General features: G+C 38.9%; 3 protein-coding genes and 2 pseudogenes across 3 annotated transcripts; 2 read left to right on the top strand and 3 right to left on the bottom strand.

Moving 5' to 3' along the window:
• Nucleotides 1–3,824: 3,824 nt before the first annotated feature.
• LOC141440169 (fatty acid synthase-like) lies at nt 3,825–5,481 on the bottom strand (annotated as a pseudogene).
• LOC141440346 (fatty acid synthase-like) lies at nt 4,752–24,612 on the bottom strand (annotated as a pseudogene).
• Nucleotides 24,613–27,978: 3,366 nt separating this feature from the next.
• Nucleotides 27,979–29,839, top strand: LOC141440333 (uncharacterized). The gene is made up of 2 exons (XM_074104839.1): nt 27,979–28,750; nt 28,874–29,839. Exons 1-2 carry the CDS (start codon nt 28,322–28,324, stop codon nt 29,648–29,650), a joined length of 1,206 nt encoding a protein of 401 aa, XP_073960940.1. The 5' UTR covers nt 27,979–28,321; the 3' UTR covers nt 29,651–29,839.
• Nucleotides 29,840–48,235: 18,396 nt separating this feature from the next.
• Nucleotides 48,236–71,823, bottom strand: LOC141440345 (fatty acid synthase-like). The gene is made up of 17 exons (XM_074104853.1): nt 71,696–71,823; nt 66,254–66,461; nt 64,722–65,719; nt 63,362–63,694; nt 62,096–62,402; nt 61,478–61,671; nt 59,229–59,457; nt 57,110–57,588; nt 55,829–56,767; nt 55,038–55,649; nt 54,759–54,968; nt 53,940–54,682; nt 53,535–53,677; nt 53,117–53,237; nt 51,161–51,360; nt 50,497–50,907; nt 48,236–50,228 (listed from the first exon to the last, which is right to left on the bottom strand). Exons 2-17 carry the CDS (start codon nt 66,405–66,407, stop codon nt 50,011–50,013), a joined length of 6,291 nt encoding a protein of 2,096 aa, XP_073960954.1. The 5' UTR covers nt 66,408–66,461; nt 71,696–71,823; the 3' UTR covers nt 48,236–50,010.
• Nucleotides 71,824–86,040: 14,217 nt separating this feature from the next.
• LOC141440168 (nose resistant to fluoxetine protein 6-like) lies at nt 86,041–99,557 on the top strand (the record flags this gene model as incomplete). Its single annotated transcript, XM_074104631.1, is given in 13 exon segments — nt 86,041–86,176; nt 89,053–89,211; nt 90,212–90,429; nt 91,514–91,722; nt 92,425–92,513; nt 93,093–93,274; nt 94,060–94,217; nt 94,806–94,974; nt 95,195–95,388; nt 95,637–95,784; nt 96,365–96,548; nt 98,232–98,374; nt 99,448–99,557. Coding segments are annotated over 13 exon segments (1,997 nt in total), but the record flags the coding sequence as incomplete, so codon positions are not given.
• Between the last annotated feature and the right edge of the window lie 1,872 nt (nt 99,558–101,429).

Below are 101,429 nucleotides of genomic sequence, written 5' to 3'. Positions count from 1 at the left end.
CACTGAAATGTTGACAGATTATGTAGGTATTACTGTGGCCTCCATAACAACAAATACTAATAATAAAGTAATTAAAATTAAAAAATAAATGGAGTTGTCATACAAGAAACGTGTTTTTTTTTCAGCGTTTTTGGTTACTAGGCGTTGCTAAAACTTATTTTATTAGTGAACTGTTTTAAAAACATTGTACTTACGGATCCCTTCGTATGTACGAGTCCGACTCGAACTTGACCTTTTTTATCCTGCCACGGCCTTTTTGTTACAGCTTATATTTAACTCCGCGGGCAAAATAAATATAAAGGGCAAAATTGGACGGTTTTATGGTACTAAAAAAATAGTCTTCTATTTATAACAGAAAAGGAACGACCAATAATTGAAGGATTTTAAATTGTGTTTATGTATGTAGGTAAATTATTTAATGGTGTTACATGACTGTCATGCAGCTCGTGAATTTCCTGCTCTGTATGTATGTGTGTTCTGGTGTTCTGAGTGACGATTAAATATAAATATATTAATGTTTATTTGTTAGGCCTTTACCATATGTAATTTGACTTTTTATGAGTGTAGTAGGAAGGATTTCTGCATGACACACACACATTTGTCGCACAAACATAGTTGTCTTGCACTTGTGTTTGCGGAGTGGCAAAGGAAAACGTTGAAGTTAATATGACTCAATCAAATAAGTTCACACTTTATGACCTAGTCTCTATCACTTCGTGTTTGAACTATTGTACAAAATTGATGATGATGAAAAATGATGATGATGGTGATAATTGTACAAAATTGATGATGATGTAAAATTATGATGATGGTGATGATAATGACGGTGATTTCGATGTGATGATGATGATGATGATGATGATGACGATAATTGATGGTAATGGTAATGATGATCGTGATGATGGTGATGATGATGAATATGACAATGGTTGATAGTGATGATTGTGATGAATATGGAGGTTTATGATGATGGTGATGCTGATGACAATAATGATGATGATATTGATGAATATGATGATGGTCGATAGTGATGCGATGGTGATGATTATGGAGGTATATGATGATGGTGATTCTGATGATGATAATGATGATAGTGATTATGACGACATGGACCAATTAAAAAAATACTAGTTAACTACGCCCAACACTGCCTCCGGCTCGCGTGCTGTTTGTGACGGTTTCCAAATTTTTTAATTTGGAACCCGTGACTGTCCAGTAAGTAAGTATGAAATTCCATTACATATCAAGTGTACTTAATTTGTAATGGGATTTCATACTTACTTACTGAACAGTACGAGGTTACTTCTTGGACACTACTAGCCTAGTCTCCAGGATGCGTTACTTTCTACAACGTTTTTGATGATGATTAGATGATTGTTAGTCATTGTGATGATCATGGTGATGATGATGATGATGATTAGATTAATGATGGTTGACGGTGATTATGATGATGACGATTGATGATGGTTGACGGTGATGATGATAATGATGACGATTGATGATGGTTGACAGTGGTAATGATGATGATGATGATTGTTAGTCATGGTGATGATGATGGTCGTTGCTAGTAAAAATGAAAATGATGGTTTGTATTGATGGTGAAGATGATGGTGATTATGATGATGATGATGATGATGATAATAATGACATGGACCCATTTCAAAATACTAGTTAACTACACCCAAGACTGCCGCTCGGCCCGCGCGTTGTTTGTTACGGGTTCCAAATTTTAAAAGAAACATGTTACTGTCCAGGAAGTAATTTAATGATAATGATGGTAATTTGGATGTGATGATGATGATGGTGAGGATGGTGATGATTGATGGTGATGGTGTCAGTGATGATGATGATGATGATGATGGTAATGATGACAGTAATGATGATGTTGATGATGCTGAAAACGATGATGATGATTGGGGCAGAATAAACATGACGTGTAACTATGTAATATTTCTTCTGACATGTGTAATATTTGTAACACCTGTGTATGTTCCTGCGAAATAAATAATTTCATTTTATTTCATTTCATGATGGTGATGATGTCGATGACGACGATGTATATGATGATGATGATGAAGATGGTTGATTGTGATCATTATGATGATGTAGTTGATGTAAATTATGTAGATGATTATATAGATGAAGTAGATGATGATAATGATGATAATGCAGATATGTATATGATGATATTGATGACGATGATGATGATGTAAATTATATAGATGATGATAATAATGTAGATGATGATGATGCTGGAAACGATGATGATGATTGGGGCAGAACAAACATGACATGTACCTGTGTATGTTCCTGCAAAATAAATAATTTCATTTTATTTCGTTTCATGATGGTGATGATGTCGATGACGACGATGTAGATGATGTAAATTATGTAGATGATGATATTGATGACGTAGATGAAGATAATGATGTATTAAATATCGCATGTACTTACCTATGTATGTAAACGTACGTTTGTATGAATTAGTAGGCTTCATATCTAATACCTTTAGACGAACAATACGCTATTTGACAACTCCAGAATTTGCCATGTCTTGTATATTATTATGAAAATATAGGTCAGTATACAGACAGTGTTGATATGCCATAATATGCTGTAATACTTTTACCGACATTTCCGTGTAAAAAGGCAGGTGTTTTGCGAAGGCTATAATATAATTCGTAAATACCAACCTAGAATTGCTTTAATATATTTATCAAAATAGCGGAATAATCGGATTTATGACTATTCGTTTTATCGAATCAAGTTTCGACACTTTGACTCTCTAGTCTGTGGTATTGACAGGTGTCACCCTAGAATGTAAGCACTGTAAGAAGATTATATTTTGTATGTAGTACACAGATTTGATATGGGACTTAAGTCACTTTTCGAATGTGGAACGTTGATTAATTTTTAAATAAAAGCAAAAATCAAAATATCTTTATTCAATTTAGGCTATATCAAGCACTTATGAATATCGGAAAAACCTCTGTTGAGAAGAATCCGGCAAGAAACTCAACGAGGTATATATATATTTTTTAAACAGATTTACAATATAATTAAATGATTTGTATACATCACAAGTATTTAATACAACTTTATTTTTAACACAGTAGGTTCGCTATTTGAAGGGATGGCTAATGCGGATCGGAATTAATTAAGGACACGTTACTACTAAGTACATACATAGTTTTGATTGGTCAGGTGAGATTCCTCAGTTTTTTACCAATAGCGGCGCTCAGCTACCATCAGGTTGATCAGATCGACCACTCGCTTGATTTTCACCGTCTCACATACTGCTTATGCAAACCACTGTAGCCCACGAAGGTCGTGGGTTCGCAAACCGTCTCGAAACGGCTACAAGGGATTTACGAACAATAAAACTACTGAGAAAACCGCTAAGAGAAAGATTTATTTTTTCCAATTGTTAGGTTTTTGGGACGTTTGTCCGATTTAGCGGTCGTTAGATCTATGGGGCAGCGACTGAAGATAACAAGAAACACGAATACACACAACAACACGCATAACAAGAATAGGAAATATTTCACCTATATTTCCTGTAGTTGAAATCGTATAGTCTGATTTAAACCATTTAGGTATTTCTGCTGCTTCATCTAAACAATTCCGATGCAATTGCATGTGATAGGGATCTCTTCTGGTGTCAGTAGTGCAGGCCAGTATTAAAACAAAGTAAGTTTCTATTTAATTCTTTATGACTGTATTCAAAGATAAACATATTTTTACAGCAAACAAGCACTACCTCAAGATACTTCTTAGCAAAAACGTGAGGCGCAGCGCGAGCCAACTTCTGTCAATCTCTTAGTTTAGTTGCAGATGGATTGGTCGGCAGATTTCGCTGATGCAACAGGGATAGACGTTGCACTACCTATAGTTCGCAGCTTGCCAAACGTGAGTCTCGAACCTCTGCCACGCTCAAAAGCAAGGCGTATCCTCGCTCCAAGGTCCGTTCAATTTCAGCGCCCATTAGCGAGTCCATACCTAGCTCCGATAAACTAGTGCTGTCTGATATCTTGCTGGGATCTTTGATGCCTGCAAACACGGATTGTTACATAATTTAATGCGATCTAATTTTGCGTAAGTCAAATAACTACTTTGCTCACCCGCGACCTTACGATCGCTACGTCTATGCAACATATGAGAGTAACAAATCCAACTAGATATCACTACTACCACACTACGCTAACGAGTTCTAATTCAATCAAAGTACCCTCAGATCTCCAAGAGTTACTCTTGAGGATGTGAACTACATGTTACTGCTTGAGTCTACGATTCCTTTTAACAAATAAATCCAATGAAATAAAATAACATTATGAAAAGAATGAGGAGAGAGTGAGACGAGAGAGAGTGAGACAGAGAAAGAGAGAGAGAGATTTATTCACACAACAAACTTTTACGTACCAAGGATATTGGCGACGACCTGAACAATTTCCTGCGACGGTTTCTTCGGGGGGCGTTTATCAGCCACCACCATAGCAGCAGTGACAGCGTGTGGCAGAGTCATCAAGGCATCCAGAGTGTTCAGACACGAAGCTATACCTTGCGGCACTGTATCAGCCAGAACAATGTCAGAACACCTTTCGTCACGGTGGCAAGATCCCAACGTCTCCAATGGCGCCCCATTGCACAGCCAGCGCGGGCAGACTATCGGCTTGCCTCTGCTCGCATAGCCGCTCCATAGCGCTATTGGCAAGTCCATAGTTACTCTGGCCATGAGTCCCTCGCCCGCATGCTACGGATGAGAAGACCACAAAGTAGTCCAGTTGTTGTGCTAGCTCACGAGATGCCACATCGAGCGCGCGTGTGCCTGAAACAAAGAAATCTCTTGAGATTTCGAGTGTAGCCTATTGTCTACCTTATTTTATATTTTTTTATGTCTCTGTACTGCTTTTGGTGATCAATAAAGAATATTTGTTTTGTATTTGTATTGTGTAATACAGGTAAATTGAAACTATTAGGTACTTAGTAAGCATGAGACATTTCGATTAATTCTCAACTGTTGCTAACATAAACGTGTCAAAGGTGTTGAAGCCGTAAAAAGCATAAGAAAAAGTCTATAGTAACTAATACATGTACAGTACAGACACCAACAGCAATATGTAACACAACAAAGTATGCATACATATTTATCTGATACGACTCTACTTCTAGGGCCGGTAAGACGTGACAGATATTTTTGCGCGCTCCGCTCTAGCCTTATATTATATAATACTATATAGTCTATGGTTCTAGCAGATGAACAACCAGAACCAGAACCTGTAATTGGCTTTCTGTATCTATTGTTATTTTTAATATGTATGTTTTAAGCTGTTGGTTCTCCAGAATAAATAAATAAATATCAATGAAGGTGACAGACATGCAATCAAATGTAGCGTCTTGCAACAAAATCACGAAGTTGAAAAGAATTCTAAGCTATGCGATAATTAAATGATAGCCATTTTAGTTACCCAGCAAACTAACCATCAATTTTTTGGTTTTGTGACAGCTAGGAAATTTTCTGGTGTCTGATTCTCAAGGAAGCATCGTGCCATACGGCAGCCAGGTTGAAGATACCACCCACGGGCGCCGCACGCGCTGCCTCTCCCAGCAGCGTGCGCGCACCAGCTACAGTCGTCACATCTGATGTTGACAGGTTCACTTGTACGCCTTTTTCACGCCACCTGTGAAAATAGACACGCGATGTCAGACCGCACCTTTGTACCTAAAATATTTATGCGTCCGACGCCCACCACCGAGATGAACGGATGATCTGGTTAAAACCACTGGTTCACGCTGAATGCAGGCGCTTCAACCGATTAATTGGAGGTATATTTTAAGGGGAGGCCTATGCGGCTGCACCATTTCAAAACCTAGTAAGTCTCAAAACTCAATTTTGCGATTTTTGCTTAAACGTGGTTTCTAGCAAGTGCCTACAAGATACAAAAACATTTAGAGGCCTATCTCGCTCAACTTCAGAGATACGAGTACTCCAAAACTAGTAAGTACAGAAAAAAACCGGCTTGACCATTTCAAAACCTAGTATGGCACAAAACCATTTCAAAAACCTAGTATGGGACATGCACTTACTAGGTTTTGAAAAAGTCAGAGAGACTTACTAGGTTTTGATATGGTCAAACGAGTTTAATTGTAACTTTTTGGAAAGTAGTATGTGTTTGTTAGTTGAAGTTACTAGTTTTTGTAAGTCAAATGTTATAGGTACGTTGTTCTTTATTCATTTTGACGCGTTGTTGGCAGCACTGTGCTGCCGCGCTAACTTCATGCTATTGCGCTGGAGCTGTTCGAACTCATTTAAACGCGCAGTTGCCAGCCAAGATTGAGTTTGCATGCACGTGTAACGTTAAAATTTTGCTAAAACGTAGCGTAATTTGGCTAATAAATGAATGAAATAAGGCAATCGCACCAAGCGTATAGTGAACAACGCTTTGAATTTAGACAACAACCATTTTGTGTAAGTAAATGTATATAATACTAGCTTTCGCCCGCGTGGAATCCGGTTACCGCGCGCTGTTCCCTCGGGAACTGTGCATTTTTTCCGGGATAAAAAGAAGCCTATGTCACTCTCTGGCCCATAAACTATCTCTATGCCTGAAATCAAGTCGATCCGTCGCTCCGTTTCGACGTGAAAGACGGACAAACATACACACAAACATACAAACACACATGTTTTGCAAAATGTTTGGATATTTAATTATTACGCTTCATACAGTAAGATTATTTTTACTTTAATACTCGGGACGTCTCAGTTTTAACCGTAAATGTTCGTATTTTTTCATAGGATACTTATTTAAAAACCCAGAATTTAATCACATAAAATACCCAAACCTATTTCATGTAATTAATAACAAAACCTCTGCCTAAGTACCTATTGCACTTCAGATCTCTCTCGATGTAGGTATGCCGAGAATTGCCGAGTGCCAAATCGGAAGTAATCTTACTGTATTATTATTGAGCGTGGGAGTGTGTGTCTCATGGTTTTATTGAGCTTGAGCATTTGTGTTATGTTTTATGTCTGTGCCATTTAACATTTCATGTTATTTCGGTGTTAGTTTTTTGCTATTTTATGTTATTTTTTCATCCCATTAATAACGACTAACGTTCAAAATACTACCTCGTCGCTTATTTGCTCATCTTTGCTTCTACTAATAGAACCATCTTGCTATTATGATATATACTTCCGCAAGAAAATTAAAGTGAGCCCCCTATTCCTTCTCCAGAAATATTTCCAGAAGAAAATGAAAGTCAACCTGTTGTTTCCGCTCCTGAATCCGCTCCTGAACGTACCACTGATACCCCAGTCCCGAAAAAATATTTGGATCAATCTCCCATTCAGTAATCAATAATAGTAATGTAATTATGGTAATTAATAGGTAGTTGGATAATATAAAGTAAAAAAAATAAGACTTGGTGCCGTATTTTTTATTTTTTATAATAAATTATTGTAATGAACAACTACTTAGCTGACTGTTTGTTTTATTTAAATTGAAAAAAGGTCCACATATTAAAACTTATGATTTTTAGTCTTTTTAGTCTCTTGATCATGACAAAGTGACAACACATACTGGGTTTTGAAATTGATCGGTTCACTTAAGTTTTTATATGAGTTTAATTTCAAAACCTAGTATGGCACATAAAACATGCAATATAGGAAATTTAGTGCATATTTATATACCTGGATATTCGGCTTAATCTAATAAACCGAGAAAGTATCACTTTTGGAACGAATATTGCAAAATTTCGTACGGCTAAGACAAAACATGTTTTTTCTCTCTCCTGTAAAATTAGCTTAATGTCCCTTACTATGTTTTGAAATGGTGCAGCCGTATGTCTAACAGTGCCGTCGTACAGCTGATATAATGACGATGATGAAGGTTTTAGCAGCAGACAACTGGTCCGGTTACGCATTTCGATTCACTCTGGTTTCGCGATGGCTTTGAATTTAATGATCACTCAGGTTCCACTAGTTTGATCAGTTAACTCGTCTACTTTGCTTCAAGAAAAGAAGCTTTGTTATTGTTATACAATCATTAACCTCTTCACCACAGTCATCCAGTCGTGACAGTCAATGTCATGTCTCATACGTAACGGTCATCTTTACATGACCAACATTTAACTCGAAATTTTAATCCTGGATGGAACAAAAAATTTAGTTGACTTATCGCTGGTTTTTCTGTTGCATACAGAGCCCTTCACCTTATTCGTAGTGTAGCGGTCAAGAAATAAAATAGGGATGTGAGGCACCTGCGAATGCACCAGGCCTGGTAGCCGGTACGTACGCCGCTGCGAGAGTTGAGCACGAGCGCGCGCGCACCTTGCTTTACTAGCCAATCACATAGCTCCAGCCCGAAGCCCCCAAGGCCGCCTGCAATACAATTTAGAGCTAGAGAATTGTAATTATACAATAGCAACACAAATTTGCATAGAAAAAGTAACAGGAGACGTAAACAGCCAAGCAAAACAAAAGAGTAAATTTGGTTAAAACCTGGCCTGTTGTGGGTATCTATATTATTACTGCACAAGTACACAACGAAGAGGAAGATAGTGGTTCGCAGTAATATAGTGGAACGTTTGGTCGATGCTGGCATGGACTAATAATAACTCTTTTAAAAGCTTACTGTTAATCTTTTAACCTAAGCAGCATATACATTTTATACACTAAGCGAGGCTACAGCACTCTTAAGGTACCTACAGTATAACAACGGGTTCAGGATGTTAGTAAGATTGCCACAATAGCAGTTACTGCTAGGGTGGGTAAGACTGAGGATTTACATAACCCTGAACGCAATTTCAGAAAAGTATGACTGCCCAATACTTGGTACACTGGATTAGAAATTCAAATCGTTTATTCTGCAAGTAGACCACTAGGACTCTTTTACACGTTTTTACCAAACTAACAGTGCTTTCGGATATTCGGATAGATCGTCATTGCCAAGAAGAATGCGCCGCAAGAAACTTGGCAGAAAGTATTTTTTTCAAAATAAATAATTAAAAATAGCACGAGGCAAATAAGGCCATGGATTAGTTGTGTGCTACAGTTAATTTTATTTAAATGAATATCTAAGTTTCTACTACCTATCTTTATTGCTAACCATACAATGTTGCTCAAAGCCTCTAAAATATTTTTACGATTTATTTTTGACTAATTTTAAGATGGTACTCACCCACCAGCACGTAACTCTTAGCGGGGTGCATGTAAGTGCGCGGCAGCGCCGGCAGCAGGCGCGGCGGCGGCGAGTGCCCGCCGCTCTCTTCTTCGCGGATACGGATCAGTACCTTGCCGATGTGCTTGCCGGTCGCCATGTACCTGCAACAATTCTCAGATAAAAAAAATCTAAAGATTGTACAACTGACTACTTGTTTGATGAGCAACAGCAAATAATCAAAGAACTAGAAAGCGTTTAATATATTTTTCACCTCAGCACCTCAAACAGGCAGGTTTTGCTATGAAAAATCAGTGAGCAAAATCGCATTTTGCTCACTCCGTGAGACAAAGTAACTTTTTAATTATTTTTTTTAAATGCTGAGTACAGTGTTGGGTCTACTCACTGAATTCCAAATATTTGAACTTTACTTTGATCTGTCATTTCACTTCAACTCGAAAAAAGCAAGAGATAGGATCAAATTTGTCGTTACAAACTTAAATTAAATTTTTGGTATTAAAAATATATCGAAATATTTCCAAAATGTAAATTTTCCCGATCTTTTAATAAAGTATGCAACCTCGTTGCACGAAAGCCGCTTCTCTTGTTTTTTTTTTTATTAAAAAAAAAAATCCGTATACTGCCTCTACAGTATAATTATTATTTGTTAAATTGAATGATTTTTTAACAAATCTATTTATGTTTATGTAATAGAAATCTTAATAAAAATCATATTTAAAGGTTTAATTGTTCAACCTTTTCAATTACCCCGAGATGAGGCTTTTTGCAGTATTAAAAAATAAGTGTGACATTAGTACAAGAAGTTAAGATTGCATGTTATGAGTATGCGGTTTGTATTGTAGCTACTGGACTCTTTTTATGGTTTTAAATGTAATTATTATATTTGATAATAATCGGATTCTATTTTAAAAAAATGTGTTTGTTTTGTAAACAGGTAGGTATATGTGGTTTTATTCTTATGTTACATTTAAATTATGTTCTCGCTGCTGAGGTGAAAAATTGTATGTGTCACACGAGACCAAAGTTTTTTTGCATCTCGTGTATTTCAATCCCTTGCTGATCTCAGGATTCTAACCTAGAATCACTCGCTGACGCTCGTGATTCAATTATAGAATCCTTCGCTTACTCGGGATTCAAAATCAACACTCGCAACAAAAAACAACTTTGCTCTCTTGTTGCACAAATAACTATTTCTTACCTAAACGCCTGCTCGAGCTGATAATCGGCGTATTCTACTGCAGGCAGTGGACGAACAGCACCATTGACGATTCCCTCAGAAACACACCGCATAACTGCTACCTTTTCATGGTGGTATTGACTTGCACCAAACAGTGCATCCAGGAGAATCCCATGTACTGTGGTGTTTTTAAGCAGTACAGCCATACTGAGTAGTGAACCAGCACTAAGGTCTACTTTGCCAATCTCTAAAAAGCGACCGCCTTCAGCCAAGCAGCGTAGTGAGGCTTGCAACTGGTCACCGGCCAGCGAATTAAGTACCATGTCAACACCTCGACCGCACGTGCGTTTTAGCACTAGCTGCTCAAAGCTGCAGTCGCGTGAGTTGCCAATATGAGTGTCGGGAAGCGTAGGATAACGCTCACGTAGGAAAGCTCGCTTAGCAGGCGAGCCTACTGTCGTGTATACAGTGCAGCCGGCGTGCAGCGCAATGGAGATGGCTGCTTGCCCTACACCGCCGGCGCCCGCGTGCACTAGCACAGAGTCACCGCGCTTCATGCTCCCACGCACCACTAACGCATAATATGCAGTTGCGTACGCCACTGGAACAGTAGCTGCTTCTTTTAGTGACCAGGCAGCTGGCACATCCCACATAAAGCCTTCATCAGCGACCACAGTAGTAGCAAGACCCTTGGCCGCCACCATGCCCATAACACGCTTGCCTGATGATAGACGCCCGCTGAACTCTAGTCCCAGTATGCATTCCTGCGACACAAAGAGATCATTTGGGTTACCATAAAGACTGAAAGGCCCAAAAAGCAGGGTAAGAGGCCGACATTCACCTGACCCGCGAGATTGCCTGGCAATGAATCAGGCGGCAGTTTCCCAGTGGCTACCATGATGTCGCGAAAGTTAAGCGGCGCGTAGTAAACATGGCACAGGTTGGAGTGTGCCGCTTGTGGCGCGGAGGTAGCGTACTGAAGATCACTCTGTATCCAGCTCAGCGATGATAAATCGCCGCGTGTCAGAATGTCAGCGTATGCATGCTCCACCTAGGAAAAAGAAAAACATTAACAGCAAAAGTGATAAGGGAAACAGTTTTGAGGGGAATAAATCTTACCTGAAGCTGCATGTTAGCTGGGTCGTCAAGCAGAAAGTGGCGGTAAGTACCCCAAATCCCAGCGCGTAGTACGTTGAACGTGAGGTCTAGTTGAACCTGTGCGTAAAGGGCGGGTGCGTCGGGATCAAAGTCATCCTTGGCACCGGGTAGATAGTAAACTCGTAGCTTGTCACCGCCAGCCTCACGGCGCAGGCAAGTGCCCAGGCCAAGCACGCCGCTGCCTGCATCGCGTGACCACACATACACAAGCAACTCTTCGCTTGTGGCGCGCTTCATAGCATCGCGTAGCGTTTCTAACCACGCAAAATCATCGTCGCGAACTTCTAGAATGATGCGTGTGGCGGGACGCGTGGCGATCCGACGGAGCAGCACGTATTCGCAAGCCGCCGCGCCCTGTCGTGCAACTGTCACCAGATGAGCGTCTTCCAGCAGCGAGGCTGCGCCTGGCTTATCTAGTGCATTTGCGGGCTCCTCCAACAGTAGATGTCCACGTGCATCCAACATTGCAGTAAGCTTGCGAAGTACACTCGCATCGTGTTGCTCCAAAACGTTCGTAGCAAGCACCAACTGGCATTTAAAATCCATGTCGTCCAGCCACTCCTTGTTTGAAAGCTAAAAAAGACAAAGTCACCTGTATAGCTTCGTTCGTTACAGTTTTAACGCTTATTTAGACTGCCTTTCCCGATGCTTTGTTAACATTGTTCTTGTAGTGTGAGCTGCGCCTCACACACACACTCTCCCATTATGTGTTATATAAATAGTCTTAAGGTTTTACAATAAACGCAGTATTTACTCATCATTCGGTAGTATTACTCGTCTCCCATCGCCCCACATTACATTATAAAGTAAAAAACTTAATGAACGAAGCGAGAGCTTACTGTCTATATTAACTAACGTAATAACAAGTCCACATTTTACAAGTACCTTTACTCCGAGAGGCTCCACAGTGGCGGCGTAGTTAACAGCGTTAGCGCCCGCGGCCAGACTCGCGTCGACGCGCACCTGCGGCTCGGCATCCAGTATGGGCAGCACGAGCGGCAACAGCAGGTCACTGGCGGGGCGACCCAGCGCGACTTCCGCCACTTTCAGACGCAAAGTGTTGCTATTTTCAAGTACTAACTGTAGTGCAACGGTGAGTGCACTTCCCTTTAAGAGACTGACATCTACAGTATCAACGCGTGTGGTATCCAGCGGTGTAAACTCGTATTTCTCTAGCTTAGGTGCAATCAGAGCATTAGTGCGGCGTGGTGCTAACGAATTTTTGATTCCGCGCAGTTCCACGCCACCAGCAACAGTTACGGACAGATCCTTAAACCGGCGTATAGGCAAGTTACCACCGCTAGTTGCCGCCGCCTCGGCTGCTTTTTGTGCAGCCGGATCAATGAGCACACGCTGTATCCGCGTAGGCATTTTCAGTACGCGCGTGTTCTCAGCTATGACCTCAAACTGCAGCATGCTGTCTATGAATGAAATCCAGTTGTTTTCCCAGGCAAGCAAGCCTTCCGTGACATTCGCATTTGACTGAAGGACACCGCGAAACACGCCCTGGTAATTATAACCCCGTAGATGTAGCTCTTTATAAACATCGTGTGCATCCAACGACGGTATGTCTTCCACAGAAGCATCGTCGGCGAGCGCGGCTACAGGCAAGCGCTCAGCAGCAGGATCAGTTACTAGGCGTGCGCGGCCAGTCGCCACGACAGCTCCTCCCTCGCATATTTCGAAGTTTCCGCTGTTGCTTAGTAGCGTGACGAGGAAACGCAGCGGCACGTCACGGGACATTATGGTGGCACGTCGGAAATGAATGTCCTCCAGTAACACGGCTATCTCGTTCATGTTTAAGTTGTTGACCTTAGCGACCGTACGCCACACCATCGTCTGTTGGGCAATTATGATAGTTTATTGCATGCGGATAAAAGCAATCTCCTTGCTACAACCAGGATGGCTCACTTTACTCAAAAGCCAACTAATTTGTAAAACGAAAAGCTTGATAAGGTACATAATGAATGACTCTTAAACAATACCTTGTCCATAGCGATCGTCACATAATTTTATCGTATAGCCTTTAAACATTATGACGGGTCATTTTGATCTAATACGTTAGGAGCCAGCGTGAATTCAAATCAATCCCATTTTAGTGTAATGATACTGAACATCAGTTAATTAAGTAATCAAACAGAAATTTTCATAGCCACTTACCAGATAGCCAGCGCCAGGGAACAAAACGCGTCCATCAATATTATGCCCATCCAGAAAAGCTTGATCTGGCTTGCCAAGATCAAACTCGATTACATTCTCGCCAGTATGCGTTGTTAACTTGTAATTAGCCACCGTCCATTCCTTGGAATGGTCCCATTCGATGGCTGAAGCGAGCATTGGCGTACCGCGTGACACAGGCCATGATACTGGTGGGTACAGCGATGACACGCGGGGCTGCGCGCCCGCTGTGAACAGCCGGCCCAATGCCTGCAGTAGATGCGACAGTGGTTCTGGGTGGTTTCGTCGTACTAAAGGCACATGCGTAGCGGAGGGCAGGGCACGTCGTAAAACAGCGTTTAAAAGTGCGTGTGGGGCTACTTCTACTACTATAGCATGCTCCGGTATCGCTCGCAGTGCGTCAGCAAACCGCACTGGTGACACAACGTTGTTGACGTGGTATTCCGCGCCGCACAGCTTGCCTGCAACACACGCTGAGTCATTCTAACAGTCCTGACTAAACATTATCACCTCACGAAGTAACCATAATGAATCAAGCATCATTTTGTACGGCAAAGGATTCTTAGTCATTTCAGGTGGGTAGCTCGGTAGCTCAGATAGTTTTTAGCAAAGCAATATCTATCTACTAATCGATCGGTTTCGATGCTTAAAAGGAACCAATAGGATCTAAATGCTTAAATAAATAAATATCATGGGACACTTGACACCAATTGACCTAGAGTCCCACACTAAGCAAAGCTTGTACTATGGTTACTAGGCAACGGATAAACATACTTATATAGATAAATACATACTTAAATACATAACATACATTATGCTGAAGCTTTAATACTTGCCTGTTGGATCTTTTTCTTACCCGACTGCCCGAAGGAGGGTTATGTTTTTCAGGCGTATGTATGTATGTATGTATGTATGTAAGTATGTATGTATGTATATATGTATGTATGTGGGTATGTATGTCCATTTCTTTGGTCCTCGCTACAGCCTAAACGGCTGGACGGATTGTAACATATGAGGTACCATTGGATTTGTCATAACTGTCGGAGTGACAAAGGGTATATAATATTTCAATATGGCGTCCGCGAAAAAAAATATGGCGAAGGAATAAAAAAATATATTTTGTATTGTAATAATATGGGAATCAAATGAAAGCTAATAATTAGCCCATTTAAATATACATGGGTTATAATACTTTTAATCTACTATTTTCACAGAAATAACGAAAAGTATAAAATAAAAAACAAAATTTAAAAAAGCAAAAAACCCGACTGCCTTAAAAACTAAACGGAAGAAAATAAGTCTAGTGGTCTAGAACTCTGTCAAGAAGCTCATTTAAGGTTCAACAGTCGGGACCCATTCAAATCGTAACCAGTTCAAAAAATCTTGGTGATGGGTCCCGACTGTTGAACCTTTAATGAGCTTCTTGACAGAGTTCTAGACCACTAGACTTATTTTCTTCCTTTTAGTTTTTAATTATAAGATAGATCTAGACATTTATATCAGCAAAGATTAAGATAAATTAAAAATACTGAATTTCACTCCACTCTTTCACTCACCCCATTCCGAGTCCTGTTGATCGGGTCCTAGCGATGTGGAGATCCAGTGCAGGCTGCGCGGGCGCGGCTCTGGTATTATCTCTTGCAATTTGGTGCGCAGTTGGGGCACTGCGGCCGCGATGTACTTGCTGTGGAAGGCTATACCAGTGCTGTTCACGCTGCGCACGAATACACCCTCAGTCTTCAGTTCGGCTACTAACTGCTCTACGGAATCTGATGGGCCAGATACCTGCAGAATGGCGGGAAAAAATCACTTTAAATCTAATTGATAAATAAAAGCGCCTATTAACGATTTCTTTTTTGTGCTGGAGATATTTTAATAAATGATTTGTCATTTGGATTCGTTGAAAAGTAAGTCAGTTAAATATGTAATAGTTGATTCAATAGTTGATATCACGATCATATTGGCTGTTTTTCCATTAGCTGGCCCGGCACCGGCGCCGGGGCTTCGTTTTCCACTGCGCCGGTGACGATGCCGGTTTACATCCGGTGAGTAGTACAGTACTGACACGGACTTCAGCACAATTCATATACAACATGCAGTTTTGCCGGGCCGGCACCGACTGGGGAGCTTGCTACCCCGGCGATGGCGACGGTGCCTGCGGGACTCAACTCCGGGCCGGCGCTGGTGCTGGTAAAAGAAACAAAGAAAGAGAGAAAGAAAATACATTTATTTCACAACACAAGACACAACAATAGTAGTTGGAGTGGAGTGGCAAGCGTCCGGGTCCCGGCACACCCTTGTTTGGCAGGCGACCGGCTCCCGGTCGTTGGCGGGTGACGTATTTCACTAACAAATATAAACTGGTAGACCTATATCTCGCTTGCTTATTCTTGCGGAATGCGTTCATAAATAGACAAGGATGGCATTTATTAACGGCCGCGACAACACTACGGAAGAGTTCTTATCGTTTACTCAAGTTTCACTGTGTGGCCGCTGCCGTGCGCTGGTATTTTTGGAAACCTCGTATTATACTATTATTTGATATTGAAAGACTATAAAAGGGCTTTGTTTCGTAAATAAATTAATATTTTACGAAATAAATCAGTGTTTCCTACAGGTAATTGTTTTTATTGTGTAATTAATATATTAATACATGACTGAGAAAAATTTTGATCAGATATTGATAATGAATAATAAAGTTCACAGTTTTTTTTAATAAAATTCGCGAATTCGCGAAATTAATTCGTAGGTGTCACTGCGGTCAAGGAAGATTTTTTCAAAATGGCCGCGCCGCTTGACAGTAAATTTTAAATATGGTGCTGCCACTCCACAGGTTAAGTACAAATGTGTCAAAACGTAGGAAAGTATGCGTCATTGCGATTGTGAATCGGACAATGGCTCAGCATAATGCTGAAGCGTTAATAATAAACACTCCAGCGTTGATTTAGCCAGCACCGTTGGTGACCCTCAGACCGCTACAAAGATCTAGACACGCGGTAGCGTGTTAAACCAAGCTCAAGCTAACAGAACTGGCGAGCAGCACCGTGTGTAATTTTATCCGGACCATTGGGAACCTCTTTTGACCCGCTCATAACTCAAAAACTATTTCACATAAACATGTCAAATTTGGCTACTTTGTTAAGACTTCTGAAATACATATGTGCTCCAAATTTCATAAACACACCTCAATCAAACGGATATTTCGATATAAACATCCAAAAATTGACTTTTTTATAACTGATTCACCTATAGATCAAAATTTTAACTCAGTTCCAGATGATCTACAAAGTTCAAATTTAGCATCCAGATAGGTAGTTGGATGAATACAAAGGAATAAATCAGAAACTAGTAAATATTTATAATTTTATTATAATTTTTAAATTAAATTATTTCTGTACAAGTAATGTATTCCATCAAAACAAATGTGAAATGAGAGCCAAGTTCAATATTATGATCTATGGCTTGATTGTTGACTTTAATAACGACACAAAAGAAGTGAGATCTAAATTAGTGCCAAGCTCAATGGTCAGTCCTGAAATTTATTCATAAGAATAATAAGTAAAATATTTTAGAACAACCTAAAATATCATTTCTTCTTATAACTTAGGATAGCCGAACTTGGCTAGTTTTCATATACGAATTATATTATAGCCTCCGCAAGTTGTAAAGCTGTAAGTTTTTATTTTATTCTTTCGAAAATTTGGCTTGCTAGTTGAAGCATCGGGGCCGGTGGTGCCGAGCCGGTTAATGGAAAAACGCCCATTACGTTAGATTTCTTTCTTTCTTTTTACAACAACACTGGCGCCACTGACTGTAATTTCATGGCATCTCACCGTGACATTGTTTGCGGAGTTGTGGCAGGCAGGGAACACGTCGGGGGGGCAACGGCGTGCGGTCTCCTCCCACGTCAGCCCCACGGCGGCCATCGCGCCCGGCGGCAGCGCCGCGTCCACTATACAGCGCGCGCGCCAGTACGTGCAGAGCACTGCTTGTTCTGCTGTTAGGGAACCGTCTGCGTATGCACAACCTGCACACATGTAAGAAAAGAAAGCATTTTAAGTTCATTATCATCAATTTTAGTTATACAGCCGGAATACGTCGACTGCTGAACAACTGCCTCTTAGAACGCCACAGTGAACGATATCTGGATGCTGTTTTGCAATACTGAGTCAACTCACCCTTTACCTTCACGTCTTGGGATCAACGCGAGTCGGCGGCTGCTGCAAGCCTGCAACACGCGCACCCAGAGTGCGCGGAGTGGAATGCGCGTGTAGCAGCAGCCGCCGAGTCGCTTAGCTCCCAAGAGGAAGGGCTACGGATTAGCCCGAAACATGTCAGGGTAAACTCGATTTAAGACGTGAGTTATCCAGGTCAATATATTTAATATGAGTGAGTCTCACGGTAGTTTCATGTTCAAAATTGACGCTTACACCTTTTTTACAAAAAAAAATGATTTTATTTGTAATTTAATTACAAAATTATAAGCAATCAAACGCAACTTGTTACCAAAGACCAATCTAACTACGAGCCAACTACTCACCATTTTCACCAACAGAAAATCCCACGATCCCATTAGGACGCACGCCTACTTCTCGCAGCACGTCCACCAACGCAACTTGCACAGCCGTGATTGACACCATCGAGTTGACGACTGCATCAAAGTTAGCCTCAGGAGCTTCGGTCAGCACGTACGGCAGGTCAAAGCCTAGTGGCCGTAGTGCTACTGCTAAGCGAGCTATACTAGCTGCAAAGACCGGCAGTCGCATCAAGGCACGTGCCATCCCATGCCATTGTGAGCCCATGCCAGTGAAAACAAACCAAACTGGGCGCGTCTCTGTCAGCTCCATCTGATGGGTGACGGATAAGAGTTCAATATACAATTATACATACATAGAATTGAGAGAAAGCGAGAGAAAAGAAAGCTAGAGAGACACATTGACATATCTTGTGCGTACGTACCTTCATTGTTTCTAACACAGATGGTTCGTCATGCTCGGGATTCAACACTGAATAGCCACGGTAAATGTGTCGGGGAATAGCCCTCGCATGCACAGCATCCAACAAAGCATGGAGCTCAGCGTCCCGTGGATGATCCACTGCCAGCCTTAGAAGCCGTTCGACTGCAGCTTCTGTTCTTCCCGAAGCCAGCACTAGTCGTGGCGCGGGGTAGGACGCTGGTGGCGGCCGCTCGCCGCCCTGCGACTCTAAAATGACGTGGGCATTGGCGCCGCCGAAGCCGAAGGAGTTGACGGCAACCAGCCCTCCTTGCCATGGCGTGTTGCGGTCCACAACCTAAAAAAAGGTGCACTTTATAGAAACATTAAAAGTCAGGGTTCACGCAGTACTCGTATGAGTGAGTGATTATATAATTAATCTGATTTGCAACGCCTCATCAGAGATTTCCGATAAATTATCAACATACGAATATTAGCCGTAAAACGTGTAATGGTTGATATAGCCTACCCCAGTGATTTCTTACACAGCAGGACGCTTTTCCTAATCTTACCGCAGTTAATGACTGCCCCTCTCGCTCCCAGTAAAATGGTAATAAGAAGATTAATAATCCCCATTGCCAGAAACCGATTAATATACTCGTATTAGTAGGGACTCCCTATTCATAACACGTCGTTTACAATATCTATAAAATTTATTATTGAATATCTGGTATCTGTACCTTGATGCGGCCGTCACTGAGCGCAGGAATGTCAGGGTTTGGTGTTCGATAGTGCAAGTTCCCTGGAATTACTCCATGCTCCATCGCCACCACCACCTTTGCAATTGAGCAAAGGCCCGATGCTGCCTCTGCGTGGCCCATATTGGATTTGACTGAGCCTATCAGAAGTGGTGTGGCCCGACTCTCACAGAACAGCTCATCGATGGCGTTGACTTCTTCCGGATCCCCAACTTTAGTTCCTGTACCGTGAGCCTCCACGTACGCGACATCTTGTGGCCGTAAACGCGCTTCTTCGAACGTCTCCTGTGCGAGCTGGCGCTGCATAGCTCCCGTAGGATAAGTGATGCCTTGCACCTTGTAGCCATCTGAATTTGTACGTACACCACGCACCGTGCAGTACAGTCGACGGCAATCACGGCGTCGCTGCAATAACACAGTCACGGCGGCTTCAGACCGCACGTAGCCGCGTCCATCTGCATCAAACGCTGCGCAACGGCCAACTGGCGACAACATGTCTAACCGATGTACGTGCAGCGAGCTACCTGGCAAGAGGCAAATGTTGGCCCCCGCGACAATTGCAGCGTCACATTTACCGGCATGGAGATCAGCAACAGCCTGGGCTATTGCGTACGCGGAGCTAGAGCAAGCACTGTCGATAGCGTAAGACGGCCCTTTAAAATCGAAAGTATATGACAAACGATTCGGCAACATGGAGGAGCGCAGCCGGTAAGTGCGTAGCCGTTGATTTTATCTTCGTCATAGGACCATATCGCGCCAGTTTCTGAGCCGGATATCCCAACGTAAACGCCGGTTCGGGAACCGCGGAGTTCATCTGAATTAAAGCCAGCATCTACAATAACCTCGTGGGTTAGCTCTAACAGCATACGCAGTTGTGGGTCCATGAAATGCGCAAGCTTGGGTTTACACCGAAGAATGTTGCGTCGAAATGCTTGAGGTCCTTAAGCTTGCCGTTACGCTCTGGCAGCCCATGTATACCTGTCGAGATTTCCCACCATATTACATACACAAACATCACGCCTGTATTCCCAAATGGGGTAGGTAGAGCACACGAAACGTTACGGATTCGGAGCCACTTTTGGCAATTTTAGGTTATCCACCATATTAGTGTGCTAATAAACTTATATTTGAATTTTACAATTAGCAGCTTTTGCCACATTAAAATTCATCGCATGCGTCTTTTCAAATTGGTCATAATCAGAAATTTAGATGAGCTGTTGATCTTATTTTAATAATTCTTATGTATGTGCTAGAAGCCCGAGGTGACTCACCAGGTGGCCAGCGCCGATCATCAGCGGTAACAAGGTCTACTCCATCGAACAGGTTCTTTGCAAACTCCTCGATGTTGTTAGACTCTGGCAGCCGGCCTGACAGTCCTGAAAGGACGATGTCATCTGCACCTGTATCCCAATTCTCTGGTAGCATTTTAACCTGTAATAAATTTCCTTTGGCTGACTTAGGTCATGTTCTAGGTCGGTCATTTTATGATGTAGGTCATATTCTAGGTAGGTCATTTTATGAGTAGGTCATTTTCTGATTAGATCATGCTCTACGTAAGTCATTTTCTGAGTCGCTCATGTTCTACGTAAGAATGAATTTATTTTTATAACAAATCAAAATTACTAAACAAACCAAAATTTTACAAAACTAAAAATTACAAATAAAAAATACCCTGGAGATCGCCCACTTGGGGCATCGTCCCCAGGACGGAGGCCGCATTCCCTCTCTGCACCGCCAAACTTAGGCGCTGGGCAAAGAAGGTACCAGCCCTATGGTCGCCTGAGACGCCGAAGAGCGTGTCCGACACTTCTTTTATAAACTTTTTTGTGTCGGACGACCATGGGCCCAAAGTTTCTATTGCAAGTGCCGCAAATATGTAGTTGTTCGAAAGAAATGCATATTTGCGACACTTAATAGTTTGGGCCTGCTCTGCGGCGGACACAGGCTTCCGTGCAGAACCGTTAACGTGGGACGGAGCCAATGTGTCTACACAGGTGACGTCCCACGCTAAGGGGCGGCCCAGACACCAAGGCACTAAAGTACAACCATCGGGCGTCTTTCCGTCGGTGGCAGAGAGACCCGAAGGTTCCAATGTCGTGGGCACAGAGGCAGTGGAGAGAGCCCGGCGGATGATTAAAAAAAAAGAATATGACTTACGTAGGACATGATCTACTCAGAAAATGACTAACCTAGAACATTTATCCGTCATTGACTGAAGGCCGTTTGCACGATCTTGTAATTAAAAAATGTTATCATTAAATCTGGGTTCAGGTTGACAGTTCCATTTTGACGTAGTTAAAATTGACGTTAACAGTTAACTCGGAGTTATATTTAACTAGCTTTTGCCCGCGGCTACGCCCGCGTGGTATGCAGTTATCGCGCGCTGTTCCCTCGGGAACTGTGCATTATTCTGAGATAAAAAGTAGCCTGTCACTTTCATGCCCATAAACTATCTCTATGCCAAAAATCACGTCGATCCGTTGCTCCGTTACGGCGTGAAAGACGGACAAACACACAAACATACAAACACACTTTCGCATTTATAATATTAGTATGGATGGTTGACACTGGTCCGCGCTGATGTCACAATACAAGTATTCGGCAGTAGACCGACTCGGCCGTATTCTTGAAATTTATACCTACGGCTGCGCGGATCACTAGGGTTGGCAACTACAAAAAGTAAAACAGACGTGTGTAAATTTTTACTGTATGTGCTTAGTAAGCCGCGGATGGACAGACAGACAGACAGACATGGCGAAACTATAAAGGTTCCGTTTTTGCCATTTTGGCTACGGAACCCTAAAAACCGCATTCAAATCACACAAGCGTAAACACACACACACACATACACACACGGTGCCACAGACAGACACACATAGTGGTCAAACTTATAATACCCCTCTTTTTGCGTCGGGGGCTAAAAACAGAGACAGAGCGTCACATATTTATCCGTCAGTTAAAATTTATCAATGGGTGGTGAAACAGCCCCTAAGTCTATTTGTTTAGGTAGGTACCATCAGCCAAACATGTGGTCTACCACCTTTAAAAGACCACTTATTTTGCTGATGGTATGCGATTTACATAAGTATTCCAAATTTCAAGTCAATCTGACTACTGGAAGTTCATCAAATTTGACTTACAAGATTTGACTACAGACAGACATGACAATGTTAGGTTTATCAGCGTTGAATTTAGGCACCCGTAAACATTGCAAAACGCACGTTCTCGTGCACTCACTCGACCAGCGCAGCGACCGCACTGCGCGGCGCGCGGCGTGGCACTGCGTAGGCCATGAAAGATGCTCCGCTGAGTGCGTGCGTCTATTTTGGCCCTCTAATATGAAGTCGAATTACTGCCTATATTACTTGTATTGTGCTGATGTGATGTGATGCTTACGCCAATGATGATAAGGCATATTTGGAGATTTATTGCCAGATGACGCAAAACGACAAAACGGTATTTTATCGACAGTTAAACTCTTAAGTTAAAATAACTAATAATTTTAAAGGCGAGTAATAACTCGTGACGAGTTGCAATCGTTATTGCATAATTTCAGCATAATTTTAGGTTGAAGGTTTGACATTGATAATTTGTAAACCTGCATGGAGGTTGAATACGCATGTAGGGTAACAGCACCAGTGGCCAGCCAGGAACCAGTGGTCAGCCTTTTGCGTCGTTTATTGGTCATTAATATCGCTACAATTAGAACAAACGAATCACGTGTTCTTAAATAGAAACTTTGATTCCTCATTGGTTAATATGTCACACGATAGGTGCGACAGGGGATCAGGGGGGAGAAATAAACTCGTCCATACAGGGGACGGCGGTTGAAAAGAGCAGTAGTGTCATGCATGTCCGCCATATTTATTTTGTCTGTCTGTGGCACCGTAGCTCTTAAACGGGTGGACCGATTTGAATGCGGTTTTTTTTATTTGAAAGTTGGTTTACATAGCATAGCAGATATATCGTGTTTGGATTCGTTTCGATCAGTATTTGATTCTACATACAATGCAATGGTGGCAACAGGATGAGCTGATGATGCAGCCAGGATATCCAGCACACCAGTATACTCTTGAAAAAATAATAGCAGACATGTCGTGTTTGATTCCTTTTGATGCGTATTTGATTCTACATACAATGCAATGGTGGCAACACGATGAGCTGATGCTGCAGCCAGGATATCCAACACACTAGTACACTTAAAAAAAAAAACCAGTTTAAAAACATTAAATAAAAAACTTAAATTAAAAATTTAAAAAACTCCCGACACCAAAAAACGCAAAAATAAAAAAAACGCCGACAAAAACGCCGCCAAAAAAGACAACTAAAAAGTAAAAAAACAATTATGCACTAGGTACGTAGCTGTTGCCCGCGACTTCATCTGCTAACAATTCGTTTATTCCTATCCCGCGGGGACTATGCTGATTTCCCGCAAAATTAGCCTAAGTTAATTTAGTATTAGTACCTAGTAATATTTTTTTTATCTCAGCGTCTTCGTTGTCGGGGGACCGCTAAAGTTAATACTTTAAAAAATACAACACATGTCATCGGTCATACTCATATGAATCTGTCATTAACAAAGCAATTTGTTTAGACTTAACTACCTAATTTTAGTAATAGATGTTTGTGTTATGATGCGAGCTTGAATTATTGAACACTGTCCCTGTTTTGTTCTTAATTCCTCTACATCCCGGACATGTCCAGCAGATAGGTACCAACAATTTTCCTTATGAAACGGTTTGTGGTTGAAATGTTATATTGAGTGATACCTACTCACAAAACCGGTCTTCAAATAATGATACTCATTTTGATCTGAAAACGATATTTAATTTTTTACTAGCGATATAAGAACAATTTAATTATATAATTTTACTATTATTCAAAGAAACCAATAAGATAGCTTTATCTTTTCGTTTTACATTAAACATGAAGTAAACAAACCCTGACATAACGAAAATAAAACACACTTTTTGAATAAATTTTACATACCTCATTTAATTAATGACCAAAAATGAACTCACAACATTTTGTCCACCCAAATCACTTCGACACCTGATACGGTTTACAGCGTGACTTTTTACTAATTTTAATACTTTGGAGTTGTGTTTTTTTTTTTTTTATTTATTCTAGTTTGACAATATGGTTTTATGTAACTTTTTACGGCCTTTTATACATAAATTTTAAATTATTCAAACTTTTATAGTTACTGATATACATTCAGTTACTGTTGTGTTGCAACTATTTTATTTGTGTTTTAGCTACTGTAGGGCACTTTTTTATAGAGAGACGAATTAAAAGGCCGGAGCTGAATCGTAACACTATATTGTTCATTTGCGTCTGACATTTTCATTTTTGGTGTTGCCATGCAACATAGCTCCCCCTCACAGAAATAAACAACAATAAAAGTGGACTGTAGTTATATAAATCTAGGTTGATGAAATATTTCTGAAAGATGAACCTATTCCCCAAATACACCTCTTAAATTACATACAAACTATGTAACACATTGACAAGTATAAAAAACTAAACATCAGTCATTTCTAAGACTATAAACTTAGAGTACTTATAACAACTTACAAAACATAAAAACTAAAACATGTCATTTCTATGACTTTAAACTCAAAGAGTGCTTTTATTTGCACATTTTTTTTTCTTTTAATAATAACACTTTGCATTCTTAAAGTAATACAATTATAATACCAGCTAGGTATTTAAGGTAACATTTTCATAACACAGTAGAACATACACCTTCAAGTATCTTATATGAATCTGGTACAAGTTAGGCAAGTAAGCGGTTAAGGTAAGAAATAATCAGTCTTAAGCATAACACTTAGTGATTCTACTAAATCTTAGTATCTAATCAGGTAGACCATTTAATGAGATCATCGCTATCTTAATACTATTTATACCTACTATACTGCAGGTGAGTTGAGTATCAATATTATTTTTATTACTACTGATCAATAGGCAGGATACAGACTTTAGTAACAGATCTTACATGCTTATTACCATTCGGAGTGATAACTTCAAGAGCACGAACCTTGGTGTCTGTACCTGGGAACACTCTTGTGACCCTTGCAGTAGGCCACAGGAGAGAAGTAGTATTTATCTCTATAAGGAGAGCCGTACTCACATACGAGGAGTTAAATACAGTATTAGTGCAACCCTCACCGCATTGTTCATGTATAACTTAGCAGGACGTTATATGTAAAATCTTGAATTTATTTTTTGGGCCTATTTGTATGTTTCCCTCGCATGTCTTTAAAAAATGTTTTATCGTCTCTGTCGAATTTTTTAAACATTTTTGTTAACCACATATCTGTGATGTCAAACGTGTTAAGAAACGTTTTTTTACGCACCTGTACAGTATTGTTTTTAATTCCTTGTCCTTTTTGTGTTGGTAAATAATATTGGTACGTGCACGATCTTCTAGATTTTCCTTTTTTGATAACCTTTTCAACCTTTTTGACAACTTTTTGCACAAGGTTAAAAATGAATTGCAGCTGCGATTCATGATTACCCAATTCCCAAAAGGTATGAAACAGATGTTGTCTACACTCCTGAGACATATTTTTTTTGCAATTTCGTATACACTTTTCGCTGCAGCCCGGCTTCATTTCTCTTTTTTTTATAGTTTTACCTTTATAATTTATATACCCTTGACCAGTATTTTTTCATTTTTTGAGTATATTGCATTTCCACAAGCTAGGGTCTCTTATTCTTTTACGGCCAGGGTTAGTTTTCACTGGATATTCCTTCTTTTTTTTAATGCTAGAACTAGGGGAAGACAAAGCCAAACTGGATTCCTCTGTTGTTATAATATTGGTGGTGTGGCAAGCGTAGTTTTCCGTTACAGGTGACATATTTTGGATATGGGGTGGTTCTGATATGGACATAGACACAAATCTTCGTCCTTTTTCTGAATCCTCTTGATGTGAACTATCTAATGCTTCAGGTGTTTCCGGTATTATAATATTAGGCTGGCCTGTGAATCCTAAGTCTTGAGAAGTTATTAAGGAGTTAGAACTGTTAACACATATGTTATTTTTCGTTTTTTTTGTAACTTGTACATTCTCGACTGATCCAGTATCTGAAAAAAAAAAGACAAAACAGACAAATACTAAACATTACCGTGAGCAAACGCCAGTTTTCCAATTTCGCAAACAGCTGTCAAACTATTCACCATTCGAATTAATTAATTGAAATTAAAAACTATGAAATAATACAAATATAATATTATGTTCGAATATACAGGAACGGCATCATATTTATCCATCAGTTAAAGTTAACCAACCAATACTGGTAATAAAAGAAATTAATAATAACAGACATTTATTTGTTATTTACTTACTATTGTCTTGTGTAGGTGAGTATTCCGAGACGTCTGGAGATAAATCGTTCTGTGCCTCTTCATCATCATGCTCCTTGTAATTTTAACGGTTTTATTCCGAAGTCTATTTTTGAATAAAATTAAATGTTCACCTTAAACATTAATATAATAATTTAGCTACCTAATTATGATTCCGATAATAATATAAACTTAAACGATATTTATTGTAATACTTTTATATGAACACTGAAAATTTTATCCTTACCGTCATTTAAAAATATGGCATCTGATGTTGACGAAGATTTCCTAATGGGCCTTCACTAAAACCTTCGGAGTTGTCTTTCTCAGGATGTTCGAAATTTTTATATGCACTATTTTGCTCTAAAGAAGAATATGTTTTCGAAGAAGTCTCACCTAAAATAAATATGTATACATAAACTCGTAACTGCCACTACTGTAACTAAAGCCAGTCGATGATTAATTGTGTTTTACATATTGAGTATAACCAATGAAAATACCTAAACTTTATTGGTATCCATAGTTAACTTTTTACTTACCGCGACTTTGTTCTGTTGGGTCAACGTATTGACAATAATGCAACATGTGTTTTGCACGGGATCGACTCATTATAGTAGGTAATTAAAATGAATATCACAAATCAAACATAAAACACTTGTTGCAAAGGTTATTCACAACACACCGCAACTGAATGTGCATCTACTCGTACAATAATACCAAACAAAATAGGCGACACAAATACCCATCGGCGGTAGAAAAACGATTTACCCTCATTTTAGACGCTTTTTTCACACCGTCCTACTAATTTTAATTGTAATAAAATAACAAAGTCTGTTGCATTCATATTGCAGGTTAAAATAAAAAGATGAAATGGTGTTTTTTAGTAACAAACAGGGCCCAATTGCATAACAAATTATAAGCTAATAGTATTAGCGATTTTCTATTGAAATTCACTAATACTATTTGCTTGCCCAGATTGTTTCTAATGTTACAACTTCATTGCTCACATGAATTGTTAATATTTAGAAAATAAAAACATAGTAAGTCTTCTTAATATAATTATGGTTAATATAATCACTAATGCCAAAACCGAACGAGAAATAAAAATGGTAATAATGTTTTCAACACACCTGCTCGTAAAGTAGGTCTTATTACAGCGTATTTACACTGATAATGCAGAATATTACCCATGCCGTGCCTTTTACATTACATTATCGCACTAGTGCCTTTTCATTACATATCTTTTAAATATTAGCAAGAAGTATTAATGTTTCGAAAACAGCTAAGTAGTTATTTGCGTAAATATAAAATTCAATTCAAAATGTGATAAATAATTAAAGAATTTCATGAAACTGCTTGTTAGCTTGTTGGTATTTATAATTTGACGGTGTATTTTTAACTATAAATACCCAATTTCAAAATTTATAAATATGTGGCTGATTAGCTACTTTGCCGGTGCCCTTATCTCAGACTTGCGCGCGCATGCAGCGCTGAGCGCGCGAAAAAAAAAATTACGGCCGCCATCTTTTAAATGGGTTTCTGTTTGTTAAGTTTATTCACAGTATTGCATTTCGTTAGTGTTGTTTTGTAAAATGTCGAATTTAGATAACGAAGAATTACTTATCGAGTGTACGCCGCCAGATATCATAGTTGAAGCGCAAAATGCGAGTGATAGTCTTTTGCCCTCAAAATCAAAAGATAAATACATGCAAGCCTACGCAAATTTCATTCAATGGAAAAATAGCAAAAATGCAAGCTCTTTCTCAGAAAACGTGTTCATGGCTTACTTTAGTGAACTGGCGAAGAGGTATAAACCTAGTTCGCTTTGGTGTATATATTCTATGTTGAAGAGTACCGTGCAGAATAAAAATGCAATTGACATCAAAGCGTACACCAATCTAACTGCATTCTTGAAAAGACGTTCAGACGGCTTTTACAGTCGAAAATCCAAGGTTTTAACACCTAATGAAGTGGAGAAGTTCATTAAAGAAGCACCGGATAATCAATATCTAGCGACAAAGGTCAGTTCCACTATTTAGTTTTGTATTCATTATTATAATATTTGTAGGCGGTATTGTGAGTGTTGATATAATAGGAACTAAGTACGATTATTATAACTTAATTATGATTTTATTTATTTTCAGGTCGCATTAATATTCGGAATTACTGGTGCCTGTAGGCGTCAGGAATTAAACAACATTACGACAAAAGATATAGAGAATCACGGAGAGATGCTACTTGTCAAAATTCCGAACACTAAAAATAAAATTCCTCGGTCATTTACTATTCACGGACCATTTTATGAAATAGTGAAAAAATATGAAAGTTTACGTTCAACAAAAGGAAAATCTGACCGGTTCTTCCAAAATTTTCAAAACGGCAAATGCACGAGTCAGCCTATCGGAGTGAACAAATTTGGATCGATGCCTAGAGAAATTGCCAAGTTTTTAGGCTTACCACAGGCTGACGCTTACACCGGACACAGTTTTAGGCGGACTTCAGCTACATTGCTGGCTAATTCAGGAGCCGATATATTGACTTTAAAACGCCATGGGGGATGGCGATCTAATAATGTCGCCGAGTCATATATTGAGGACTCCATCCAAAATAAAGCCGACATAAGTGCCAAAATAACACAAGCAATCCATTTGGAGCCACAATCCAAGAAGTTCTGCCCTGAACCGCGTCCTTCCACCTCATATGCCAATGATGATTTGGGATTTCATACGTTTGCTAATGATGAAACGCAATGTTCTTCTACCTCCTTTCAGAATGTTGCATTATCACCGACATTTACAAATACCCAAGAACAAAGCAATGAAATAATTAATAATACAATTAAACATACAGTACAAATGCCTCATAAGGCGGTAGCATATCATTTCAATAATTGTACTTTTAATAACTGTTTCAATAATTAAAGTTTTTAAATAAATGTGAACTTTTATTTACTTTTCCTCGCAAGTGTGTTGAAAAACGTCGTATGAAACACGTGAGCATTGGTCATTACACTTTTCGTCTCCATTAAGCCTTCGCCTTCGGCTCAGGCTTAAAAACCGACTCGAGTGTAATGACCAACATAGCACACTTGTATCATAATGTACTATTATCATGTTTTTTCTGGTATACTATATAAACAATCCATACTTTGCACATTGTAACTAAGTTTGCAATAATTTTACAATAAAAAAATAAGACAAATGGGATAAAAATAATTACTTACAATTAAATTACACGAACTAACTTTCTTAGTTTTCATCTTAGGCAAGAAGCAAATAGATACGCAGATAGGTCAGCTTTTGCTTATTTTAACCCCTGAATATTAAATTACATTGTGCATTTATTACAATAAAAATAAATTCGAATTAATACGTTACAGGTTTGAAACGTGATTATTAGAGCCTCCGCTAACTACCCTTAAAGTTTGAGGTAGTATCAAAAATACACGCTGTATAAAATATCTATTCGAAATAAGTCATTATTTATTTATTTATTTATTTATTTAAATGCAATTCACATGTCAAAAGTACAGTACAGCACTAACACTAACATTATGAAACCCGGAAGGGCGCAGCATTTTTAAGAGAGAGAGAGTTTCCAAAACAATAAATTGGTATCTTAGAATTAATTAAAGTTGTGGCAATAATACAAAATCAAAATAGAAAAGAATAATTAAAAGACAATATCAGTAACATTAATAATTGTAGTCACGCAATACTCGTATGTCAGAATGTTATTCGAATAAGTCGATAATTATTAGTGAATATTATTTTATAGGTATGTCAGGACGATTTAATGTTAGTATCATAGTCTTATCTTAAACGATGTGTCAATGAGTGGATAAACAATGGCATTGCTAAAAATATGTTTTAATTTAATTTAGATTAGGTAGGTAGGTAGGTTTAGGTAGACTCTGTGATAATTATTCTTTAAATATTCTTCAAGCGAGTAATAACTTTTTTTATCAAGAATTGCTTCAGTAGTTTTGTTAAATTTAATATCATCTTCCTCATTTTTGAATTGGTCACTCATTTTATTATAAATTTAATTGCCATCGAGTTTGGAGATGATTTGTGCAGTTTTAGTTTCGATCCAGTCAGAGTAACTAAATTGTTTTTAAATCTTGTTTCAAAGCGTCTTGTTTTGTCTTTTTGCTTTGTATAAAACTGTGGGTATTTCCTAACATGTTTGCAAATCTCAAAGATATATAAGGATGTCAGTGTTAAAATTTCAAGTGTTATAAAATGCGGCTTGCAACTTTCCGGACTCTTAATATTGGCGAGTATCCGTATACATCTTTTTTGTAAAGTAAATATATCCTGAATATCAGTGCTGTTCCCATAAGATAATGCCGTATTTAAGTCGCGAATAGGCATATGCGTAATAAGCGGCTAGTGCAGATTTCATATTTGTGTTTTTTTTTAGTTCACTTAAAGCGTAAGCGAAACTAGACAGTTTGGTTTTGAGCTTACTGATGTGCGCTTTCCAATTGACATTCGAATCGATTTCGAATCCGAGTAATGTAAAAGTATTTACGCAATCTATTTTTGAGCCGTTAAATGAAAAGTTTATGTCTAGAGGAGTTTTTTGGTATGGTCTGAACTGTATTAATTTTGTTTTTGAAAAAATTTATTTCTAAGTTATGATCATTCATCCAATTTATAAGCTGATCAAAAAGATTATTCAGATCTTGGTGCAATTTTATGCTGTCCGTGCAGGAAGTTAGTATAGATATGTCATCTGCAAACAAGACACACGTCTCTTTTATTATTTTTGGAAGGTCATTTATATATATTAAAAATAGTAAACAAGAAGTTACACTTCCTTGGGGGATTGAATTATTTATTTGCACTACGTTGGATTTGACTATTATTATTATTATTAAATTATTTGATTATTATATTATTAAATGAAATTTGCAATGACGAGTCATGCCTGTTCTTTTGGCATCTGTACCTATGTATATATGTGTGTGCATGTGTTCATTATGCAACAGTTATTGATAATAAATGATTCTGATTCTGTATAAAAAAAAAGTTACAAAGGTGACAAAAAAATTACACATTTTTTTTCTTCATTCTAATCAAGAGTGCTCGTAATTCTGAGTAAGGAGATTAATTACCCCATTATCTAACTCTAAAAAAAAAAAAAGCGCCACTTAAAGTGAAAATGCCCAATTATGTGAAACTACGTTTTTCGGTCCAACTCCAGCGCATCAGTTTGCACTTACCCGTGGTAGCTAATCAAAGCTGTGCTTGGTGCTCCAACTTCAAGTCAACACCTGGCTGGTGCTCGAAGTGGACTGAGCGATCGAGAAGTGTCTGCGAGGGTTATACTACCTTCCGCTGGCGTTCGTGTCGTCACAGCCTAGTGTGTATATTATGTCTTTATTTTATGTGTTTACCTTTAATGGGTCCCACTGAAAAACAGCGTTGTGGCTTGCCGCAACATTATGCTGAGTGGGCCCCAACTTATACTATTCGACGTTTATTTTTTTAATTATTATTTCTTCCTAACGTGTTTTTTCTGTGTATCGACCATGTGTAAATAAATCTCTCTGTCTCTCTCTCTCTCTGGGGGTGTTGTATTATATCTATGGTTAATTGTCTATGACTTTAAATAGAAAAAAAAAACAATAAATTCAGTTCCCTTTTTGAAACACAAGACGGTCGTTTTATTATACTTTTTTACCTAGATACCTCTATGACTCTCTAGAAATATATGTTTCAAATATCAAGTCTCTAAATCAGCTAGATGGCTACTATAAAATAGTAATACGCCTTGTTCCTTATCCCGTAGCAATTTCGGTAAATTCTGAAAATTGTTTTTAGCTGTTAGTATTAGCTACTTGCATGCCAAATTTGAAGTTTCTTAATAATAGTTACGTAAATAGGGTCACTTGAAAGTGAAAATATAAATCCCATTTATTTCCTATCTCGTGGGAATTTCGAAAATCCTGAAAACGATTTTTAGCAGTTAGTATTACCTACTTGCATGCCAAATTTGAAGTCTCTTATAATTATAGTAATGGAAATAGTGCCATTTTAAAGTGACAACGTAAATCCCATTTATTCCCATTTATTTAGTGTACCTCTATGTCAATTAAGGTATATGTATGCCAAATTTCAGGCGTTTAGCTTCTTCAGTGGGTTGGGCTGTGCGTTGATATATCAGTCAGTCAGTCAGGACTTTTAGCCGATACTTAGCAGGGGAGCCCAAGAGGGTATTGAAATTTACTCGAGCGTGTCAGATGAACATTAAGAATACTGACATCCTGCTGAGTACCTCTACTATATAAATATAATATTATGTCTTGTAGGCATATATTTGTTTCAAGTACATTACTTTTATTTCTTTATATAATTTTTGGAGGGTGTTAAGAAATCATAGTGAAATAAAGTTTTTAGAATCTTATTCTGTGCAATTTGAAGACCTTTAAGATTGGTCGGTGCTGCATTAGCCCAAACTTCCACCAGATACTCTAGATGTGGTTTGACTAAAGAATTATAGATGGTGACGCGAATGTTCTTAGGGAGACAGCCTACTATTCTATATATTGCCCCCGTCAAAGATGATAGTTTGGGCACGATGCTAGCAATATGGGGCTTCCATGTCAGTTTGCTATCAACGATCAATCCTAGGTACCTTTCATGCTCCTTCTCTTCTAGTTTCTCGCCATTTATGTAGATGACAATTTTTTTCTAGTTTTTTTATTTTTAGCCGAGAAAATTATGTAACAAGTTTTGGTGGTATTTATTGTTAGTAAATTGCGCTGAAACCAATTGAACAATAGATCCAGATCTAGTTGAGCTTGTTGCATGATATCAGAAAGCGAGTCTCTGAAAAAAAATAGGCATGTATCGTCTGCATATAGATTTAAATGGCCCCGCAGTCCTACTTCATGTAGATTTTTAACGTAGATTAAAAAGAGCAAAGGACCCAGGATTGATCCCTGTGGCACGCCGTAAGTAATAGGTAAAGGAGAACTACTGTATTGTTCTATTTTTACTACCTGGTATCTATTTTTTAAGTAAGATTGAAAAATGCTTAAAGCGCTGCCCGTAATTCCAATTGATTTCAATTTGTTTAGTAATAGGCTATGACTGACTGTATCAAAAGCCTTCCTTATAAGTCTATGAATACGCCTAGTGCAATATTGTTTTTATTTTTGGTTACTAGGTCGATGGAGGCTGATGATGTGTTACTTTTTGAACGAAAGCCATATTGTCTTTTAAATAGAAAATTTATTGAATCCAAATACCCTTATAGTCTAATATAAATTATTTTTTCAAATATTTTTGAATTTATAGGCAGTACCGATATGGGACGGTGGTTTCCAGGATCTGACTTTGGGCCCGATTTATAAATAGGGGTCACTTTAGCAATCTTTAAAGAGTCCGGAAATTCGCCTTTCTGGAAGCATTCATTGATACAGTCAGTCAGCTCCTCGACGATGAAACTACTTATACACTTTATGCTCTTAGTATTAATACCATCTGCACCTGCACTGGCATTAGAGTCCAAATTGGAGATGATCTTAGATACTTCTTCTACTGTAGTTGGAGCTAAGTGTTGTAGATTACCTATGCAGCTATTTGGACCACTAGGCGCCTCATCATCCAATTTAAATTTTACCGGAATATTATCGCACAATTTTGAGCCAATAGTTGTAAAATATTCATTAAAATATTCGCAAATCATTTGTGGTTCTGTTATTGTCCCCGATTGAGTTTGAAGTTTCGAAGGTATGTAATTTGATTTGATTTTGTTTTTAGATAGGGAGTTTATTAGACTCCACGTTTTCTTGGGATTATTGACACATTTTTCAATAGCACTATTATAAAACTTGTTTTTAGTTTTCCTAATAAGAACTGTAAGTTTGTTTCTTTCACGTACGAAGTCCTTGCGTAGCATTTCGTCTTGTGGATTTTTCCTTAGCTTTCGCCATAGAATATTTCGAGCATTTATTCCAGAAATAATTGTTTTGTTAATCCATTCTTCTCTAGGTAGGTTCATTATTTTTGTTTTTATGCATTTGGATCTTTCAATAGTTGTTTTAATTTTCTGTTCTAATTTGGAATAGTCATGATCTGTACTTGCAAGTTCCACCTCTTTCATGTATAAGTATAGGTAGTTTTTTACAGTCTACTGCCTCGTATTTTGTCCTTGTTATTTGTTTGGGTTTTCTTTTTAACAGCTGGAGGTATATCTCTTTGTGATCAGATAACGCTGAGTCTATAATATAAAAGTTGAAAATGTCTTCAATTAGGCTTGTATGGACATGATCCAGGATAGTTTTGCATGTTGTAGTCTCTCGGGTACAATAACTCTCATTAATTTTGTTTATAAGATTGTAGCCAGAATTCTCAATTATAGTTTTATATTGCAGAGCAGAGCCATTTGGTCAATTGACAACAAGTCGATGTTGAAATCACCGAAGACAATTGATCTTTTATTTTCTTCAAGTTGCTGTTCGAATTTTGTAATAAACTCGTTAAAATTTGTTCGCCCGGGTTTATATATAGCTCCGATATTGAGAGACATTTTAGTTAATGTGATCCATAAAAAATTGTTACCACCAGAGTATTTTTCATGAGTCAAACTATGATCTCTACTGTCTCGAACAAAAATTGAAACCCCACCACCTCTTAAATCAGTTCTAATGTTGTAGTAATGGTAACATCCCGGTATTTGAAAAAGTTTTGCTTCGTTTTCTGTTTTTATCCATGTTTCAGTGAGTAAAATCAAATGAGTAGTATCTGGTACAAACTATGATCTATACTGTCTCGAACAAAAATTGAAACCTCACCACCTCTTAAATCAGTTCTAATGTTGTAGTAATGGTAACATCCCGGTATTTGAAAAAGTTTTGCTTCGTTTTCTGTTTTTATCCATGTTTCAGTGAATAAAATCAAATGAGTAGTATCTGGTACAGAGGCCAGGATACATTGCAGCTCATCCAGTTTTCCCGGTGCCACTATGCTGCGTATAATTTGCGTAGAAAAAATTTAATGAATGTGAGCAATGTGGTATTTGCTGGTATTTATCGAATACGGCATAGTTAATGTTAATAGGCTTACTTGGTTTGTTGTTATCGGTGACAATGGAGGATGTAATTCGATAAGATGTTAGTTTTTTGTCCGTTCTTGCACAATTATCTTAGGCGTTCCTTTGATGTACTTGATCGAAAGACCAGTTTCACCGTTCTCTTGACGCCTCGTTAACTCCTCTTTTAGGCGTTTCAGGTAATTTTGCTGGTTATTTGTTTGATCCGAGTACAATTTAATATCTCCCTCAAGTTGGGATTTATTCTGTAAGAGTTTCATTACCGATTGTTCGGATTCAAAGCATGCCTTAATTGGGCGATTTTTTTCAGGTATTTGCCTAGTCTGTAAATTTTTAGTGGTTGAGGGAAATTTTCATCTATGGGTGTAATGTACTTCATTATTTCCCTTTTGTCGAAATCTAGTCTATCCTTTTTATTAGCCGTTCGAAGTTCGGGTATACCCATTATAATTACGTTTTTTTGGCGTTGTATCCGTTCCTGGCATTCCATAAAAACATCCTCGCACGCAATGGATGTGGTTTGTGATGTAGACGGCGCTTGCAAGTTCTTACATATGTTTGCATCATACTGAATACATTTTATGTTGTTTTCATTTTTAGTGGACTGAGTTTTAAGTTGATTTATCTCAGATTTTAATATATTTTGTTCCTCGGTAATATTTTGCGTAGAAATTCTAATTCCACTTAATTGATCTTTAATTTCGTTCACATCTTGCTGCATTTTATTGATATTTTCACTTTGCGCGTTAGAAAAACTGGTCAAAAGTGTCTTCAACTCATTGCGTAGGGTTTGATTTTGACTAGTTGATGACATCAACTCGGTACGAAGACTAGTGATTGCCTCTTTCACAGAAAAGTCCAACTCAGGTTCTTTTCGTTTTCGGAATGGACTTTAACTATCTCACAACTTCGATAAATCGGGTTGGGATCCACCTCATGCGTTTTTCGGAGATCGTAGGAGACTCATTTTAGCACAAAACAAGTTGCAGTAGTTCTTATTCACTTGTATTAAGTATTGTTTTGCTTCAAAAAGAGCCCTTCTTACAAAATAGTGATCGCGTCGCGTTAAATCTCTTCAATTTATATGGAAACACGAACAGCGCCTCTAGTGGCACGTTTGCGATGTTCGTGTTTCCATACAAATTGAGATTTTAACGCAAACGAGATCGAGACTTATTTTGTAACCGAAACCTTACACTAAGGGCACCTAAGGGCACAGCTGCCAACGGAATAAAAGAAATGGTCCTGGGTCTCGCCGCTCTTTTGTTCTCGAACGCGCATAAGCTGTAAACAACTCGGCAGCACAGTGTCACAAGTCCAAGTTTAGTGATTAGGGAATTGACTCGTAACACTGTTACTTTAAGGTCTATATTTGTTTGATAGCACACTTTTAACTTTTTAGAAATTAATACTTGCGTCAAGCACGTCTAGCTTCGACCACTGCGAAACACAATTATTTACATATTTTTTTTCGACAGTTTGAATCTAAATGTGTTGGACCTTTAATCATATACAATAGTTAACTTTTTACAACTAAAGCACTGCTTCAAATTTTATGAAATTTGGAATGGAAAAAGCTTGAACTTCATAGCAGGAGCTACGAGTAGAATTTTTTTTATTCGACTGGTTGGCAAACGAGCAAATTTGGCGATATTTTTAAACAGGGAATAAGAGCGGATGAGTCCACGAAACACAATAATTAAATAAATGTATAAATATAAATTGAATTAATATTATGTAGCGAATTACGTATTAATAATGTGTTATTTTGTAAGTACATTCCGTATTAATCTACTTACAAAATAATCAAAAATTATGACTTCATCTTTTTCTTTTATTGATCATCATCATCATCATCAATGAGATTTTAACGCAAACGCGATCGAGACTTATTTTGTAACCGAAACCTTACACTAAGGGCACCTAAGGGCACAGCTGCCAACGGAATAAAAGAAATGGTCCTGGGTCTCGCCGCTCTTTTGTTCTCGAACGCGCATAAGATGTAAACAACTCGGCAGCACAATGTCACAAGTCCAAGTTTAGTGATTAGGGAATTGACTCGTAACACTGTTACTTTAAGGTCTATATTTATTTGATAGCACACTATTAACTTTTAGAAATTAATAATTGCTTCAAGCACGTCTAGCTTCGACCACTGCGAAACACAATTATTTACATTTTTTTTTTCGACAGTTTGAATCTAAATGTGTTGGACCTTTAATCATATACAATAGTTAACTTTTCACAACTAAAGCACTGCTTCAAATTTTATGAAATTTGGAATGGAAAAAGCTTGAACTTCATAGCAGGAGCTTGGCGATATTTTAGAAATAAGAGTGGATGATCCCACGAAACACAATAATTAAATAAATGTATAAATATAAATTGAATTAATATTATGTAGCGAATTACGTATTAATAATGTGTTATTTTGTAAGTACATTCCGTATTAATCTACTTACAAAATAATCAAAAATTATGACTTCATCTTTTTCTTTTATTGATCATCATCATCATCATCAATGAATTAACAAAAAATGTTTAGAACCCCTTCTTCTGTGATCTTCTAGAGTCCAATGTTATCCTGAATGGAGTATAAGTCAATTGGTGTCAAGTATCCCATGAATATTTATTTTATTTATTTTTATGCCATGGTTCGTCGGTTATGAGGCTGTACATCCCACGGAAATGTGGAGGTCGCGGCTTTCTTAATGCCAAAAATCTCCACAACCGCGAGGTATGCAGCCTTAGGAATTATTTCCTTAGCAACGAGTGTGGGATGCATCGCGATGTTGTGGCAGTAGACAGACACCTCACCCCGCTATCCTTGGCAAACGAAAATTGGCGCAGTCCTATGGTAATGAGCACGGAAGATCGCAAGAACGTATGGAAGAGCAAGGAGCTACACGGCGGTTCTACAAGACCCTAACAGGGCCTGATGTAGACCTTCTCGCGTCGGTGACCTGGCTACGTTTCGGGGACCTCTTTGGGGAAACCGAGGGTTTTGTGTGTGCAATTGCTGACGAAGTTATCATGACGAACAACTACCGGAGGTATATCCTGAAGGACGGTACGGTCGACATTTGTCGGGCATGCCGCCGTCCTGGGGAATCACTCAGGCATATTATCTCCGGTTGTTCTCATCTTGCTAACGGTGAGTATTTGCACAGACATAACTTAGTAGCCAGGATTATCCACCAGCAACTTGCTCTTCGATACGGCCTTGTAGACTCTGAGGTGCCGTATTATAGGTATGTCCCTGCGCCAGTTCTTGAAAATGGTCGTGCCACGCTCTATTGGGATCGATCTGTCATCACGGACAGGACTATTGTAGCCAATAAGCCTGATATCGTGCTGACAGATCGATCAAACCGCCAGGCAGTGCTCGTTGATATCACCATCCCACATGACGAGAACCTCGTGAAGGCCGAGAAGGACAAACTCAGCAAGTACCTTGACTTGGCTCACGAGGTGACTGCTATGTGGGATGTTGACTCGACGATCATTGTCCGATAGTCGTTTCGGCAAACGGTCTAATAGCGAAGAGTCTCGACCAACATCTCAAGAGACTCTCGCTAGATGGCTGGATCAAGGGCCAGATACAGAAGGCGGTACTTCTGGACACGGCACGCATCGTCCGGAGGTTCCTCACTCTGCGGCCCTGACCACCGGTAGCTTGGGCCCTACCCGTTACCGGCGGCAAACTAGGTTAGGTTTTTATAATATTTTTATTTTGTATGTACTTTTCTGTATTTTACTTCTTATAACTATTATAAAAACCTAACCCTAAGAATAAAAATAAATAAAGAGAATAATAATAATAATCATTTATTCGCTTAAAACATTAGACATAAATTATACAACAAAGAAATATCTGGCGGTCCTCAAACTAGGCTGAGCCTGTATCTTGAGAACCTGGAGTGCAATTTAGAGACATACTTGGGAATATAAGAACTTAGCCGTATTTTTTATCATTAAAGACAAGGATATTAACATGTATAAAAAATATAAACAAAAAATAATAATAATAAGAAATCAAAAAAAGAAGAAGAAAAAACCGTCAACAATCGCCAGCGCATGTGTGTGTGTGTGTGTGTGTGTGTGTGTGATTTCTAATCGCAGCTCACAAAGAACGGACGATGCCTCAGTCGTAAATTACCGCGCCAGATATATAACACTCTTTAGAAGAGTCATCAAGAAGGCGAAACAACTAACTGTTCAGTCTGAAATAGCTGCAGCTAAAAATTGTACAAAGAGTATTTGGGAGGTCGTCAATTGGCACAGAAACCTAAAATCAAATAAATCAAAGAATAACATAATACTCAAGATAAGTAATAGAATCATAATTACTATAATAAAGGACAATATAGATGTACTCGCGGTTCCACTTGCAAATTTTTTCAACAATTGCTACGAAACGGGCGTTTTCCCGGAACAGCTTAAAATTGCCCAAATTTTGCCATTATACAAAAAGGGCTCAAAGTACGACCCAAATACTTATAGAAGTATTTTACTTTGGAGAAGTATTTTATTATGGTGTTACTCGCAGATAAAAAAAAACCCTCAACGACACAGAAACCGATAGTAAGAGACAGATAAGGGAAAATACCAGACGCAAGGCATTACCACCAGCTATTCGTCCTAGATTAAGAGTTGTTCAGCACAGTGCAAAGTATCAGGCGACGAGATTATTCAACAGGTTACCCTCTGAATTAAAAACAATAACAAGCTATTATAAATTTAAACATAGCTTAAAGCAGTTTTTGTTAAAGGAGTGCTACTACAGTATAGACGAGTACATGCTTAGGTAAACTGATATTGGACTTTTGATGGATTTATTTTTTTGTGTTTTAATTTATTGTTGTCATTTTTTATTTTTAGAATTGATCAAGGTATATTTATAGGTGTAACATTGAATGGTTGTTTTTTATTATTATTATTATTATTATTATTTTATTGAGGTATTCTGTTCATACACAATGTAAATTGTTTTTGAATAAATAAACTGAACTGAACTGAACTGATCAATAATGTCACGTCAATAATTTTATTGAAGTAACATTAAATATGTACGTATAACTTTTGTAAGTAAGTACTTTTGTATACTAAATGTTATCGGTATTATAAGGGGAGGTCCAAAAGTCCGCGGAATGAAGTAGAAAAAAGTAAAATAGTATTAAACCTCTTTGCTTATCTGGCACAAAAACTCTTTAGAAAAAAAATGTGTAAATGTCAATTCAAAACCGTCATTTGTTTTAAAGATATAGCCCTTCAAACAAATTATTCCGATTAAACGTGCCACTATGGAGCAAATTGAATATCGTGCTGTGATAAAATTTCTGTCGAAGCAAGGAAAACCTCCACAACTTATGATGGATGAAATGAAAGCCGTCTACGGGGACCAGTGTCCTGCTAAAACCATGATTTACAAGTGGTCTGGACTCTTCAAACGTGGTAGAGAGTCAATTGAAGACGACCCTCGCCCAGGACGGCCGATTGACGTCACATCGTCAGATATTGTACAAAAAGTAGAAAAACTCGTATTAGAAGATGCTCGACTTAAAAAAAAGCAATTAGCTGCATTAGTTGGTGTATCAGATACAACAATTTTAAGGATCCTACATGATCATCTTGGCATGACGAAAGTGAGTGCTAAGTGGGTACCGAGAATGCTCAAACCGCAGCAGATGGAACAACGAGTTGAAGCATCGAAGCAATTTTTGAATCTGTGCGGTGAGGGTTAGTCTCACTTCGTCTAAAAAGCAACTGGTCTATGTAGCATGTGGTCTCAAAAACAGCTGGTCTAAGTAGCAACTGGTCTATAAGGCAACTGGTCTAAGTTGCAAGTGGTCTAAAACGCAACTGCAAGCTGGTCTAAAACGCTTTTCGCCTAAAACGCAACTGGTCTAAAAATGCAACTCGTCTAAAACGCTTCTCGTCTAAAATGCAACTAGTCTAAAACGTTTTTAATCTAAATCTCATCTCGTCAAAAATGCAAGTGGTCTAAACACAAATTAGTCTCACTACCATACGTACGAAATCTTTTTGAGTAGGCTTCATTACGACTTCACACTAATATTATAAATGCGAAAGTTTGTTTGTTTGTTACAATCACGCGTAAACAGCTGACCGGAATTTGCTAAAATTTAGCACGCAGGTAGGTGGGTGCAAAATTTCAGTGTGTGTCTGCTAGGATAGGACATAGAATATTTTTATCCCGGTAAAGTGTTCCTGTGGGATAAAATCAAATTAATTTACAACATCAAAAATCAATGGGAGTCAAACTGCAGGCGGAATAAACAATAAAATACACGTAATAAAGTTTGAATTTTAGATTGCTTGCTGGCATGCATACTTATGTGTGATAGTCTGATAGGATAGCTTCTACTCGAAATATGATTTCTAATAAATCCTGCAGTTTTCGTTTTTAGTTTGATAATCAAGGATGGAAAGTGAACCATTCCACCTGAGATATTTCTGGCGCAAATAATTCGAGGGTAAAATAGGTACTTAATTTAACCCGACTTAAACATTCTACTTTTCATTTCGACTGTGAGGAAAATAAATTTACAGAATTATAATGTATTGTGAATATGATATAAATTAATAATTACTTAGTTACTAATGAAAATATAGTAAGATAATTAAAAAATAATAATGAATTAAAACTAACAAGTATCTACTTAGATATAAATAAATTAAATTGACCCTTGATGTCCAACCTCTAACATTATCGCACTGGCCACTTGCCGCGGCCGACTTGACTGGAGGGCTACCACGAAATTCCTTTGAAATCGGACCGTCCCACTCACTCTCGTATTAAATCCTATTAGCGTGTGCTGGACGGCAAGAAACGGAAGTCGAATTTTGCACTGCGTGGTAGGCCTGTAATCTAGTTGGTCTGCATCTAGATGGCCATGCCGAAACGTGAAAAAATATGACGTAACTCAATTATCTTCAACTCCGTGGCTATTCGTTAAAAAAATTACTTTCAACCCTAGAGATGAACACGCAATTTACCACCCGGCTATCTTCCCATGAAAATTAAACTTTCCAAACAGGAGAGATGAAAATATTTAAATCCACTTATTGTCCTAATATTTTATTCTTATTGTTAAAAATTTATTGTTGATAGTCAATTATTTTATTAAATTAAATTTATTTTTATTCAACTACTATTTTTTCCCTGTACCTAGTGAGGTGAAAAATTGTGTGTTTCGCTCGGCTGTAAAGTTGTTTAGCATCTCGTGCCTTGAAACCCTCGGCAACGCTCAGGATTCCTTTTTTGACCAGAATCCTTCGCTTTCTCGGATTTAAATTATAAGCACTCGTGCCAAACACTAACTTACTACTACTACTAGACAAGCTTTTATTTAACTTTACGATTGTGCTCAAATTTGCTTTACATGCGTGTATTTGCTGACAATGTAATAATATGGTACCATAGAGCTGAACTGATGATGGAGTAACGAAACAATAAGATATTCCCGCCGTGTTTGGGCTCATCACAATTGCCTTGATTAAGCAAAAGAAAGTATGTACAGTCGGCAATAAAAGCTTGTTTAAAAAAATAATTTTAGACATGAACGTATTTCTTTACCGTATGTTATATAGCTAGTAGATAGGCATAATATAGGTCTAAGGAATAAAATACTTCTTCATATTTAGACCAAGTGGCGTTTAAAACCGATTATCAGGTAGCTTAAGACCACTTGTTACTTAGGCCATTTGCGTTTTAGACCTATGGCTATGGTGTCTTAGGCCATTTAAGTTTTAGACTACTTGCTACTTAGACCAGCTGCTTTATAGACCACTTGCTAATTGGACCAGCTTTCTTATAGACCACTTGCTACTTAGACCAGTTGTTTTTTAGACCACTTGCTACTTAGACCAGTTGCCTCATAGACCACTTACTACTTAGACCAGCTGCTTTTTAGACCACATGCTACATAGACCAGTTACTTTTTCGACGAAGTGAGATTAACCCGACAATCCTACCCACATATTGGAAGGAATTGTGACTGGAGATCAAACTTGGGTTCATCATTTTGAACCTGAGTCTATGCAGTGGCATAAGAAGGGTGCACCCCCTCCGAAGAAGTTTAAGGTATCAGAATCGGCCGGAAAGGTGATGGCAACGATTTTTTGGGATACAAAAGGGATTCTCATGATTGACTACAAGGACAAGGGTGTTACGATAACTGGGACATATTATGCGATGCTATTAGAAAGACTACGCGAAGCCATTAAAGGAAAAAGGCGAGGAAAACTGTCAAAGGGTATGTTGCTGTTGCACGACAATGCACCGGTTCACAAGAGCCATATTGCGACTGCTGCTCTTAACAGATGCGGCTTCAAATCGCTGGTTCACCCACTCTACAGCCCGGACCTGGCCCCCAGCGATTATTATTTGTTCCCAAATTTAAAAAAAGAACTACAAGGAAAAAAAAATTGTGACGATGATGAAGTAATTTCGGCTCATTTTGAGGGCATAGATAAAAAATATTTTTTTGATGGTTTACATCAATTAATTAGCCGATCTGAAAATTCATTAAACTCGAGGGTAAATATATTGAAAAAGAAAAATACTCCTATTGTTTCATTTAATGTACAAATACTTCATTCCGCGAATTTATGTACCTCCCCTCGTAACAATGGATTGTCATTGCAACTGGCTATAGTAAATAGCTTTATTATTAGCATTATTACACAACTGTTTCAATAAAACCCGCCTGTTACTGCTTTAAATTGTTCATTATTTTTCTTCTCACTGTATAAATTACTGTTCGTCTATCTTTTACGTTTTCCTTTTCAAACCAAGTTAAATTCAAATTCAAATCATTTATTCAGCAAAAAGGCTGCAATGGGCACTTCGGAAAGACCATCCATTGCCAAGAAAAATGCTCCGCAAGAAACTTGTCAGAAAGTCATTTTTTTTTTCAAAATAAAATAGTAAGAAATAAAATACTCAAAAACTAATACAATTAAAGAAAAAAAAACAAAAATAATAATAACAATAATACAGGGATGTATGGGGTCCCTTAGTTACAAAACTAAACACTTACTATATCTACGTTCAGTGGAAGTGTAGAATGCTTCCACCGTCAAAAAAAATGATTCTGAAATATACATTTCATTTCGCTTGAAAATATCCCTTTTAGGGATAAGTTCGCCTTTGTCCTCTTTTTGTTTTCCTTGTATTATTTTTGTGTTTAATGTGTAACGAGGTGTCATACAGCTCGTTTCATCTTAACTCTTTGTACTGTCTGGTTAAGCACATATTTGAAAAAATAACATTTAAATTCAAATTTCCTTTTCTAAATTCCACACCTGTTCAATTTACGTCAAGTAGCCATTCTATTCAGAGCCTCCGAGCTGAACACTTACCTCTCTTTATCCTAGATCCTATAAATCTCTTAAAACTCCATAACAAGCTCATAATTCACTACTCCTATACGAAGGAAGGTTTTATAATTGTACAGTGCATTTTGTGAAGTTTCATAAGATCATTAAGATCGTAATGCCACTGGACTTCAGTGCCATTGATTTATATAAATAAAGAACTGGGCACGGAAACATAAGTTGATTAACTATGTATTTTTAAAATAGTTGATGCAGTGTCAAAGCATACCATTTAGATACTTAAAACCGCGTCTGTTTGTTCCCAGGTGCCCTTTTATTATTATCCTAAATAAATATCACTGTCTGCCCTATTCCTGTCTTCTTCCTTTACATCCGAACAACTTCCCCGGACACCACCCCGTGACAAATGTACAACTAGAGTTCCTTTACCCGCCTTTATTTAGTTAAAAATTCAAATTCAATTCAAATTCAAATCATTTATTCAGTAAATAGGCTGCAATGGGAACCTTCCCACGTATTTTTTTTAACTACCAATGTTAAAATTGACATGCCGGAATTTTACAAAATTCCCCTGGGAATTCCCAAAATTTATATCAATGGATGTAGTAAAGTCACCAGCATTAATATCCGCCACAGCGGAGCGTGCAAAAATATCTGACACGTCCTTCCGGCCCTAGAAATAGAGTCGTATCAGATATTTTTATGCACGCTTTTTGTGTCAGATATTGGTGAAGAAAGAAAGAAAGAAGAAAGAAAGGTTTATTTTGGCTCCATAAGTACCACCTAAAACTAAGACTAAAACTAGCACTAAACTATATTACTACTACGGCAGGATACCAAAAAGGGTCTCCACTCAGCATGTGTTGCCGCACATTATGTGCAGTAACGCTGGTTTTCTGTGGAGCCCAAACGTTAAATAAACATGTATGCATGAGCCAGTTCCTTTGCCCCAGTCAGACGGAGAATAAAAAATAAAAAATTAAAACCATAGACAAGGGAGAAGTGACGTGGCTCAGTGTAAAAGATAATACAATACTGCTGTCATCGTTCATCCACCATCACCTCTCATATTTCGTTTTCTAGATTTTTTTTACCGTACAACGGCAAAATAAAAACTACTAGACACTGGCAAAATTGTCCTCCAATGGACAGAGCCATATTTTTTTAAAGAAACAACAACAATACTGCTGTCGTGGCAATAAATAACCTTTAAACAATTTCTTTTGCGATGCGATGCCTCCGACAAAAGGAACTGGCTGGCAAAGATTATAATTTACACCATTTACATATTGATCAACACGGACCAGTACCAACCATATCAATCACAAACAGACAAATTGAAGAAAAGAAAATGGATAAGTGTAGCGATGCTAAATATAAAACTACCTACTCGTAAAAACCAGACCACAAATGAGTGGCGGCATGAAACTTTGTTGTGCAACCCGGGTACAAGACAACACGCATATAACAGAATAGGACGCAAACACAGGTATGTATAATATTAATACTACTTATGACCTAAAAAATAATTCAATTCAATTACATTAAGCACAAACTAGTATATTACAGCAAGCCTCCTGCCTCCGCCAAAACTATGTTCCTGTTCTCAGAGTCCACATTTTTTTATTCTTTTTTTTTGGTGCTGGTGACAAAAAATCTACTATAAGTATCGATAAAATTTTACGATACCTTCTTGTAGAAAGGAAACTTCGAATTCTGATCAAAACCATTTATTTCAGCCACTTCATAGTTCAACAACACCGATGCGAGTTTCTATGACATTTTCAACAACTATGTAGTCATACAAAAACTTATCTATAGTTGATTGATAACCAATGGTGGAAAGTGACCCATTTTCATCCGAGATATTTCTGGCGCTCGAACGATGTGAGAGCGCCAATAGTTCGAGGGAAAATGGGTAATTTCACCCGAGTTAGAGACTTTACTTTTCATTTCGACTGTGAGGAAAGTAAAATACTACAAAAAAAATAATAATAATAAATTGAATTTACTTATATCCAACCTCCAACGGTACCTTTTCGACCTGACAACTTGCAACGGCCGACTATAAAAAAAAACCGGCCAAGAGCGTGTCAGACACGCCTGAAATAGGGTTCCGAAGCCATAACGAAAAAATTAAGTAATATTTTTCTAATATTAATCTAAGGATTTCGTATTTTGTACGGAATATTCCAAGTTTAGGTATATTTTATATCTTAGAGTGCTATTTACTCTTAAACTACTAATAATGCTCAAGAAAACTTTACCGCTATAGTTTTCCTTGTAAGTTTGATATACTTTCTACCGTCCTGAATTTTTTCAAATTGACGCTCGACTTTAATGAAAATTTGCACTTTCAAGTTGAATATTTTGCAAACACATCAATGAATCGAAAAATTGTTTTAGTAACCCCTAATGGTTTTAAAAGACATATCTAACGATACCCCACATTACAAAATTGGACGACAAAAAAAATCACCCCCACTTTACGTCTATGGGAAGTACTGTAAAAAAATTTTTTTTAATTTTTTATTATACCATTTTGTCGGCGTAGTTTACATATATAGTCGTGCACAATTACAGCTTTCTAGCATTGATAGTCTCTGAGCAAAGCCGTGGACAGACAGACATGGCAAAACTATAACGGTTTTGTTTTAGCCATTTTGGCTGCGGAACCCTAAAGATCGAGTTGGTCACGACCAAGGACCTTATATAAAAACTGGAGGTTGAACGTCGCACGAAGAAGTTTGACCTTAATTACTTATTTATATATTCCATCTCTTTCTTCCACATTTCACAAATGACTTGATGAATGAGTGATACATTGCGTGCTAATTAATTTTATAAGAAAAATAACAACTCTATTTTTTTTACTAAAACATAATAACATGCGATAATTAGGGCCTTCACTAACTACCCTTAAAGTTTGAGTATCAAAAATACACGCTGTATACAAAACTGGAGGTTGAACGCCGAACGAAGAAGTTTGACCTTTATTACTTATTCCATCTCTTTCTTTCAAATTTCACGAATGACTTCCATCTCTTTCTTAACCTAAGTAAAGAGAGAGATGGCATATGTTCGTGACAAACGGATGTTCGGCGTTCAACCTCCAGTGTCGTATATAATATAAGCTCCTTGGTCACGACGTGCATCTAGATGGCCATGCCGAAACGTGAAAAAAAAGTGTCATTGATGTAACTCAATGAGGGCTATCGTTTTTTGTCTTTCTAGATGGCGCCACTGTTGCGTGGGGTTTTAAGTGTGGCTTTCAAAGTCTGTTATTACGGGCGTGAAAACAAAGTTTAGTTTAAAATCATATTTAATACATCTTAAAACCGTACCATAAAAATACCGAGCAACCAGTCTTGCGTAGTCCCGTTTTGTTCGGAAAAAAAGGGAGGACAAAAGTTATCGAAAGACAAAACTGTCTCAAAACACAGACATTATTTGCCCCTTATCGCATAATTGCCATAATTAATTTCAAGTATTGCAAAATATTCACAAAATTATTCCAATTATAAATAAACCCGCGTAGCACACGCAAAAACTATAACATTTAACATTTCGGAGACCTCACGCTACACTAGCGCCTCTAGTGGCGAATTCATACGCGATAGCCCTCATTATCTTCGACTTATCTTTGGCTAATCGAAACAATAATAAAAAACTACAATAAACTAGCGTTTTATCTCTAGATAAAACGCAATTTTCCACCCGGCTTTTCCATCTACCCATGAAAATTAAACTATCCAAACAGGAGAGATGAAAAATTAATATAATCCAATAAGAATTAATTAGCTTTATTATTATTGTTACTATTGTTTAGTTCTAGTTTATTATGGATTACCACCATTTATTGTTATGGAGGAGCGGTGTCTCCTGGCACAAGCATACTTTTTGCTTGATGGAGGCTCCAACCTCGTCTGTAAACCATGTTGAAATACCCAAAAAAACTTTTTCATTTTTGATATAAACAACACTCACTTTCAAGAAGCCGGCACTTTTTAAACCCGACTGCATGAAGTAGGTTAGTAAGTAGTTTTTGTACAGTCGAGGGCACAATCAATGCAGCCAAAACGTCCCATTATAAAGCAATCATAAAAATTTTTGGCACCTTAGTAACGTATTTATGCCCTTAACTGTATATTGGTGTGTATCTATGTTTATTTATTTGGTTCTCTCTGTAGCCAAAATGGCTGGACGGATTTCAACATAATAATAATAATGAGATACTAGAATTTATCCCCGGCTTCGCACGCGTAAATCATTAGATACAGCAGTTGAATTTAAATTCCGGGATTTTACTAAATTCCCGTGGGAATTCCCGAAAATTACATCCTGGTTTTCATTGACATTGCATTAAAAGCCACTTTGCCAAATTTCGTGACTTTAAGCCCAACGGTTATTATTCGAGATTTTAACCCTATCCCGTGGGAATGTCGGGATAAAAAGTAGCCTATATATTATTCCAGATGTCCAGCTATCTACGTACCAAATTTCATCCAAATCCGTCCAGCTGTTTTTGCATGAAGGAGTAACAAACATATACACACACACACACACACACACAAACTTTCGCATTTATAATATAACTAGGATCATTACATACGTCATAACTAGGGTTGGGACTTTTGGATGCTTACCGTAGTTCTAGAATCACGTTGTAAGTAGAAGAAGTATTTCAATTTATCGTTCTCTTAATTATCACCAAATCGCATGTAGACCCTGGCGGGATGCTAGTGCGATATTGCGAGTGATATTTAAATAATAAATAAATAAATAGCAGGCAAGAATGCACCCTTATACTACACGTCACGAAAGAAATTATTTCAATCTCGTTTCACATGTCTTAAGTGGGTTGGTCAGCAGGTTTCTCAGATGCTACAGGCGCCGCTGCACCACCTATACTTCTCAGTTTGCCAAACGTGAGCCCGCGAACCTCTTCCACACTCAGTAGCTGGTCGTATCCTCGCTCCAGGGTCCGTTCGATCTCAGCGCCCATCAGGGAGTCCATGCCTAGCTCCGCTAAACTAGTAGTGTCTGATACCTTGCTGGGATCTTTAATGCCTGTAAACACAAATTTTATTTTTATCTTTTGCTGAACAAAATCGAGATTTTTTATTTCGTATTAAGAGCATAATAATATTTAAGTGTCCCGAAAGAGGGAGGTTCAAAAATCATTTCATGCTTTTATGTCGGGGGAAGGGGGGCTTGGAGTTATTGCACGATTGTGACGCCCACTAATACATATTCAAGTTACTTCTGTTATTCTTTCAACTTCATAAAATTTCATAAATAGCATAGAAACAAAGAGCAGAAAAATACTTTTATATACCGAGGATATTGGCGATGATTTGATCAAGTTCCTGGGATGGTTTCTTCTGCGAGCGGCGCTTATCAGCCAGCACGAAGGCTGAGGTGACAGAGTTTGGCACCGACATCAAGGCACCCAGTGTGTTCAGACACGAAGCTATACGTTGCGGCACAGTCCCACCGACTTGAGTGTCTGAGTCACCATGCATCGCGGTAACAATGAGTCCTACGTCTCCAATGGCGCCCCATTGCACTGCCAGCGCTGGCAGACCATCAGCTTGCCTCTGCTCGCACAGCCGCTCCATGGCGCTATTGGCAAGTCCATAGTTGCTTTGGCCGGGGTTCCCACGCCCGCATGATATGGATGAGAAGACCACGAAGTGGTCCAATTGCGGTGCTAGCTCGCGGGATACCGCGTCGAGCGCCCGAGTACCTAGAACACAGTTTTTTTTTAATGATGTAAGTTTTATAAAAGTAAACGGCAACTCCATTGCTAACTTGGCTGCATTTCATTTGTTATTAAAATGAACATTTCAACGTTGCTTAAAGCTATTTAGAACAAAATCGGCAAAAATAAATCTTGATAGAGCGAACGTTCAGACCAAGTGGCCTCTTGCAAGAAGAACAGGGAATCGGTGTGAACTTTATCAATTATTCAGGGATATATTTATGCTACGTGAGAGTACCATCAATTTTAGGCTTAGCGACGGCTCGGAAATCATCTGGCGTCTGGTTCTCCAGAAAAGCATCGCGCAGCACGGCGGCCAGGTTGAAGATCCCACCCACGGGCGCCGTGCGCGCCGCCTCACCCAGCAGCGCGCGCGCACCGGCTGCAGTCGTCGCGTCTGAGGTGGACACGTCCACTCGTACGCCTTTTTCACGCCACCTGTTAATACACAATACACACACACGATGTCAGTGATCACACCATTGGAGACCAATTTCTTTAATGGTAAGACTAGGAATTAGACTCTTTCAGTCAATTATTTTATTAAAAGTGTGAGTACACTATTGTATTTTACCCCCTTTACGAGTAAGGGGTCCGTACAACATCATAACTCGTCTGCAAATGGGCACCCTCTTAAATATTTGAAAATGCTTTGGCTTCTCACCAGCACCCACTATATCTTCGGTGGTGGTCTTTTCCTCATCATGAAATGAGTAACCCCCCTTTAGGCCCCAAGTACTCAGCGGCTACCAACAAGATATTTTTAAATTTATTTATTGAGAAACAAACAGTCATATATAAACATGAAATTGAAGACAAAGAAATACAAACAGATCTATAGTTCCCTTAATGAGTCATATAAGAAAACGTGACAAACACACAAAATTGCTTTATTATAGGTACCTATCCTTATCACTATTGTGAGTGAAGATGGACGGATGACCTGGTTAAAGCCTCGGCTTCACGGTGGCTGCCTACCGAAGCAACTGGAGGTCTATGGGGGAGGCCTATGTCCAACAGTGGACGTCCTATGGCTGAGAGGATGATGATGATGATTGGGTGTGTAATGTTTGTCATAAGAACGATTTGCGAATTTTCATTTCTCATAACACAAATATCAGAATTTAAATCTGTCGAAATATTGAGAACGTATAAAAACAATATGCATATAAATAAATTGCCGAATTTCTCAAATCATATTATTCAATTAGCATAATTGTCTTATGCATATTAAAGTGCTGTAGAATATATTCATGCAGCATAATAAATCAAAGTTCATGATAAACAATTTTTATACAAACATCGAATCTAGGATAATGATCGAAAAGTATAAAACACCTGGCAAAAATCCAACAGCAAAGATCATTTGTGAAGCAATTTTATCCGGGCTGCTATAAAAAAAAAATCTAACATCGAAGGCTAAGGCGGGAGCGAAGCGGAGCGTAGCTCCGCCTAAACCTAACCTATCTGAGTCGCTTCTGCTCCGAACCGTATTGCTCGCTCGCTTCGCTCGCTCGCACAAATCATTTTTTTTTTGCATTTGGCACGCATGATGTTATACCGTCTAATCATTATTCTAAATGTTGTTATAGATTTTAATAATTTTATGATTAACCGAATATTCAAAATGAAATTATTGTCTATAAGCATTATAGCAATTGTTGTTATGACTAATGAATGTTATATTATTCAAAGCTTATGCTCGGTAATAATATGAAATCCGTTTTTATGCTAAATAAATATTATGATTCTTGAACATAGTAAAATTAAATTATGCTAAAAGTTTGTATGACGATTGAACGGCACCCATGATGATGATGACCCGGTGGCTACAGGAACTCTATCTGTTCTGGTGATTGAAGAAACCTTGAAACCCGAAGTTCCAGGAATCCTAGATGAAGAGATTTCCCTGCCACAACATGACTAAAACTAACTACCTGACCTCAAAGTGCGATATTGCCTTTTAGAACTTCGGAGAAAGTAAGAAGATATGATAAGAAAATAATAGAGAACATGGGCATTTTATTCTTTTCAGAACCACAAGGTGAGCTGGAAGCGGTCTGCTTTCTAGTGGCGAAGAAATGAAAAAGCAAGAACTTGGAATGCATATGTATATGGAGAGTGTCGTGGTAGAATATTATTATGATACAATTAGCGGATTTTTTTTTAAGTGAAGAAGCCATAAGTGGGGTACCTGCGTATACGCCAGTTTTGGTATCCAGTGCGTACGCCGCTGCGAGAGTTAAATATGAGCGTACGCGCACCTCGCTTTATTAGCCAATCACCTAGCTCTAGCCCGAAGCCGCCAAGGCCGCCTGCGAACAAATATAAAATACCACATTTAACTATCCGGTTCAAAGGACCATAACCTTTATAAAAAACAATGAGTGGAATTAATATCAGCGCATTTTTTTTCAAATCACAAACTTGTATCCTTAAAATTCAAGAAGCTGCACATCGTCAGAGCAATACAATAAGAGCGCTTGGAGTAGAAAATTGTAATTATATACTAAAAACACATAAAATGTAGCGAAAGAGAGAGAGAGGGAGAGGGCATTATTATTAACGTCTAGTTTTTGTTATTAGGTACTTCATTGCAAGACGATACTCACCCACCAGCACGTAACTCTTAGCGGGGTGCATGTAAGTGCGCGGCAGCGCCGGCAGCAGGCGCGGCGGCGGCGAGTGCCCGCCGCTCTCTTCTTCGCGGATACGGATCAGCACCTTGCCGATGTGCTTGCCGGTCGCCATGTACCTGTACCAAGAAGTTGTCAATTTGTGGCACATTGTGCAGGGTTCGAACTTATTATTACTAACGATATTATTATTATTAACGATAATATTGTTAGAAAACCGACAACTCCTTCTGTTATCCCGGTTCATTAACAATGAAATTGTATCTCTATCATAGTTCAAATTAAGCTAGTACACCCCTTGTCTTATCTTGTCGTTATTTTTCAAGGAAAATTTTCAGTTTCCAAACAATATCTTCAGCAGAAATTACTAAAAATGTTTACCTAAATGCCTGTTCTAGCTGACAATCAGCGTATACGGTAGTAGGCAGCGGACGTACAGCACCATTGACGATTCCATCAGAAACACAACGCATGACTGCTGCCTTTTCACTTTGCTCTTGACTCTCATCAAAGAGCGCATCTAGAAGAATTCCGTGAACTGTGGTATTTTTGAGTAGAACAGCCATTCCGAGAGGTGAATTGGCACTCAGGTCTAGCTTGCCAATTTCTAAAAAGCGACCACCTTTTGCCAAGCAGCGCATTGAGGCTTGCAACTGGTCACCCGCCAGTGAGTTGAGAACCAAGTCAACACCTCGGCCACGAGTGCGTTCTAGTACTAGTTGCTCAAAGCTGCGGTCGCGTGAGTTACCAATATGAGTGTCGGGAAGCGTAGGATAACGCTCACGTAGGAAAACTCGTTTATCAGGCGTGCCTACTGTCGTGTATACAGTGCAGCCGGCGTGCAGTGCAATGGAAATGGCAGCTTGCCCCACACCGCCTGCGCCCGCGTGCACTAGCACAGAGTCACCGCGTTTCATGTTTCCGCGCACTGCTAACGCGTAATACGCCGTCGCGTAAGCCACTGGAACCGTAGCTGCTTCTTCCAGTGTCCACGCAGCTGGCACCTCCCACATAAAGCCCTTGTCAGCGACCACCGTAGTAGCAAGCCCCTTGGCGGCCACCATGCCCATCACGCGTTTCCCTGATGATGAGCGTCCGCTAAACTCTAATCCCAGGATGCATTCCTGCGATAAAATAATAGTAGCTTGTAAGCCGCACGGATTGCGAAAATAAAAAAAGCTAGTCGAGATAGGCACTCACCTGACCCGCAAGGTTTCCGGGCAGTGAATCAGGCGGCAGTTTCCCAGTGGCAATCATAATATCACGGAAATTAAGCGGAGCGTAATATACACGGCATAAGTCAGTGTGCGCGCCTTGTGGTACGGTGGTGGCGTACCGAAGTTCACTCTCTATCCAACGCAGCGATGAAAGGTCACCGCGTGTCAGAGTGTTGACGTACGCATGCTCCACCTGGGGTAAAGAACACGATAAGCAAGTAAATCGAGATAAAAATGAGCTTATAAGGAAACGAAGTCGTACCTGGAGCTGTGTGTTATCTGGGTCATCAAGCAGCAAGTGGCGGTATGTGCCCCAAATTCCATTGTGTAGTACGTTGAATGTAAGGTCTAGTTGAACCTGCGCGCGGTAGGCGGGTGCGACGGGATCGAAGACATCTTTGGCGTTGGGCAGGTAGTAAATTCGCAGCTTGTCGCCGCCAGGCTCGCGGCGCAGGCAAGTGCCGAGGCCAATCACGCCACTGCCTGCATTACGTGACCACACGTACACTCGCAACTCTTCGCTTGTGGCGCGCTTCATGGCATCGCGCAGCGTTTTTACCCACGCAAAATCATCGTCGCGTACTTCTAGGATGATGCGTGCGGCGGGAAGCGTAGCGACGTGACGGAGCAGAAGGTATTCGCAAGTCGTCACGCACTGCCGCGCTACTGCCACCAGGCCAGCACTTTTCAGCAGCGCAGCTACGCCTGGCTTATCCAGTGCATGTGTGGGTTCTTCCAACAGCACATGCCCTTGCGCGTCCAACGTTGCAGTTAGCTCGCGAAGTACATCTTCTTTATGTCGCGTTAAAACATTCGCGCCAATTATAAACTGATATTTAGAATCCAACTCATCCAGCAACTCCTTGTTCGACACCTAGCAAAGACAAAGTCGTTAGTATCACTTCATTGGCCACAATATTAAAGTCCATTTAGACTCTTGGCCTAGACTAGCCTTGTCAGTTTCTGGGCTAAAGTAGAAAAACGCAAACAGAACGAGCGCAAAAGTCTAAATGCACCATATAACAGAACACAATATACTTGTTTTAGAAATACCTTTACTCCGAGTGGGTCCATAGTGGCAGCGTAGTTAGCGGCCTTAGCGCCCGCGGCCAGGCTCGCGTCGACACGCACTTGCGGCTCAGTATCCAGTATCGGCAGCACGAGTGGCAGCAGCAGGTCGCTTGCGGGGCGGCCCAGCGCGACCTCTGCCACTCCGAGACGCATAGTGTTGCTGTTTTCAAGCACTAACTGGAGGACAGTGCTGAGTGCGCGACTCTTAGTGAGATTGTCTTTTTTGGCATCGCTTGTGCTATCCAGCGGCATGAAAACATACTTCTCCAACTTTGGCGCAGCTTGGACGTTAATGCGACGTGGTGCTAACGAAAACTTGACGCCACATAGCTCTATGCCGCCAGCTGTGATGACGGACAAATTATTGAAGCGCCGGACTGGTATGTTGCCACCGCTCACCGCTGCCTTCTGTGCTCCCGGGTCGATGAGCGCGCGCAGTATCCTCGTAGGTAGCTTTAATTCGCGAGTGTTTTCAGCTATGATGTCAAACTGAAGCAAAGTGTCTATAAAAGTTATCCAGTTGTCCTCCCAAGCGAGCAGACCTCGCGTACTATACGCATTCGACTGAACGATACCGCGAAACAAGCCCTGGTAGTTATAGCCCCGTAGACGAAGCTCCTTATAGATGTCGTCAGCATCAAGCGACGGCATTTCTTCCACGGGTTCTTCGACTGCAAACGAGGCGACAGGTAAGCGCTCGGCAGCAGGGTCAGTCACTAAGCGCGCGCGGCCGGTCACCACGACAGCTCCTCCTTCGCACACTTCAAAGTTCCCGCTGCCGTTAAGCAGCGTAACGATGAAGCGAAGCGCCGTGTCTCGGGTCACGATGGTGGCGCGGTGGAACTGGACGTTCTCCAGCAATACGGCTGCGTCATTTGTGTTCAAGTTATTTACTTTGGCCACCGTACGCCACACCAGCGTCTGTCGGGTAAAATTATTGTATCTTATAGGCTGAGAAAAGTAGCCCTCTACTTTAATCAGAACTGTACCAGGGAGCTCACTTTTCTCTAGAGCCGGTTCAGAGGTCAGGCCTTCAAATGTCATATTTTAAATATAAAAATAGTCTTAAAATTATTCTTAATGGCCGTCACGCAATTGATGTGTGTATTAAGTAAGTTTGAAAAAAAAATATAGATACAACAAGTATTTATTTATCATCGTCTATTGTAAGAGTGGCTAAATTGCGATGATAGATTAGTGTTTCGGTAACATTTTGTTAATTAGGGTCTATTTTTCGTCAAACAGATGTCCATCGCAACTTACCAGGTAGCCTGCAGCGGGGAAGAGCACTCGTCCATCAATATTGTGGCCATCTAAAAAGGCTTGGTCCGGCTTCCCAAGGTCGAACTCAATTACGTTTTCGCCATTACTCGTTGCCGACTTGTAATTAGCCACCATCCACTCCGCAGAATGGTCCCATTCGACGGCTGAAGCGAGCGTTGGCGTACCGCGTGACACAGGCCATGATACTGCCGGGTACAGCGATGACACGCGTGGCTGCGCGCCCGCTGTGAACAGCCGGCCCAATGCCTGCAGTAGATGTGACAGCGGGTCTGGGTGGTCTCGTCGTACTAAAGGCACATGCGTGGCGGACGGCAGCGCACGCCGTAGCACAGCGTTCAACAGCGCGTGTGGTGCTACTTCTACTACTATAGCACGCTCTGGTATCACTTTTAGTGCGTCGGCAAACCGCACTGGTGATAGCATGTTGTTGACGTGGTATTCAGCGCTGCACAGCTTGCCTGCAACACATGCAACATCCATGTCAGTATAATATAGGGTGTCTCTGACCCCATGGCTTTAAATACAAAGTTTTATTCTACTCGCATCACTGAGCTTCTTTTGTTTTGTAGCATTTTCAAACAACTAATTAAAAATAATATATTTAAGAAAGAAAGAATAAATTTATTTGCCAAAATTCAGCTTTACATGAAAAATAAATGACAGTTAAAAAAATAAGACAACCTTAATAATCTTGTATACTAAATAGGAAGAAGGGAAATAACAACACTGTGCCGAAAAAAGCAAAAAATCGGTCAAGTGCGAGTGCCAGCGACTTCGCGCATGAAGGGTTCCACACCTCCGTAGAATGTTTTAAAAACAATTAGTTCAGTAATATTTTTTTATAAAAAATTCTAATACAAGCTTTTTTGCTACTACTTTTTGCCCCTGGTTACCAAAGTAGGTAGTCGTCAAGACGAATCAAATTAGACCAAAATCGATGCGGTCGTGTCGTTTTATTACAGAGTTCCTAGGCCAACATCTAACTTCATCATCAGATCAGCTCTACGTCATAATAATATTACATTGTCATCGGATTTATACATGCATGCAAAGTTTCAGCTCAATTTGTTGAAGATTAACTTAAGATTAAAATTTAAGTTGAAATTTTAATTCCATCCGAACAAACATAACTAGTTACATTACATTACAAGTTAATAAAAACATATTACCAAAATGTAAGCACTAGGTGCAAGTATTTTGAATAAAGAATAATTTTAAATTCTCATCCTCTTTGGCTGTCGCCCCGTCGGAGGCTGAATAGCGCTTTAGACTCATGCCATACGCCGCGGCAGAAAAAAAAAAGCTGTCAGCTTGGTTCATTCGCGGGAAATTCAGCGGACTTCGTATGTTATGTAATTAAATAATAAGAAGCTCGACTAGTGTGAATAAATTTTAAACTGCATTATAAACCTTGTAAATAGTGTTATATACTTAGTATGATTTTTTTAGTGTAAAAAACAATAGGTAAACATAGTGATTATACGGTGTGTGGCGAGCGTTTTATCAGTTGGCTTCATTGAGGTTTGTGGTTCATAAATTGCTTTATTAATTTTGCACAAAAACGAATAAACCACACAATCAGACAGTCACTATATTATATTATCGAAGCTTTTATAAAACACCATTAAAATCGCTAAACTAAAAGGTAAATATTCAAACAAAATAGCTAGTCGTTGCTAGGCGACTCGGTCGCCTTAGCAACGGCTAGTAACGCCTAGCAACCAAAAAGCGCTGAAAAAAACACGTTTCTTGTATGACGACCCCCTTTAATTTGTAACATTACATTATTTTTAGTATTTGTTGTTATAGCGGCCATAGTAATACATAATCTGTGAAAATTTCAAGTGTCTAACTTTTACGGCTTAAGAGAGGGCCCTGTTTTAGACGGACAGACAGACAGACAGACAGACAGCGGAGTCTCAGTAATAGGGTCCCGTTGGCACCCTTTGGGCTAATGGGCTTAAAAAGGCTATACTCAGCGTGGTACTACGGCAAGCAGTAGCGCTGGTTTTCAGCATGACCCTTTCAGAGATAAGAAAAGATGCTGTAGGTGAGGATTAATTAAAAAGGCTGAAATTCACTCCTCATTTTCATTTACCCCATTCTGTGTCTTGTTGATCGGGACCCAGCGACGACGAAAGCCAGCGCGGGCTGCGCGGGAGTGGCTCCGGTATAATCTCATTCAACTTAGTGCACAGCTGTTTTTTTGCAGCCGCGATGTACTTGCTGTGGAAAGCTATACCAGCGCTGTTCACGCGACGAGCGAATACACCCTCAGCCTTCAGCTCGGCTACGAATTTCTCCACGGAATCTGGTGGACCAGATACCTGTGGAAAGAAAATGTAATGAACTCGGGATACAGACAATATGACGATTTTAATCTGTCATAATGCTCGCGCAATCGTTATTGATGCAACATGAACATGAATGATGATGTCGTAGGAGACCACATCTAACTTCTCGTAAGCATGTCAGGGTAGAACTAAGGCTTTTCTGACAGAATAGAAATAAAAATAAAAATAAACTCGAGGGTCGCGGATACGAAAGAGTTGAGTTGGAATGCGCTTTCTCTGGAGAGGCTTCCCTGGACTAGAGTCCGAAGCGCAGGTCGCCGGTGCTGGACAATGGCTGGAGGAAGTGGGGCCTCCAGGGCCAGCAAGCAGCAGCAGTCCTTTCAATAGAGGAAGGACAGGGGCTTAGGTTCCAGGCAGCCGTGCAGGTGTTGGTGAAAACGGTGAGGGGTTCAATCCCAGACCGTACTGTGCCGCCCTGAAATTAACGCTCGTGTAGACGAGATTCGGGTGGCCCTTATTCTGCCATCCAACCGGCGTGAAGATTCTTCATCATCATCATCAGGTCAGCCGTAATGTTGGAGGTGGCAGAAAAAATCGTTCGAAGAATTTAAGATATAATAAAGATAACAAAAGTAAATTAAATTTGGAAAAAGTCGTTACATTTTTGAATTTGTAAAAGCCCAACGGTTATAAAAATGTAAAACGGCATTTAAAAACAATTATACAATTTTGAAATAAAAGGGCCGAAAAGAATTAATTTACTAAAAAACAGATTTAAAAATGTGAAAAAAAAAACTATGAATTTTGGCTAAATTTACAATTAAAAACTGAAAGAAAACACAATTTAAAAATACACAAGTAAAGATTGATATTTGCCAAGGACTTACCAAATTTGGGCAGAGTTTCACTGAATTTAAATTAAAAATATGGATAAATAGTTTTGGAAGGCGTATTTGTTGTTTTCTGATTTTTGCAGAATGTGAAAATCTGGCTGTGTACGTCTATTTAAGCAAAATTTTGACACAATAACAATTTCAGCTGTTAAGAAAACAACTACCGTCCAAATTCAACAATTTTAGCTAGCTTACCCTCTTATTGATAAAAATACCAGAGACAATATGGAATTTGAATCTATGGTAGTTTGTATAAAATTGAAAACAGAAAAATTTCAATTTGTACATTAAAAAAAAACAGCTGCGCAATCGCATTCAATTAAATATAGGAAATAACATATTTTTAATAGAATGCGCTACTAACGCCATCTAGCGGCAAGAGCTAATAACGTCTGCACCGTGACAAGCAGCTTAGTAATAAGGAAAATCTTTCTAAGAAGATGATTGCATAGAGCCAACAATCGAGGGAGGAGTCATCATAACTTATGTAATAACTGGCTCCGACTCGTGTTATCACCCACGTTAAAGATACCTTCGCAAGAAACATTATAAGCCGTTATTTCCAGATATTATACCTTTGTGGGAGAAAAATCCCCAAATAGCGACCACGAACTGGGAGACGAAGTGTTGGCAAGAGGGAAGGTGTTATTCTAAGGGAGAGGCTTTTCTTCAACAGTGGACGTCTTCCGGCCGCTGGGGATTGCAAGGCTTAAAGGCATTGCAAACCTGTTAACCTTATACAATAATGCTAATGCTACTTTATTGAGGTTAAATGTTTTTTTTTTAACACTGTGACGCTTAGCGTTATTTACTAACATTAAAAGAAAGACTTCTACAAAAAATATTTATTATTTATATTTGGACTCAACAAGTCCCGTGAACTAAATTTAAATTTTGACCAATGAGAGGGTCGTGGGGGTAAAGGCCTGTCTGATTTCCCTTCATAGTCCAGTACCCCTTGCCTGGTCAACGAGCCGAAGACGAGCCCTGGTCGATCAGCGATGACGAAGGGGTGAGGCGACCCGGAGCGGAAGAGGAACTTCCCTCGCTCGTTGCCGGGATGTTGGGAATACAATAAACCTATCGTTGTAAACTGTAGTTAAAAAAGAGGAGTTTTGTCCTTGCGCATGTTCCAGGATCTATTTTGATCGTCCTCTTACCGTGACGCTGTCAGTCCAGTTATGGCAGGCACGAAACACGTCGGGTGGGCAACGGCGCTTGGTCTCGTCCCATGTCAGCCCCACGGCGGCCATCGCGCCCAGCGGCAGCGCCGCCTCCGCTATGCTGCGCGCGCGCCAGTACGCACTGAGAACTGCTTGATCTGCTGTTAGTGCGTCGTCTGCGTATGCGCAACCTGCTCATAAACCAAGAAAAACAGGCCTTTGAAAATGTACTTAATACTTAAGAAACAAAAATAATTCTTTAATCCCATTGCGTACTGTCAAACACGTATGTGATGTCATATTGCTAAGTCGGCGCAGCACCTGTCTATACATAGTGTCAATTGCAGTTAGTGATAGAATTGGCCGTCTAAGTTTCATTAGTTGTGTCTAAAAATATTGTTGGTTTCCCTTTGTTTTATTGTAATTTCAATGCATGATAGTCTCAATCTCAGATTTGGAGCCATTTCTTGACATCAGCAAAAGCCTTTATCAAAAATGTGTTTTATACCAAATCTTGTTACTTATTTCCTCACTATGAGGTTTTTTTTACTAAGATAAATGTATCAAACATGAAAATTTAAGACCGTACCCAGTCAACATACAGGCAATACTCACCATTTTCTCCGACCGAATGGCCCAAGATGCCATCAGGACATACGCCTACTTCTCTCAGCACGTCCACCAACGCGACTTGGACGGCCGCGATTGATACCGCCGAATTGACGATGTTATCGAAGGCAACTTCAGGAGCCTCCGTCAGCACGTATGTCAAATCAAAGTTCAGTGGCCGTAGCACTGCTGCCAAGTGTGCTATAGTAGCCGCAAAGGTCGGCAAATGCATTAAAGCACGCGCCATTCCTGGCCATTGTGAGCCCATGCCAGCGAAGACGAACCAAACTGGGCGCGTCTCTGTCACCTCCATCTGATGGGTGACAAACAGTTCATAAAACAATGCAGCAAATTTGCATTTTATCTCAGCATATTATATTTGTAGTACTGATCTGATTGACGTCAGTGCCTAGTCCAATAGATAGTATGTAAGTCGATAGGTTCAATCCACTCCTAACACAGCTGCCACACATTGCGATGTAATGGGTGAGCTTGCGCGGAGGATCGTGTTAAGCCTTAACAGTGAAGGCATCGACTTCGAACGGACTACTTTAGTATTCTCACATACAAGTATATATTTTGATTTATTTCTGTAGTACGCGTGTGATTTTTTTAGACTAAGGGGCTGTTTCACCATCCATTGATTAGTGTTAACTGGCGGTTAGGTGTGATGCCGTCTCTATTTGTTTTGTTCGAATAGACGGAGACGGCATCACATTTAACCGTCGGTTAACGCTAATCAATGGACGGTGAAACAGCCCCTAAATCTACTAAACTTTATATTCAAACTGACTCCTCACTTGTCCAGTTGCAACTTGAAATTTTGTACTTTTTCGTAGTATTAATACTTGAGTAATAGGTAATTTATGAAGATGGCAAACTACGAAATGTGCCTGACAGAGAGAAGGAAAATAAAGATATTGACATAATTTTACTGTTAAAATTCAAGACTTATGCTATCGATAGCCAATACTGAAAAAGTATAATTTACGTGTGGTTGTAAAATAATAATTAATTACGTAGTCCAATTAAACGACTTATAATGTTTGAAAGGTTAAACTCAAAATTACCTTGACGTTTCGACCACTTTGCAACGGCCTTGGTCACGAGGTACTCGTCCTGATAAATATTACTTGTAACTTGAGTATCCAAACAAACTAACCAGCTTGTAAAAATTGCCTAGTCGAATATTATAGAGAGGTCTACGTCCAACTATGGACGTCTTACAGATGATATGATGATGATTATGAGTCGAACATTAATAGAAGGTACCTCAGTTGCTTCCAGCACAGGCGGGGCATTGTGCTTAGGAGTCATCACCGCATAGCCACGGTACGTGTGTCGTGGAATAGCCCTCGCATGCACAGCATCCAACAAAGCATGGAGCTCAGCGTCTCGTGGATGATCCACTGCTAGCCTCAGAAGACGCAATACCGCAGCTTCTGTTCTTCCCGAAGCCAGCACTAGTCGTGGCGCGGGGTAGGACGCTGGTGGCGGCCGCTCGCCGCCCTGCGACTCTAAGATGACGTGGGCATTGGCGCCGCCGAAGCCGAAGGAGTTGACGGCAACCAGCCCTCCTTGCCACGGCGTGTTGCGGTCCACCACCTAAAGGGCGCGATTAGGACATAGGTAGGTACACAATATATTTTTCACAATACTTTTTTTTATATTGTATACACTAACAATACGTGGATCTACTCAGTTATCCGAAAATAAATTAATTTGATTTGATTTTTCACACCTCTCATTCAAAAAGTAACTTTTCTTCCTAGACGAGAGGGATCAAAATGAAACTTTTCGGTTCAAGGGTTTTCTAAGTGTTTTTTTTGCAAATGCAATTTTTAGAAAGTTGATAATTGTAAAACCACGCCTTTTTTATGCTGGTTGCTTTTTAATTATATTTAGAATTGTTTTATTTCAATTTTCGTCATTTGAAAAGTTGTATGAGCCACTCGGGAGCAAAATTATTTTCATGCCTCAGACCTTGAATCCCTTATTACGCTCAGATTTATACTTTAGAATCAGAATCCTTCGCTACATTCTGGATTCAATGTACTGCCCTCGCGGTAAATACATCATTTTGCTCCCTTGTGACACAAATAACTATTAAAGTGGCAATGGGCAGGCATTTCAAAATTCAATTCAAAATTCTCTAGATATTTTTGACAGTTTGCTCATAAATCATAATATTATATTGAAAGGCATAGGGTAGTGCCGGGGTACATGGCCATAAGGGAGAGATGGCCAATCGAAATAAATCATAGAAGCGTCGACTTAATGCCGCCGTTTAGTTCAGTTTCTATCATGAGTGGAAGCTACAATATAAACAACATTTTGAGGGGAAAAAACTTAAAATGAGATTAAATCCAAACAGCGGCGGCCTTACCCATTGCGAGGCTCTGGTCGGCAGGTCTTTGAAAGGCCCTTTGTCCTTGAAAGGCCCTTTGTCCTTCGTGAAAAGTACGTGATGCGAAAATACCTATTCTTAAAAAAAAATATAGGTATTTTTTTAAATTTGCTTGGGTTGTTGCGCGAGGTCCCTGCAAGAGCGAGGCCCCGAGCGATTGCCCTGTTCGCCACCCCCTAAGGCCGCTGCTGAATTCAAAAAGGAAATAAACTAAAAATTACTTACTTTAATACGGCCATCACTGAGGGCGGGAATTTCAGGGGCAGGCGTCTTATAGTGCAGGTTCCCTGGGATGACTCCACGCTCCATCGCAACCACCACCTTGGCGATTGAGCAAAGGCCTGCCGCCGGCTCTGAGTGACCCATGTTGGACTTGACAGAGCCTAGCAAGAGCGGTGTGGTGCGACCCTCACAAAAAAGCCCAGCGATTGCGTTGATTTCTTCCGGATCACCGACTCTAGTGCCAGTGCCATGCGCTTCAAAGTACGCGACATCCTGTGGCCTTAAGTGAGCCTCTTCGAACGTTTCCTGTGCAAGCTGACGTTGGATAGCTCCCGTAGGGTACGTGATGCCTTGCGCCTTATGACCGTCTGAGTTCATCCGCGCACCACGCACCGTGCAGTACAGTCGACGGCAATCACTCCGTCGCTGCAGTAACACAGCCACAACGGCTTCAGATCGCACATAGCCACGTCCACCCGCGTCGAACGCGGCGCAACGACCATCTGGCGACAGCATGTTCAACCGATGAAAATAGAGCGAGATGGCTGGCAAAAGACAAAGATTGGCCCCAGCAACGATAGCAGCGTCGCATTTACCAGCACGGATATCAGCTGCGGCTTGAGCTAATGCGTACGTTGAGCTAGAGCAAGCGGTGTCTATGGCGTAAGATGGCCCTTTAAAATCGAAGGTGTAGGTCACACGGTTAGGGAACATGGCACGATGGCATCCAGTGAGGCCGTAGCCTTGAATCGAGTCTACGTTAGCGTCCCATATCTCGCCAGTTTCTGAGCAGGATACGCCCACGTAGACACCGGTTCGCGAGCCACGGAGTTCTTCAGGATTGAAACCGGCATCTACGATGGCCTCGTGGGTTAGCTCTAACAGCATACGCTGCTGTGGGTCCATGAGATCGGCCTGCTTAGGATTTACTCCGAAGAACGCGGCGTCGAAATGCGCGAGGTTCTTAAGCTTGCCATTGCGATCCGGCAGTCCGTGCAACCCTGTCAAAATTAAACATCTTAAAGTATACCTTCTAACATTTATATGTTTTTGTGATTGGACACTTTTGGAACTATATGCATTTATTCGATTCAAGCGGTTATGCGCAAGAAGATAGCTTTGAAAGATAGAACGATTGAAAGGACACCAGAAACAAGAGTAGACACTACAATGGTAGGATAAAAAAAGGACCAGGATACATGTCATGAATGTCATTTCCTGATAGGCTTATCCTGGCTCACTGCCCTATCCTGTCATACTGGCTTGGCCAAGTGAGACAGGTTGCACAATTTAAATTTTAGAAAGAAAAAGAAAATATTTATATGCCAACATTAACCATAAAAGATAAAATACAACACAGATTATAAAAAATGAGTAAAAAAAATATAACTTTACAAGTAAGCTTTCTGTCCTGTCCTGCGTTACTGTTTCTGTGTGTGTGTTTAGTGCAGGCTGTACTTTAATACTTCTACACTATACTAACTTATAATAAGATTTAGCTAATTTAATTGTGTTAAAAGGCAGGGGTGACTCACCAGGCGGCCAGCGCCGATCATCAGCGGTGACAAGGTCTACTCCATCAAACAGGTTCTTCGCGAACTCCTCGATGCTGTCAGACTCGGGCAGCCGGCCTGACAGTCCTGAAAGGACGATGTCTTTTGCGCCCGCATCCCAATTTTCTGCTGGCATCCTTAGAAGAAATACGGGTGGCTGCTACTCCATACAAATTCCCTTGTTTCCACCCTGTATAATTAATTACACTAGAATAAGGGTATGTTTCAAAAACCATTGATTAATTTTGTTTGACGGATAAATGTCTCCGTCTATTTGAACAAAACAAACAGAGTCGGCATCACATTTATCCGTCAGATAAATTTAATCAAAGGATGGTGAAGCAAGGGGCAAATAATTGTTTTTACTATACGATCTAAATCTGCCTTTGCCATTGTACCAACTGTTTCACCAAATCAGGTGAAATTGGGTAGGATGGTGTAATACTATGACCCAAACACAGATGTGCAAAGTAAACATTTTTTTTTTTAAATAAGGGTCATTTACGTGAAACAATTTTAATAGAAAAAAAAATGCAAACCTTACTGTGTAGGTATATATTATGTATATATGAAATGAAAGGGCTCGTTAAGAGAACGTCATATATATTTTTGTAACGAAAATTGACCATTCCCCCCCCCTATGATCTCTGAAAATACTGAGCCTAAAATTTTGAAAAAAATACAAAATATAGTTTATTGCTTGCAGATTACAGGAAATCCTATAAGAATTCTATCAATTGAAAATAAAGTGGTAAACTCAATACAATACATTCACTTACGGAAAATAGTTCACTAAAACATCACTAGATAGCGCTAGTAGTAGTTAGCTCGCGTCTTACTGTGAGAATTTCAAATGTGTCATTTTTTATTAGGTAATTTAAAAAGCACCGTAAAAATATTTATAAAAATAAAAGAGGAAAACATTTGACTTTAGCACTGTACGGAACCCTCTCCACGCGAGTTCAGCTCGCACTTGGCTGGTTTGTATGAATGTGCTGTAGAATTTATTTACATCTGAGATTATTCTTAGACGTCCTGTACTTCTACTAGATAATCTGGAAACTATTATAATCTTTTACCATGCCAACAAAAATGGGCCCAGGAAAATAATAAAAATAAACGCTTAAATAATGACACTTAACCAGCTTAAATATTTTAATTTTAATGTTACCAGGGTAAAAAATATGGCCGTACTAGCCGTTTACCCGCGACTCCGGCCGCGTGCAATTCGCTCAACGCTTTCCTGCGGGAACTATGCAATTTTCCGGGATACTTAACTAAATAAACTATCCTACGTCCTTCCCCGGGACTAAAACTATCTAAATCGGTTCAGCGGTTTAGACGTGATGAAGTAACAAACAAATTAACAAACAAACAAACAGACTTACAAACTTTCGCATTTATAATATTAGTGGGATGTAAAAGAGCTCACTAACTCGCCCACAGCCTAAACCACTAGAGCTAGAAACGCTTTTCTACATACCAAATTTCATCCTAATCCGTCAAGCCATTTTAGTGTGACGGAGTTACAAACACACACACGCACACATTTACTAAAAGCTTTCGCATTTATAATAATTTAGTAGAATTACTGTACCTTACGATAGCTGCGTCTCCCCAATACATGTGTCAAGCTACAAAGGCACGCATTGTGGCGTGGGTGTGTAATGATTGGCAAAAAAACGTTTGTTATATTTTTACTGGATATAACAACATTTAATATAATTTCATTGGATATAAGTATTAGTGGTATAGTGTTTTGTAAGATGTTTTTTGTTTCGGTTGCAATCTGTTTAGAAGGAGAATATTTGCACTTATTTTTGTTTTATTTATTTATTTATAAAAAACTATAGTTTTATACAAAAGAGTCAGTTCTGGCGCTTCGACGGCCGCTGCCGCGCACGCTCGCTTCGCTCGCTCAGCTCGCGCGCTCTCTTAAACTAACCTAACCCAAAGTACATCAAATCGAATTAATAACAATAGAAATAAGTTTAGTTTTTAAGATAAAATGCATTATCATCCCAGCCTATATACGTCCCACTGCTGGGCACAGGCCTCCTCTCAGAACAAGAGGGCTTGGGCCATAGTTCCCACGCGGGCCCAGTGCGGATTGAGAACTTCACACGCACCATTGAATTGCTTCGCAGGTTTGTGCAGGTTTCCTCACGATGTTTTCCTTCACCGCAAAGCTCGCATTTTTTATATTTGAAATTGCATTATATCAAATGAAAATTATATCAATTGTTGCATATATCAATTATTGTTATATCGTTGGTTACGCACCGACACCAACCTGCCTTAGAGTAAAATAGGTAAGAAATAATACTAGTAAGTATTCCAGATTATGCCAATAGTACATTATACCAACTGAGCTTTGCCAAGTTGCCTGAAATAAATGAATTTATTATTATTATATCGAACAAAGTTATTATCCCATGTATGTTATACGTTATGACTATTAGATTAATAGTTAAGATTGGTTTTTTGGAATCTTTTTGTATTTTTTATTTCAATTCCAAATTTTTACTTTTACGGTCATCCCGTAAAACCTAATTTGAAAATACAAACTGAAATATAGATGCACAGAAAAAACAGAAAAATAAGACCATCACTGGGAATCGTACCCAGGTCACCTGGTCACCTGGTCAGGGAACCTGGGTTCGATTCCCAGTGATGGTCTTATTTTTCTGTTTTTTCTGTGCATCTATATTTCAGTTTGTATTTTCAATTTAGATTAATAGTTGTTATATTACAAGTTCATTATAGCTGTTGATAATTATATTAGGTACACGAGAATAGTATATAAAATATTGTTATAACAAAAGTGCATTATATCTTTTAATCGTTATATCGACGGGGAAGAAGTAAATTCTCCTATCTCACACAGGCCTAACTTTACAGGAGAAGGACAAAACTGAATATCTTTTTTGTTTATAATTTTACACTGGATATTATCCAGTGAAAATATATCAATAGTTTTTATATCGATTGTTACGTTAACTCGCTCTCTATCGATTTACGTAATTTCTTTTCTCACCTACGTCAAACTTATTTAATTCATGTATGTAGTAACAAAATAAACATATATTTATAAATAGAATGTGAAGGTAACCCTAACCTTGGCATCAAACTTTAACCGTTCACAGAGGGCGCGACATTTAAATAATCTCCAAATAACCCACCACGTAATACTCGTTACTAATGACGCACTTTCATAAATATAGTGTCAAAGGCACCGTTAAATCTTGTGACATTTAAAAAAAAAACTATTGTTTCACTGTTTTGAACATGAAATATTGAGTATTGAGTATTGAGTATTGAAACTACCGTGAGATTCACTCATATTAAATATAATGACCCGGATAACTCACGTCTTAAATCGAGTTTAGCTCGACATGTTTCGGGCTAATCCGTAGCCCTTCGTCGAAGACGCTACATGACATGTCGAGCTAAACTCGATTTAAGACGTGAGTTAACCGGGTCATTATATTTAATATGTTTCACTGTTCATAAAACAAAAGTTAAAATTAATTTGAGATATAGTTTATTTAAGTAGGAATTTTGTATTTTTAACAAGCTTTTATTTAGTTTCACCTGTCCCGCTGTCTGTCTGTCTGTAGTCAAATCTTGCAAGTAAAATTCGACCAACTTCCAGTAGTAAACTTGGAAGATTCCGTAAAAATACGAAATCCTTAGAAAAATATTACTTATTTTTTCCGTAATGGCTACGGAACCCTGTTTTGGGCGTGCCGACATGCTCTTGGCCGGTTTTTATACTGTGCACTTGCGGTCCAAAGGGCCAACGTTATGGAAACCCTGCCACAGGCGGATCATTTCGACGTGTTCTTTTATAATTTTTATTATTATAGGTAGTTAGTTAGCTAAGATATTTTAGGTTAGACCTTTTTGTTTTTATAATATTTAGTATAAAAGTCAAAGTCAAAGTGATTTATTTGCAACAGCAACGGCTTCAGGTTTATAACAGTTTTCAAGTGGTTTTTATTGTAATTGGAAGAAAATTTTACCACACTATCTTAAAGAAGTATTTTTTTATTACAAGTACATCTAACTTAAGTTAATATGGCAAAAACAAAATGAGGAAGGGTGCACGCTGAATAATTATAATAAGAAATGAAAGTTCCATCGACCATTTGTATCAGTACACGTGGGACGTACCTATGCATGTATGTAAATGTGTGTAAACTCTTTATAGCATATAAAAATACAGATACATAGAAAGAAGTACACAGGTGAGCTTATCCCTATTAAGGTATCTCTTCAAACTGGCCTAGTTATGATTATTAAGTTAAAAACAAAAATACTTACTTGAAAAATACAAAATTACGAGTATATAGCCTACTTACATTAATTCAAACATATAAATAAACAGATACCTACTTATAAAAAAATATGTGTAGGTACTATTATACCTGACGAAGTAGTGAATATGTTTATTTACAAGAACTTTAATGGTACCACATTTAATGATAAGTACCTGGGCGACCGAGCTTTGCTCGGGCTAAAACTCGTTAATAAGCGTTTTCCCAGAGATAAGACCAAGCTAGATGGATTTATCATCCCCGAAAACTCCTACGTACCAAATTTCATCGAAATCGTAGAAGCCGTTTCCGAGATCCCCGAAATATATTTATATCCATACCAATATTATAAATGCGAAAGTGTGTGCGTTTATGTGTCTGTATGTTTGTCCGTCTTTCACGTCGAAACGGAGCGACGGATCGACGTGATTTTTGTTTTTTTTTTACGGGCCAGAGGGTGGCTGGAGCTGCCCGCGCCCTTCCCTTGAATCACTCTACGTCCCCCACTGGACGCGCCCCCTGGTTGGCAATCCCTGGTTTAGAGAATCACATCCCAGTTGTCCACTTTTTTCTAGCCCAGTGGTTAGAGAACCTGACTAAGAAGCTTGAGGTCCCTCCCGGGTTCCATCCTCAGTCGGGGCAGATATTTGTGTGAAAAATACGAATGTTTGTTTTTGGGTCTTGGGTGTTCATTATGTATTTAAGTATGTATTTATCTATTTAAGGACGTTTATCTGTTGCCTAGTGTCCATAGTACTAGCTTTGCCTACTTTGCGACTAGGTCAATTGATGTCAAGTGTCCCGTGATAGTTTAGTTTAGTTTGCTTCCTTGCACCATACAACCAGTAACGTTACCAACAAAATGTTGGAAAACCCCCGACTTTGTCACTTCAAAGTTCAATATCTCAAAAAGGGCTAAACCGATTTTTATGAACCATCGCTAAAAACTTTATTTTACATAAAAAAACCGCATTCAAATCGGTCCACCAGAGCTATATGGCGCCACAGACAGACACTCAAGCGGTCAAAGTTATAACACCCCTCTTTTTGCGTCGGCGGATAAAAAATAAAATGTGGGTGGTTCAATGAAAGGGCTTCCACTCACCCCTGGTGCTGCAAGCTACACGATGTCCGTATACTTCGGCGTATGACCAGCTCTTGACTTATTCTCCTAGACTTGGTGACTAAGGTATGTCTGCGAGGGTTGTGTGCTTTAAGAACGACTGATGCGCAATGACTGGAAACCTCGGTGAAAAACTCGTGACTCAAATATATACAATAGAGAGAGTAATCGCACCGCGTGCTTAAGCACAATATTTGTGTCGCTGTAGTGTTCCGTATCTAAAATGTGCCCGAAAAAACACAACATTGAAATTTATGATATCACTACTAAAAGAAAAAAAAATACACATCATAGAAACAAAATACACTTGATTAATAAATAAATTACATTGTCACATTATATCAAAAAATTATATTCAATAATGAACGTCTCCGCATCAGAAAAAGCAATCCGAGCAGTTGACATTAAACTATTGTATCTTAGATTATTTACATTAAAAAGCGTGATTTTTTTTCATAACAAATTTAAATGAAATTAATTGAAATGAAAATGAAATGATCTAGATGTAGTTACACCAGTACTAGTAGCAGTATGTTTTCTTAAAGGTTTCGTTGACGTGTATTAGTGCCAGCAGACGGTGTGGTAGATGTAGAAGTGTCATCATTAGTACTGGATGTGTTTGCACTAGTAGGTATAGTAGGAGTTATTTGAGATGTCCCAATCTCGTCAACAGCCAACCTTTCGCAAAAATTCGTGCCCTCAACCGCATAAATCTCAGCATCTCGTCAAATGAACGGAAATATAAAATAAAATAGTTCATCGAAATAACGACTTTAATGTCTAACGCAGGAAGTGCATTTTAAAATAAATACACGTTCGCAGATAATGCTTTTCCACGAGGCTGCTTGTCTACGATGCATTCAATTAAAAAATAAAGATCTGCCAACAAAGTTTTATTTAAAATTAACTCTCTAAGGTAAATATTAAAGTCGTTATTTCAATGAGCTATTTTATCTTATATTTCCGTTCATTTTTGACTGAGGATTATGCACTTCAGAATATAATAGAATACAATGGCTTTGTTCGAAATGTTGGCTGTTAACGAGATCAGGACACCTCAAATAATTCCTACTATACTCCTGGTGACCATAACGCCATTTTCCTGCTGTCCTATAGTACTACCAGCGGATACTGTATGAGGGACATTACTAGTAATGGATGATGAAATAGACGCCGCCATCTTCGACGCGGTGGTCTCAAACAAGACTGAAGCAACGAACCCACTCCTCTCACCTGTCAGCAGCAGCGCAAGAGTTTGCGCTATCGATCGGTCAGATTATATCGAGCCGTCCGGAAAGGGGTAGAGAAATCGAGGGAAATCTTCAAAATGCGAGAAATAGCGAAATCAGGAACCATTAAATGCCTATTCACTCTGGATCTGTAGCTTTAATGGAACATGGACGCACCGATAATCCACTCGCGATATCGGATCGGATAGTTTGAAAACTCTCTAACCCTAAAAAACTAAAAAGATTCTCCGATACGTCACGCTGGCCAGTAATCACTCATGACTTGACAGAAACTTGGAGCAGCCTGCGCCCCAATTAAAAAGTTATTTCCCGCGTTTCAAAGAAACGTGACGCGGCCATTTTGCGTTTATTATTTCGGAGTTTCATTTTAAACTTAACTAGGAATATAGGTATTTAAATTGTAGAAACGGGTGGGGACTAAGGTTTTGAGTTTTGCTTTGACATTTGCCCTTCAGCCGCATATAAATGAAATTGTGTTTTTGGCATGTCAAAGGACGAGGAATTATCTTTAAACGAGATTTTTTTTGTAGGTATAATTACTAGATTTTAGCCTAAGCTTTTTTTTCATCACACTTGCACGTACGCAGTGTTGTAACACTATAGGCCTTAGTTCCGCTTTACGTACCAAGTATATATACTTGACGAAGGAAAATGAAGCTTTACTCAAAGATTTATTTTGCAGGACTTTGCACAACTTTTCGGCGTGGGACTCGGAGAAAAGATAAGGTGTGTTTTATTGTCACTTGGAACTAGGTTGCAGGGGTCAATCCGACAGTGGATGAATTAAACAAAGTAGTGGAACTCAAGGCAACTCAAGGAACAAAGCAAAAAAACACGTTGTTGTATGGGGACTCCCTATAAATATTTATTTTATTCTGTTTTTAGTATTTTGTTCTTATAGCGGCGTCAGAAATACATCATCTGTAATAATTTCAACTGTCTAGCTATTACGGCTCACGAGATACAGCCTGGTGACAGACAGACAGACAGATGGACAGAGTGAAGTCTAAGTAATAGGGTCTCGTTTTTTTTTACCCTTTGGGTACGAAAACCTAAAAATATTGGACACGAATTGTTTCTCTTGTAAATTACAGAGATGAAGAGTGTTACATTTTGGGAGTGGCCCGAGACCATGCCCGGCTAAAACCGTGTCGCACGGCGAGTACTTTAGCTGACTATGTCTTCATAAATGTTTTTAATTAAGAAAAGAAAAAAAATGTGTCCATACTTTTCATAAACTAACTGACGGACCAAATATAATTTTTAGGAAACTTGCCCATTATACCGGGTGTGGCCTGTAACACGGGCAAATAATTAAAACATCTAGATCATACTCGTCAAACTAAACAACAGTAGTTCAGCTACTTTAAAAAATAATTCGTTTTTGTCCCATTTGGAAATTCCCCCATTTGATCATACCTATTGACAGTCTCATGAAAACCCAAATTGAAAACATTTTGAACATTCATCTCAGCGAGCAGGCATGGACCCAAGCCACTTTACCGATAAGGAACGGCGGCTTGGGAACCCACAAAATTTCAAGTGTAGCTTTGCCGGCATTCCCTGTCTTCGATCCACAGCACGCTAGATCTCGCAGGTAGAATACTTAAAGCCCCAGCGGGTATTAACTGCGAGATTGCATGCTTGAATGAGGTCACGAATGCCTGGCTAGCTGGACCGAGTCCAAATCTACCGTCCAAACCACATAGGCAAAGGGCCTGGGCTACAATAGCCTCCATCGCCACCTTACAGACATTAATAGAATCTTCAACAAACATACAACAAACTTCAACGGGCCAGACTGTTGGCTGTGTCCAAGCCAAAATCTGGTTACGGGCTCCATGCATACCCCTCGCACAACACTGGAACTTTTATTGACCCAGACACTCTACGCATAGCTGTTGGTCTCCGGCTGGGAGTTGGGATCTGCGCATGTCACAACTGTGTTTCTTGTGGGGCTCCAATGGACCGTCTCGGCCACCATGGCCTCTCCTGCTCCTCGGGCGCCGGCCGCCTGTCCCACCATGCCGCTCTGTACACACCCTGTCGGCCTCCTACCTACCATCAACTACCAAACGTGCGAGGGCGGCGGCAGACGCCCGGGAACGCCTCAAGGTCACAAAATATAGCTGCCTCGGCGCCCAATATTATTTCTTTGCTTTCGGCGTCGAGTTGGGGTAAGGGTGCGCTGGAGCTACACAGGGAGCTCAACAATAGGTTAAGGGAGGCCACAGGCAACCCTCACGCCGGCAGCTTTCTCGCACAAAGAATCGCAATCGCAAGTTCAGTGCGAAATCGCTGCCTGCGTGATGGGCACCATGCTAAGAGACCTACCTCTCTTTTTTAATTAAGATTTAGTTTTAGTTATTTTTTCTTTTGTTATTTTGTACTACAAATTATTCAAAAAATTATCTAGGTATATTAATCAGTAAAAAAAACGTTTTTTTTTTATTTTCATTTCGCTTTAAAGTTTATTCGAAGAAGCAATGTAAAGCAAAATGTTTGATATATTTGTAGTGTGACAGGCGACGTCAGTTGGGTTCTAGGATGGCGTACATTAAATTTACGATTAAAGTTTGTTAGAAAGAAACCAAAAGTTAAGTTTTAATTTTGATGATCCAATAACCGGTGACCTATAGAACCTCTGTTTTTAATATTATCCTCGGTTCTGGGCCACACACTGTAGGAAAAAAAATTGTCGAGGCATACGTGGTATCTACAGGGTGTATGCAACATTGCAGTACCAATTTTGTTTTCGAGTCACGTCTTGCCCATCTCGTCGGAGCAAATCCTGTGGCGCCATCTCTGGCATATGACAGCGTGAAACATTTAAGGCAGCAGCTTAATTTTGTGGCATGAAGAAATTCAAGTGGCGTTCCTTGTTACATTCTAACAAGTAGGGATTTACTTCAATTTATTAAGTCGTAGACTAAAGGAACTAAACGATTTTAGTCGACCAGACTGCCCAGTGTTTAGAGAACTTGACTGTAAAGCTTGAAGTCCCGGGTTCGACCCGCGGTTGGGGCAGATTTTTTGTAATGAATGATCCGAACGTTTGTCCTCCAGTCTTGGATGTTTATGTATTTATCTGTAATAGTATGTTTATTCGGTATCTTGTACCATCTTTGCTCAATTTGGGACTAGATCCATTCATTGGTGTCAATTTTCCCATGATAGATATTTATTATTTATTACACAGCGGTCCCCCCCTCTAAAATCTAAACCGGTGGGTGGAAAATTTTGAAAAAATTCAGAATGGTAGTAAGTATATCAAACTTTGAAGAAAAACTATAACGGCTAAGTTTGCTTGGGAATTATTAGTAGTTTAAGAGTAAATAGCAGCCTAAGGTATAAAATATACCTAAACTTGGAATATTCCGTACAAAATACGAAATCCTTAGAAAAATATTGCTTATTTTTTTCTTAATGGCTACGGAACCCTATTTCGGGCGTGTCCGACACGCTCTTAGCCGGTTTTTTTATGTCACTGAATGTTGTGAGTTTGAGTTTGTGAGTTTGAAATCCTGCTTATGTTATAAATGCGAAATTTTGTAAGTATATGTGAGTGTATCTTTGTTACTCTTTCACACTAAACCGATTTATCTATTTATTTACTAGCCGTTGCCCGCGATTCCGTCCGCGTAGTTTTTGTTCATCGCTATCCCGCGGGAACTATGCAATTTTCGGGATAAAAACTATCTTATGACCTTTCCGTAACTATCTGTATACCAATTTTATCTAAATCGGTTCAGCAGTTTAGACGTGATTGAGTAACAAACATCCAAACATCTTCACAAACTTTCACATATTATCACATATTAATATTAGTAGGAAAGAATTTTATAAAAAAATATTATCTTGAAGACTTACAGTGAAGACCAAAATTTACATAAGCGATTTGACGAATTTACATGAAATTTGGTATGCATGTCGGCGGCCGATCGCAAAATCCACCAAATCACGAAATTCCTAGGCATATCGTGAAATAGCGCCATTTCATGAATTGGCTAAGGGACATCCGCCATATCGTTCAACGTTTAACGATTTGCCTAGTGGCGTTTAGGCAGATCATGAAATTCCAAGTCATATCATGAAACGCCGCCATATCGGTTCTGGAACGTCGCCGGCCGCTGCCGCGGTACGCTCGCATCGCTCGCTCGACTCCTGCGTTGTGGTCGCAATTCATACTAACCACTCCTCGCTTCGCTCGTCGTACCTAAATTTCCTTTTTTTCGTCATATCACGATGTGCCCGTTATAGAGCTAGAAATATCGACGAATGCGTTGCTCTAATCGACCTGCCGTATTGTTTCTCAGGCACATCGAGATATGCCTGGCCAACTTTTAGGCACATCAGGAAATGGCGCGATTTCATGATATGTTATGTCTAGGAATTTCGTGATCTGGCGGATTTTACGATCGGCCACCGACATTTAGATAGCTGGACATCTGGAATAACACAGGTTTATGCACAAAATTTTTGTAGGGAAACGTTCTTTTACTGACGGCTTCTATTTGTCGCCGTGAAAGAAAAATAAACCCGATAACTTTCTAATTTTTGCCAAAACATTTGCTCAAAAATCAAACAACTCGAGGTAACTTTGTCTTTCAAATGTTTCTGAGGGCACCGAACCTAAATTAGGGGGGTTAGAAGTTTTGCGTCAAATCGCAGCGTTTAAGGACCAACCTTGAATACTTTACAGACAGAGTTAAGTAAGTATATTGAAAATATGTACTTCAAGACTACTTTTTATCAGACTTCAAAAAGTAAAATGTTCTGTAGGTATACGATACGACTGAATGAAAATTAATTACAAAAAACTCAAACATTCGAGCCCGTGTTTGAACCCACGACCCTCTGCTTGAGAGGCTTTAGGTCAAATCACTACTTTGTAGCTATTTTTTGTTTTTAAAACTTACACTTCATTTTCGTGAGGAAACCTGCACAAACCTGCGAAGCGATTCAATGGTTCGTGCGAAGGTCGAAATCCGCACTGGGCCCGCATGGGAACTATGGCCCAAGCCCTCTGGTTCTTAGAGGAGGCCTGTGCCCAGCAGTGGGACGTATATAGGCTGGGATGATGATGATGATGATGATGATGATGATGATGACACTTCATTTGTAGTGCTCGTAGTTGTTCACCTGCATTAAGAGAAGTATCCCTGCCCGCCGCGCGGCCACAGTTCGTATTCGTTTGGGATATTGCTGTCTTTATCGCTCGTGACATAAGCGCTCGCAGCCGTCCCCCCCATGCCTTCCGCAACGACGTCCGTAATTTATATCGAGATAGCTGTAGGCTTTTCAAGATTTGGGCGGTTGAATTTTGGGTTTCGTTGTCCTCATATTATAAGAAAAGTATAGCACAGAAGTCAATGATATTTTACAATCAAGGTATTCATTATTTTTTCTATGCCTGTGGTTTTTTCGATTTTTGTAAAAATGCTTTATTAGTCAATAATTCTCGTGCAAAGTTGACATCTTCTTTTTGTCGACTTTTGAGCTCCTGTAATTCTGATATTACACATTTATATGAAATTCTGAAAAACCACAGACATAGATAATTACGTCTAGTCCATACTTACAAAATTTCACCTATTTCTGTTGCCTAGTTTTCAAATGAGACCGGGACTACGTTTGTATGGAGAATGGAAACTAAGAGACTTCTCTTAATATCTGCCACAGCGAAGCGCGCAAAAATATCTAACACGGCCTACCCGCCGGCCCTAGGAATAGAGTCGTATCAGAGGGGCTACTACGAAACTCGAAAATCGAATTTCGTATCGCACAGTCCCTTTCACTCGCGTATTAAATGACATAAGCGTCAGCGGGACGGCAACATACGAAGTTCGAGTTTTGCACTTCGTGGTATAGGGCCAGATAATAAACTGTTACAGATATTAGCTGTGTTGTGTCAAATGTGCTGCTGACTGTACTGTATCAAGTTTACGAATAGGTATAGTCAAGAAAAGAATATAAAAGAATAACAAACTATGAACACCGACCCAATAAACAGCAATATAATGTATTTTCAAGTTACGGTAGACAAAGGGCGCTCCAATCCACGTTAAAATTATGTAGATAGAAGGACAGGGACACTCAGGTTTTTGTTTGTGCCAAGTAATCTACATAGGCCGGTGAGAAAATATTTATCTATCCGAGTTTTTTTAGTGTGCGTTTTTATGAAGATAGGGGTAATTGTTTTAGTTGTCGAGTTCACTGTTGTTGTATTTTCTTAACTCTTAAATGGTTCCAACGGAAGACCAGCGTCGGCCGCAAGGTTGACATCATGCTGAGTTGGGACCATTTCGTGACAAAATTTATTTCCTTTTTTTTATTTGTAAAAATGTCACGAATAAATGTTTTTCTTTCTTTTCTTCCTTTCTTTCTTTCTTTCTTTCTTATTTACCGACACCGGCAAGGATAATACCGACATGGAAATACCGACCCGATATTTCGTGGACACGCCCATACAAACTGGTGTCAAACTGACAAGAGTTTCTATGGGCGTGTCACAAAATACCATGTCGGTATTGTACGTCCGGTAAATAGTGTCACCCGAAGTTAGAAGTTTATTGTTATTTCTCTACTAGTATAAAATAAAGTCGCTTCCGGTTGTTTGTCTCTCCGTTTATATGTACATTTTAAGGTCCACTCATATCTTGGCTATGTCGAGTGGGCTCTTTAACAGGAGAAAATAATCCATACTAATATTATAAATGCGAAAGTGTGTGTGTTTGTATGTTTATCCGTCTTTCACGTTGAAACGGAGCGACGGATCGACGTGATTTCTGGCATAGATGTTCATGGGCCCGAGAGTAACATAGGCTACTTTTTATCCCGGAAAAATGCAGTTTCCGAGGGAACAGCGCGTGATAACCGAATTATACGCGGGCGAAACCGCGAGCAAAAGTTAGTTAAAATATAATTAGATCGTACTCGTTAAACTGAACGACATTTGTTTAGCGATTGTTAAACATATATACTTTTTAGGGTAAAAACGGAAACCTTATTACTAAGACTTCGCTGTCCGTCCGTCCGTCCGTCTGTCACCAGGCTGTATTCATGAACCGTGATAGTCAGACAGTTGAAATTTTCACAGATTATGTACTTATTAGATACTAAAAGGGTCGTGTCATGAACACGGTTGAAAACACTGCTCTAGTTGATTTCGAAACTAAAATACATTTTTGCTATTATAAATCTAATAGGCGCTTAGATGAAAGAAAGAAGAAAGAAAGGCTTATTTTGGCTCCATAAGTACCACCTAAAACTAACACTCGAACTAGCACTAAAACTATGTTACTTGGTGACACGGCAGGATACCAAAAAGGGTCTCCACTCAGCATGTGTTGCCGCACATTATGTGCAGCAACGCTGGTTTTCTGTGGAGCCCAAACGTTAAATAAACATGTATGCATGAGCCAGTTCCTTTGCCCCAGTCAGACGGAGAAAAAATAAAAATTAAAAAATTAAAACCATAGAGAAGGGAGACGTGGCTCAAGTGGTAAGTGAAGTGTCGTGGAAGTTGGCCGTAAACACAGTACAAAAAAGGACTCCTTTTTATATTGTGTCATAAATAAAAACTGGTAGCATGGTGAACGGTTGCTACCAGCTGGTAGCATGGTGAATGGTTGTCTTGCTCTGAAGATGAGCTCTGGTTGAGTCCGCAACGCGTTAGTGTAGTATGGTGGTAGTGATGGATGAGTTTTGTGTGATTTATGTGTGTTCTTACAGGGGGGAGGTGAAGGAACTGCATGAACACACATTTTTTGCAATTTAAATCTTTTTTACTTTATATTTCAATTTAATTTTTACTTGCTGTTACTTAACAAATGATTATTACTAGGGACGATTTTAAAATACATATCTTTTTTTGACTCTTCAGTTCTGTGTACCAATGGAAAATAAATATTTCGCTCTTTGTAATCATCATCATCATCATCCCAGCCTATATACGTCCCACTGCTGGGCACAGGCCTCCTCTCAGAATAAGAGGGCTTGGGCCATAGTTCCCACGCGGGCCCAGTGCGGATTGGGAACTTCGCACGCACCATTGAATCGCTTCGCAGGTTTGTGCAGGTTTCCTCACGATGTTTTCCTTCACCGCAAAGCTCGTGGTAAATTTCAAATGTAATTCCGCACATGAATTTCGAAAAACTCAGAGGTGCGAGCCGGGGTTCGAACCCACGACCCTCTGCTTGAGAGGCGATAGGTCAAACCACTAGGCCACCACGGCACGGCTTTGTAATATTGTTTGTAAAAATAACAGTACGAAGACTCATTTCTTTAACTACCTATGTACATACATTAAATACAAAAAACTAATACGTTAGTGCAAAACCAAAGAATAATAAAAGTGAAACATTAACATACAAGGACAAAAGTTCAGGATTAGAAAAAAAAATGAAAGGTAAAACTCGCCAAACTCGTGACTTGTTTCTTAGTTAAGATAAACAAACATGTTCCCAGAACACGCTCAAGACTACGGTAGGTACATTATGTCATTGTGAGAAAATAAAATATGTAGAGAGTTGGATACATTTATGTATTAATTTAGGATTAACGATTGATAGAAATTTTAATTGGAAGTCGCAGGTAAATGACGTTTGTAAGAGGTTGAGGTCAGTGTTGGGAAAGTATATTCAACTAAAAAAGAGTATTGAGCAAAAAAACATAACAAGTTCCATATTTTTGCGCTTGCCGACTCACTGATTAGTTATGGGCTTGTTGTATATGGTCAAACATTCATTATCTACATAAAATACATCTAAAATTTACAAATAAGATTAGTTAAGTTCCTAGTACGCGAAAAAGCTAAACAAAAATGCAACAGAGATTTTACCAGTAGATAAAAAGATTAAATATATGATAGGCTTACAGCATTCCTACAGTAATGAATATAAAGTAAGTGTTAAAAATAAACATAATACTAAGAGTGTAAAAGAGGAAAGACTAGTTCAACCTAAGGATAAAAATTACTATGGTAAAAGAATGTGAAAGTTTTTAGTGCCAATAGTTTTTTTTTTTTATATATAATTAGTTTACTAAGAGTAAAACAGGTTTTAAAACTAAATTGAGGGATTCTCTTCTCGGTAACCTTGTTCACGGGGATCCAAAATAATTATGTACCTATGTGTGTGAAGGGTTCTTATATACATTATAATTTTTTTTTTGTTTGCGCACAAAGGGTTCCGAACGGTTACAGAGAATCGAACCCGATCGTTTTGAAAAATAAAACATACAATATTCCTATTTCGATATCGGTACTGAAGGTCATTAGCAATAAATGTTGCTATGAAACTATATCTAGAATGAATAAGATGCATTGTATATTATTAATTAATTTTGCTGATATGGCAATTTTGCTAATTTTGGGACCATTCCGTAACATGTAACTTTTTTAAATATTAATTTATTTTTGTTATTCCGTACTTTGTCACGAATGAACGTCTGAACGTCGGCTGATGATGATGATGATTGCTAGCCAAAAAGAGTGTAGATTTATATAAAATATAATAACCCGGATAACTCACGTCTTAAATCGAGTTTAGCTCGACATGTTTCGGGCTAATCCGTAGCCCTTCGTCTCCGGAGCAACGTGACTCAGCGGCTGCTGCAACACGCGCACCCGCTGAGTCGCGTTGCTGTGATGTCGAGCTAAACTCGATTTAAGACGTGAGTTATCCGGGGTCATTATATTTAATATGAGTGTGTCTCACGATAGTTTCATGTCCAAAAGTGTAGATTTAGATAAGTTTTATGATAGTTAAAGTATTACCCGCTATTATTTAATCCAACTAATATTATAAATGTGAAAGTTTGTGAGTGAGTGAGTGAGTGAGTGAGTGAGTGAGTATGTTTGCTACTTCTTCATGCTGAAACGGCTCGACTGATATGGACGGACCCGGATTAAAATATAGGATACTTTTTATCCCGATATTCCCACGGGATAGGGATAAAATCTCGAATCAATAACCGCTGGGCTTAGAGTCATGAAATTTGGCATGGGTGTTTTAATTTAACGTCAATGAAAACCACGATGTAATTTTAGGGAAAATCCCGGAATTTTAATTCAACTGCTGTGTCTAATGATTTACGCGTGCGAAGCCGCGGGTAAACGCTAGTAAGTAATAATAATTTTGTGAGAGCGACCGGTGGATGCAAGTAGCGAATTGTTTATTGTGGTGTTCTAAGGGGGAGGCCTTTGTTCAGTAGTGGACGTCATGATGATGATGATGATGATGATGATGATGATGAATAATATTGTAAAAGTAATAACTGAAAATTTGGAATTGTGGGTTTTTTGGCCACACCCATTTCAATTACGAAAGAGTCATAGTTTAAATAACAACTAAATTTGCGTCGAACTTTAACAATGGAATGTGAAAATGTTGTAAGCACTTCAAGGTCATCGTGTCTAGGTCACTCTAGGTTATCTATTGAAATGAAATGTTTTTAGAAAAATAAAATGAGAAATAGAAATAGAAATCATTTATTCGTGACAAGCACGACACCGTGACGACATCGTGAGAGTAGCGGAAAACCGGTGGATGCAAGTGGCGAGTTGTCGTTCATTGTCACCAAATTAGTTTTAAATATTGATTATAAATATGTATGTTAGTCTGTAAGGTATTTATTGTATGGGCCAAGTTGCCCGAAATAAATGAATTTATTATTATTATTATTATTGTGGCGTTCTTAGGGGGAGGCCTTTGTCCAGCAGTGGGGGTCTTCCGGCTGATGATGATGATGATGATGATTCGTGACAAAGTAGCTTAGCATAGCATAACAAAAGATATTAACAATTTTAAGAATGTTGTATGTCACGAAATGGTCCCAGATCAGCAAAAAATGCCGGTCTTCCCAACGGCGCTATTCTTGCTTTGGGACCATCTGCTTGTCATACATTAAAATAAAATCAATTTTGAAAAGAGAAAAAAAAGGCAAAAAAGAAAACACTAAACATTTATAACAAATGAGATTACCATGCAGGTATAGGCTATACTCCTTTACCTTTTTGTCTATAATCAGAAAAAAAAACAAAGCAAGGAATAAACATAAACAATTAACGCGGCTGCGGCGAGCGTGGTGGCCAATCCAACCTATCATTACAATTGTTTACATCTCATGTTCTGATCTGATTCCCTCAATCCGCGTAATAACAGCAATAAACTGTATTGATAACTATAGGTGCAAATAAGTGACGGAAAAACAGTTTCAGCGTGCAATTACAATGAAAACAAATACCGAAAGGGTAAAAACGGGACCCTATTACTAAGACTTCGTTGTCCGACCGTCTGTCACCGGGCTGTATCACATGAACCGTGATAGCTAGGCAGGGCCGGCAACGCGCCTGTGATACTCGTGTTGATAGGTGTCCATTGCGGCGGTGATTGCTTCCCATCACGTGACCCGCATGCCCCCTTATATAAAAAACGGGCCAAAAGCGTGTAGGACACGCCCAAAACAAGGTTCCGTAGCCATTACGAAAAAAATAAGTAATATTTTTCTAAGAATTACGTACTTTATACAGATCAGAGTTTAGGCAGATCATGAAATTCCAAGTCATATCGGTTTAGGAACTTCGCCGGCCGCTGCCGCGGCACGCTCGCTTCGCTCGCTCGAATCGTGCGTTCTGGTCACAATTCATACTAACCACTCCTCGCTTCGCTCGTCGTACCTAAATTTTTCTTTTTTTTCCGCATATCACGATGTACCCGGTATAGAGCTAGGAATATCTACGAATGCGTTGCTCTAATCGATCTGCCGTATTGTATATCAGGCACAACGTGATATGCCTGGCCACCTTTTAGGAATATCATGAAATGGCGCCATTTTACGATATGCCTTGGAATTTCGTGATCTGGCGAGCAACCTCAAGCCGCTTCCAACCGAAGCAACGTGAGGCATATGTTCAACAGTGGACGTCCTACGGCTGAGATGATGATGATGATAGTAGTAGTAGGTAACTTTTTTTTACTCGACTGGATGGAAAACGAGATCACCACCACCTATACGTAAACAGGGGTATTGCAGATGCGTTGCCAACCTAGAGGCCTAAGATGGTATACCTCAAGTGCCAGTAATTTCACCGGCTGTCTCACTCTCCACGCCGAAACACAACAGTGCAGCACTACTGCGTCACTGCAGGATTAGCGAGCAAGATGGTGGTAGCAATCCGGGCGGACCTTGCACAAGTAACTTTTAATCACTCCCATTCCCTGTGAACAATGAGTTAATAGGCGGTATCATTGCCAGGTTTTTTTTTACTTTGCCAGTTCTATTACTTTGTTTAGCGTGATAGTAAACAATCACTCATAATTGTAACTCAATTTTTTAGGGTTCCGGAGGTAAAATGTCAAAAACGGATTCCTTATAGTTTCGCCATGTCTGTCTGTCTGTCTGTCTGTCCGTCCGTCCGCGGCTTTTCCCTGAGGACTATCAATGCTAGAAAGCTGTAATTTTGCACGGCTATATATGTGAATTATGCTGACAAAATGGTACAAAAAAAAATTTTTTTTTTTTAGGTTACCTCCCATAGACGTAAAGTGGGGGTGATTTTTTTTTCTCATCCAACCCTATAGTGTGGGGTATCATTGGATAGGTCTTTTAAAACCACTTTGGGGTTGCTAAAACGATTTTTCGATTCAGGGATGTGTTTGCGAAATATTCAACTTTAAAGTGCAAATTTTCATTAAAATCGAGCGTCCCTCCCCCCTTCTAAAATCTAAACCGGTAAGTGGAAAAATTTGAAGAAATTCAGAATGGAAGTAAGTATATCAAACTTTCAAGTAAAACTATAACGGTTAAGTTTTATTGAGCATTATTAGTAGGTAGTTTAAGAGTAAATAGCAGCCTAAGATATAAAATATACCTAAACTTGGAATATTCCTTACAAAATACGAAATCCTTAGAAAAATATTACTCACTCTTTTCGAAATGGCCACGGAACCCTATTTCGGGCGTGTCCGACACGCTCTTGGCCGGTTTTTCTAGCTTGAGCTCGTGACGTTCATTGTCAGACGACCCATTAACTCATGCTCATTACGGTCTTCATTGTCAAAGGACAGTGTTTTATTTGAATTAACAGACCGAGAACAATCAATCTAGAAGCTATAGTTTTCATTCCCAGCATCCGCGTCGCGCGCGCCGCTTATTAATTAAAGATCAATTTTTAAAATGTTGTTACATGCAGTGGTTTTATTTATCATTGGTAAGTTTTCATTTATGTGCAGGTAGTCTTTTTGATTATAAAGAGAATCGAACCAATTATAAAGTAGATAACAAGAAAATTTCAAAATTGTTGTTTTAATTTTTTGTATGTAAGCACCTAGCTACTTTTTCTGTGAACTAAAATAATTTCCTTGCTCACCCGCGACCTTACGATAGCTAAGCTTATGCAAAATATGCGTGTTCATGCAGTTCCTCCACCTCCACACTGTAAGAACACACACAAATCACACAAACTCATCTATCACCACCACCACACTACACTGACGCGTTTCGAACTCAACCAGAGCTCATCTTCAGAGTGACACAACCGTACACCATGCTACATGTGTGATTTGTGTGTGTTCTTACAGTGTGGAGGTGGAGGAACTGCATGAACACGCATATTTTGCATAAGCTTAGCTACCGTAAGGTCGCGGGTGAGCAAGGAAATTATTTTACTTCATTGATATGGACCTCCGCAAAGTAACGCCTGATACAATAAATTACTTTTTCTGTTTTTTTTTTTGTTTCTGTTTTCGATGTAAATAAGCAAAAAATAAAGTCGCACAGCAAAACTAATAACAACTAAAAAAAAACTATTTAGAAATAAAGGAACCATGACCGATATCGTTTTATTATTTTATTATGTACTAGGTAGCGCCCCGCCCCGGCTCGGTACGGGTACAATTTTTGAAATAACCCTCCTTTGGACTGTCGGATAATTAAAAAAAAACCCGACTGCCTTAAAAAACTCAGTCGGGTTTTATGATTTTTGTAATTTAATGTTTTATTTTACTATTTTTTGATATTTCTGTGAAAATGGCAGATTAAGGGGCTGTTTCACCATCCATTTATTAGTGTTAACTGGCGGTTAGGTGTGATGCCGCTTCTATTTGTTTTAAATGAACTTAAATAATTTCCTTGCTCACCCGCGACTTTCACTTTCTTCACTTTTAAGGTCGCGGGTGAGCAAGGAAATTATTTTAGTTCATTGATATCGACCTCCGCAAAGTAACGCCTGATTCAATAAATTATCTATTTGTTTTGTTCGAATAGACGGAGACGGCGTCACATTTAACCGTCAGTTAACACTAATCAATGTATGGTGAAACAGCCCCTTAATGTATTATAACCCATATTTAAAATGGACTAATTAGTAGCTTTCATTTGATACCCATATTGTTACAAAACAGTTTTTTTATACCTCCGCCATATTTTTTTGCAGATGCCATATTTAAATATTATACACCCTATGTCAATCCGACAGTCACTCCTTCAGGCAGTCGGGTAAAAAAGGTCTTAAAGGCACTTCACCCACATTTTTCCGCTCCTTTTCCTAAAATCTATACCTGCCTGAATCCGGGGCACGTCGACGTAGATTAAATAATAACTGTATCGCATTATTTTATTGGATTGATAATTTTAAATTCGCAATATCGCCCTGTATGGCGGGTAGCCATATTTTTATTCAGTTGTTTTCTTAGCGTCTTGCTTTTGCTGAGCTGTGAAGTGTTTGGACACAAAATAATTTAATTTGTTGCATTTTTTCCTCGCAATGTGATGAAAATCATTGTGTGTATCACGGGCCGTAAGGGGATTACAAACTCGGGTCATTAATAGACCCTCGTTAGTAATCCCCTTCTTACGACGCTTAATGCACAATGTACTATTGAATGGAATATCCAATTTGAATAATTCAAAAAGTAATCTACTCTACAGGTATTGAAACAGTTTTGAATACTAAATAATTTATAATGATAACAATGGATAACATGGTCTAATTTTGGTCGGCATTTCTATAAATTTTTAAAACGTAAAAAAGTAGTTATAGTGACTTAACTACAATAGTTGGACATAATATGGTATTGCAAAGTTGTTAATAGGATATTGATATTTTCTTTATTATCGTAGAACATTTTTTTGTTCTATCATCATTAGTTTCCGCAGCGCATGCGATGAAAGATATTTTATGGCAACTTTTTCTACACTTTGAGTTACATTATTGAAGTTTTAGTACGGAACCCTATTTTTTTCTGCTAATAAATATAGCCTAAGACACTTTGGAATAATTTTGCATTCTTATGATTAAAGAAATGTTTAAAATCGGTCTAGTAGTTTTTGATTTTATTCGTAAAAAACATCCAAAAATCCAAATCTTTCCTGTTTATATTGTATTTAACGCTAGATTTTTGGCTGGATATTTAACTGCGTAGAAATGTATGCCCTTGACTGTAGGAATATTACAAATCACAGTTAAAATTTTCTTAGAGGCACAGAATACTGGGCTGCAGATTCGTGCCCATAAAGTAAAAATTTCGTAGATCTGCAGTAAAAAGGGGAAACTACGCTTCATTATGAATTTGACACTAATGCGATCTTTATCTACTGCCTATAGCGTTGAAAGTGATTAAATATCGTCGAGAATATTAATTTATGTGAAGACTTGAATTTGAGATAGTGGTTGACCTATGGCCTCTCAAGCAGAGGATTGTGGGTTCAAACCCCGGCTCGCACTTCTGAGTTTTTCGAAATTCATGTGCGGAATTACATTTTAATTTACCACGAGCTTTACGATAAATGAAAAACATCGCGAGGAAACCTGCACAAACCTGCGAAGCAATTCAACGGTGTGTGTGAAGTTCCCAATCCGCACTGGGCCCGCGTGGGAACTACTGCCCAAGCCCACCGCCGCCATCACCGTGGTCCATGAAACATAATGCCAAGGTTACCACACAATACTTCTTACGTAAGAAAAATAAAAATGCTTATTACACGAAAAGCTAAAAACATTTTTTTTATTTACTTTTTGTTAGAAAACGTTTGCGCAACAAAATCTAAGATATTTTAAAAATAAAAAGTTCTTTTTGCTTTTTGCAGGTACCGCTTTTGCTAAAGATAATGGTGGAATACCACAAGTGGATAACGTCATTGACAACCTGTCAAGTCAGCAATGGGACGCCGATGAAATTAGCTGTCGAGATAAAATATTTAATGTATTAAATAATGTCAAGAACTCTACACTGTGGGCTACTTGGAGTAAGTATTACTTAAAAAAAAATAGTAAAATATATTTTTTTTTCCATTGTTTATTGACTTATTGCGACAAGGTACTTATTGCAATAAAGTAAGAAAAAGCAAAAGCAAGGCAAGGTATTGTAAAAATAGAATATTTTCTTCTCTGTTCGGGCATACTGCTATTATTTGTACCTACCGTTACTGCTATAATCGGCACGAAGCCTGTACTTAATTGGCTCTCTGTATCTTTTTTAATCATAAGCTGTTGGTTCTCCAGAATAAATTAATGAATTAATAAAATAGATTCAAAATAATTAAGCCAAATAAACATAAACATTCGCCAACTTTTCTTCCCCAACGTTGTCTATTCTTTGACGGGTGTGGCTTACCCATTACTGCCACTTCAACATGCAATCGCATATTCTTCAACCTATGTCGGTGACTAGTTTTAAGGATTCCATCGCGCAAAGAAACTCCGAGCATTGCGTGACTCTGGGTTTCATTACATCACATTAACAACCCGCAGTTATCAAAAGTAAAAAGTCCAATAGTCATAGAGTCTTGCAGGACAAAGTTTCATTTTCTCAAACATGACATGAAATATTGACGTTGTGTTACAAAGAATAGGCTGAGGAGTATCGCGCTGCAGACGCTGCGGCTCGGTTGCCGGCGCACGGTCACTCTAGCGGCCTGCAAAGAGATTTCATACAACTTTGCAGTTCGCTGGCCGGCAAAGCGACCGTCTTTTGTTTGAACGCGTGCTCTCCGGTACCTCCACCAGCCACAGCAGCACTGCCCTTGTCCGCCGCCAGCAGCCAGCGCGACACGCGTCCAAGACTAGCGGCCCACCATGCTTGATTTTTTGTTTTTTTATTATATTTCATGTCATGTTTGAGAAAAGCACTATGCAGCCGGAACGTAGGGTTTCGTTAGGGTCTATATCTGCTTGGCCAGCAACCCCCTACTTCCCGGCCACTACAGTAATGTACTATTTCTTCCGTAACCTAATCAATGTTTTTAGTCTGGGACTCCAATGCAAAATCTCCATATGGCACATTTGTTGGCGCTCGTTTCCACCTCGGTAATTACGACCAATGTCTACGGCCGCCCTGGCTCTCCAAGCATCCTGAACTGAGGACTCAGTACTGCCTCGCTGACGTAGAGATGAGTCAGAATCCTGCCAACAAGAACTGGAATCTGCCTGGTCCTTATGCAAGAGCTGAAGAGTACTACGTAGAAGTAATTACTCTCGATTATCCTCCTAACACCCAAGACAATTTTTTGATGTATGAACATCAAACTTTATGTCATTTATGATAGAGTATGATGTTCAAATTACAATAAGTCCTTTATAAAGGACTCTGGGCGTTAGGAGGTTAACAATCCCTATATAGGGTGTCTCTGACCATGAAACTTTAAATTCAAGGTTCGATTCTGCTCACAAAACTAAATTGACAGCACATTGATAAATTTTTATCTAGGAGATGTCAAATAAATGTCAAAAAATATTTAAAGGCCCCTGTACCAAGAGACAGCGATAACACCGCCGTGTCCGAGACGACGTGACGTCAAATATATCTACATATACACCTTCGATGTATATGTCAGCGGCCGACCGTAAAATCTGCCAGATCATGAAATTCCTAGGCATATCATGAAACGCCGCCATTTCATGATTTGGCCAGTTTAGGCAGATCATGTAACGCCGCCATATCGGTTCTGGCACTTCGCCGGCCGCTTCGCTTCGCTCGCTCGGTTCGTGCGTTATGATCACAATTGATACTAACCACTCCTCGCTTCGCTCGTCGTACCTAAATTTTTCTATTTTTCGGCATATTATGATGTGCCCGGTATAGAGCTAGGAATATCGACGAATGCGTTGCTCTTATCTATCTACCGTATTGTTTCTCAGGCACATCGAGATATGCCTGGCCAACTTTTAAGCATAATATCATGAAATGGCGCCATTTCACGATATGCCTAGGAATTTCATGATCTGGCGGATTTTACGATCGGCCACCGACATATCGTCACTAGGTACTTTAAAGAAAACTCGTACCTCAAATAGATAATTTTTCTGAGTGAACTTTATGAACATTACATCAAGGTTCAATTTTGTTGACATATTGATTTTAGATACGAGATTTTTTCAAAGCAGTGACAATATACATATTAATTTTGACGCTATGTCTGTATATACATATTTTTGCATTTGACTGTTTATGTTTTGATAGGTCATTCATTATAGAGTACGCCAGTTCATTAATAATAACATCATCCCTATTGTGCAACCTTCAACTTTCTCATGTTGTCCATATTTCAGGGTGGTACGCCTACTGGACGCAGTTTTTCCTTAATGTCTTACGGAGTCTGTCTACCTGTGGGATGCCAGACTAAATCGACAGTAAAATACGTGAGAGCATTGCTTAGTGGCCAGCATTTGCAAGCAGCTTGGGATGCTGATGTGAACATCCAGAATTGTGAAGAGGCGGGGGCACCAATTGTGCGTCCGATGGGATATTATGTGTACATGTAAGTTTACCTTGTGCAGTCTTTCTGTTTTACTAACACCATCTTACTAGCTTACATTTGAAGATGTGAGACGGTTCTTGGCTAGATGGAGCCACGATCTGCGCAAGGGTGATAAAAGATTGTGAGAAATTAAGCTTAAGCCTTATCATCATCATTGCATCAGCCGTAGGACGTCTACTGTTCGACATAGGCCTCCCCCATAGTGATCTAGTTACTTCGGTTGGAAGCTGCTTGCATCCACCGTGAACCTGTGGCTTTAACCAGATCTTTCATCTGTCTCATTAGTGGACGTCCTACGCTAAACCGATCTTCAATCTATCTATTCGTGGGAAAATTAATGACACACATCCCGTCGTTGTCGGGTATTTTTTACCCATTCTCGTTTTAAGCATCCGTTCTTGCCAAGCTCCACACCCAAACTGACCTTTTAAATTAACTGTCTACTTTAAGGCACCTAAAAAAATGAGTTGCTCAAAGACAAAAAAAAAATAACTACAGGTGTACAGGTAGGTATCATGTGACATTTTTTCCCCAGTAGCGGCTGCAGCTGGTTTTATTTACTTAATTTTAGTTTTTTAATTTTATATGAAATGTTTTATAGAAGATGGCGGCGTGTAGACGGCAAAAATCCATTGCTGCCGAGGGGTTAATAGTGCAGTACCCGTACCTGCTTGAGTAGTATAGAACACGTTTTGTTTTCAGGTACACGTTTGCGGCATTAGCGTTGATCGCATTGGCTTCTACATACTACATAAGTGAATATCCAGACAGAGCTGAATCCGATACCTTTGGTATGTTAAGCTGAGTTTAGACTTTCGAGAAAAATCGTGCCAGTTGCATTACGGCACTCGATTGACCACTACAAACTCGTTGGCTTTACGGCCTGGCAATGTAATGCAACTTGCAAGTCTAAACTCTGCTTTATAATGACTTACCCTAGTAGACATCCTTCTCTGGGAAGCCCCTGTTATTTTATGCGACATAATATCTTTAATGCTGTCTTTATTTAATCGAACAAAATAAACAGAAATGACATCATCATCATCATCATCATTCTACCTACCTGTCGCGTAGACAACAGGAAAAGCGTTGGTGCTTGTCTACTCTAGTTTCTGGTTAACCGGAAGAGATCCCTTTATGGGATAAATACGCCTTTTTACATCTTAATATCCTGTTTTCTTGTAATTTTATGTACAGTCAGCTGCAGAGAAAGGGTACCCCCCCTGTAACGGCGGTATCCATACTTACTGTACATTATATTATCCTATTGTACAGAGAGAGTTTTATAATACAATACAATATTTCACACAAACTGAGATTAGGGGTTGCTGTTATTACATAAATATAATATAAATATTAATAATTTTCAGTAAATCACGTGGTCAAATCGTTCTGTCTCCGTCGCAATTGGAAGTTGGTGGTCAAGGAAGACAAGGAGCCACTGCCTTGCCTGCATGGCATCAAATTTTTGACTGCTACCATGATTGTACTGCTCCATGTCGCTCTCTATACTAACAAGATGTCAGTCACCAATGGCACTGATGTTGAAAAAGTAATGTTCTTATTTTGGGATCCCCTTCAATCGCATTTTTTTTTTACTATTATAATAAGCAGCTAATAAACATTATGTTCGTTTTTAAAGAATATAAAAGTCTATCTCGAATAATTATTGGAGTAAACACGGCATTAACTTATTATATATAAGAACACTTCTAACAAACCACATTTTTAATTTTCATTCAATTTTAATGGAATAATCGAGAAAAACTAAGAACGATGCAACGCTTTTTCCAATAGCCACGGAAGAACTGGGTCCGTCTTATTCTAAAACCGGTATTATTTAGAGATCTTGTACAGTCTAACAAATTGAATCATGACCCAGCGTGGAACCTTCGTGCTATTAATGTCATGTTGACATCTCATATTTTTGTCAAGAAAATCATAGTGAAAGGTTCCACCCTGATGATTCAATTTGTTCGACTATACCCCAAATAAGTGGTCTATCAATTTTTAAAGAAATTCCTATCAAATGAATATGTCGCTAAAGTAGAACTTTCAAGTTGACATACACGTCTATTGGCATTATTGTTTTATGACATGCAAACGATTATCAACTTTAGTGTGGTAGACCACATATTATTATTTGGCTGATGGTACATCAAACAGAAATTAAGAACATTGTCATCTGTCTATTTCTATATCTGCCAGCACAGCTATTCTATCTAGCTCCCTAGACGTAGTATCTATGAGCGGTGGTGCTTGCTTACCATCTGGTGGCCGATCCACTCATTTGCCACACTACCTACTTCATAACAGTATGTGTTTTGTAATTTTCAGATATCCGAGAGCTTAAATGCTGGTATGTCTATTCACTCGGATTTGTTCGTCGATTCATTTTTTGCAGTAGCGGCTCTTCTCTTAGGAAAAACTCTTTCCACAATGGATATAACAAAACCTCATAATTTACTGAAAAACATCGCGAAGCGGTATATAAGGTAATCCATTATGAAAATTATAATGTGAAAGTAACTCTGTCTATTATCTTTTCAATCTTTGCAGACGGAGGTTCAGTAGTTTCAGAGATTATCTCTTACACACAAAAGAACACACGGAGTGGGCAAGTACCTAATCGAGATTCGGGTAGTGAATAAAACTATATTTTTGAAAATTAACAAAAGTCCACTATTGTAACTAACATAAAACCAAAAGAGACTGCACTTTAAACTAGTTTGCTAATATTTGCTAGTTTGTGAAACAAAAGGTTGATTTTCTTTTATTTTCTCATTTGAAACATCAGGAAAAACAAGAAAACCGACGATTCCCGAACACAATTCTTTTCAACACAAATATGTTTACAGTCACCTTTCTTTTGGATGTGTCACGATCAAATCGAGGACGTTCTGAAGAAAGGTTGGCTCATAAGTATTCTAAACGGACGTGCATGCATGAAAAGATTGATGAATGTCAAGGAGGCCAGAATTGTTTGCCAGAGTCGTAACAATTGGAAGGACGTAGTCTCTGCCTACCCCGTTGGGAGAGAGGCCTGATTTTATGTAATGTTTATTAAGCAAGTGGTTTTTCAGACTGTTCGGGTTGTTCGTAGTGATAGTCTTCTACGTAGCTCACGTGTTTCTCCAGAAAGACAATGGCCCCTTATACCATCAGCTGGCGGGGAGGGAACAGGAATATTGTCAGCGAAATTGGTGGTTATCCCTTCTGATGGTCGGGAACTACATTAATACTGATACCATGGTTCGTACTACTCACAGTAGCCTTCCCGTATTGTATTTATTCCTAGATAATTCGTCATATTTCGAATTGGTCATATTGCAAATTCGTCTCGTAAATAGAGTAGACCTGACTCACTGATTCGGCCCAGCCTACACCTTTGGATCTAGAAAGCTGCTTTTTAGAAATTTGTAAAAAATATTGAAACTTAACAATCAAATAACTCGTAGTATATTTTTTCCAGTGTTACACTAGCACCTGGTACATCCCCTGTGATTTCCACTTCTACGTCATTACCTTAGTCCTTCTGTATATTTACCGGAAAAATCCCAAGCTTGGGAAAATTGCCACCGCTATTGTGGTATTCCTGGGATTTGTGGGACCAGCTATCAACAATTATTTGTACGATTTGCCTGCACTTATTTTCTTAAATATAGGGTAAGTTACTTGGAAATTTATTGATTAAAAAAAACCTATCATTATTTGTATTGTTGATTAGGTCATCTGTAATGGTAAGTTTTTTTTTGCTTTCGAAAACACAGCGTTCTTTAAAATAAATAAATATCGTGGGACAATGTACACCAATTGAGTTAGTCCCAAACTAAGCCAAGCGTGTGTGTAGTTACTGGACAATGAATATACATAAGCCCATATGAAGATAATATCTAATTTTGATTACTTTTCAGACTGGGTAATGATTTAAGAGTTAACAAAAACTTTACAAAGGGATATATTCACACTCACATTAGAATGGGTCCTTATATTGCGGGACTGCTGGTTGGCTATCTGATGTCTCAGTACAAGCCAGCTGATTATAAGAAAATTTTGTCCAAAGTAAGTATAAAGTCTTTCGCTGTAACAAAGCCTTAACTAAATTAAAGGACAAACTGGCTAAGCGTGAATTGGATATAATAAGTTGACGAACTGTAAGAAATGATATTGCTGAGGTTGCACAGTCAAAAAATATAACTTCTTAAATTACCTTTAACATTTTGTACAAAAACCAAGGATAATAAAGGCTATAGGATACATCCTGATAATTATAGAATTTTGAAGTATTGGCATAAAGAAGGACCTCACAACACAAGTAAAGTAAAACAATATAGGTACCTGTAAAAATGATTTTGTTTCTCATTTAAATATTTTTACTGGCTTTTGAATTTGTAGACATCTACAGTGCGCAAGAAAAACATATCGCTGGGTTGGTATCTTATTTCTAATTTTGTTGTTAATTTAGCGTCTCCTTTAACTTTGGTTGTACAGCTCATGTACATAAATCTTACTCTGGCTAAACTGAGATTTTCATATAAGATCTACAACTACTACAATTTTGTATTGCTGACTTGAAAATCTCTATATACTCGTATTTATGTGTTTTCTAATAATGCTTTATTTTATTATGAACACTTTTCAGACTACGTCCTTCCTCGGCTTCCTTGCTGGCTTGTCTTTGATCATGGCCGTCTTTGCCGCTGGTAGCTTATGCTACCAGTACCGCGTCTACGGTGTTCTTTCTGGCGTGTTCAGGGTACTTCACAGGACTATCTATGCCATTGGTGTCCTCTGTGTCATTGTCTTTTGCACTTATGGTGATGTTCGTAAGTATATTCTTATTGACTTATCAAAATATCACATGCTAGTTTAAAATTAAGGTAACTATTTTTTTTTTTATTAATACCTATGAGAGATATGAAATCGAGCATGCAGGTCATCTGATATGAAATGATCACCACCCCGTTTAACAACTCAAGGAGAGTCATTGGTCTGTTGCCGGCCTTTAAATAAAGTATAATCCCTTTTCTTTTAAGCCCCGATGCATAGTTGTCTGGAAATACTGCTTCGGATGGTGTCTTTCGTTTTTTATTATAAACTAGATTTTTTTATAATTCAGCTGATAGAAAGCCACTGCTAGACTGGACATAGGCGAAAGAGTATCTTTGTGTCATTCTTCGAGGGGAGCCTCAAAGAAGGACAAAATGACTAGTCCTACGCGATCATTTATATCAATTTTATCTTCTTCCAACTCACTACTCTCTTGACTCAAATATTGTGATCGTGTTTCTGAATATTCATTTCTGTGAAATACTCGCAAAGAATGAAGTATATAAGACTTGCTGGCAGTAAATGCCGCGATCGGCAGGGACGTAGGACGTCCACCAACGTGGTAGACGAATGACCTTGATAATGCTACGGGTCCAACCGAAGCAACTGAAAGTCTATGGGGAAGCCTATGTCCAACAGTGGACATTCAACGGCTGGTATGATGATGATGATGATGATGATGAAGTGGCAAGTTTTCGTTTATAATAATGACATTCTGAAGAGGCCTTTGTACAACAGTGGACTTCTGCCGGCTGACGATGCTGACAACAGCATTGTAAAGTCGCCATCAGATTGATATTTCGGAGCGGCCAATCAAAAATATCGAAACATGAACTCTAATTCCTTAACAACTTAACCATAAAAATTTCATTTTGAATACAAGCTTTTGCTGACTGTACTTTTGGTTGACTGTACTTGCATTGTCACCCAAACTACATTTGCATACCAAATTTCAAGTCGATGCTATTAACCGTTGAAGAGTTCCGTCCTGCGGAGACGATCAAAATCAAAGTCAAAATATCTTTATTCAATTTAGGCTATAACAAGCACTTATGAATGTCAAAAAATCTATCACCAGTTCGGAAAAACCTCTGTTGAGAAGAATCCGGCAAGAAACTCAACGAAGTATATTTTTTTAAACAGATTTACAATATCATGGAAGAGATCCCTTTTTAGGGATAAGCTCACCTTTGTTCTGTTCTCTGTGTATTTGTATTTTTATTTTTATGTGCTATAAAGAGTTTACATACGTACATACATTATTAAATGATACCTATAGATACATCACAACTTAATTTTTAACACAGTAGGTTCCTACTTTATAAATGCGAAAGTTTGTGTGTGTGTATGTTTGTTACTCCTTCACACTAAAACGGCTGGACGCATTTGGATGACATTTGGAACGTAGATAGCTGGACGTCTGGAATAACACACACGATATTCCCACGGTATAGGGATAAAATCTCAAAATAACAACCGCTGGGTTTAGAGTCATGAAATTTTGTACAGTTGTTCTTAACAGAACCCCAATGATGACCACGCTATAAATTTTGGGATTCCCAGGGGAATTTCGTAAAATCCCGGAATTTCAATTGTAACTAACAGATCGAATAGTTTACGCGTGCTAAGCCGCGTCTAAACTCTAGTACATACATAACTATTAATCTTCGGTTTTTCAGCCCTCATCAACAACTTCCTCAGCTGGGCGCCCTTTAAAGCCCTCAGCCGCCTCTCTTTCGGCATTTATGTTATCCATCCAGTGCTGCTGTTTAGAATCAAAATGGCCGCCAGGGGACATTTAAGATATCATCTACCTGATTTTGTAAGTTTTTTTTTAGCCGACAAGCATTCATCTCTGTTAGATACTTACATTTCATAGTTTGTTCAGAGTTTCTGTAGCTCAATGGTTTAATAACTGCATATAGGTACATTGTATACATCTAATACCTTTACACGAGCAATACTTGTATACGATACCTTGGGGCTCAAAGGGCTTCCGCCCAGAGCACAAAAAACAACTTTTCAGGACAAGCAAAAACTGGAAAAAATAAATAAAAAATATATATAGTTTTGTTGTTTCTAATGTTACATAAAAGACTTCTTTTGACGAAGAGCTTAGAATTTCTTGTAGTTTTTGTTAATATACTCCAATTGGATGCGAACTGTATGGTTACAGAGATACGTGCGCTCGCCCTGGTGAAAACACAAGAATTGAATCAGACGTACTTTAAGACCTTAGTAAACTTTTGGTTCACAAGGGTGTAAATCACATTATCACAAATTTTGCTTTCAATGGGTCGTATAGGAAAGTTCAACTTCTTCTTATGGCAATAAATGAGGCCGTTTCGAAGAGTAAAAAAAAATCGTATTATTCCATACTTTTGATTATATTTGGCTGCGATCTTAAGAAATCAAAATAAACGGTAAAATATTTGGTGGTCGTAAACGACACTTGAATAAGTTACAGCTTTTACGCCGTATATCTTAAATTTTTTCGAGGCAATAAAGGGAGTGGCGAAATATGGGTCGCTTTAATACCAATGTTTATTAACATACTTTATATTTACTGCCTTGATGATAATAAAAAGTAATTTTTTTGTTCTTTATATCCCAAATTTGGAAATAATTGTGTTTAGGGACTAAAACAACACAGGTCGTATAGGACATTTTCGAACTACTACATACTATATTGCTTAAAGCCGTTGTTATTAATATAATAAGCTACAAAAATCATTAGAAAACTAAGGAATTCAGATCGAAGGTCATTGGGGCATGGGATCACCTTAACCTATATCATCTTTTGTACCATGTATTAAGCAGAGTAAATTACTTTGACTATGACTTCAACCTGTAGTCCTGTTCATAAATTTTTTTAACATTACCATCTTGAAACAGCTCGTGGAATCCTTCGGCACGGTGGTCGTCTCTCTGATGGCGAGCTTGGCGGTGTGGCTGCTGGTGGAAGCACCACTCGTCAACTTTACCACCCGGTACCTCGACACCAGGTATGTCAATTAAAATTGAACCGCCAGGAAAACGGAAAAGCAAAAAATCTGAGTCCTTTTGGCTCTTCGGGTCTTCTCCTATTTATGTTTTTACTGTGTTTTTGTTGTGATGTAGTGTGTTTTTATTGTCAATAAATGTTGTGAGTTTGAGTTTTAAATCACCACCGGTGCCGTCGCCGACGGTGCTGGCTGATAATCAACGCTGTGACGTTCTTAACGTCTCAGCATTATGCTGAGCCAGTGTCCGATTCACATCCGCAATGACACATACCATCTTACTACCTATCTATACTTCCTACTTAATAATATTGTTGTGTCTTGTTTAGTGTTGTCTATTGCTGTGTTGTGAATAAATGTATTTGTTTCTTTCTTTTTTTTTAAAGTAATAAACCTTTTTTGTTTAACCTTAATCTGGGTACCAGTTTGAAATCGGTGCCTCAGCACGAGCCAGGAGGAGTGATAGAAGTCCATCAGGTAGACGACTACAGGTCCCCTCCTCCTGGCTCGTCCTGAGGCACCGACTTGTAACTGGTACATAGATTGTTAGAGATCGCTCTTAAGCGATAAGGCCGCCTATTGCTCACCTTGTAATTTTTTTTCTCTGTGTATCTGTTTTCTGTATCGCTAACTATGTCTGGTGTACAATAAGGAGTCTTTGTATTGTATTGTATTGTATTATGGTTAAACTTAACAATAACTTTGCACACCCGCGACCTTGGGATAGCTACGTCGGCAACAAATGTTAATGCCTGACTACGAAGCTTGAGGTCCCGGGTTCAACTTCCGGTCGGGGCAGATATTTGTATGAATTATATGAATGTTTGTACTCGGGTCTTGGATGTTTTAATATTATGTATTTATCTATTCAAGTATGTTAATCCTTTGCGTAGTGTCCATATTACAAGGTTTGCTTTTCGAGCGCTAATAGTTCGAGGGGAAATGGGTAATTTCACCCGAGTTAGACATTCTACTTTTCATTTCAACTGTGAGGAAAGTAAAATACTACACGCACATTTTATAAAAGAAGCATATTCTTATAAAAGAAGCAGTATCACACTATCATGGCATTATGGCGGGCAGCAGAATGGAAGAATTATTTTAAATGTTGATTTTCTGTAATTGCAAAAAAAAATAGACCAACTGTAAAGCGTTTTTACTGAGAACCTATATAGGTTTAGGTTTAAGATTATTTATTTCTCATAAGATTTACAATCACTTACTGAGAAAACATATTTTCTTAAGAACTAAATTAAATGCGCAAACGGTCATGCTAACAAAATCAAAGTGGGTAGAAGATAAATACAAACAAGTACAGTGAGTTAGATTGCAAGTAAACAATGCATGGCAAGTTACACTTTCATTTTAACTGTGGTTTAAATGTTAGTTAATGTAAATTGATAAAATAATTTTAATTGTTTATCTAAATGCATACACAATTTTCTATTACATTAGTTATTATTTTTTACTATTATTATTATATTCTTTATTTTTCTTTCATTCTTGTTTAGGTTTTTATAATAGTTATAAAAAGTAAAATACAGAAAAGTACAATATTATTATTATTATTTTTTTTAGTAAAAGTACAATATTATTATTATTTTTAGCAATATTTACATTTAGCAATAAGTATGGATTTAACAAAAGTATCGAAAACGAAGCTACATTTGTTTACTTTATATTAATAACATTTTGTTAACAATTGACCAATTTATTACACCTAGATTACATAGAACGTATATATGTATAGCTGAGTTTAGATAGTTATATGAAAAGATTTAATTTGAATAATTTGATGATTCGACTCAAAACCGGCCAAGAGCGTGTCGGACACGCCCGAAATAGGGTTCCGTAGCCATTACAAAAAAATTAAGT

Source organism: Choristoneura fumiferana, chromosome 22, assembly GCF_025370935.1.
Source record: "Choristoneura fumiferana chromosome 22, NRCan_CFum_1, whole genome shotgun sequence".
Lineage (NCBI taxonomy): Eukaryota > Metazoa > Arthropoda > Insecta > Lepidoptera > Tortricidae > Choristoneura > Choristoneura fumiferana.
Note: the sequence above shows the minus strand (reverse complement) of the source record. Positions and strands in the feature narration are given on the sequence as shown.

What these genes read in the sequence shown, in the direction of transcription:
- LOC141440333 (XM_074104839.1), top strand. Translation starts at nt 28,322, where the DNA reads ATGTCGAATTTAGATAACGAAGAATTACTTATCGAGTGTACGCCGCCA. An exon ending in ATCAATATCTAGCGACAAAG is followed by an intron (nt 28,751 to 28,873) that starts GTCAGTTCCACT and finishes ATTTATTTTCAG; the next exon opens with GTCGCATTAATATTCGGAAT.
- LOC141440345 (XM_074104853.1), bottom strand. Translation starts at nt 66,407, where the DNA reads ATGCCAGCAGAAAATTGGGATGCGGGCGCAAAAGACATCGTCCTTTCA. An exon ending in CTGTGCTGGAAGCAACTGAG is followed by an intron (nt 62,403 to 63,361) that starts GTACCTTCTATT and finishes GTCACCCATCAG; the next exon opens with ATGGAGGTGACAGAGACGCG. An exon ending in AATCATCGCCAATATCCTCG is followed by an intron (nt 50,229 to 50,496) that starts GTATATAAAAGT and finishes TTGTGTTTACAG; the next exon opens with GCATTAAAGATCCCAGCAAG.